General features: G+C 36.7%; 1 protein-coding gene across 1 annotated transcript; it reads right to left on the bottom strand.

Annotated features, from left to right (window-relative positions):
• Positions 1 to 11,254: 11,254 nt before the first annotated feature.
• fgfr4 (fibroblast growth factor receptor 4) lies at positions 11,255 to 78,150 on the bottom strand. Its single transcript, XM_061963022.1, has 20 exons — positions 77,725 to 78,150; positions 70,700 to 70,823; positions 53,329 to 53,504; positions 53,085 to 53,253; positions 47,616 to 47,885; positions 44,808 to 44,897; positions 44,558 to 44,724; positions 40,526 to 40,649; positions 22,358 to 22,548; positions 22,140 to 22,278; positions 21,865 to 22,058; positions 21,643 to 21,788; positions 21,292 to 21,413; positions 21,099 to 21,209; positions 20,811 to 21,001; positions 19,874 to 19,996; positions 19,590 to 19,660; positions 19,388 to 19,525; positions 19,216 to 19,321; positions 11,255 to 12,057 (listed from the first exon to the last, which is right to left on the bottom strand). The coding sequence occupies exons 2-20, from the start codon at positions 70,788 to 70,790 to the stop codon at positions 11,899 to 11,901; spliced, it is 2,778 nt and encodes a 925-aa protein (XP_061819006.1). The 5' UTR covers positions 70,791 to 70,823; positions 77,725 to 78,150; the 3' UTR covers positions 11,255 to 11,898.
• Positions 78,151 to 128,871: the final 50,721 nt, after the last annotated feature.

The following is a 128,871-nucleotide window of genomic DNA, read 5'->3' as shown; positions in this document are numbered from 1 at the left end:
GTGAAGACAGGAACTGTGCAGTCAGTCTTTAGGCTTTTGACGGGAAGTACGGTTGAAATAAAAAATTGTCTTTTTTTCCTTCACACTTTTGATTGATTGATTGGAACTTGTATTAGTAGATTGCACAGTACAGTACACATTCCGTACAATTGACCACTAAATGGTAAGACCCCAATAAGTTTTTCAACTTGTTTAAGTCAGGTCATGTGACCCCTGGCTCTGTTTGATTGGTCCAACGTCACCAGTGACTGCATCTGATTGGTGGAATGGAGTGAACGTCACCAGTGACTGCATCTGATTGGTGGAATGGAGTGAACGTCACCAGTGACTGCATCTGATTGGTGGAATGGAGTGAACGTCACCAGTGACTGTATTTGTTGAAACGCAGGCACTATGAAGGTCTGTCTGACAGACCAAAACAAACAAAGCGTGCATTAACAGATCGATAAAAATTAGTAGCGAGTAGCGAGCTGAATGTAGATAAAAGTAGCGGAGTAAAAGTAGCGTTTCTTCTCTATAAATATACTCAAGTAAAAGTAAAAGTATGTTGCATTAAAACTACTCTTAGAAGTACAATTTATCCCAAAAGTTACTCAAGTAGATGTAACAGAGTAAATGTAGCGCGTTACTACCCACCTCTGCTAACATGTTGTGTTGCTTACATGTTATTGTTGACATGTAGTTGCTAATAAGTTGTAGCTAACATTTTATTGTTGACATGTAGTTGCTAAAAAGTTGTTGCAAACATGTTATCCTTGTTTTCATGTCTTTGTTTACCTTATTAGTGCATGTAAAATATCAACGAATGAATGACACAGTGATTCATATCAAATATTACGGCAAGCTTAACCATACTTGCCAACCTTGAGACCTCTGATTTCGGGAGGGTGGGGGTGGGCGTGGTTGGGGTGGGTTGGGGGCGTGGCTAAAAGGGGAGGAGTATATTTACAGCTAGAATTCACCAAGTCAAGTATTTCACATATATATATATATATATATATATATATATATTTATGTATTTATTTATTTTATTATATATATATCTATATATATATAGATATATATATATATATATATATATATATATATATATATATATATATATATATATATATATATATATATATATATATATATATAAAATAAATACTTGAATTTCAATGTTCATTTATTTACACATATACACACACATAACACTCATCTATTCATTGTTGAGTTAAGGGTTGAATTGTCCATCCTTGTTCTATTCTCTGTCACTATTTTTCGAACCATGCTGAACACCCTCTCTGATGATGCATTGCTGTGTGGCACGCACAAAAGTGCTTTCATCAAATGCACTAGATGGCAGTATTGTCCTGTTTAAGAGTGTCACAACATTGCTGTTTACGGCAGACGAACTGCTTTACGGTATACAAAAAAGTGACTGCCGTTGTTGTGTGTTGTTGCCACGCTGGGAGGACGTTAATGAAACTGCCTAACAATAAACCCACATAAGAAACCAAGAACTCGCCCTCCATCATTTTACAGTTATAACGTGATTGGGCAGGTACGCTTTTTTATATTGTGGAGGACCTGAGTCCGCCTGAATTTCGGGAGATTTTCGGGAGAAAATTTGTCCCGGGAGGTTTTCGGGAGAGGCGCTGAATTTCGGGAGTCTCCCGGAAAATCCAGGAGGGTTGGCAAGTATGTCCTAGCCCCTTCCTGCTCCATCACTGGGAACTAGATGCTTATTCATTCTTGTTGTTTTCCGTTTTATTCTTGTTGCTTTCTTGTTTTCTGCTTTTTTGATGTTTTCTTGTTGTTTTCCTTTTTTCATGTTGTTTTTTGTTTTTTAATTGTTGCTATTTGTTGTGTTCTTGATGTTTTCTTATTTTGTGGTTACCTTTTTGTTGTTTTCTGTTTATTTGTTTTGTTGATTTCTTGATGCTTCCCTTTTTTCTTGTTTTCGTGTTTCTTGTAGTTTTCTTGTTTTTTTCTTGTTGCTTTCTGTTGTATTTTCTTTCTTTTTTTTTGCTTTCCTGCTGTTTTCAGTTTTTTATTGTGTTTTTCCTGTTTTTCTTGTTACTCTTTTGTTGTTGTTTTTTGTTTTCTGTTGTTTTAACCATTTTTTCTTGTTGCTTTGCTGTTGTTTTCGTTTTTCTCAGTTTTTTGTCGATTTGTTGTTGCGTTCTGCCTTTTTTTCTCGTTGCTTTCGAATGGTTTTCGCTTTTTTTCTTGTTATTTTTTTGTTTTTATCTTGTTGTCTTGTTGTTTTCTGTTATATTTACTTATTTATTATTTTACTTTCCTGCTGTTTTCAGTTTTGTATTGTATTTTTCCTATTTTTCTTGTTACTCTTTTTTTTGTTGTTGTTGTTGCTTTGTTGTTTTCTGTCTTTTCTTGGTTTTTTTTCTTGTTTTCTTGTCAATTTGTTGTTGCGTTCTCCCTTTTATTCTTGTTGCTTTCTAATGTTTTTTTTCTTGTTGTCTTCTTGTTTTTTTTCTTGTTGTCTTGTTGCTTTCTGTTATATTTTAATTTTTTTGCTTTCCTGCTGTTTTCAGTTTTTAATTGTATTTTTCCTGTTTTTCTTGTTACTCTTTTGTTGTTTTCTGTTGTTTTAACCTTTTTTTCTTGTTGCTTTGTTGTTGTTTTCATTTTTTTCTTGTTTTTTGTCGATTTGTTGTTGCGTTCTGCCTTTTTTCCTCGTTGCAATTCGAATGGTTTTCGCTTTTTTCTTGTTATTTTCTTGTTTTTTTCTTGTTGTCTTTTTGCTTTCTTTTATATTTACTTATTTATTTTACTTACTTTCAGTTTTGTATTGTGTTTTTCCTGTTTTTCTTGTTACTCTTTTGTTGTTGTTTTTTGGTTGTTTTAATCTATTTTTTCTTGTTGCTGTGTTGTTTTCTGTCTTTTCTTGTTTTTTTTCTTGTTTTCTTGTCGATTTGTTGTTGCGTTCTGCCTTTTGTTCTTGTTGCTTTCTAATGGTTTTTTTCTTGTTGTTTTCTTGTTTTTGTTGTTGTCTTGTTGCTTTCTGTTATATTTTCTTTTTTTTTTGCTTTCCTGCTGTTTTCAGTTTTTTATTGTATTTTTCCGGTTTTTCTTGTTACTCTTTTTTTGTTGTTTTGTTGTTGTTTTTCTGTTGTTTTCATCTTTTTTTCTTGTTCCTTTGCTGTTGTTTTTTTTCTTCTTGTTTTTTTGTCGATTTGTTGTTGCGTTCTGCCTTTTTTTCTCGTTGCTTTCGAATGGTTTTCGCTTTTTGCTTGTTGTCTTGTTGCTTTCTGTTATATTTACTTATTTACTTTTACTTTCCTGCTGTTTTCAGTTTTGTATTGTATTTTTCCTGTTTTTCTTGTTACTCTTTTGTTGTTGTTCTTTGGTTGTTTTAATCTTTTTTCTTGTTGCATTGTTGTTTTCTGTCTCTTCTTGGGTTTTTTCTTGTTTTCTCGTCGATTTGTTGTTGCATTCTGCCTTTTATTCTTGTTGCTTTCTAATAGTTTTTGCTTTTTTCTTGTTTTTTTCTTGTTTTTTTCTTGTTGTCTTGTTGCTTTCTGTTATATTTTCATTTGTTTTGCTTTCCTGCTATTTTCAGTTTTTTTAATTGTATTTTTTCTGTTTTTCTTGTTACTCTTTCGTTGTTGTTTTCTGTTGTTTTAATCTTTTTTTTCATGTTGCTTTGCTGTTGTTGTTTTTTTTTGTTTTTTTTTGTCGATTTGTTGTTGCGTTCTGCCTTTTTTTCTCGTTGCTTTTGAATGGTTTTCGCTTTTTTCTTGTTATTTTCTTGTTTTTTTCTTGTTGTCTTGCTGCTTTCTGTTATATTTACTTATTTATTTTTACTTTCCTGCTGTTTTCAGTTTTGTATTGTATTTTTCCTGTTTTTCTTGTTACTCTTTTGTTGTTGTTTTGTTGGTTGTTTTAATCTTTATTTCTTGTTGCTTTGTTGTTTTCTGTCTTTTCTCTGTTTTTTTCTTGTTTTCTTGTCGATTTGTTGTTGCGTTCTGCCTTTTATTCTTGTTGCTTTTTAATGGTTTTTGCTTTTTTCTTGTTATTTTCCTGTTTTTTTCTTGTTGCGTTCTGTTATATTTTCATTTTTTTGCTTTCCTGCTGTTTTCAGTTTTTTTTATTGTATTTTTCCTGTTTTTCTTGTTCTCTTTCATTGTTGTTTTTTGTTGTTTTCTGTTGTTTTAATCTTTTTTCTTGTTGCTTTGCTGTTGTTTTTGTTTTTTCTTGGTTTTTTGTCGATTTGTTGTTGCGTTGTGCCTTTTTTTCTCGTTGCTTTCTAATGGTTTTCGCGTTTTTTCTTGTTGTTTTCTTGTTTTTTTTTCTTGTTGTCTTGTTGCTTTCTGCTATATTTTCCTTTTTTGGCTTTCCTGCTGTTTTCAGTTTTTTTATTGTAATTTTCCGTTTTTTCTTGTTACTCTTTTGTTGATGTTGTTTTTTTCTTTTTTTCTGTCGTTTCAATCTTTTTTTCTTGTTGCTTTGTTGTTGTTTTCTGTTTTTTAGGGGGGGTTTCTTGTTATTTTTGTCGATTTCTTTTTGCGTTCTGCCTTTTTTTCTTGTTGCTTTGATATCAAGCAGATCCCAGACCAGCCCAGAGTCTTTCATCGTCTCCAACCTGCTGACTGACAAAGATTTATTGTTCATGAGTGATAAAACGCACACACACAAACACACACGCACGCACAAATCCATATACAACCATACACATGTGCACGTACAGACCACACAGCGCGCACACAAGTGCTACAGCATACAACACACACACACACACACACACACACACACACACACACACACACACACACACACACTTCAAAAGCAGTGTCTGATTGAGATCGCCACTGCTCTCGCTCCTCCTTTCCTCTTGACCCTTGACCCCCGCCTCATCACGCTTGTGTCTCGCTGCGTCTCCTTTTCAGTCTGGCTCTCATGGTCCTCACATCGCACAGTTGCTGCGTCGTCTTACTTGAACATGATTTACAATCTTATTTTGGAATCATGTGGGAAAATAAAGACTGGAGTTGAATTTTTTTTTTTTTAAAACAGCAAAAAAAAAAAAAAGTTTTAAGCCAAATTATTATTTCATTTAATAGGCGTTGCTTCTTGCTACTCCTTTTCGGACATGTGAAATTGTGCCAATGGAGACATGAGATGTTTTATTGTAACTTTATTAAACTTGTTAAACATTTGTTTACAATAGATACAACTCACATAAAAAATGCTGCTTTCAAAAATTTTAAAAATACATAAAACAGCAATAAAAATCGCAAAAAAAAAAGTATACATATCAAGCATGTTAAAAAATAAATGTAACTATTTTTTATTGGCCATTTATACATAAACTTACATTTGAGACACATTGGAATTATTGTGCTGAGTCAACAGTATAGCAAAAAGAGCACCTAAAATAGAACAATAAAAATAAAAAATGTTATAAAGTCATATAACAAATAAGTCACGATATTTTTTTAAAGCTATTTGTAAAAAAAACATCTTAAAAAAATACATGAAATATATATTTTTTTATTTATTTTTTTAATTCTAAAATACTTTAAAATGTATTTAAAAGATTGCTGGTTTCCAATAAAAAAAGGTGAAACAAAATAAACAATAAAAATGCTATTTAAATTGCTTTATTGAAATAACATATAAAATACATGAAATACACATTTTGATATAATTTTGTTTGAAAAACATCAGAAAAAACACGAAATTAAAAATGCAATTTGATTTTTATTTTCAGTTTGAAAAAAACGGCTCCAAAAATATTGTGTAAAAAAAAAATGCTGCAGTATTTAAAAAAAAAATCCAAAATAGTTTTCAAAATGTATTTATAAAAATGTGTATTTCGCAAAATTTAAGGTACATAAAAATATACTCAATAAAGAGTACTATTTTTTTATTTAAGTGTTGAAATACAGTAGTTGTTTTTTTTTAAACAGAATAACATAAATGAAGGAAAGATGACAATTTAAATTATATTTTCAGCAAAAAAACTGATAAAGACAGTGCTTTGAGTAAAGACTGCTATTTTTAAGATCAAAAGTGGGTGTTAAAAATGTACTTATTAAAGGCGGTATTTTTCAAATTTAAAAAATACAAAAAAATATATTAAATAAAGAGTGTTATTTAAGAACTAAATTGACAAAAAACACACAATTACATTTGGTAAAACTTGCATTTTAATTTTAATTTTGGTTTGAAAAAAATCAAAAAATACATGAAATAGAGAATGCATGTTTGAAAATATTATATGTATAAATAAGTACAACTTTTAATTGTATAATTTTTAAAACAGCAAAACATTAAATGTAGATTGCACTTTTAATTATGTTTTTAATGAAAAAAACCGCAAAAAAAGTACACGAAATAAAGAATGCTATATTTAAGCTCAAAAATAGTTTAAACATTATTTTTTAAAGGATACTATTTTCCAAATATAAAATAATATAAAAGTACTATTTTTTTTTATTTAAAAGTGTTGAAATACTGTAAGAATAAATAAAAAGATTGCAATTTAAATTATATTTCTAAGTTTAAAAAACTGCAAAAAAAAGAGTACAGAATGCTATTTTTAATATCAAAAGTAGTTTTAAAAACATATTTATTTAAGGCTACTATTTGCCAAATTTTAAAAATACAGCAAACACCATACTGTATTTTGAATAAAGAAAATAAATTAAAAAACACTGAAAACATTTTTAAAAAATGTTTTGTTTATAATTTAATTTTAAAAACAACAAAAAATACACAAAATAAAGATTTCAATTTTAATTATATATATGTATTTTTTTAAACTGCCCAAAAATGTACAGAATGCCATTTTTAAGATCAAAAGCAGTTTTAAAAACATTTTCATTAAAAGCTACTATTTGCCACATTTTTTAAAATACAGCAAACACCATACTGTATTTTGAATAAAGAAAATAAATTTGAAAATTCACAAAAAAAAAAAGTAATTTTTTTTTTGTTAATTTTATTTTAAAAACAACAAAAATACACGAAATAAAGATTGCAATTTTAATTATATTTAAAAAAACTTTTTAAATGCAAAAAAAAGTACAGAATGCTATTCTTAAGACCAAAAATAGTTTTAAAAACATATTCATTAAAGGCTCCTTTTTGCCAAATTTAAAAAATTCACCATACTGTGTTTTTAATAAAGAAAATAAACTAAAAAACACACAAAAAAATTGGTTAATTTTTTTTTTGTTTATAATTTCATTTTAAAAGCAACAAAAAATACACAAAATAAAGATTGCAATTTTAATTATATTAAAAAAAAAAATTAAAACTGAAAACAAAACTACAGAATGATATTTTTAAGATCAGAAGTAGTTTTAAAAACATATTTATTAAAGGCTACGAGTTGCCAAATCAAAAAAAAAAAATACAGCCAACACCATACTGTATTTTGAATAAAGAAAATACATTTAAAAAAAACACATAAAACATTTTTAAAAATGTTTTTATTTATAATTTAATTTTAAAAACAACAAAAATACACAAAATAAAGATTGCAATTTTAATCATATTTTTAATATAAAAAATAAATAAAATCAAAACAAAAAGTACAGAATACTATTTTTAAGATCAAAAGTAGTTTTAAAAACATATCTATTAAAGGATACTATTTGCGAAATTTAAAAAATACACCATACTGTGTTTTGAATAAAGAAAATAAGTTTTAAAAAAAACACTAAGAAATATATATATACTTTAAAAAAATAAAAAATACACACAATAAAGATTGCAATTTTAATTACTTTTTTTTTTTAAATTTAAACTGCAAAAAAAGTACAGAGTGCTATTTTTAAGATCAAAAGTAGTTTTAAAAACATATTCATTAAAGGCTACTATTTGCCAAATGTAAAAAATACACAAACACCATACTGTATTTTGAATTAATTAATCAATTAATTTTATGATTATTAAAACAGCAAAACATACAACATAGATTGCAATTTTAACTATCTTTTTATTTTAAAAACTGCAAAAAAAAGTACACATAATAAAGAATGCTATTTTTAAGATCAAAACTAGTTTTAAAAATGTATTTTTAAAGGATACTATTTTCCAAATATAAAAGATGAAACAAATACTATGTTTTAATCTAAAAGTGTTGAAATACTGTAAGTATGAATAATTGTTTAAACTTTTAATTTTTAAAACAGCAAAAAAAAAACACAAAATAAAGATTGCAATATTATTTATATTTTTTATTTAAAAAAACAGCAACAAAAAAAAGTACAGAATGCTATTTTTAAGATCAAAAGTAGTTTTAAAAACGTATTCATTAAAGGCTACTATTTGCCAAATATAAAAAATACAGCAAACACCATACTGTATTTTGAATAAAGAAAATACATTAAAAAACAGAACAACAAAAAATTAAAATTGTTTTTGTTTTTTATTCCATTTTAAAACAACAAAAAATACATGAAATAAAGACTGCAATTTAATTCTACTTTTATTTTTTCAAAAACTGCAAAAAAAAAAAAAGAGTTGAGAATGCTATTTTTAAGATCGAAAGTAGTTTTAAAATCATATTCATTAAATGCTACTATTTGCCAATCAAAAAAAATACACCATACTGTATTTTGAATTTTAAAAAATAAATAAAAAAAAACACAAAAAAATGTTTAACATTTTTTTTGTTTATAATTTCATTTTAAAAACAACAAAAATACACAAAATAAAGATCGCAATTCTAATTATATTTTTTTATTTAAAAAAAACTGCAGAAAAAAAGTACAGAATGCTATTTTTAAGATCAAAAGTAGTTTTAAAAACATATTCATTAAAGGCTACTAATTGCCAAATGTAAAAAAAATACACCACACTGTATTTTGAATAAAGAAAATTAAAAAAATTAAAAAGAAAATTTTTTTGTTTATAATTTTTTTGAAAAACAACAAAAATACACGAAATAAAGATTGCAATTTTAATTATATTTTTAATTTTTTTTAAAATGCAAAAAAAAAAAAAAAAAAAAAAAGTACAGAATGCTATTTTTAAGATAAAAAGTAGTTCTAAAAACATATTTATTAAAGGCTACTATTTGCCAAATGTGAATACTGTATTTTGAATAAAGAAATTAAATTGAAAAAGTCTCAAAAAAAATAATTTTTGTTTATAATTTATTTGAAAAACAACAAACATTACACGAAATAAAGATTGCAATCTTAATTATATTTTTAATTTAAAAAACAGCAAAAAAAAGTACAGAATGCTATTTTTAAGATCAAAAGTAGTTTTAAAAACATATTCATTAACCAAATTTAATAATAAAGAAAATAAATAAGAAAACACAAAAAAATATATTTTTTGTTTATAATTTAATTTTAAAAACCACAAAAAAAACATTAAATAAAACATTTTTAAAACAAACTTATAAAAAATTGGAAGATGGCAAAACACTGAAACATTAAAAGACACAAACACATCATCTATTTAAAATTATACTTTATTTCTTATAAAAACAGGAAAATAAGCAAATAAATTAGATATTTCTAGAATAAGTTTTCTCGGAGGGGGGGGGGGGCGGTCATTTTTGTGAAGGACCCTGGAATGATGGAGCATGAAAACGTTAAGAGCTTCGACCCAAACAAACTTCACGAAAATGTGTTCAAACTAAAAAAAGAAAGAAAAAAAAAAGAACAACCTTTAAACTGTTTTGTTTACGTTTGAGATGTTCCTCTCTCGGGGGGAGGGGTTGGGTGAAGGGGGGGGGGGTCTGCAGCTGCTCTTGGTGGCAAATGTTGAATTAAGACTTTTTTCATTTCAAAGATGGCGTCCTGGGATGTGTGTGTGTGTGTGTGCGTGTGTGTGTGTGTGTGTGTGTGTGTGTGTGTGTGTGTGTGTGTGTGTGTGTGTGTTATTAACATAATAAGAGCCTCTTCATTTGCACACAAGTGCCAGCGGGCCCACAGACACACCCGTTTTTTGTTTTTTTTTTCCCCCCCCAAAAAAGGCCCTCATTGTCCGTCCCGGCTGCGGACCGGGGGGGGGGCGGGGGGGGGACGGACTCTCAGCGGCACTCGGGGCGGGGTGAAGGGGTGACCGCCTCACAAAGGAGACAACCCCGGACCCTCTTGCCGCCGCCCCCTCCCCTGGCTCGTCCTCCATTTGAAATCAATCACACTGCTTTTCACATTCGGCGTCCCCCACTTGGCCCTCAGCAGTGACAGTGGGCTTGGCGTCCCACAGAGACCCCCTCCAGCACGTCTCTGACCAGGACTTTGTTGTCAGAAGGGGGTCACTCCCGAGTCTCGTGACCTCTGCAGTGGACATTTTCCTGGCTTCTGTCATGCGTAGAAAAAAAAAAAATCAAATAAAAATGAAAAAAGTCCACTGTAAAGGACGTTGCAGGTTTATCGGGACTGTCAGATTCAAACACTGATGACATCTATTAAACGAGACGAGAAGCAAGGAATTCAACAGAGACGGAATTCAATTTGGCTCAATTTGAGGAGTAACGCCTGGGCTGTACTCTTGCACAGTCTCCAGCACGCTCTTTTTATTTGGACTTTCCGTGTTTACATAACAACAGCTGTTTCTAAAGGAATATGTCAAATTTAAAAAATACACCATACTGTATTTTGAATAAAGAAAACCAATTAAACAACGCAAAAACTTTTTTTTTTTTTTTTTTTCAAATGCAGTAAACACCATACTGTATTTTGAATAAGGAAAATACATTAGAAAACACTTGGGGAAAAAAAGTAATTATTTTTTTTGTTTATAATTTCATTTTAAAAACAACAAAAATACAAGAAATAAAGATTTAAATTTTAATTATATATATATATATATTTTTTTTAAACTGCAAAAAAAGTACAGAATGCTATTTTTAAGATCAAAAGTAGTTTTTAAAACAATTTCATTAAAAGCTACTATTTGCCAAATTTAAAAAAAAATACAGCAAACACCATACTGTATTTTGAATAAAGAAAATAAATTAAAAAACACACCAAAAAAAAAAATAAAAAAAATAATTGTTTATAAATTAATTTGAAAAACAACAAAAAATACACGAAATAAAGATTTAAGTTTTAATTATATATATATTTTTTTTTTAAACTGACAAAAAAAGTACAGAATGCTATTTTCAAGATCTAAAGTAGTTTTAAAAACATACCCATTAAAGGATACTATTTGCCAAATCAAAAAAACAACAACCATACTGTATTTTGAATGAAGAAAATAAATGAAAAAACAAAAAAAAATATTAAAGAAAATGTTTTTGTTTATATATATATATATATATATTTTTTTTTAAAAACAACAAAAATACACGAAATAAAGATTGCAATTTTAATTATATTTTAAAAAAATTTAAAACTGCAAAAAAAAAAAAGGGAAAGTCCAAAATAAAAAGAGGTGGCGTACAATCTTTCGCCAGAGCGTGCTGGAGACTGTACAAGAGTACAGCCCAGACGTTTCTCCTCAAATTGAGCCAAATTTTTAAATTCTGTCTCTGTTTAATTCCTTGCTTCTTGTCTCGTTTAATAGATGTCATCAGTGTTTGAACCTGACAGGGACCTTATAAGAAATGTTGTGGTTTCGGTCTCGAACTTTTCACACATTTTTTTTCGCGGCATAGAAAATAATTTACGTCTTTTAGCGCCGGTAATATTCTAATATATAACAACAGGAAATGACAACAGAAAAGTCCTTCTGAGTTCCTGAGTTGTTTTTCTTTTTAAATAAGCGAGACAAAAGTAAAATAATCTTATAATATAGAGATATTTTTTAGCATGAGCAACTTTCCAACGTAGCAAAATAAATCCATTTTTTCCCCCCAGGGTTGGCGAAGGCGTCCTTGGTTTTGGTCCTGGTCCTGTCGGCGTCCTCTTCAGGTCCGAGAAGGGTTTTCTTTTTCTTAGAAAAAAACAAAAAAAAACGACAACTTTTGTCCGTCTATCTCGGCGCCGTCTTGGTGTCCTGGTAGTCCAGCAGGCAGGGCTCGCCGGACATGGCATCGTGGGTGAAGACCGAGTCGTTGTCCGAGGAACAGGAGCCGGACGTGTCCTCGCAGGACGGCGAGTACTGCTCGAAGGGCGTGGACAGGTCCAAGTACTGCGGGGTGAGGGTGGGAGACACGAGAATGGCGGCTTTAAGGACATGTCACTTTCCTGCTCACATGCTGACTTTGTGGTAAAGAACCAAAACATGAGTTAGCATGCATTGCTAACAGTACGCTAACTCTTGGTTATTTCCGTTTACCATGAGTTAGCATACATTGCTAACAGTACGCTAACTCATGGTTATTTTCGTTTATCATGAGTTAGCATGCATTGCAAACAGTACGCTAACTCATGGTTATTTCCGTTCACCATGAGTTAGCATGCATTGCTAACAGTACGCTAACTGACGGTTATTTCCATTTATCATTTACCACTAACTCGCGGTTATTTTTCGTTTACCATGAGTTAGCATGAATTGCTAACAGTACGCTAACTCGCGGTTATTTTTCGTTTACCACGAGTTAGCATGAATTGCTAACAGTACGCTAACTCGCGGTTATTTTTGTTTACCATGAGTTAGCATACATTGCTAACAATACGCTAACTCATGGTTATTTTCATTTACCATGAGTTAGCATGCATTGCTAACAGTACGCTAACTCGCGGTTATTTTCGTTTACCATGAGTTAGCATGCATTGCTAACAGTACGCTAACTCGCGGTTATTTTTCGTTTACCACGAGTTAGCATGAATTGCTAACAGTACGCTAACTCGCGGTTATTTTTGTTTCCCATGAGTTAGCATGCATTGCTAACAATACGCTAACTCATGGTTATTTTCATTTACCATGAGTTAGCATTGCTAACAGTATGCTAACGCATGGTTATTTTCGTTTACCATGAGTTAGCATGCAATGCTAACAGTATACTAACTCATGGTTATTTCCGTTTACCATGAGTTAGCATACATTGCTAACAGTATGCTAACTCATGGTTATTTTCGTTTACCATGAGTTAGCATACATTGCTAACAGTATGCTAACTCATGGTTATTTTCGTTTACCATGAGTTAGCATACATTGCTAACAGTATGCTAACTCATGGTTATTTTCATTAACCATGAGTTAGCATACAATGTATGTTAACTCATGGTTATTTTCGTTTACCACGAGTTAGCATGCATTGCTAACAGTACGCTAACTCACGGTTATTTTCCTTTACCATGAGTTAGCCACACAAAAAGTCGGACAACTCCAACACCACACATAAAGTGTTATTCCAGGTCGTTACACTATGATTTACCAATCAAATGTGTGCTTATTCTGTTGTCATTTATTAGGAATCTTAATTTATAAATTGTAATCATGAAATGCTGTTAGTATATTAAATACATACTAATAAAAATGGAATGTACACATGATCCCCTGCTTACATCTCATTGTGCAACATGTGAATGTTTTAATGGGAACTAAATGCAATGTCTGAAAGGGGTACAAATGATTTCCAAAGCAGGACCTCCATCCAGACAAACAATACAAGTACACAGTTCATGAAAAACAATATTTGTTGTTATTGTCATTGTAAGTGGGCCTAAACACTTATATTAGAAAATAACCTCAAGGAAATGACTGCTGTCATTTGATTGCATAAGAGAATGTTGTCTGTCTGTCTGTGTTGGCCCTGCGATGAGGTGGCGACTTGTCCAGGGTGTACCCTGCCTTCCGCCCGAATGCAGCTGAGATAGGCTCCAGCACCCCCCGCGACCCCGAAAGGGACAAGCGGTAGGAAATGGATGGATAGATGGAGATTGAACTTGTTATTATAGAGGGAACATTGCTCAGGAGCGACTTATGTGTGAAATTATGAACACATTACCGTAAAATATCAAATAATATTATTTAGCTCATACACGTAAGAGACTAGACGTATAAGATTTCATGGGATTTAGCGATTAGGAGTGACAGATTGTTTGGTAAACGTATAGCATGTTCTATATGTTATAGTTATTTGAATGACTCTTACCATAATATGTTACGTTAACATACCAGTTGGTTATTTATGCCTCATATAACATACACTTATTCAGCCTGTTGTTCACTATTCTTTATTTATTTTAAATTGCCTTTCAAATTTCTATTCTTGGTGTTGGGTTTTATCAAATACATTTCCCTCCAAAAAATGTGACTTATATATGTTTTTTTCCTCCTTTATTATGCATTTTCGTCCGGAGCGACTTATACTCCGAAAAATACGGTGCTTCACATCAAATATTGCACTTTGAAAAATATTTGCGGTCGAAGATTTTGCATATTTTGTGTTTGCCATTAAAAACATAGTTTTGTTTGACAAAAAAAGGGCGAAAAAAAAAAAAAAAAACATGAAAAAAAAACTAAAACATTTTGAAATGAGGGATAGATGTGAAGTTGATGTAGACTCCAGAGATTTAAGCGTTAATTATAAAATGTATGTATGCCCTGGCACAACATTATCATCATTTCATGACCCAAGCAAAACACTTTTTACACTTTTATACTGAAATAAATACACCTGCAACTTATTCAATAAAAACAGAGAAAAAACTACCAGCAGCGGAAAAGTTTATATCCATGAAGGAAAGAAGAAAGTTAATGAATGTTTCTAACTGAATACATTTACATATGTACGGAGCCCCTAAAGGGACATGGGGGAATTTCTGTTTTTTTGGGGGGTTTTTTAATTGTTTTTTTTTTCAGACAAAAATAAAAAAAATTATATCTATATATTAGAGATGCGCGGATAGGCAATTATTTCATCCGCAACCGCATCACAAAAGTCGTCAACCATCCGCCATCCACCCGAACTAACATTTAATCAAAACCGCACCCGCCCGTTGTTATATATCTAATATAGACGATGCAAGGCATTAGTGAGGTTATAAAGCTTTTGCCTGTTAAAGAAAGGAGACTGATCCAATGCAGCAGAGACATTCAATGCGTGCCACGCTGTCACGGCCCAGACGCACACCAGTGCGCAATCATCTGGGAGCCGCGCTGAGCGCACCTCCAAGCGCGCTCGCGCCACTCAAACTGCTGCAGGCAGCTGCGTTCTATCTTGTTTTAACATCCTGTGGCACTCTTCTGGGATCACGGCGGACGAAACTGCTCATGCTCAGGGTGTTTGTGGAGGTTCGGGGTTTTGCACAAATGTGATGCACCATGTTAGATGTCCCGGTTTTGTGACTGTCGTAGACATAAACAGCGTCGCAGCTCTTGCAAATCACGTAGCCAGCATTACTATCATCCTGATTTACAACCTCATAAGAACGAGTCCACGCTGAACTTTTCTGGCCTTTTTTTCCCCTGGTCTTTAGTATTCCCTTTTTTAGTTTGTCGCGTACCACGTTTGCTGCCGGCGTTGCCATCTCTTTTTTTTTCTTCTTCTGTTGTGGCATATACTGCAGGTGCCTGCTCTTTTTCGTATGTGGGTAACAACATTTAACTATGTATATATATTTCCAAATTGGTTTAACTGCCACCCGCCTGAATCTATTTAAAATCTAATTTTTTTTAATTTCAACCGCCCGACCCGACCCGCGGATAAAATCTAATTTTTTTTTTATTTCAACCGCCCGACCCGCGGATAATCCGCGGACTCCGCGGTTGTGTCCGCAAACCGCGCATCTCTACTATATATATATATATATATATATATTTTTTTTTATAAAAAGTTTCTCGTGCGCACAAAATACATGTCTGAAAAAAAAGAAAAAAAAATATTATAAAAAAAATGTTTTTCCCCCATGTCCCTTTAGGGCAGGGGTGTCAAACTCAAATACAGAGTGGGCCAAAATGTAAAACTGAACAAAGCCGCGGGCCAAGGTTGAACAAATTAACCTTTTAATAGGGACCCAAACAAGTTTTGCATTGAATATTGAACAAGCAAGGCTTATATAACTTTATAGAGACATGCAAAATCCAGTTTCAAATAATAATAATAATTAAAAATGATCAATGGCATATCAAATAAAATTTAGATTAAAAATGTAATTCCTCCTTTCTATTTTCAGCCTTCTGAGGTAAATATCAAAATCAACTTTTTCCACAGGCGAGTAATACATTTGAAAATAAAATAACAATAATGAATGAATCAAACATTCAAGCCTTGAAGTAGCAAGAGAAAGTGCATGAATAAATCGTTAATTATTAATTATTGCTCAGTTTGCTACACTGATTTGCTTTAACACAGTTATATAAGCAACGCTGATATAACTAATATCAACTTTCAAAAAACAAACGAAAAAACATCAATGGTATATTAAATAAAATTTAAATAAAATATTTAATGACTCTTTTCTATTTGCAGCCTTCTGAGGTAAATATCAACATTAACTGGGCGGGTTTGGTGGTAGCGGGGGGGTGTATATTGTAGCGTCCCGGAAGAGTTAGTGCTGCAAGGGGTTCTGGGTATTCGTTCTTGTTGTGTTTATGTTGTGTTACGGTGCGGATGTTCTCCCGAAATATGTTTGTCATTCTTGTTTGGTGTGGGTTCACAGTGTGGCGCATATTTGTAACAGTGTTAAAGTTGTTTATACGGCCAGTTATGGAAAAAAATGCCAACATGGCACTGCCATATTTTTATTATTGAAGTCACAAAGTGCATTATTTTTTTAACATGCCTCAAAACAGCAGCTTGGAATTTGGGACATGCTCTCCCTGAGATAATCCTGATACCCACTACAACTTTGGGAAATACTATACTTTCACTTTCACAAAGTGCATTATTTTATTTTATTTTTTAAACATGCCTCAAAACAACAGCTACAAAAACAATGAAGGCACACAGCTTCAGTCCAGAGTATACTAGAGCATACTTGCCAACCTTGAGACCTCCGAATTCGGGAGATGGGGGGGCGGCGGGGTTGGGGGGTCGGGGTTTGGTGGTAGCGGGGGTGTATATTGTAGCGTCCCGGAAGAGTTAGTGCTGCAACGGGTTCTGGGTATTTGTTCTGTTGTGTTTATGTTGTGTTACGGTGCGGATGTTCTCCCGAAATGTGTTTGTCATTCTTGTTTGGTGTGGGTTCACAGTGTGGCGCATATTTGTAACAGTGTTAAAGTTGTTCATACGGCCACCCTCAGTGTGACCTGTATGGCTGTTGACCAAGTATGGCTTTCGTTCACTTATGTGTGTGTGTGTAAAAGCCGCATATATTATGTGACTTACGCTGTTTGTATGGAGGGAAAGCGGACGTGAGGACAGGTTGTAGAGGATGTTGAAGGCAGTGCCTTCAAGGCACGCCCCCAATAATGTTGTCCGGGTGGAAATTCAGGAGAATGGTTGCCCCGGGAAATTTTCAGGAGGGGCACTGAAATTTGGGAGTCTCCCGGGAAAATCGGGAGGGATGGCAAATATGAGTATTAACGGTGAATGCGGTGTAACAGCAGCGGGCCAGCTCTAATGTTAATTTGATATTGCCTCAAGGGCCAAATTAAATTACACGGCGGGCCAAATTTGGCCCGCAGGCCAGAGTTTGACACCCATGCTTTAGGGGCTTCACACATATGCATACATTTTTTATTTTTTTATTTTTTATTTTTAATGAATTAAGTAAGGTTTATGACAACCTTTTTCCAAAACACAATATAGAATGTGAGATACAACAGGATAATGCATACGGTACGTTTATCATTAGTTTTCAAAACGCTTACAAAAAAGTGGGACCCCAAAAATTTACCGTGGGACCCCATTTAGAAAATTCCTAGCGCCAACACTGCTGTCAACAGAGGAGAAAAAATGCTTTATTTAAATAAATATATTATTTATAAAGCAAGTTTGAGTATCATTGGCAAATTTTCACTTAGTCCCGGCCTTGGCACGCATATACCTGTATGTGTCCTTTATTTGGGATTTCACAATATGGTCACCCTAGCACAGGGGTCGGCAACCTTTACCAGTCAAAGAGCCATTTTGACCAGCTCCACAAATTATAGAAAACAATGGGAGCCACAAAAACTTTTGAAATTTCAAATGAAATAACACTGCATACAAAGTTTTTTTTTTTGCTTTGTGCTATGTATAAATCAGGGGTTTCAGACACGCTGCCCACACCTTTATATGGAATTTTTTAACTGGTGCGGCACGCGAGTTTTAATGAATAGCGCTTGTCAGCGTCATGCGTGCCGTGATGGTACAGCATATAGCGCCCACCACAACCAGCGTGCCTGATCAGCCACATGTTGTATGGGGCTTCCGCTTGCTCACATAGGTGACAGCAAGGCATACTTAGTCAACAACCACACAGGTTACACTGACGGTGGCGGTATAAAAAAACAAAAAACTTTAACACTCTTACTAATAATGCGCCACACTGTGAACCCACACCAAACAAGAATGACAAACACATTTCGGGAGAACATCTGCACCGTAACACAACATAAACACAACAGGACAAATACCCAGAATCCCATGAAGCCCTAACTCTTCCGGGATACATTATACACCCCCGCTACCAAACCCCGCCCACCTCAACCGTCGCACAGAGAGAGAGGGGGGGGGGGGGGGGGGTTGATGTGTGAGGGAGCAGGCTTGGGGTAGGGGCGGGGTTTGGTGGTAGCAGGGGTGTATAATGTATCACGGGAGAGTTAGGGCTGCATGGGATTCTGGGTGTTTATGTTGTGTTAAGGTGCAGATGTTCTCCCGAAATGTGTTTGTCATTCTTGTTTGGTTTTGGTTCAAAGTGTGGCGCATTATTAGTAAGAGTGTTAAAGTTGTTTTATATGGTCGCCGTCAGTGTAACCTGTGTGGCTGTTGACCAAGTATGCCTTGCTGTCACGTACGTGTACAAGTAGTAGATGTATATTTTATAACAATTGTTAGGCTGGCACGCTGTTAATACAGATTGTAGAAGGCGCCGAATGTTGTACCATCATAGCATGCCCTTATTATATCTGTAAGGGTGAAAATCAGTGAATATTGATCCCGGGAGTTTTCTGCGAGAGGCACTGAAATCCGGAAGTCTCACGGGAAAATTGGGGGGTTCAGCAAGTAAGCTGCTGAGCCGCATCAGAGTGATCAAAGAGCCGCATACGGCTCCGGAGCCGCGGGTTGCCGACCCCTGCCCTAGCAAATACAATATATAATGAACTTAGTTTAACTTACTTCGTTTGGCCATTTGCATATGCAAATTAGGCAGCAGGAGGATTGTTATTGTGTTTAATTTAGCGCTTAGCTAATACGCTGACCCCATTCTTAGCAAAGAGAAACACTTATCTTAGCCGTTTGCATGTTGCGCTTACCTCGTCCGAGACGGACAGCAGCACTTTGTCCAGTTCCTCCACCAGCTGTTTGAAGGTGGGCCTCTGGGTGGGAACGGCATGCCAGCACTCGCGCATCATCATGTAGCTTCGCGGACAAAACGACAATTAACGACCTGGGACGCGACAAATGAGACCGTGATCTCGTGCTCACAGTTCATGTGTGCAGTTGGAGGGTTTGTCCATGCGGTGTCCTTCCTTCAGCAGCTTAAAGAGCTCCTCGACGGGGATGCCGGGGTACGGCGACCCGCCCAGCGTGAAGATCTCCCACATGAGGACGCCAAACGACCAACTGAAAGTGAGGAGTTCCAGGTTAGTTTAGTCGCGGACGGGTCGGAGTTAGCGTTTGCGCTTACACATCGCTCTGGTGCGTGTAGACTCGGTCAAACAAGGCCTCGGGCGCCATCCACTTGACGGGCAACCGTCCCTGCGGGGGCAGACACGGTTAGAGACACACCCCTCGGGTCGCACACGTTTAAAGGACCAACTTTCATTGTGTCACTGTAACAGACACTCCCGACCAAAGTCTGGCTGGCATAGTCCTTCCCTCGGTCTCCCCTGGCTCGTCTAATTACGTCTCATTAAGTCCCCCGCCAGTCAAGAGCTGAACATGTGACGAAGGCATTTAAAGCGCGCTCACGTTGGTGGTTTTCTTGTAGTAGTCGATCTGGTGGACGCCTCTGGCCAGACCGAAATCGGCGATCTTCATGACGTTGTCCTCGGTCACCAGAACGTTCCTGGCTGCCAAATCTCTGTGGATGCACTGCAAACAAGGACAAGGACGTTGAAGTTCTTTATTCCCGTAGCTGAAGCTAAATGTCCAAGGTCTAAATATAGAAAGGTTGGAAGAGAATGTTTTAGGGTCTGTTTACCCGGACTGAATGACTGTCATTAAAGCTCATTTTGGTTTCGTTCGAAATAGACTTTGGGCTGAACGGACCCAGCGTTGGTTTTTGCGGGTCTTTCCCCCATAATGGAAGGTTAGAGTGAGTCCTCTGGCAGAGCGAGGACGCCTCGCAGCCAGAAACCCGATGCCTTCACCCAGACGGCCGCTCCGCTGTCTGTTTGCTAACAGATTTATGGTGGCGCTAAAAGGGGACAAAGCCTGCGAGACGGCAAGGGACGGACAGATGGATGGAGGAGAGTAAACAGGACTTGGAGCTGGCCTGTCTGAGACGCCGGCTGGCAGACAAAGAAGAGTGTTGATAAGTGAGAGCAGAGAGCACGCTGGGAAAAGGGGAAGAAAAGAAATAGAGGTTGCAAAAAGACCCATCTGGACTATTGATCTTAAGGCCATGGGCTCATAAAACCCAATTGAATTCCATGAAAACCAGAACTATGTTGATATTGACCTCTTCACATGCATTCATACACGTGATCATATTCACTTTTTGGCAAAATTCAATTAAGTGGTTCCAACACCGCAGTTACTCGGCTTCATCACATCCAAGAACTGGAAAACATCCGTCTTCAGTCCAGATAAAAAAACACTGAGTATGATCGTTTACCTGAGAAACCGAGGAAGTGCTCGACATATTTCAAGTCATCCTTTACTGAAGTCGAGAGGCTGAACATACCCGTTTGGAGGCCAGGTACTCCATTCCTCGGGCCACCTGGTAGGCGCAGGACAACAGGTCCTTGAAGGTGAGCTGCTCCTCGGGCACTTTGGTCACATCGAAAGTGTAGTCCATGCCGGGAGGCCGCCGCGCCCTCAGGTACTCCCTCAGACTGCCTTTGGAGGCGTACTCCACCAGTACATACAGGGGCCCTGATTTTGAGTAGGGTTAGTTCATTGTTGTTTCAACCAGCGATTCTTAGAACTTTCCGACTTGATGCGAGAAATTGTTGGCTTGTATCCAACTTACCGTCCTGAGTGCAGACTCCCAGCAGGTTGATTATGTTCTTGTGTTTGTCCATCACCTTCATCAGCTCCATCTCCGAGATCAGGTCCGCAAGATCTTTGTCTGTAGCGTCGTCTATAGCAAAAAAAAGAAGGATTGATTTATAGACAAGCAGAGTAGTCTCTTGAGGTTGTGATTCAAGCCGCATAATTCTTACCTTTGAGCATCTTAACCGCCACAGTGGTGGCTTGGTCTGGAGAGTCCTTGTTGATGCCGTAGGCCTCGGCTCTAACCACTTGGCCGAAGCAGCCTTCGCCCAGAGGCTTCCCCAGAGTTAGGCTGGTGAAAGTACGGCAGTCGGTTAAAAATAAGTACGCAGCCATAATTTGGGGCTCTGATTTCGTCAAACATAGGTTTCTTTTTAGGTCCCCGCATGACCAGAGTGATACAGTTTTCTGTTTCAACCCTGGGAACTAAACAGAAGCTTAAAAAGAAAAACATGTTTTACAAGAACCCGGCCTGTTATTGTGGATCATCTATTAAGATTGTTTAGTTTCAGATGGCTTACTTGTCCCTGAGGAACTCCCAGTCCGGATCGTAGGGCAATTCAAACTCCATCACTCCAGCAAGCATGGGAGAGCAGCTGGAGGAAAGACGAGCCACTCTCATTAAAGACGCGCTGGACTTCCCTGACGAGTTGGAGTCCACAGAGTACTGAAACAAGAAATGAAGGGGAAAAAATTCAGCCTTTAAGAAATGCCGGACTTGATCAGTAAAAAGGAAGACGCACCTGTCTGCGCAGCGGGAACTTGGAAAGCTTCTGAACCGGCAGGACATCAAAAGGCTCTCGCCTCGGGTGGACTTGCATCCGACATAAAACCACGATGACGGTGGCCATGATCAGCGCCAGGAAGCCACAGGCATAGATGATGATGTCGGTGTACTTGGTCTCCATTGTGTCCATGGAGTCTGAGGCTTCTTCCTCTGCAGGAACCAGGCACCACTTTCTTAGTCAAAAGGTGACTACCACAAATATTACATTCGAAGTCAAGAAGTTCTTTTTACCGGAGAGGACAATGAGCCAAGCCGACTGGTGGGCGTAGCCGATGGAGTTCCCGGCAAGGCAGGTGTACTCTCCCGCGTCCTCCATGGTGATCTTGGACAGGTAGAGGACCTCCACCTCTGTCATGTTCAAACTGCCCGTCTGCACCAAACAGCAAAAACAAGACTTTAGAACACAAGACACCACGTTCCGTAGTTGATAGACCCAGCATCCGACCCACCTTGAGAACCTGCACGTACGGCGTCCCGTCGGCACCGTATCGGCTGCCGTTCCTCACGATGTGTTTGAGCCACTGAATGTGCGGCTGAGCGTCGCTGTAGACTTTACAGTGGAACTGGACGTCGCTGCCCACCACAGCGGTGGTGTTGGCGGGTAGACCTGCCTGCAGGATGGGCCTGTGGGGGGAGCGCTCTGTGCGGGGCAGAGGGAAGAACGCAGGTGATCAAAGTTCTGGAACGAACCACAATCCATGATCTCTTTGTAAGTCCTTGACGGGATTGTGATTGTTGCGGCCTAAACTGACGGACTTTACGGCAGCTTTTTCAGAAAGTTGCGGAAAAAGTTGTAATTTTCTTAGGCTTTTTTTTTTCAACTTAATAAATACTTAGGTCTACTACACTACTCTATTTTAATGTTGTCATTATGGTGGTACTGAATGAATAGTTAGGTCTACTACACTACTGTATTTTAATGTTGTCATTATGGTGGTACTTAATGAATACTTAGGTCTACTACACTACTGTATTTTAATGTTGTCATTATGGTGGTACTTAATGAATACTTAGGTCTACTACACTACTGTATTTTAATGTTGTCATTATGGTGGTACTGAATGAATACTTAGGTCTACTACACTACTGTATTTTAATGTTGTCATTATGGTGGTACTTAATGAATACTTAGGTCTACTACACGACTGTATTTTAATGTTGTCATTATGGTGATACTTAATGAATAGTTAGGTCTACTACACTACTGTATTTTAATGTTGTCATTATGGTGGTACTTAATGAATACTTAGGTCTACTACACTACTGTATTTTAATGTTGTCATTATGTTGGTACTTAATGAATACTTAGGTCTACTACACTACTGTATTTTAATGTTGTCATTATGGTGGTACTTAATGAATACTTAGGTCTACTACACTACTGTATTTTAATGTTGTCATTATGGTGGTACTTAATGAGTACTTAGGTCTACTACACTACTGTATTTTAATGTTGTCATTATGGTGGTACTTAATGAATACTTAGGTCTACTACACTACTGTATTTTAATGTTGTCATTATGGTGGTACTTAATGAGTACTTAGGTCTACTACACTACTGCATTTTAATGTTGTCATTATGGTGGTACTGAATGAATACTTAGGTCTACTACACTACTGTATTTTATTGTTTTCATTATGGTGGTACTTAATGAATACTTAGGTCTACTACACTACTGTATGTTAATGTTGTCATTATGGTGGTACTTAATGAATACTTAGGTCTACTACACTACTGTATCTTAATGTTGTCATTATAGTGGTACTTAATGAATACTTAGGTCTACTACACTACTGTATTTTAATATCGTCGTTATGGTGGTACTTAATGAATACTTAAGTCTACTACACAACTGTATTTTAATGTTTTCATTATGGTGGTACTTAATGAATACTTAGGTCTACTACACTACTGTATTTTAATGTTGTCATTATGGTGGTACTTAATGAATACTTAGGTCTACTACACTACTGTATTTTAATATCGTCGTTATGGTGGTACTTAATGAATACTTAAGTCTACTACACAACTGTATTTTAATGTTGTCATTATGGTGGTACTTAATGAATACTTAGGTCTACTACACTACTGTATTTTAATGTTGTCATTATGGTGGTACTTAATGAATACTTAGGTCTACTACACTACTGTATTTTAATGTTGTCATTATAGTGGTACTTAATGCATACTTAGGTCTACTACACTACTGTATTTTAATGTTGTCATTATGGTGGTACTGAATGAATACTTAGGTCTACTACACGACTGTATTTTAATGTTGTCATTATGGTGGTACTTAATGAATACTTAGGTCTACTACACTACTGTATTTTAATGTTGTCATTATAGTGGCACTTAATGAATACTTAGGTCTACTACACTACTGTATTTTAATGTTGTCATTATGGTGGTACTTAATGAATACTTAGGTCTACTACACTACTGTATTTTAATGTTGTCATTATAGTGGTACTTAATGAATACTTAGGTCTACTACACTACTGTATTTTAATGTTGTCATTATGGTGGTACTTAATGAATACTTAGGTTTACTACACTACTGTATTTTAATGTTGTCATTATGGTGGCACTTAATGAATACTTAGGTCTACTACACAACTGTATTTTAATGTTGTCATTATGGTGGCACTTAATGAATACTTAGGTCTACTACACTACTGTATTTTAATGTTGTCATTATGGTGGTACTTAATGAATACTCAGGGGTACTACACTACTGTATTTTAATGTTGTCATTATGGTGATACTTAATGAATAGTTAGGTCTACGACACTACTGTATTTTAATGTTGTCATTATGGTGGTACTTAATGAATACTTAGGTCTACTACACTAGTGTATTTTAATGTTGTCATTATGGTGGTACTTAATGAATACTTAGGTCTACTACACTACTGTATTTTAATGTTGTCATTATGGTGGTACTTAATGAATACTTAGGTCTACTACACTACTGTATTTTAATGTTGTCATTATGGTGGTACTGAATGAATACTTAGGTCTACTACACTACTGTATTTTAATGTTGTCATTATGGTGGTACTTAATGAATACTTAGGTCTACTACACTACTGTATGTTAATGTTGTCATTATAGTGGTACTTAATGAATACTTAGGTCTACTACACTACTGTATTTTAATGTTGTCATTATGGTGGTACTTAATGAATACTTAGGTCTACTACACTAGTGTATTTTAATGTTGTCATTATGGTGGTACTTAATGAATACTTAGGTCTACTACACTACTGTATTTTAATGTTGTCATTATGGTGGTACTTAATGAATACTTAGGTCTACTACACTACTGTATTTTAATGTTGTCATTATGGTGGTACTGAATGAATACTTAGGTCTACTACACTACTGTATTTTAATGTTGTCATTATGGTGGTACTTAATGAATACTTAGGTCTACTACACGACTGTATTTTAATGTTGTCATTATGGTGGTACTTAATGAATACTTAGGTCTACTACACTACTGTATGTTAATGTTGTCATTATAGTGGTACTTAATGAATACTTAGGTCTACTACACTACTGTATTTTAATGTTGTCATTATGGTGGTACTGAATGAATACTTAGGTCTACTACACTACTGTATTTTATTGTTTTCATTATGGTGGTACTTAATGAATACTTAGGTCTACTACACTACTGTATGTTAATGTTGTCATTATGGTGGTACTTAATGAATACTTAGGTCTACTACACTACTGTATCTTAATGTTGTCATTATAGTGGTACTTAATGAATACTTAGGTCTACTACACTACTGTATTTTAATATCGTCGTTATGGTGGTACTTAATGAATACTTAAGTCTACTACACAACTGTATTTTAATGTTTTCATTATGGTGGTACTTAATGAATACTTAGGTCTACTACACTACTGTATTTTAATGTTGTCATTATGGTGGTACTTAATGAATACTTAGGTCTACTACACTACTGTATTTTAATATCGTCGTTATGGTGGTACTTAATGAATACTTAAGTCTACTACACAACTGTATTTTAATGTTGTCATTATGGTGGTACTTAATGAATACTTAGGTCTACTACACTACTGTATTTTAATGTTGTCATTATGGTGGTACTTAATGAATACTTAGGTCTACTACACTACTGTATTTTAATGTTGTCATTATAGTGGTACTTAATGCATACTTAGGTCTACTACACTACTGTATTTTAATGTTGTCATTATGGTGGTACTGAATGAATACTTAGGTCTACTACACGACTGTATTTTAATGTTGTCATTATGGTGGTACTTAATGAATACTTAGGTCTACTACACTACTGTATTTTAATGTTGTCATTATAGTGGCACTTAATGAATACTTAGGTCTACTACACTACTGTATTTTAATGTTGTCATTATGGTGGTACTTAATGAATACTTAGGTCTACTACACTACTGTATTTTAATGTTGTCATTATAGTGGTACTTAATGAATACTTAGGTCTACTACACTACTGTATTTTAATGTTGTCATTATGGTGGTACTTAATGAATACTTAGGTTTACTACACTACTGTATTTTAATGTTGTCATTATGGTGGCACTTAATGAATACTTAGGGGTACTACACTACTGTATTTTAATGTTGTCATTATGGTGGCACTTAATGAATACTTAGGTCTACTACACAACTGTATTTTAATGTTGTCATTATGGTGGCACTTAATGAATACTTAGGTCTACTACACTACTGTATTTTAATGTTGTCATTATGGTGGCACTTAATGAATACATAGGTCTACTACACAACTGTATTTTAATGTTGTCATTATGGTGGTACTTAATGAATACTCAGGGGTACTACACTACTGTATTTTAATGTTGTCATTATGGTGATACTTAATGAATAGTTAGGTCTACTACACTACTGTATTTTAATGTTGTCATTATGGTGGTACTTAATGAATACTTAGGTCTACTACACTAGTGTATTTTAATGTTGTCATTATGGTGGTACTTAATGAATACTTAGGTCTACTACACTACTGTATTTCAATGTTGTCATTATGGTGGTACTGAATGAATACTTAGGTCTACTACACTACTGTATTTTAATGTTGTCATTATGGTGGTACTTAATGAATACTTAGGTCTACTACACGACTGTATTTTAATGTTGTCATTATGGTGGTACTTAATGAATACTTAGGTCTACTACACTACTGTATGTTAATGTTGTCATTATAGTGGTACTTAATGAATACTTAGGTCTACTACACTACTGTATTTTAATGTTGTCATTATGGTGGTACTTAATGAATACTTAGGTCTACTACACTAGTGTATTTTAATGTTGTCATTATGGTGGTACTTAATGAATACTTAGGTCTACTACACTACTGTATTTTAATGTTGTCATTATGGTGGTACTTAATGAATACTTAGGTCTACTACACTACTGTATTTTAATGTTGTCATTATGGTGGTACTGAATGAATACTTAGGTCTACTACACTACTGTATTTTAATGTTGTCATTATGGTGGTACTTAATGAATACTTAGGTCTACTACACGACTGTATTTTAATGTTGTCATTATGGTGGTACTTAATGAATACTTAGGTCTACTACACTACTGTATGTTAATGTTGTCATTATAGTGGTACTTAATGAATACTTAGGTCTACTACACTACTGTATTTTAATGTTGTCATTATGGTGGTACTTAATGAATACTTAGGTCTACTACACTACTGTATTTTAATGTTGTCATTATGGTGGTACTGAATGAATACTTAAGTCTACTACACTACTGTATTTAAATGTTGTCATTATGGTGGTACTTAATGAATACTTAGGTCTACTACACGACTGTATTTTAATGTTGTCATTATGGTGGTACTTAATGAATACTTAGGTCTACTACACTACTGTATGTTAATGTTGTCATTATAGTGGTACTTAATGAATACTTAGGTCTACTACACTACTGTATTTTAATGTTGTCATTATGGTGGTACTTAATGAATACTTAGGTCTACTACACTACTGTATTTTAATGTTGTCATTATGGTGGTACTGAATGAATACTTAGGTCTACTACACTACTGTATTTAAATGTTGTCATTATGGTGGTACTTAATGAATACTTAGGTCTACTACACGACTGTATTTTAATGTTGTCATTATGGTGGTACTTAATGAATACTTAGGTCTACTACACTACTGTATGTTAATGTTGTCATTATAGTGGTACTTAATGAATACTTAGGTCTACTACACTACTGTATTTTAATGTTGTCATTATGGTGGTACTTAATGAATACTTAGGTCTACTACACTAGTGTATTTTAATGTTGTCATTATGGTGGTACTTAATGAATACTTAGGTCTACTACACTACTGTATTTTAATGTTGTCATTATGGTGGTACTTAATGAATACTTAGGTCTACTACACTACTGTATTTTAATGTTGTCATTATGGTGGTACTGAATGAATACTTAGGTCTACTACACTACTGTATTTTAATGTTGTCATTATGGTGGTACTTAATGAATACTTAGGTCTACTACACGACTGTATTTTAATGTTGTCATTATGGTGGTACTTAATGAATACTTAGGTCTACTACACTACTGTATGTTAATGTTGTCATTATAGTGGTACTTAATGAATACTTAGGTCTACTACACTACTGTATTTTAATGTTGTCATTATGGTGGTACTTAATGAATACTTAGGTCTACTACACTACTGTATTTTAATGTTGTCATTATGGTGGCACTTAATGAATACTTAGGTCTACTGCACTACTGTATTTTAATGTTGTCATTATGGTGGTACTGAATGAATACTTAGGTCTACTACACTACTGTATTTTAATGTTGTCATTATGGTGGTACTGAATGAATACTTAGGTCTACTATACAATTCCCGGTTTTCCCGAAATTTCAGGAATTCCGTAATATCATTTCTCAATTAAACTTGTTACTACTTTAACATTTCTCGACCGATTTGAAAAATTCCAACACCAACCAGATCCACTCATTCAGACCATTCAAATTTTTTTCCACCATTATAAAAAAAAAATCCCGCTTTTCCCGAAATTCAACATTTTTGGGGAAATTCCCATTGAAATCAATGGGACGTTCTTCAAAGTTCCACAACTCCTACATTATCTCCCAGATTATCATCACACCTCAACATCTCTAACATGTAACGGCTGCCTCTTTGCTAGGTTTGCTTTGCAAATGAAAATATGTTCTTTTATTGTCCTACCCTGGATAGATTAAGCTTGAACTAATATATAGACTAGAGATGTCCGATAATGGCTTTTTTGCCGATATCCGATATTCCGATATTGTCCAACTCTTAATTACCGATTCCGATATCAACCGATACCGATATATACAGTCGTGGAATTAACACATTATTATGACTAATTTTGTTGTGATGCCCCGACTTATTCGGGTGTTACCATTTAGTGGTCAATTATACGGACTATGTACTGTACTGTGCAATCTACTAATACAAGTTTCAATCAATCAATCAAAAACAAGGTTTTCCAAAATAAATCAACTCCAGTTATGGAAAAAAAAATGCCAACATGGCACTGCCATATTTTTATTATTGAAGTCACAAAGTGCATTCTTTTTTTTAACATGCCTCAAAACAGCAGCTTGGAATAATCCTGATACCCACTACAACTATGGGAAATACTATACTTTCACTTTCACAAAGTGCATTATTTTATTTTATTTTTTAAACATGCCTCAAAACAACAGCTACAAAAGCAATGAAGGCACACAGCTTCAGTCCAGAGTATACTAGAGCATACTTGCCAACCTTGAGACCTCCGAATTCGGGAGATGGGGGGGGGGGGGGGGGGGGGGGGATTTGGTGGTAGCGGGGGTGTATATTGTAGCATCCCGGAAGAGTTAGTGCTGCAAGGGGTTCTGAGTATTTGAAATATGTATATGAAATTCTTTTTTCCAATCATTTTGGAACTTGCAAGCGTATTTGTTCTTCTTTCTCGTTGTCGCCATGTCTCTTCTTCGTTCTTCTGCTTCGTCTCCTTGTTGTGTAGAGCTCCAAAAGCCGTAGATGTTATTGTAGCGTCCCGGATTCTGGGTATTTGTTCTGTTGTGTTTATGTTGTGTTACGGTGCGGATGTTCTCCCGAAATGTGTTTGTCATTCTTGTTTGGTGTGGGTTCACAGTGTGGCGCATTATTTGTAACAGTGTTAAAAGTTGTTTATACGGCCACCCTCAGTGTGACCTGTATGGATGTTGACCAAGTATGCTTTGCATTCACTCATGTGTGTGCAAAAGCCGCATATATTATGTGACAGGGGCCGGAACGCTGTTTGTATGGAGGAAAAGCGGACGTGACGACAATAATGTTGTCCGGGTGGAAATCGGGAGAAATTCGGGAGAATGGTTGCCCCGGGAGATGTTCGGGGGGGGGCACTGAAATTCGGGAGTCTCCCGGGAAAATCGGAAGGTTGAAACCGATACCGATAATTTCCGATATTACATTTTAAAGCATTTATCGGCCGATATTATCGGACATCTCTAATATAGACACGTGTAAACTAGAAATTGTTCCTATACTACATTACCCAGAAGGGTTAGGCTGTAGACAGGAACAGGAAATAGGACGACAACATAGGCTTTAGATAACTATTTGATAGGTGAAAATGATTGGGGTGGCATTGAAGAAGTTGCGAGGCCACGCATAATTCCTAGGGAATGGTTGAATTTGCGTGAATTGCCGCACAAATTCGTGGAGGGACTGAAAAATCCAGGATTTGCCGGCTGAATACAAAAAAAAGTATTTATGGAGCGATACAGGAGCCGACAGTTGTCCCACTGATGCTGGCAAAAGAAGATATGTAATTTTCCGATAGAAACGAGTTACATCAGCGTCGCTATTGTCAGCTGGCCACGGGGGTTTCTTTGATCAGTGCTTATTCTCGCTCTCTGATCTCGTTAGCCGTCTCGTTAGCCCCCCCCCACCCCCACCCCGTAAATCGGGAACAGAAACTGACCCCTCTGTGGACGGGCAGCCAGAAAAAAAGAGAACCAAAAAAAAAGGCTCAATCTGCAGTCACAGGTCAGGTAGAAAACCGCTCTGGACGCCGGACCGTCCACATCCGTCACCTTTCGCTCAACCCCCTGATTACACCCCCTACCCCTCGAGCTGGAGGCTTTCATTCACTTCATCCGGTGGCCATGGATGAAGTGCTGGCTGTCCAGAGTCGGGACCCGGGGTGGACCACCCTCCTGTGCATCGGTTGGGGACATCTCTGCGCTCCTGACCCGTCTCCGCTCGGGATGTTCTCCTGCTGGCCCCACTATGGACTGGACTCTCACTATTATGTTAGATCTACTATGGACTGGACTCTCACTATTATGTTAGATCCACTATGGACTGGACTCTCACTATTATGTTAGATCCACTATGGACCGGACTCTCACTATTATGTTAGATCCGCTATGGACCGGACTCTCACTATTATGTTAGATCCACTATGGACTGGACTCTCACTATTATGTTAGATCCACTATGGACTGGACTCTCACTATTATGTTAGATCTACTATGGACTGGACTCTCACTATTATGTTAGATCCACTATGGACTGGACTCTCACTATTATGTTAGATCCACTATGGACTGGACTCTCACTATTATGTTAGATCTACTATGGACTGGACTCTCACTATTATGTTAGATCCACTATGGACTGGACTCTCACAATATTATGTTAGATCTACTATGGACTGGACTTTCACTATTATGTTAGATCCACTATGGACTGGACTCTCACTATTATGTTAGATCCACTATGGACTGGACTCTCACTATTATGTTAGATCCACTATGGACTGGACTCTCACAATATTATGTTAGATCTACTATGGACTGGACTTTCACTATTATGTTAGATCCACTATGGACTGGACTCTCACTATTATGTTAGATCCACTATGGACTGGACTCTCACTATTATGTTAGATCCACTATGGACTGGACGCTCACTATTATGTTAGATCCACTATGGACTGGACTCTCACTATTATGTTAGATCCACTATGGACTGGACTCTCACTATTATGTTTGATCCACTATGGACTGGACTCTCACTATTATGTTAGATCCACTATGTACTGGACTCTCACTATTATGTTAGATCCACTATGGACTGGACTCTCACTATTATGTTAGATCCACTATGGACTGGACTCTCACTATTATGTTAGATCCACTATGGACTGGACTCTCACTATTATGTTAGATCCACTATGGACTGGACTCTCACTATTATGTTAGATCCACTATGGACTGGACTCTCACTATTATGTTTGATCCACTATGGACTGGACTCTCACTATTATGTTAGATCCACTATGGACTGGACTCTCACTATTATGTTAGATCCACTATGGACTGGACTCTCACTATTATGTTAGATCCACTATGGACTGGACTCTCACTATTATGTTAGATCTACTATGGACTGGACTCTCACTATTATGTTAGATCCACTATGGACTGGACTCTCACTATTATGTTAGATCCACTATGGACTGGACTCTCACTATTATGTTAGATCCACTATGGACTGGACTCTCACTATTATGTTAGATCCACTATGGACTGGACTCTCACTATTATGTTAGATCTACTATGGACTGGACTCTCACTATTATGTTAGATCCACTATGGACTGAACTCTCACAATATTATGTTAGATCCACTATGGACTGGACTCTCACTATTATGCTAGATCCACTATGGACTGGACTCTTACTATTATGTTAGATCCACTATGGACTGGACTCTCACTATTATGTTAGATCCACTATGGACTGGACTCTCACTATTATGTTAGATCCACTATGGACTGGACTCTCACTATTATGTTAGATCCACTATGGACTGGACTCTCACTATTATGTTAGATCCACTATGAACTGGATTCTCACTATTATGTTAGATCCACTATGGACTGGACTCTCACTATTATGTTAGATCCACTATGGACTGGACTCTCACTATTATGTCTCATAGTCATTCACATCGACGTCCCACTGGGGTGAGTTTTTCCTTGCCCGTATGTGGGCTTTGTACCGAGGATGTCGTTGTGGCTTGTGCAGCCCTTTGAGACACTTGTGATTTAGGGCTATATAAATAAAGATTGATTGATTGATTGATATTATGTTAGATCCACTATGGACTGGACGCTCACTATTATGTTAGATCCACTATGGACTGGACTCTCACTATTATGTTAGATCCACTATGAACTGGACTCTCACTATTATGTTAGATCTACTATGGACTGGACTCTCACTATTATGTTAGATCCACTATGGACTGGACTCTCCCTATTATGTTAGATCCGCTATGGACTGGACTCTCACTATTATGTTAGATCCGCTATGGACTGGACTCTCACTATTATGTTAGATCTACTATGGACTGGACTCTCACTATTATGTTAGATCCACTATGGACTGGACTCTCACTATTATGTTAGATCCACTATGGACTGGACTCTCACTATTATGTTAGATCTACTATGGACTGGACTCTCACTATTATGTTAGATCCACTATGGACTGGACTCTCACAATATTATGTTAGATCTACTATGGACTGGACTTTCACTATTATGTTAGATCCACTATGGACTGGACTCTCACTATTATGTTAGATCCACTATGGACTGGACTCTCACTATTATGTTAGATCCACTATGGACTGGACTCTCACTATTATGTTAGATCCACTATGGACTGGACTCTCACTATTATGTTAGATCCACTATGGACTGGACTCTCACTATTATGTTAGATCCACTATGGACTGGACTCTCACTATTATGTTAGATCCACTATGGACTGGACTCTCACTATTATGTTAGATCTACTATGGACTGGACTCTCACTATTATGTTAGATCCACTATGAACTGGACTCTCACTATTATGTTAGATCCACTATGGACTGGACTCTCCCTATTATGTTAGATCCGCTATGGACTGGACTCTCACTATTATGTTAGATCCGCTATGGACTGGACTCTCACTATTATGTTAGATCCGCTATGGACTGGACTCTCACTATTATGTTAGATCCACTATGGACTGGACTCTCACTATTATGTTAGATCCACTATGGACTGGACTCTCAATATTATGTTAGATCCACTATGGACTGGACTCTCACTATTATGTTAGATCCACTATGGACTGGACTCTCACTATTATGTTAGATCCACTATGGACTGGACTCTCACTATTATGTTAGATCTACTATGGACTGGACTCTCACTATTATGTTAGATCCACTATGGACTGGACTCTCACTATTATGTTAGATCCACTATGGACTGGACTCTCAATATTATGTTAGATCCACTATGGACTGGACTCTCACAATATTATGTTAGATCTACTATGGACTGGACTCTCACTATTATGTTAGATCCACTATGGACTGGACTCTCACTATTATGTTAGATCCACTATGGACTGGACTCTCACTATTATGTTAGATCCACTATGGACTGGACTCTCACTATTATGTTAGATCCACTATGGACTGGACTCTCACTATTATGTTAGATCCACTATGGACTGGACTCTCACTATTATGTTAGATCCACTATGGACTGGACTCTCACTATTATGTTAGATCCACTATGGACTGGACTCTCACTATTATGTTAGATCCACTATGGACTGGACTCTCACTATTATGTTAGATCTACTATGGACTGGACTCTCACTATTATGTTAGATCCACTATGAACTGGACTCTCACTATTATGTTAGATCCACTATGGACTGGACTCTCCCTATTATGTTAGATCCGCTATGGACTGGACTCTCACTATTATGTTAGATCCGCTATGGACTGGACTCTCACTATTATGTTAGATCCGCTATGGACTGGACTCTCACTATTATGTTAGATCCACTATGGACTGGACTCTCACTATTATGTTAGATCCACTATGGACTGGACTCTCAATATTATGTTAGATCCACTATGGACTGGACTCTCACTATTATGTTAGATCCACTATGGACTGGACTCTCACTATTATGTTAGATCCACTATGGACTGGACTCTCACTATTATGTTAGATCCACTATGGACTGGACTCTCCCTATTATGTTAGATCCGCTATGGACTGGACTCTCACTATTATGTTAGATCCGCTATGGACTGGACTCTCACTATTATGTTAGATCCGCTATGGACTGGACTCTCACTATTATGTTAGATCCACTATGGACTGGACTCTCACTATTATGTTAGATCCACTATGGACTGGACTCTCAATATTATGTTAGATCCACTATGGACTGGACTCTCACTATTATGTTAGATCCACTATGGACTGGACTCTCACTATTATGTTAGATCCACTATGGACTGGACTCTCACTATTATGTTAGATCTACTATGGACTGGACTCTCACTATTATGTTAGATCCACTATGGACTGGACTCTCACTATTATGTTAGATCCACTATGGACTGGACTCTCAATATTATGTTAGATCCACTATGGACTGGACTCTCACAATATTATGTTAGATCTACTATGGACTGGACTCTCACTATTATGTTAGATCCACTATGGACTGGACTCTCACTATTATGTTAGATCCACTATGGACTGGACTCTCACTATTATGTTAGATCCACTATGGACTGGACTCTCACTATTATGTTAGATCCACTATGGACTGGACTCTCACTATTATGTTAGATCCACTATGGACTGGACTCTCACTATTATGTTAGATCCACTATGGACTGGACTCTCACTATTATGTTAGATCCACTATGGACTGGACTCTCACTATTATGTTAGATCCACTATGGACTGGACTCTCACTATTATGTTAGATCTACTATGGACTGGACTCTCACTATTATGTTAGATCCACTATGAACTGGACTCTCACTATTATGTTAGATCCACTATGGACTGGACTCTCCCTATTATGTTAGATCCGCTATGGACTGGACTCTCACTATTATGTTAGATCCGCTATGGACTGGACTCTCACTATTATGTTAGATCCGCTATGGACTGGACTCTCACTATTATGTTAGATCCACTATGGACTGGACTCTCACTATTATGTTAGATCCACTATGGACTGGACTCTCAATATTATGTTAGATCCACTATGGACTGGACTCTCACTATTATGTTAGATCCACTATGGACTGGACTCTCACTATTATGTTAGATCCACTATGGACTGGACTCTCACTATTATGTTAGATCTACTATGGACTGGACTCTCACTATTATGTTAGATCTACTATGGACTGGACTCTCACTATTATGTTAGATCCACTATGGACTGGACTCTCAATATTATGTTAGATCCACTATGGACTGGACTCTCACAATATTATGTTAGATCTACTATGGACTGGACTCTCACTATTATGTTAGATCCACTATGGACTGGACTCTCACTATTATGTTAGATCCACTATGGACTGGACTCTCACTATTATGTTAGATCCACTATGGACTGGACTCTCACTATTATGTTAGATCTACTATGGACTGGACTCTCACTATTATGTTAGATCTACTATGGACTGGACTCTCACTATTATGTTAGATCCACTATGGACTGGACTCTCAATATTATGTTAGATCCACTATGGACTGGACTCTCACAATATTATGTTAGATCTACTATGGACTGGACTTTCACTATTATGTTAGATCCACTATGGACTGGACTCTCACTATTATGTTAGATCCACTATGGACTGGACTCTCACTATTATGTTAGATCCACTATGGATTGGACTCTCACTATTATGTTAGATCCACTATGGACTGGACTCTCACTATTATGTTAGATCTACTATGGACTGGACTCTCACTATTATGTTAGATCCACTATGGACTGGACTCTCACTATTATGTTAGATCCACTATGGACTGGACTCTCACTATTATGTTAGATCCGCTATGGACTGGACTCTCACTATTATGTTAGATCCGCTATGGACTGGACTCTCACTATTATGTTAGATCCGCTATGGACTGGACTCTCACTATTATGTTAGATCCACTATGGACTGGACTCTCACTATTATGTTAGATCCACTATGGACTGGACTCTCACTATTATGTTAGATCCACTATGGACTGGACTCTCACTATTATGTTAGATCCACTATGGACTGGACTCTCACTATTATGTTAGATCCACTATGGACTGGACTCTCACTATTATGCTAGATCCACTATGGACTGGACTCTCACTATTATGTTAGATCCACTATGGACTGGACTCTCACTATTATGCTAGATCCACTATGGACTGGACTCTCACTATTATGTTAGATCCACTATGGACTGGACTCTCACTATTATGTTGGATCTACTATGGACTGGACTCTCACTATTATGTTAGATCCACTATGGACTGGACTCTCACAATATTATGTTAGATCCACTATGGACTGGACTCTCACTATTATGCTAGATCCACTATGGACTGGACTCTCACTATTATGTTAGATCCACTATGGACTGGACTCTCACTATTATGTTAGATCCACTATGGACTGGACTCTCACTATTATGTTAGATCCACTATGGACTGGACTCTCACTATTATGTTAGATCCACTATGGACTGGACTCTCACTATTATGTTAGATCCACTATGAACTGGATTCTCACTATTATGTTAGATCCACTATGGACTGGACTCTCACTATTATGTTAGATCCACTATGGACTGGACTCTCACTATTATGTCTCATAGTCATTCACATCGACGTCCCACTGGGGTGAGTTTTTCCTTGCCCGTATGTGGGCTTTGTACCGAGGATGTCGTTGTGGCTTGTGCAGCCCTTTGAGACACTTGTGATTTAGGGCTATATAAATAAAGATTGATTGATTGATTGATATTATGTTAGATCCACTATGGACTGGACGCTCACTATTATGTTAGATCCACTATGGACTGGACTCTCACTATTATGTTAGATCCACTATGGACTGGACTCTCACTATTATGTTTGATCCACTATGGACTGGACTCTCACTATTATGTTAGATCCACTATGTACTGGACTCTCACTATTATGTTAGATCCACTATGGACTGGACTCTCACTATTATGTTAGATCCACTATGGACTGGACTCTCCCTATTATGTTAGATCCGCTATGGACTGGACTCTCACTATTATGTTAGATCCGCTATGGACTGGACTCTCACTATTATGTTAGATCCACTATGGACTGGACTCTCACTATTATGTTAGATCCACTATGGACTGGACTCTCACTATTATGTTAGATCCACTATGGACTGGACTCTCACTATTATGTTAGATCCACTATGGACTGGACTCTCACTATTATGTTAGATCCACTATGGACTGGACTCTCACTATTATGTTAGATCCACTATGGACTGGACTCTCACTATTATGTTAGATCCACTATGGACTGGACTCTCACTATTATGTTAGATCCACTATGGACTGGACTCTCACTATTATGTTAGATCCACTATGGACTGGACTCTCACTATTATGTTAGATCCACTATGGACTGGACTCTCACAATATTATGTTAGATCCACTATGGACTGGACTCTCACTATTATGCTAGATCCACTATGGACTGGACTCTCACTATTATGTTAGATCCACTATGGACTGGACTCTCACTATTATGTTAGATCCACTATGGACTGGACTCTCACTATTATGTTAGATCCACTATGGACTGGACTCTCACTATTATGTTAGATCCACTATGGACTGGACTCTCACTATTATGTTAGATCCACTATGAACTGGATTCTCACTATTATGTTAGATCCACTATGGACTGGACTCTCACTATTATGTTAGATCCACTATGGACTGGACTCTCACTATTATGTCTCATAGTCATTCACATCGACGTCCCACTGGGGTGAGTTTTTCCTTGCCCGTATGTGGGCTTTGTACCGAGGATGTCGTTGTGGCTTGTGCAGCCCTTTGAGACACTTGTGATTTAGGGCTATATAAATAAAGATTGATTGATTGATTGATATTATGTTAGATCCACTATGGACTGGACGCTCACTATTATGTTAGATCCACTATGGACTGGACTCTCACTATTATGTTAGATCCACTATGGACTGGACTCTCACTATTATGTTAGATCCACTATGGACTGGACTCTCACTATTATGTTAGATCCACTATGGACTGGACGCTCACTATTATGTTAGATCTACTATGGACTGGACTCTCACTATTATGTTAGATCCACTATGGACTGGACTCTCACTATTATGTTAGATCCACTATGGACTGGACTCTCACTATTATGTTAGATCTACTATGGACTGGACTCTCACTATTATGTTAGATCCACTATGGACTGGACTCTCACTATTATGTTAGATCCACTATGGACTGGACTCTCACTATTGTGTTAGATCCACTATGGACTGGACTCTCACTATTATGTTAGATCCACTATGGACTGGACTCTCACTATTATGTTAGATCCACTATGGACTGGACTCTCACTATTATGTTAGATCCACTATGGACTGGACTCTCACTATTATGTTAGATCTACTATGGACTGGACTCTCACTATTATGTTAGATCCACTATGGACTGGACTCTCACTATTATGTTAGATCCACTATGGACTGGACTCTCACTATTATGTTAGATCCACTATGGACTGGACTCTCACTATTATGTTAGATCTACTATGGACTGGACTCTGACTATTATGTTAGATCTACTATGGACTGGACTCTCACTATTATGTTAGATCTACTATGGACTGGACTCTCACTATTATGTTAGATCTACTATGGACTGGACTCTCACTATTATGTTAGATCCACTATGGACTGGACTCTCACTATTATGTTAGATCTACTATGGACTGGACTCTCACTATTATGTTAGATCCACTATGGACTGGACTCTCACTATTATGTTAGATCCACTATGGACTGGACTCTCACTATTATGTTTGATCCACTATGGACTGGACTCTCACTATTATGTTAGATCCACTATGGACTGGACTCTCACTATTATGTTAGATCCACTATGGACTGGACTCTCACTATTATGTTAGATCTACTATGGACTGGACTCTCACTATTATGTTAGATCCACTATGGACTGGACTTTCACAACCATTGTTTTTACAACCATTGCATCCGGTTTCCCCTAGATACCCACGTATGCGGTCCTCTCCAAGGTTTCTCATAGTCATTCACATCGACGTCCCATTGGGGTTGTGAGTATTTCCTTGCCCTGATGTGGGCTCTGTACCGCGGATGTCGTTGTGGCTTGTGCAGCCCTTTGAGACACTTGTGATTTAGGGCTATATAAATAAACATTGATTGATTGATTGATTGATTGATTTGAAGGTGAGATGCTTTTCCCGCAAGATCCGGCGAACACGATCAGTTCAGACGGCATGAAGCTCTAAACTTTCAGGATTTGATACACCCGGTGCAGTTTTTGAAGCCCGGAGGTTGGGGCTAAAAACAGACGGTAGACTCTCATGTGGCTTACCCAGGACGTCGAGGACGTAGCTGTGAGTGATGGAGCCATGTTTGTTGTCCACCACGCAGGTGTAGTTTCCTCGGTCTGACGGCACGACGCTCTCCATCACCAGGCTCCAGTGCTGATGTCGCAGCTAGAAAACAAAGCAGACCAGATACGGATGTAGCGGTCATAAAAATAATAATGAATTATATTTATATAGCGCTTTTCTATCGACTACATACTCAAAGCGCTCACAGAGAAGTGAGAAGCCATTATTCATTCACTCCACAAGGTGGTGGTAAGCTACATTTGTAGCCGCGGCTGACCTGGGGTAGACTGACGGATGCATGGCTATGGCCCCTCCAGGGACCACCGCCTATCATTCATTCACCAGTGTGAATTTTCTGGTTCTTCTTACCACTTTTATAGACCGTTGTGCAGCCGACTTTAAAGCCACCTGATGTCAAAGATTGGTGCGTTTGTTGAAGCCGCCACAAAAGACAATGTGGAGGACTCCCTTCAGTTCATCAAGCGTCATAAGGACAAAGCAGACCCTGGGAGCGAGGGTGAAGTGTCTTGCCCAGGGACTTGGATAGCCAGAGACGGGGATCAATCCTGGAAGCCTCAAGTCGCTGGCACGGCCGTTCTACCCGCCGCGGCACGCCGTCCCCTAACGAAGCGGTTGTGTACTTCACTCTTTCAGCTGCCCTGGTTTGGTTCTGTTCCGCTCAAACCCGTGTCAGCAGGGCTGGCTATCCAGTTGGGTAGTCAGCCCTGCTCTAGAAGTTGCCAGGGAGTGAAGTTTACCAACGTACGCATGGCCCAGCCACTCCGGCTGGCCTCCGTTACTCACCTAACCCCCCCTAAACCTCTCTCCGATCCGGGTCACGGCACCTTTGTAGCGGTCGTGTACGTTGTTTTTTTCTTTCTGTTCCACTCAAACCTATGTCGCCGGCATGAGACGCCAGTCTGCTGACTACCGATCTAAAACTGGATAGCCAGCACTGCTCTTGAAGTGAGGTATACCAACGTACACATGGCCCCGTTACTCACCTACTCCCCCTAAACCTCTCCACGATCCGGGTCACGGCACCATTGTATTGGTCGTGGACTTCACTCTTTCGGCTGCGTTGTTTTTTTTCCTGTTCCGAGCCTGTTGACTACCAAGCTAAAAACCCAAGCTATCAACTGGATAGCCAGCACAGCTCTTGAAGTGAGGTTTACCAAAGTGCACATGGCCCCGTTACTCACCTACTCCCCCTAAACCTCTCACCGATCCGGGTCACGGCACCATTGTAACGGTCGTGTACTTCACTCTTTCCACTGCCTTCTTTTTTCCCCCGCTCTTGAAGCTGTCAGGGAGTGAGGTTTACCAATGTACACATGGCCCCGTTACTCACCTACTCCCCCTAAACCTCTCTCCGATCCGGGTCACGGCACCATTGTATTGGCCGTGTACTTCACTCTTTCGGCTGCGTTGTTTTTTTTCCTGTTCCGAGCCTGTTGACTACCAAGCTAAAAACCCAGGCTATCAACTGGATACCCAGCACGGCTCTTGAAGTGAGGTTTACCAACGTACACATGGCCCCGATACTCACCTACTCCCCCTAAACCTCTCTCCGATCCGGGTCACGGCACCATTGTAACGGTCGTGTACTTCACTCTTTCCACTGCCTTCTTTTTTTCCCCGCTCTTGAAGCTGTCAGGGAGTGAGGTTTACCAATGTACACATGGCCTCGTTACTCACCTACTCCCCCTAAACCTCTCTCCGATCCGGGTCATGACACCATTGTATTGGTCGTGTACTTCACTCTTTCGGCTGCGTTGTTTTTTTTCCTGTTCCGAGCCTGTTGACTACCAAGCTAAAAACCCAGGCTATCAACTGGATACCCAGCACGGCTCTTGAAGTGAGGTTTACCAACGTACACATGGCACCGTTACTCACCTACTGCCCCTAAACCTCTCTCCGATCCGGGTCACGGCACCATTGTAACGGTCGTGTACTTCACTCTTTCCACTGCCTTATTTTTTTCCCCGCTCTTGAATCTGTCAGGGAGTGAGGTTTACCAATGTACACATGGCCTCGTTACTCACCTCCTCCCCCTAAACCTCTCTCCGATCCGGGTCACGACACCATTGTATTGGTCGTGTACTTCACTCTTTCGGCTGCGTTGTTTTTTTCCCCTGTTCCGAGCCTGTTGACTACCAAGCTAAAAATGCAGGCTATGAACTGGATACCCAGCACGGCTCTTGAAGTGAGGTTTACCAACGTACACATGGCCCCGATACTCACCTACTCCCCCTAAACCTCTCTCCGATCCGGGTCACGGCACCATTGTAACGGTCGTGTACTTCACTCTTTCCACTGCCTTCTTTTTTTCCCCGCTCTTGAAGCTGTCAGGGAGTGAGGTTTACCAATGTACACATGGCCTCGTTACTCACCTACTCCCCCTAAACCTCTCTCCGATCCGGGTCATGACACCATTGTATTGGTCGTGTACTTCACTCTTTCGGCTGCGTTGTTTTTTATCCTGTTCCGAGCCTGTTGACTACCAAGCTAAAAACCCAGGCTATTAACTGGATACCCAGCACGGCTCTTGAAGTGAGGTTTACCAACGTACACATGGTCCCGTTACTCACCTACTCCCCCTAAACCTCTCTCCGATCCGGGTCACGGCACCATTGTAACGGTTGTGTACTTCACTCTTTCCACTGCCTTCTTTTTCCCCCCGCTCTTGAAGCTGTCAGGGAGTGAGGTTTACCAATGTACACATGGCCCCGTTACTCACCTACTCCCCCTAAACCTCTCTCCGATCCGGGTCACGGCACCATTGTACTTCACTCTTTCGGCTGCGTTGTTTTTTTCCCCTGTTCCGAGCCTGTTGACTACCAAGCTAAAAACCCAGGCTATCAAATGGATAGCCAGTGAGGTTTACCAACGTACACATGGCCCCGATACTCACCTACTCCCCCTAAACCTCTCCACGATCCGGGTCACGGCACCATTGTAACGGTCGTGTACTTCACTCTTTCCACTGCCTTCTTTTTTTCCCCGCTCTTGAAGCTGTCAGGGAGTGAGGTTTACCAATGTACACATGGCCTCGTTACTCACCTACTCCCCCTAAACCTCTCTCCGATCCGGGTCGCGACACCATTGTATTGGTCGTGTACTTCACTCTTTCGGCTGCGTTGTTTTTTCCCCCTGTTCCGAGCCTGTTGACTACCAAGCTAAAAACCCAGGCTATCAAATGGATAGCCAGCACGGCTCTTGAAGTGAGGTTTACCAAAGTGCACATGGCCCCGTTACTCACCTACTCCCCCTAAACCTCTCTCCGATCCGGGTCACGGCACCATTGTAACAGTCGTGTACTTCACTCTTTCCACTGCCTTTCTTTTTTTCCCCGCTCTTGAAGCTGTCAGGGAGTGAGGTTTACCAATGTACACATGGCCTCGTTACTCACCTACTCCCCCTAAACCTCTCTCCGATCCGGGTCATGACACCATTGTATTGGTCGTGTACTTCACTCTTTCGGCTGCGTTGTTTTTTTTCCTGTTCCGAGCCTGTTGACTACCAAGCTAAAAACCCAGGCTATCAACTGGATACCCAGCACGGCTCTTGAAGTGAGGTTTACCAACGTACACATGGCCCCGATACTCACCTCCTCCCCCTAAACCTCTCTCCGATCCGGGTCACGGCACCATTGTAACGGTCGTGTACTTCACTCTTTCCACTGCCTTCTTTTTTTCCCCGCTCTTGAAGCTGTCAGGGAGTGAGGTTTACCAATGTACACATGGCCCCGTTACTCACCTACTCCCCCTAAACCTCTCTCCGATCCGGGTCACAGCACCATTGTATTGGTCGTGTACTTCACTCTTTCGGCTGCGTTGTTTTTTTCCCCTGTTCCGAGCCTGTTGACTACCAAGTTAAAAACCCAGGCTATCAACTGGATAGCCAGCACGGCTCTTGAAGTGAGGTTTACCAAAGTGCACATGGTCTGGCCCCTGTTTTACTTGGATAAGACACCAACAAGGAAATAAGAATTTGGAAAATGTACCTACCTTGATGCCTCCAATGCGGTGCTCTCCTCGAAAGTCCCGCCCGTTTTTCAGCCAACGAATGGTGGGCACAGGGCTGCCCATGGCCGGGCAGCGGAACTTCACCGTGTTGCCCGCCGGGACGGCATAAAGCTTCTTCTCCATACGCTGGGTGTGGGTCCAGTAGGGACCTGTGAGTACCACACGGGACATTTATGGCATTGCCTCCGGGTCCAGTTGGCTGCTAAACTACAAAAGCAAACCACCAACACACCTCTGGAAATGTAAACTTGGTCGTTTTCCACCTCCGATGATGAGTCCTCCAAGCCGTTGTCCTCGTCGTCGTCCCCCGAGCCCAACGAGTCTTCAGTGTGGGGAAAGTCAGATTGATTTTTTTTTGGCCTTTAAAAATGCAGTTTTTTTTAACTTCCTATTGCAGGGGTGTCCAAACTTTTTCCACTGAGGGTCAAACACTGAAAAGTGAGAGCATGCGGGCGCTATTGTTATATTTTATAGTTATTATCAAAACCATGAGGGCTCCCCTCAGTTATGGGGAATGTTAAAGGTCCTGGGCACCCTTAATTAAAGCCATTAAAGTGTTAAAAAAAAAAGTAATATGTTAATATTTTTTACTTTCAACACTTAACTATCCACCGACTAACATTTAGAGCTATCCATTGCCATAAAGTTTTTTAAATTTATAAAAAATGTTTTTTGCCTTTTTTTTTTTTGTTAAGAAAATATAAAAAAAATTAATGGCTGAAACACAAAATATGCCATATTTTTCACCAGATATTTTTCAAAATTGAGTATTTTAATTGGAGCTTTTAATAGATAAATAATTAATAACAACATTGCTTTTGATACATTATCATTTTTTGAACAATGGAAGTTTAAAAAAAAAATCAGACCAAAGGTCTTGGGGATCAAAACTCCCCCAATCATAAAAGTATTAAAAAAATCAATATATATTTTCAAAGAATGTTTTTTATTTTATTTTTTTAATGGCAAAAACACGAAATATGACATATTTTTCACCACATATTTTTCAAAATGGAATATTTTAATATTTAGCCTTAAATAGATGAATAATTCATAACAACATTGCTTTTGATACATTATTAGGTTTTGAACATCCATCCATCCATCCATTTTCTACCGCTTATTCCCTTTGGGGTCGCGGGGGGCGCTGGAGCCTATCTCAGCTACAATCGGGCGGAAGGCGGGGTACACCCTGGACAAGTCGCCAGCTCATCGCAGGGCCAGGTTTTGAACAATGTCAGTTTAAAAAAAAATCTGACTAAAGGTCATGGGGATCCAAAATGCCGCCAATTGTAAAAGTATCAACAATTTGTCATATATCAATATATATTTTAAAAAAAAAGTTTTTCGCCTTTAAAAAAAATAAAAAAAATAATATTTTTTATGGCAAAAACACAAAATATGCCATATTTTTCACCAAATATTTTTCAAAATTGAATATTTTATTAGGAGCCTTAAATTGATAAATAATTAATAACAACATTGCTTTTAATACATTATTATTTTTTGAACAATGGCAGTTTAAAAAAAAAAATCTGACTCAAGCTCCTGGGGATCAAAACGCCTCCAATCTTAAAAGTATTAAAAATTAGTCATTTATCAGTATATATTTAAAAAATAAAGTTTTTTGGCTTTATTTGGGAAAAAATATATATTAATTCGATTGTAGCTGAGATAGGCTCCAGCGCCCCCCGCGACCCCAAAGGGAATAAGCGGTAGAAAATGGATGGATGGATGGAATTTTTTTTAATGGCAAAGACACAAAATACGCCATATTTTTCACCAAATATTTTTATTTTTATTTTATTTTTATAATTGGAGCCTTAAATAGATGAATCATTCATAACAACATTGCTTTTGATACATTATTATTTTTTGAACAATGACAGTTAAAAAAAAATCTGACTAAAGGTATTGGGGATCCAAAACGCCCCCACTTGTAAAAGTATGAAAAATGAGTAATATACCAATATATATTTGTAAAAAATGTTTTTGCCTTTTTTGGAAAAAAAATATATGAATTTTTTTTATGTCAAAAACACAAAATATGCCATATTTTTCACCAAATAGTTTTCAAAATGTAATATTTTAATTAGAGCCTTAAGTAGATAAATCATTCATAACAACATTGCTTTTGATACATTATTATTTTTGGAACAATGGTAGTTAAAAAAAAATCTGACTAAAGGTATTGGGGATCCAAAATGCCCCCAATCGTAAAAGTATGAAAAAGTAGTCATATATCAATATATATTTTCAAAAAAAAATGTTGGCCTTTTAAAAAAAAATATATATATATATATATATATATTTTAATGGCAAAAACACAAAATATGTCATATTTTTCATCAAATATTTTTAAAAATTGAATATTTTAATTGGAGCCTTAAATATCTAAATAATTCATAACAACATTGCTTTTGATACATTATTTTTTTTTTAACAATGGTAGTTTAAAAAATATCAGACTAAAGGTCTTGGGGATCCAAAACGCCCCCGATCATAAAAGTGTTAAAAATGAGTGGTATATCAATATATATAACTTTTACTTTCAACGCTTATATTTCTAGACCAACTTCCGATCCATCCATTGATTAAAATACGTTTTTAATGGAGTTAAAGTCACAGTCGGACATTAAACTTTTCTCCACAAAACTGAAGTGTAAGCACTAGAACTGGGTGTAGTAATGGACAAATGGGGCCAATTATTATCAATGTGTTTTTATTTTTGTAGTTGTCTTAACCCTTTTGTTTGTGTTTTACACTTTTCTCAACTCTTCTTTAAAAGCCTAACCAGGGACAAGGGGTGCAAATTAGCCTGTGTACTTTGACATCGGTTACCTATGGGTAGCAATGTTTCATTGTACTGTCCCTGTCAAATAAATACATAAATAAAATAAAATAAATTAATATTATTTTTTGAGCAATAATAATTATTTGTGTCAATGTATTCTAATTTTTATCTTTTTCTTTGTAATAGTGTTTTTAGGATGGGCCACCGGACCGCACTTTGGACACCCGTGTCGTATTGCATCCTTACCGGTCACCGTGATGGTAAAGTTCCTCAAAACTTCTCGAGTTCCACGAAGAACGCACATATAAACCCCCGAATCCTCCTCCGTAACGTCTTTGATCTCGATGACGGCGCCATGGATGTGGGTCCGGGGTGTGGCCGCCAACCGGCTTCCCTCCTTGTACCAGACAACCGCCATGCCGGGCCGAACGCTGGCATCGCAGCGCAGGTTCAGGACGTTACCAAAGTCTACGAAGAGATTTTCTGCCGTCTCCTTGCTGGGGTCCTCACGAACGTCTGTTGGGGGAAAAAGCAGAAATGCTTGAAATCGTCATCTAGAGCCGACCAATCGAAGGCTACGTTCACACTGCAGAGTCGGATTTCTTTGTCAAATCCCACCTTTTTATGTAGTCGTTCACATTTTTAAAAAAAACTGCACTGTGTTTACAGAAGTTAACATGGCTCTGATTCTTGTAGGTCTCAGTCCTGGAGCAATTGTGGCTACTTCAAGGATTCTGCGCAATCAAAGTCAACATTTTCTGGACGGAATTATTGCACACGTAGCAAAATAGTTGTATTTGTAAATTGAGACAACGTTGATGTCTGATGTTGGATCCAAAAATTCAATGGTCAAATCAACGTCAGAACCCGACATTGATTAAACATCGTCAAAAAGCATGTTGTTCCAACGTTAGGTTTGTGTTGTAGAATATTGGTTGGTGAAATGACCAAATTTCAATGGTCAAATCAGCGTCAGAACCCGACATTCATTAAACATCGTCAAAAAGCATGTTGTTCCAACATTAGGTTTGTGTTGTAGAATATTGGTTGGGGAAATGACCAAATCTCAATGGTCAAATCAACGTCAGAACCTGACATTGAATAAAACTCGTCAAAAAACATATTGTTTCAACGTTGTGTTTGTGTTGTAGAATATTGGTTGGGAAAATGACCAAAATTCAAATTCAATGGTCAAATCAATGTCAGAACCTGACATTAAATGAAAACCGTCAAAAAGCATGTTTCAAAATTCAACATTGTATTTGTGTTGTAGAATATTGGTTAGGGAAATGACCAAATTTCAATGGTCAAATCAACGTCAGAATCCGACATTGATTAAAACGTTGCCAAAAAGCATGTTGTTTCAACGTTAGGTTTGTGTTGTAGAATATTGGTTGGGAAAATGACCAAAATTCAAAGTCAATGGTCAAATCAATGTCAGAACCTGAAAACCGTCAAAAAGCATGTTGTTTCAAAATTCAACATTGTATTTGTGTTGTAGAATATTGGTTGGGAAAATGACCAAAATTCAATGGTCAAATCAACGTCAGAACCCGGCATTGATTGAAACGTTGCCAAAAAGCATGTTGTTCCAACGTTAGGTTTGTGTTGTAGAATACTGTTTGGGGAAATGACCAAATTTCAATGGTCAAATCAACGTCAGAATCCGACATTGATTAAATGTCGTCAAAAAGCATGTTGTTTCAACGTTATGTTTGTGTTGTAGATTTTGGTTAGGGAAATGACCAAATTTCAACGGTCAAATCAACGTCAGAACCTGACATTAAATGAAAACCGTCAAAAAGCATGTTGTTTCAAAATTCAACATTGTATTTGTGTTGTAGAATATTGGTTGGGGAATGACCAAATTTCAATGGTCAAATCAACGTCAAAATCCAACATTGATTCAAACCTTGCCAAAAAGCATGTTGTTTCAACGTTATGTTTGTGTTGTAGAATATTGGTTGGGAAAATGACCAAAATTCAATGGTCAAATCAACATCAGAACCCAACATTGATTAAATGTCATCAAAAAGCATGTTGTTTCAACGTTAGGTTTGTGTTGTAGAATATTGGTTGGGGAAATGACCAAATCTCAATGGTCAAATCAACGTCAGAACCCGACATTGATTAAATGTCGTCAAAAAGCATGTTGTTTCAACGTTGTATTTGTGTTGTAGAATATTGGTTGGGACAATGACCAAAATTCAGTGGTCAAATCAATGTCAGAACCTGACATTAAATGAAAACCGTCAAAAAGCATGTTGTTTCAAAATTCAACGTTGTATTTGTGTTGTAGAATATTGGTTGGGAAAAATGACCAAAATTCAATGGTCAAATCAACGTCAGAACCCGACATTGATTGAAACGTTGCCAAAAAGCATGTTGTTTCAACGTTATGTTTGTGTTGTAAAATATGGGTTGGGAAAATGATCAAAATTCAATAGTCAAATCAATGTCACAATCCGACATTGATTAAATGTTGTCAAAAAGCATGTTGTTCCAACGTTATGTTTGTGTTGTAGAATATTGGTTAGGAAAATGACCAAAATTCAATAGTCAAATCAACGTCAGAACCTGACATTAAATGAAAACCATCAAAAAGCATGTTGTTTCAATATTCAACATTGTATTTGTGTTGTAGAATATTGGTTGGGGAAAATAAATCAGAACCCAACATTGATTAAACGTCGTCAAAAAGCATGTTGTTTCAACGTTAGGTTAGTGTTGTAGAATATTGGTTGGGAAAATGACCAAATTTCAATGGTCAAATTAATGTGAAATCCAACATTGATTAAACGTTGTCAAAATGCATGCTGTTTCAACGTTGTATTTGTGCTGTAGAATATTGGTTGGGAAAATAGACCAAAATTCAATGGTCAAATCAACGTCAGAACCCGACATTGATTAAAACGTTGCCAAAAAGCATGTTGTTCCAACGTTAGGTTTGTGTTGTAAAATACTGTTTGGGGAAATGACCAAATTTCAATGGTCAAATCAACGTCAGAACCTAGCATTGATTAAAAATTGTCAAAAAGCATGTTGTTTCAACGTTGTATTTGTGTTGTCGAGTATTGATTGGGAAATGACCAAAATTCAATGGTCAAATCAACGTCAGAATCCGACATTGATTAAATGTCGTCAAAAAGCATGTTGTTTCAACGTTATGTTTGTGTTGTAGATTTTGGTTAGGGAAATGACCAAATTTCAACGGTCAAATCAACGTCAGAACCTGACATTAAATGAAAACCATCAAAAAGCATGTTGTTTCAAAATTCAACATTGTATTTGTGCTGTAGAATATTGGTTGGGGAAATTAAATCAGAACCCAACATTGATTAAACGTCGTCAAAAAGCATGTTGTTTCACTGTTAGGTTAGTGTTGTAGAATATTGGTTGGGAAAATGACCAAATTTCAATGGTCAAATTAATGTGAAATCCAACATTGATTAAACGTTGTCAAAATGCATGTTGTTTCAACATTGTATTTGTGCTGTAGAATATTGGTTAGGAAAATGACCAAAATTCAATGGTCAAGTCAATGTCAGGACCTGACATTAAATGAAAACCATCAAAAAGCATGTTGTTTCAAAGTTCAACATTGTATTTGTGTTTTAGAATATTGGTTGGGGAAATGACCAAATTTCAATGGTCAAATCAACGTTAGAACCCGACATTGATTAAACATAGTCAAAAAGCATGTTGTTCCAACGTTAGGTTTGTGTTGTAGAATATTGATTGGGAAAATGACCAAAATTCAATGGTCAAATCAACGTCAGAACCCGACATTGATTAAATGTCGTCAAAAAGCATGTTGTTTCAACGTTATGTTTGTGTTGTAGATTTTGGTTGGGGAAATGACCAAATTTCAATGGTCAAATCGACGTCAGAACCTGACATTAAATGAAAACCATCAAAAAGCATGTTGTTTCAAAATTCAACATTGTATTTGTGTTGTAGAATATTGGTTGGGGAAATTAAATCAGAACCCAACATTGATTAAACGTCGTCAAAAAGCATGTTGTTTCAACGTTACGTTAGTGTTGTAGAATATTGGTTGGGAAAATGACCAAATTTCAATGGTCAAATTAATGTGAAATCCAACATTGATTAAACGTTGTCAAAATGCATGTTGTTTCAACGTTGTATTTGTGCTGTAGAATATTGGTTGGGAAAATAGACCAAAATTCAATGGTCAAATCAACGTCAGAACCCGACATTGATTAAATGTCGTCAAAAATCATGTTGTTCCAACGTTATGTTTGTGTTGTAGAATATTGGTTAGGAAAATGACCAAAATTCAATGGTCAAATCGACGTCAGAACCTGACATTAAATGAAAACCAACAAAAAGCATGTTGTTTCAAAATTCAACATTGTATTTGTGTTGTAGAATATTGGTTGGGGAAATTAAATCAGAACCCAACATTGATTAAACGTCGTCAAAAAGCATGTTGTTTCAACGTTAGGTTAGTGTTGTAAATATTGGTTGGGAAAATGACCAAATTTCAATGGTCAAATTAATGTGAAATCCAACATTGATTAAACGTTGTCAAAAAGCATGTTGTTTCAACGTTGTATTTGTGCTGTAGAATATTGGTTGGGAAAATAGACCAAAATTCAATGGTCAAATCAACGTCAGAACCCGACATTGATTAAACATTGTCAAAAAGCATGTTGTTTCAATGTTGTGTTTGTGTTGTAGAATATTGGTTGGGAAAATGACCAAATTTCAATGGTCAAATTAATGTGAGAACCCAACATTGATTAAATGTCGTCAAAAATCATATTGTTTCAACGTTGTATATTTGTTGTAGAATATTGGTTGGGAAAATGACCAAAATTCAATGCTCAAATCATTGTCAGAACCCGACATTGATTAAACCATTTACTAATGGTTTCTAATGTTGTAAAAATGTGTAGAATAAATGTTACATTTCAACATTTATGCCAACAAAGATTTGCTTCAGCCTGCATAGTCATTTTGATAGTAGGCTATTAAAGCTAATATAGACACTTACGTCATGTGTTGCCTTCAATATAACACTTAAAAACCCCAAAAGGGATAAGCAGTAGAAAATGGATGGAGGAATGGATAGGGCTTTTCATTTTTTGCGGCTCTAGACAGATTATTTTTTTGTGTTTTTGGTCCAATTTTTCTACGTTTTAGGTTGCTGACCCCTGCCTTAGTCTATGAGCCTCAACTGTCTTCTAAGACCAACTGAACAGTTGCGATGGACTGAGTGCCCTGAAATGACAGAAATGAACGAGGACACCCCTAGACCAAGTCACTGTCCATCCAAGCCAAGAATGTCCTTTCTCAGATTGTGTTTAAACCTAAGAGAGCGGTCAGCAGGGCACTTCTTCATCCAACATGCTAAATGCACCCCCCACTCCTTTATGTTTCATGTGAACAATGACATCCCCATGGAGACCAGCAGGACTGACCCTCCTCCGCACACACCCTCGCCTCCCCTGAGCTGTTTCATTTTGCCGTCCCTTTGGTGGATGATTGTCGGACAAAGTGATCAAGCAAAGCCAACAAAACCCGGAGGAGGACGTCGGGAGGTGGCGAGTTAATGAACATGTGACGGTGGACGGAGGAGAGGAGCTCACTTTCTGGCCCTCTTCTCAGGTTTCTAACGACAGTATCAGCTTACACTTAAGCTCATTGGCGACCATTGTGCTCGGCATTGGGAAAGGTTTGAAAGTAGACCTGAGGCAAGGATGGTTCCTGGAAGGACTTCCAGCCACGCCGACTGCATGGCTTGCACAGTTTTCCCGCCGTGCGTTCTCTCCGCCATGCAGATGTACTCGCCGCCATCCTCCCGACTGATGTTGGACAGATGCAGGGTGTTCACCTTCGAGGCGTTGCTCTGCAATGCCTGCACACATCGTAGACGTTTAGCCAGTTGACTTGACATAAGAGCAACGTTTTGTCCGGGACTTTAATGCGCTACCGTGAGAGCTCTGAAGTGTGGACCTCCTCCCGGCCCTGCCAGCTCCGCTTTCAGCCACTGCACTTTGGTGGACGCCGGCCGATGGACTTTACACACCAGCGTCGCCTGACTGTAAACCAGCGCCGTGACGTTTTCTGGGTATCCAGGCGCGATCAGAGGCTTGGAGGCTCGGAGATCTGCAGGGACAAACAGAGAAGAGAGCGGATTTAACAAAAGCAGAACAATCCTGGTGTTACGGAGGCCAGACGGTGTGGCTGGGGCATGTGTAAGTTAGTAAACCTCACCGACAACTTGATGATAGCACAGGCCTTTAGCTCAGTAGCTTGCACAAAATTCTCTAAAGCCGAACAGTTTGAGTCCCAGGCGGAACAGAAGACCGAACCTGACGGGCTTCAGTGGTGCAATGACCCGGATGAGAGTGAGGTTTCCTGCGGTGTTTGTAACGGAGGCCAGACCCATGTGTGCGTTGATAAACTTTACTCCCTGACAATTTCATGAACAGTGTCGTGTTGCTACCACCGGCTTTTAGCTCAGTAGCTTGCACAATATTCTCTAAAGCCGAACAGTTTGAGTACCAGGCGGAACAGAAGACCGAACCTGACGGGCTACAGTGGTGCAATGACCCGGATGAGAGTGAGGTTTCCTGCGGTGTTTGTAACGGAGGCCAGACCCATGTGTACGTTGATAAACTTTACTCCCTGGCAATTTCATGAACAGTGTCGTGTTGCCAGCACCGGCTTTTAGCTCAGTAGCTTGCACAATCTTCTCTCAAGCCGAACAGCTCAAGTTTTGAGTCCCAGGTGGAACAGAAGACCGAACAAGACGGGTTACAGTGGTGACATGACCCGGATGAGAGTGAGGTTTACTGGGGTGTTTGTAACGGAGACCAGACCCATGTGTACGTTGATAAACTTTACTCCCTGGCAATTTCATGAACAGTGTCGTGTTGCTACCACCGGCTTTTAGCTCAGTAGCTTGCACAATATTCTCTAAAGCCGAACAGTTTGAGTACCAGGCGGAACAGAAGACCGAACCTGACGGGCTACAGTGGTGCAATGACCCGGATGAGAGTGAGGTTTCCTGCGGTGTTTGTAACGGAGGCCAGACCCATGTGTACGTTGATAAACTTTACTCCCTGGCAATTTCATGAACAGTGTCGTGTTGCCAGCACCGGCTTTTAGCTCAGTAGCTTGCACAATCTTCTCTCAAGCCGAACAGCTCAAGTTTTGAGTCCCAGGTGGAACAGAAGACCGAACAAGACGGGTTACAGTGGTGACATGACCCGGATGAGAGTGAGGTTTACTGGGGTGTTTGTAACGGAGGCCAGACCCATGTGTACGTTGATAAACTTTACTCCCTGACAATTTCATGAACAGTGTCGTGTTGCCCGCACCGGCTTTTAGCTCAGTAGCTTGCACAATCTTCTCTCAAGCCGAACAGCTCAAGTTTTGAGTCCCAGGTGGAACAGAAGACCGAACGAGACGCGTTACAGTGGTGACGTGACCCGGATGAGAGTGAGGTTTCCTGCGGTGCTTGTAACGGAGGCCAGACCCATGTGTACGTTGATAAACTTTACTCCCTGACAATTTCATGAACAGTGTCGTGTTGCCAGCACCGGCTTTTAGCTCAGTAGCTTGCACAATATTCTCTAAAGCCGAACAGTTTGAGTCCCAAACGGAACAGAAGACCGAACCTGACGGGCTTCAGTGGTGCAATGACCCGGATGAGAGTGAGGTTTCCTGCGGTGTTTGTAACGGAGGCCAGACCCATGTGTACGTTGATAAACTTTACTCCCTGACAATTTCATGAACAGTGTCGTGTTGCCAGCACCGGCTCTTAGCTCAGTAGCTTGCACAATCTTATCTCAAGCCGAACAGCTCAAGTTTTGAGTCCCAGGTGGAACAGACGACCGAACCAGACGGGTTACAGTGGTGACATGACCCGGATGAGAGTGAGGTTTACTGGGGTGTTTGTAACGGAGACCAGACCCATGTGTACATTGATAAACTTTACTCCCTGGCAATTTCATGAACAGTGTCGTGTTGCCAGCACCGGCTTTTAGCTCAGGAGCTTGCACAATCTTCTCTCAAGCCGAACAGCTCAAGTTTTGAGTCCCAGGCGGAACAGAAGACCGAACCTGACGGGCTACAGTGGTGCAGTGACCCGGATGAGAGTGAGGTTTCCTGCGGTGTTTGTAACGGAGACCAGACCCATGTGTACGTTGATAAACTTTACTCCCTGACAATTTCATGAACAGTGTCGTGTTGCCAGCACCGGCTTTTAGCTCAATAGCTTGCACAATCTTATCTCAAGCCGAACAGCTCAAGTTTTGAGTCCCAGGCGGAACAGAAGACCGAACCAGTGGTGCCGTAACCCGGATGAGAGTGAGGTTTACTGGGGTGTTTGTAACGGAGGCCAGACCCATGTGTACGTTGATAAACTTTACTCCCTGACAATTTCATGAACAGTGTCGTGTTGCCAGCACCGGCTCTTAGCTCAGTAGCTTGCACAATCTTATCTCAAGCCGAACAGCTCAAGTTTTGAGTCCCAGGTGGAACAGACGACCGAACCAGACGGGTTACAGTGGTGCCGTAACCCGGATGAGAGTGAAGTTTACTGGGGTGTTTGTAACGGAGGCCTGACCCATGTGTGCGTTGGTTAAACTCACTCCCTGACAATTTCATGAACAGTATCGTGTTGCCTTTAGCTCGGTAGTGAGCACGCTCTTCTTCCCTCATGCCCAACATCTCAAGTTTGAGTCCCAGGCGGAACACAAGACTGAACCAGACGGGTTACAGTGGTGCCGTGACCCGGATGGGAGTGAGGTTCAGTGGGGTGTTTGTAACAGGGCTGGGCCGTGTGTACGTTGGTAAACTTCACTCCCTGATCGGGTTGATAGCCCGGGCTTTTAGCTTGGTAGCTAGCATGCGGGACCGGAAAAGGGACTTAACCACGCGGGTTACACTAACACATCCTGGAACATCGAACATCTTGTTCCTAGACCGTTTCAGGAAATGGCGATGAATGCCCAGATAACCTGGCGGCTATCATGTCACCGTGGGCCACAGTGGCCTCCATTCATTGGGTCGCTCGCCCATTCATGGGCTCGCCCACTCGCTCTACGAGCAGCACATGTTTGGGGACCTCCATTACCGCTCAGTCACTCAGAACCAGCAATTTTCCAGGGCAATTTTCGGTTTGATTGCTTCCTGCGAGCGCTTAGTGAAAAGGCAATCTGTTCCCCTGTCGGGAGTGAAGTGCTGCCTTTTTCTTTCACTAACTGCCCCAAAGTACACAAACCGTTCATGCGCTCAGGAACAAACGCACAATTGCAACATTGAGTCTGGAGAAGAGAGGTAGACAAAAAACGGGGACCGCGTAGAAGACTTGTCTGCGGTCCGAGGACCGGTGCTAATGAACTTGCGAGGGGGACAGAGACGGACATGCCCCGCCGTTGAACTCGCGGCAGAGTGTGAATCGTCACCCCGAGGCGAGGGGGCAAACACAACAAGCACAACACAAACAAGGCGCTTGTCTGGCCCGGTCAGAGCGGCACAACCTGAAAGAACTAAATTGTGCATGAATTCAAATGTGGAGACCGCCGAGCGTCAAATCAATCTACGTCAGTAGAGCGGCTTTGAAGTCAAGCTGCCCGCCCTCTCCGTGGTCTCGCTGACCACCACATGCCCCCCTTTTCAAATATGCCAGCACAGCATTGAAGAGTCTTTGGCAGGATAACGTCTCTTTTGATTAAGACATGAAATGATTTTAACTCCTTGCCAAAACGTTCCCCTGTGGACGTCGGCGGCCTCTCAGTCCGGCCCAGACTAATGATCTACTAATAACGTTAATTTGTGCACAGTTACGTCATGATTATTTCATTATTTACCACAACAATAGGGGGAAAGTCCACACCTACGTATAGGGAAAAACAATTTTTGGTGCAATCCTGCTAAAACGTGAGCAAGAAAACAGCAAAAATGTGTCACTTTAATCCAGTCCTTTTCAAATAACAGGGAGGGACCCCCTGGGGGCGCGTGTGACATGCTTTATCAGTATCCCAGCAGGCACAAGACATTGATACAACGTTGATTATACATGCATGTCCTTTAAAACTGGCTTTGAAACAACGTTGCAAAATAGTTGTATTTATTTTTTTGTCATAAAAAAATACAATCATGTGTGCTTACGGACTGTATCCCTTGCAGACTGTATTGATCTATATTGATATATAATGTAGGAACCAGAATATTAATAACAGAAAGAAACAACCCTTTTGTGTGAATGAGTGTGAATGGGGGAGGGAGTTTTTTTGGGTTGGTGCACTAAGTGTATCTTGTGTTTTTTATGTTGATTTAACATCCATCCATCCATTTTCTACCGCTTAGGATTTAACAAAAAAAATAAAAAATGAAAAAAATTATTTCTTTTTTTTTCAATTTCTTGTGCGGCCCGGTACCAATCGATCCGCGGACCGGTACCAGGCCAAATGACCAAATTTCAATGGTCAATTTAATGTGAGAACCCAACATTGATTAAACGTTTCAAAAAGCATGTTGTTTCATAGTTGTGTTTGTGTTGTCGAATATTGGTTGGGAAAATGACCAAAATTCAATGGTCAAATCAACGTCAGAACCCAACATTGATTAAACATTGTCAAAAAGCATGTTGTTTCAACGTTGTATTTGTGTTGTAGAATATTGGTTGGGAAAATGACCACATTTCAATGGTCAAATCAATGTCAGAACCCGACATTGATTAAACGTCGTTAAATAAGCATGTTGGTCAGTCAATGGTCAAATCAACGTCAGAACCCAACTTTCATCAAACGTCGTCAAAAAGCATGTTTCAACCTTGTATTTGTGTTGTAGAGGACTGGTTGGAAAATGACCAAATTTCAATGATCAAATCAACGTCAGAACCCCACATTGATTAAAAGTTGTCAAAAAGCATGTTGTTTCAACGTGGTATTTGTGTTGTTAAATATTGGTTGGGAAAATGACCAAAATTCAATGGTCAAATCAATGTCAGAACCCAACTTTCATCAAACGTCATCAAAAAGCATGTTGTTTCGAAGTTGTATTTGTGTTGTAGAATATTGGTTGGAAAATGACCAAATTTCAATGGTCAAATCAATGTCAGAACCACACATTGATTAAAAGTTGTCAAAAAGCATGTTGTTTCAACGTTGTATTTGTGTTGTAGAATATTGATTGGGAAAGTGACCCAAATTCAATGGTCAAATAAACGTCAGAACCCGACATTGATTAAACGTCGTTAAATAAGCATGTTGGTCAGTCAATGGTCAAATCAACGCCAGAACCCAACTTTCATCAAATGTCGTCAAAAAGCATGTTGTTTCAACGTTGTATTTGTGTTGTAGAATACTGGTTGGGAAAATGACCAAATTTCAATGGTCAAATTAATGTGAGAACCCAACATTGATTAAATGTCATCGAAAAGCATGTTGTTTCAACGTGGTATTTGTGTTATCAAATATTGGTTGGAAAAATGACCAAAATTCAATGGTCAAATCAACGTCAGAACCCAACATTGATTAAAAGTTGTCTAAATGCATGTTGTTTCAACGTGGTATTCGTGTTGTCAAATATTGGTTGGGAAAATGACCAAAATTAATGGTCAAATCAACGTCAGAACCCGACATTGATTAAACGTCATCAAAAAGCATGTTGTTTCATAGTTATGTTTGCGTTGTAGAATATTGGTTGGGAAAATGACCAAAATTCAATGGTCAAATTAATGTGAGAACCCAACATTGATTAAACGTTGTCAAAAAGCATGTCGTTTCAACGTTGTATTTGTGTTGTAGAATATTGGTTGGGAAAATGACCACATTTCAATGGTCAAATCAATGTCAGAACCTGACATTGATTAAACGTCGTTAAATAAGCATGTTGGTCAGTCAATGGTCAAATCAACGCCAGAACCCAACTTTCATCAAATGTCGTCAAAAACATGTTGTTTCAATTGTTGTATTTGTGTTGTAGAATATTGGTTGGGAAATGACCAATTTTCAATGGTCAAATTAATGTGAGAACCCAACATTGATTAAATGTCGTCGAAGAGCATGTTGTTTCAACGTGGTATTTGTGTTGTCAAATATTGGTTGGAAAAATGACCAAATTTCAATGGTCAAATCAATGTCAGAATCCGACATTGATTAAACGTCATCAAAAAGCATGTTGTTTCATAGTTATGTTTGTGTTGTAGAATATTGGTTGAGAAAATGACCAAATTTCAATGGTCAAAAAAACGTCAGAACCCAACATTGATTAAACGTTGTCAAAAAGCATGTCGTTTCAACGTTGTATTTGTGTTGTAGAATATTGGTTGGGAAAATGACCAAATTTCAATGGTCAAATCAATGTCAGAACCCGACATTGATTAAACGTCGTTAAATAAGCATGTTGGTCAGTCAATGGTCAAATCAACGTCAGAACCCAACTTTCATCAAACGTCGTCAAGAAGCATGTTGTTTCAACGTTGGATTTGTGTTGTAGAATACTGGTTGGAAAATGACCAAATTTCAATGGTCAAATCCATGTCAGAACCCCACATTGATTAAAAGTTGTCAAAAAGCATGTTGTTTCAACGTTGTATTTGTGTTGTAGAATATTGATTGGGAAAGTGACCCAAATTCAATGGTCAAATCAACGTCAGAACCCGACATCGATTAAACGTCGTTAAATAAGCATGTTGGTCAGTCAATGGTCAAATCAACGTCAGAACCCAACTTTCATCAAACGTCGTAAAAAAGCATGTTGTTTCAACGTTGGATTTGTGTTGTAGAATACTGGTTGGAAAATGAGCAAATGTCAATAGTCAAATTAATGTGAGAACCCGACATTGATTAAACGTTGTCAAAAAGCATGTTGTATCAACGTTGTATTTATGTTGTAGAATATTGGTATGGAAAATGACCAAAATTCAATGGTCAAATAAACGTCAGAACCCGACATTGATTAAACGTCGTTAAATAAGCATGTTGGTCAGTCAATGGTCAAATCAACGTCAGAACCCAACTTTCATCAAACGTCGTAAAAAAGCATGTTGTTTCAACGTTGGATTTGTGTTGTAGAATACTGGTTGGAAAATGAGCAAATGTCAATAGTCAAATTAATGTGAGAACCCGACATTGATTAAACGTTGTCAAAAAGCATGTTGTATCAACGTTGTATTTATGTTGTAGAATATTGGTATGGAAAATGACCAAAATTCAATGGTCAAATAAACGTCAGAACCCGACATTGATTAAACGTCGTTAAATAAGCATGTTGGTCAGTCAATGGTCAAATCAACGTCAGAACCCAACTTTCATCAAACGTCGTAAAAAAGCATGTTGTTTCAACGTTGGATTTGTGTTGTAGAATACTGGTTGGAAAATGAGCAAATGTCAATAGTCAAATTAATGTGAGAACCCGACATTGATTAAACGTCGTCAAAAAGCATGTTGTATCAACGTTGTATTTATGTTGTAGAATATTGGTATGGAAAATGACCAAAATTCAATGGTCAAATAAACGTCAGAACCCGACATTGATTAAACGTCGTTAAATAAGCATGTTGTTTCAACGTTGGATTTGTGTTGTAGAATACTGGTTGGAAAATGAGCAAATGTCAATAGTCAAATTAATGTGAGAACCCGACATTGATTAAACGTCGTCAAAAAGCATGTTGTATCAACGTTGTATTTATGTTGTAGAATATTGGTTGGGAAATGACCAATTTTCGATGGTCAAATTAATGTGAGAACCCAACATTGATTAAATGTCATCGAAAAGCATGTTGTTTCAATGTGGTATTCGTGTTGTAGATTAATGGTTGGGAAAATGACCACATTTCAATGGTCAAATTAATGTGAAATCCAACATTGATTAAACGTTGTCAGAAAGCATGTTGTTTTAACGCTTTATTTGTGTTGTAGAATATTGGTTGGGAAAATGACCAAATTTCAAAGGTCAAATTAATGTGAGAACCTGACATTAATTGATTAAAAGTCGTCAAAAAGCATGTTGTATTAATGTTAAGGTTGAGTTGCTCAACAAGTCAGGACCTAATTCAACAAGTTGTCAACGTTGTTTCAATGTCTAATGATCATGCCTGCTTCGAAAAGCTGTTCATTGTAGCAATTCCTCATTTTGATTAAAATTGTTTTATTAATTTTAGTTTTGTAGAATAAAGTGTTTTATAAATTGTTCATTTTTTATTGAGTTTATTTAACTTTATTTTCCAAGTGACAGCTGGTTCAAGTCGGTCAAAAAATGTCTTTAGTTTAAATAATGATTACATTTTTTATTATTCATTTCAGGCAAATTTATATATTTTTTTCTGTAACAAACTAAAAAAACAAAGATTGTTTATCGTCCATTTTTCCTCGGATCCAAATTCGAGTTTCATTCCGGTTCTGGTCTCAGTCGGCAGAACAAAAAAAAGAACTGGATGGTTCAAAGCGGACTAAAGATGTAAGAAACATTCGGTTCTTTCTTGTGGTCCTGAGGGCGCGCCGCCGTCTCGGATAGGGGGGCGGGGCCAGGGATGGAATGCGCGAGCGCAGAAGTAGAAAGTCCTGGTCTTCAGTGTGAGATCCATCTTCACTGGTCTGTGTCTTGTAAATAAGGCTGAGAGCGGAACAAGCCTCTGCTGGTCTCACCTGGGGGCAGGTGGGGGGGGGGCATATTGTCTTTCATCAAGGGCAAAGAAAAAAGTCCATCCTGACATCTTTAATTATTCTTCACTTATCTGGCGATGAAGAACTTGAAGCTTTATTTTACACCTTTGAGGCGTTGCTGCAGAAGCATCAATGAAGAAGAAGACACGCCTCTTCCTCCTCTTCCTCTGCAGCTGCCACATTTCCACTTCCCAGCCTCGGGCTTCTTAAGATCGGCTGTGCGGCGCCAAAACACACCTTTGACTTTCTTTGTGTCCGCGGCAGATAAATGTAACTCCCAGACTCCAAACATGAAACATTTAACTCCGACGTCTTACCTCCGACTTGAAAGTTCTCACACGCGCGCTACAAAACGCCCACAGGGTGTTTCTTGCATGACCGCCAGAGTTGAGGTTTCAGCGGACGTCCACAAGCTCAAAACAAAGTCTTTGCACGCACTCAACTTGTACAAGTTCTTGTTTTTGCATCTGTCAGCATCCTGAACATGACAACATGATAACATGACAACATGAAACTACGCTACATGACAACATGATAACATGACAACATGAAACTACGCTGCATGATAACATGATAACATGAAACTACGCTACATGACAACATGACAACATGAAACTACGCTGCATGATAACACGACAACATGAAACTACGCTGCATGATAACATGACAACATGAAACTACGCTGCATGATAACATGATAACATGAAACTACGCTACATGACAACATGACAACATGAAACTACGCTGCATGATAACACGACAACATGAAACTACGCTGCATGATAACATGACAACATGAAACTACGTTACATGATAACAAGACAACATGAAACTACGTTACATGATAACACGACAACATGAAACTATGCTGCATGATAACATGACAACATGAAACTACGCTGCATGATAACATGACAACATGAAACTACGCTACATGATAACATGACAACATGAAACTACGCTGCATGATAACATGACAACATGAAACTACGCTACATGACAACATGATAACATGACATCATGAAACTACATGATAACATGACAACATGAAATTACGTTACATGATAACATGACATCATGAAACTACACTACATGATAACATAACGTAAACTACGTTACATGATAACAAGACAACATGACAACATGAAAATACGCTACATGATAACATGACAACATGAAACTACGCTGCATGATAACATGACAACATGAAACTACGCTGCATGATAACATGACAACATGAAACTATGTTACATGATAACATGACAACATGAAACTACGTTACATGATAACAAGACAACATGACAACATGAAAATATGTTACATGATAACATGACAACATGACAACATGAAACTACACTACATGATAACATGACAACATGACAACATGAAACTACGCTACATGATAACATGACAACATGAAACTACACTAACATGATAACATGAAACTACGCTACATGATAACATGACAGCATGACAACATGAAACTACGCTACCCGATAATCTGACAACATGAAACTACACCACCTGATAACATGACTCCATGAAACTACGCTACCTGATACCATGACAACATGAAACTATGCTACATGATAACATGACAACATGAAACTACGCTACATGACAACATGATAACATGACATCATGAAACTACATGATAACATGACAACATGAAATTACGTTACATGATAACATGACATCATGAAACTACACTACATGATAACATAACGTAAACTACGTTACATGATAACAAGACAACATGACAACATGAAACTACGCTACATGATAACATGACAACATGAAACTACGCTACATGATAACATGACAACATGAAACTACGCTACATGACAACATGATAACATGACATCATGAAACTACATGATAACATGACAACATGAAATTACGTTACATGATAACATGACAACATGAAACTACGCTACATGACAACATGATAACATGACATCATGAAACTACATGATAACATGACAACATGAAATTACGTTACATGATAACATGACAACATGAAACTACGCTACATGATAACATGACAACATGAAACTACGCTGCATGATAACATGACAACATGAAACTACGCTACATGACAACATGATAACATGACATCATGAAACTACATGATAACATGACAACATGAAATTACGTTACATGATAACATGACATCATGAAACTACACTACATGATAACATAACGTAAACTACGTTACATGATAACAAGACAACATGACAACATGAAAATACGCTACATGATAACATGACAACATGAAACTACGCTGCATGATAACATGACAACATGAAACTACGCTGCATGATAACATGACAACATGAAACTATGTTACATGATAACATGACAACATGAAACTACGTTACATGATAACAAGACAACATGACAACATGAAAATATGTTACATGATAACATGACAACATGACAACATGAAACTACACTACATGATAACATGACAACATGACAACATGAAACTACGCTACATGATAACATGACAACATGAAACTACACTAACATGATAACATGAAACTACGCTACATGATAACATGACAGCATGACAACATGAAACTACGCTACCCGATAATCTGACAACATGAAACTACACCACCTGATAACATGACTCCATGAAACTACGCTACCTGATACCATGACAACATGAAACTATGCTACATGATAACATGACAACATGAAACTACGCTACATGACAACATGATAACATGACATCATGAAACTACATGATAACATGACAACATGAAATTACGTTACATGATAACATGACATCATGAAACTACACTACATGATAACATAACGTAAACTACGTTACATGATAACAAGACAACATGACAACATGAAACTACGCTACATGATAACATGACAACATGAAACTACGCTACATGATAACATGACAACATGAAACTACGCTACATGACAACATGATAACATGACATCATGAAACTACATGATAACATGACAACATGAAATTACGTTACATGATAACATGACAACATGAAACTACGCTACATGACAACATGATAACATGACATCATGAAACTACATGATAACATGACAACATGAAATTACGTTACATGATAACATGACATCATGAAACTACACTACATGATAACATAACGTAAACTACGTTACATGATAACAAGACAACATGACAACATGAAAATACGCTACATGATAACATGACAACATGAAACTACGCTGCATGATAACATGACAACATGAAACTACGCTGCATGATAACATGACAACATGAAACTATGTTACATGATAACATGACAACATGAAACTACGTTACATGATAACAAGACAACATGACAACATGAAAATATGTTACATGATAACATGACAACATGACAACATGAAACTACACTACATGATAACATGACAACATGACAACATGAAACTACGCTACATGATAACATGACAACATGAAACTACACTAACATGATAACATGAAACTACGCTACATGATAACATGACAGCATGACAACATGAAACTACGCTACCCGATAATCTGACAACATGAAACTACACCACCTGATAACATGACTCCATGAAACTACGCTACCTGATACCATGACAACATGAAACTATGCTACATGATAACATGACAACATGAAACTACGCTACATGACAACATGATAACATGACATCATGAAACTACATGATAACATGACAACATGAAATTACGTTACATGATAACATGACATCATGAAACTACACTACATGATAACATAACGTAAACTACGTTACATGATAACAAGACAACATGACAACATGAAACTACGCTACATGATAACATGACAACATGAAACTACGCTACATGATAACATGACAACATGAAACTACGCTACATGACAACATGATAACATGACATCATGAAACTACATGATAACATGACAACATGAAATTACGTTACATGATAACATGACAACATGAAACTACGCTACATGACAACATGATAACATGACATCATGAAACTACATGATAACATGACAACATGAAATTACGTTACATGATAACATGACATCATGAAACTACACTACATGATAACATAACGTAAACTACGTTACATGATAACAAGACAACATGACAACATGAAAATACGCTACATGATAACATGACAACATGAAACTACGCTGCATGATAACATGACAACATGAAACTACGCTGCATGATAACATGACAACATGAAACTATGTTACATGATAACATGACAACATGAAACTACGTTACATGATAACAAGACAACATGACAACATGAAAATATGTTACATGATAACATGACAACATGACAACATGAAACTACACTACATGACAACATGACAACATGAAACTACGCTACATGATAACATGACAACATGAAACTACACTAACATGATAACATGAAACTACGCTACATGATAACATGACAGCATGACAACATGAAACTACGCTACCCGATAATCTGACAACATGAAACTACACCACCTGATAACATGACTCCATGAAACTACGCTACCTGATACCATGACAACATGAAACTATGCTACATGATAACATGACAACATGACAACATTAAACTATGCTACATGATAACATGATAACATGACAACATGAAACTACACTAACATGATAATATGACAACATGAAACTACGCTACATGATAACATGACAGCATGACAACATGAAACTACGCTACCCGATAATATGACAACATGAAACTACGCTACCTGATAACATGACAGCATGACAACATGAAACTACGCTACCCGATAATATGACAACATGAAACTACGCTACCTGATACCATGACAACATGAAACTACGCTACATGATAACATGATAACATGACAACATGAAACTACATGATAACATGACAACATGAAACTACATGATAACATGACAACATGAAACTACATGACAACATGAAACTACACCGTAACCACTATGTGGCTTGCATCACGTTCTAACGCCTGCGACACACTGGGGGTGTTCTGTGTTGACTATTAGCTTCTTAGCTTCCTTCGTCGTGTGCAAACAATGAAATTAAAGAGTTATTGTATTTGTTCTTTGTGAAATGTGAAGTGAATTATATTTATATAGCGCTTTTCTCTAGTGACTCAAAGCACTTATACATAGTGAAACCCAATATCTAAGTGACATTTAAACCAGTGTGGGTGGCACTGGGAGCAGGTGGGTAAAGTGTCTTGCCCGAGGACACAACGGCAGTGACTAGGATGGCGGAAGCGGGGATCGAACCTGGAACCTTCAAGTTGCTGGCACGGCCGCTCTACCAACCGAGCTATTAGTATTTATCGTAAACAAATATTGATACATTGATAAATATTGACCTGAGATCCGAGGAAAAGACAGAGAAATAAAGTGGAACGAGCCGACCAATCACAGCCCCGACGAGTCGCAGGTCGCCATGGTTACGTTCTGTCCTCTACTTTTAGGAGGCTTCGGGGGAGGGGCCTCCACATAATCCAGATTTCGTCATCTCGTCGCTGATATTTCAACCAGCGACTCGCTCTCTAGGGCAGTGTTTCGATATGACTTTAAAGCATAACCAAGCATGCATCACTATAGCTCTTGTCTCAAAGTAGGTGTACTGTCACCACCTGTCACATCACACCCTGACTTATTTGGAGTTTATTGCTGTTTTCCTATGTGTAGTGTTTTAGTTCTTGTCCTGAGCTCCTATTTTGGTGGCTTTTTCTCTTCTTTCGGTATTTTCCTGTAGCAGTTTCATGTCTTCCTTTGAGTGATATTTCCCGCATCTACTTTGTTTTAGCAATCAAGAATATTTCAGTTGTTTTTATCCTTCTTTGTGGGGACATTGTTGATTGATTGATTGATTGAAACTTTTATTAGTAGATTGCACAGTACAGTACATATTCCGTACAATTGACCACTAAATGGTAACACCCGAATAAGTTTTTCAACTTGTTTAAGTCGGGGTCCACGTTAATCAATTCATGATTGTCGCGGCATGTTCGGATGTACATTGTGGACGCCGTCTTTGCTACGCTTTAAGTCTTTGCTGTCGTCCAGCATTCTGTTTTTGTTTACTTTGTACCCAGTTCACTTTTAGTCTCGTTCTGCATAGCCTTCCCTCAGCTTCAATGCCTTTTCTTAGGGGCACTCACCTTTTTGTTTATTTTTGGTTTAAGCATTAGACACCTTTTTACCTGCACCCTGCCTTCCGCTGTTTCCGACATCTACAAAAGCAATTATTGTACTTTTCGGAGTATAAGTCGCACCGGCCGAAAATGCATAATAAAGAAAGGGAAAAACATATATAAGTCGCATTTTTTGGGGAAATGTATTTGATAAAACCCAACATGAAGAATAGACATTTGAAAGGCAATTTAAAATAAATAAAGAATAGTGAACAACAGGCTGAATAAGTGTACGTTATATGAGGCATAAATAACCAACTGGTATGTTAACGTAACATATTATGGTAAGAGTCATTCAAATAACTATAACATATAGAACATGCTATACGTTTACCAAACAATCTGTCACCCCTAATCGCTAAATCCCATGAAATCTTATACGTCTAGTCCAGGGGTCGGCAACCCAAAATGTTGAAAGAGCCATATTGGACCAAAAATACAAAAACAAATCTGTCTGGAGCCGCAAAAAATTAAAAGCCATATTACATAAAGATAGTGTGTCATGAGATATAAATTGAATTAAGAGGACTTAAAGGAAACTAAATGACCTCAAATATAGCTACAAATGAGGCATAATGATGCAATATGTACATATAGCTAGCCTAAATAGCATGTTAGCATCGATTAGCTTGCAGTCATGCAGTAACCAAATATGTCTGATTAGCACTCCACACAAGTCAATAACATCAACAAAACTCACCTTTCATGCACAACGTTAAAAGTTTGGTGGACAAAATGAGACAGAAAAAGAAGTGGCATAAAACACGTCCTCGAAAGTCGGAGAAAGTTATACATGTAAACAAACTAAGGTGAGTTCAAGGACCGCCAAAATTAGTAGGACAAAACAGCGCTCGCCAAATACTCGAATCAGTGAAGCATGTTTAATATAAACAGTGTGCTTTATAACAATTAGGGAGGTTTGTCCTCCTACAGAAACCATATTAAAACAAAAAATAAATGTTTTTCCCCTCATCTTTTTCCATTTTTCATACATTTTTTAAAAAGCTCCAGAGAGCCACTAGCTCTAGAGCCGCGGGTTGCCGACCCCTGGTCTAGTCTCTTACGTGAATGAGCTAAATAATATTATTTGATATTTTACGGTAATGTGTTAATAATTTCACACATAAGTCGCTCCTGGGTATAAGTCGCACCCCCGGCCAAACTATGAAAAAAAACTGCGACTTATAGGTAGATGAACACACCTTTGTTCATTCACGCACAGTATAAAACGTTTGGTGGACAAAATGAAACAAAGGAGGAGTGGCATAAAAGACGTCTTTCTGTGGCAGAGTCGGAGAAAGTTGTACATGTAAAACAAACTGTTGAGTCACGGTCCGCACAACGGTGAGTTCAAGGGCCGCTGAAATTAGTAGGGCAAAACGGCGCTCGCCAAATACTCGAATCAGTGAAGCATGTTACAGTGTGCTTTATAACAATTAGGGAGGTTTGTGTCATGTTTGTCCTTCTACAGAAACCATATTAAAACAAAAAAATTGATTTTTTTTTTTTTTCCCCTCATCTTTTTCCATTTTTCATACATTTCTGAAAAAGCTCCAGAGAGCCACTAGGGCGGCGCTAAAGAGCCGCATGCGGCTCTAGAGCCGCGGGTTGCCGACCCCTGGTCTAGTCTCTTACGTGAATGAGCTAAATAATATTATTTGATATTTTACGGTAATGTGTTAATAATTTCACACATAAGTCGCTCCTGGGTATAAGTCGCACCCTCGGCCAAACTATGAAAAAAAACTGCGACTTATAGGTAGATGAACACACCTTTGTTCATTCACGCACAGTATAAGACGTTTGGTGGACAAAATGAAACAAAGGAGGAGTGGCATAAAATACGTATTTCTGTGGCAGCGTCGGAGAAAGTTGTACATGTAAAACAAACTGTTGAGTCACGGTCCGCACTACGGTGAGTTCAAGGGCCGCTGAAATTAGTAGGACAAAACGGCGCTCGCCAAACACGCTCGTCAGTGAAGCATCAACACAAACATATTCGACAGTGGACAGAATTACAGGGTTACTCTGCCGAGCTCTAGACAGCACCGACACTCAACAAACTTGCAAAAAATATTTTTAACCCAAATAGGTGAAATTTGTATCTCACAGCCGCAGCACAGCGGTTGAAAAACACTACTCTAGGGAAACTTCAGCTTAAAAGTTAAGTTAAAGTACCAATGATTGTCACACACACACTAGGTGTGGTGAAATTTGTCCTCTGCATTTGACCCATCCCCTTGTTCACCCCCTGGGAGGTGAGGGGAGCAGTGAGCGGCAGCGGTGGCCGCGCCCGGGAATCATTTTTGGTGATTTAACCCCCAATTCCAACCCTTGATGCTGAGTGCCAAGCAGGGAGGTAATGGGTCCCATTTTTATAGTCTTTGGTATGACTCGACCGGGGTTTTGAACTCACAACCTACCGATCTCAGGACGGACACTCTAACCACTAGGCCACTGAGTAGCTTCTGCCTGGCTTCTTTCTTCCTACCTTTCATTCCGGCTCCTCCGTGGTGGGCGCCGCTCCACGCCGAGCCCGAGCAGCAGAGCAGCAGCAGACAGAGCGTGCAGACGTCGGACATCTTGTCCCTGACGATGAAGATGAAGATGTTCCTCTGCGGGGGGGGAAGACAAACAAAAGGTTTCTCAGCATCGCTCCCTGCAACACGCCTCCACCGAGTGTCCGTCCCACGCGGTCCTGCCGGAGTCAGGGCCTCGCTGCCCGGGGGGCGGGAAAAAAAACACTTGAAACTCGCCGTGGAGACGCGGGGAGGTGCACGGCCTCCCGTCCAGAAACCTTGAAGAAGTTCCTGTCCTATCAGTCGGGGTTCATCAGTCCCTTTTCTCTCTGAAGTGCAAATCTGTGTTTTTGTTTTGTTTTTTATCACAAAAGGACAACAACTTGGAAACGTCCTGCAGTGTCCCCTCAAGCCAATTAAGATGTCTCCTTAGTTTAGCCTCTTAAGGCCCAAGCTGTTTGTTTGTTCTTTCTGCTGCGCCGCTCCCAGTCTGTGGAACGCTCTCCCTGACCACCTGAGGGCACCACAGACTGTGGATGCTTTTTAAAAAAGGCTTAAAAGCCCTTTTTTTTTTAAAGCCTTTTTTTTTTTAGATATATGCATACTAGTTATAGCTATTTGGCTGTTCTAGTTTTTATTTTTATTTATTTATTTATTATCTTTTTTTTTTTTTAATACGCTGTAGCACTTTGAGATTGTTTACTCAATGTACATTTACAAATAAAATATATTATTATTATTATTGTTTACATGCTTTTTTTTAATTTCTCTTTGCTATTTGGGCTTATTGGACCCTAATTAGCATAAAAACTAAGAATCATCTTTTGTTGTGATGTACTTAGTCCATAAGTACACAGACGTGTACTTCATGTTTAGTGACATGCTAATTCTTATTTTTACACTTTTTTTTTCCAAATTCCATTGTATGTTATACTCTTCTGACACTACCAGATGGCAGCATAAGTGTCCACATAAGTGGCCATAAGACCCCAATTCAGTAGTGTACACAATTTTGGAAATAAGAGCAAAAAGGTGCTGTCCACGTATGTGGCCACTAGGCCTTTAGAATTAAACAACTCAAGTTCCTTTTTTTTTTTTTTTTTTTTTTTACTTCATGAGAGCGTCCTCTGTAGTGAACAGATTAAAGGTCATTCTTTTCCCCGACCAAACAAATGTCCACTGCAGAGGACATATAAACTAATAATGATTTAAAAAAAAGTTAAAGTTAAAGTACCAATGATTGTCACACACCACTAGGTGTGGCGAAATTATTCCCTGCATTTGACCCATCACCCTTGATCACCCCCCTGGGAGGTGAGGGGAGCAGTGAGCAGCAGCAGTGGCCACGCCCGGGAATCATTTTTTGGTGATTTAACCCCCAATTCCAACCCTTGATGCTGAGTGCCAAGCAGGGAGGTAACGGGTGCCATTTTTTTTATAGTCTTTTTTATGACTCGGCCAGGGTTTGAACTCACGACCAACCGATCTCAGGGCGGACACTCTAACCACTAGGCCTCTACGTTGCATTACTGAATTTTACTCATTTTCTTTCCAACGAAACCTCAGTGATGCAACGTTCCGCCTCAGATATTTGACTTTTATTTTTGTGTTTTGAGTTGGGCTTTCTTCGGATCGCATGTGTGCGGGGCCCCGCCACCTATGGGGGGCCCCATTATGTATGAATGATCCAGTAAGGAACGACAAGGAGCCTCTTAATAATGTTATGTATCTGTTATATATTGTATATATTATATAAAAATATAATATAATATAATAATATAATATATCAGTATATATTATGTACTGTATATATAATATGTACGTAAATATTACAAATGTCCACTGCAGAGGACATATAAACTAATATCCACGATAACAACGTTGCATTACGGAATTGTACTCCTTTTCTTTCCAACGAAACCTCAGTGATGCAACGTTCTGCCTCAGATATTTGACTTTTATTTTTGTGTTTTGGGTTGTGCTGTATTCAGATCGCATGTGTGCGGGGCCCCACCATATATAGGGGGGCCCCGTTATGTATGAATGATCGAGTAAGGAGTGACAAGGAGCCTCTTAATGTTATATATCTGTTATATATTGCATAAATAATATACAAATATAATATAATAATATATCATGTAAATATTACATATGTGTTATATTTCATATTGCTACTATGGTACATTTTTAATGTACTTTATACCTGCATTATCCTTTCCATCCTTACCCTTTCCATCCTTTGCAACTGAGCTACTGTGTGGAACAATTTCCCTTGTGGATCAATAAAGTTTGTCCAAGTCTAAGTCTAAGTCTTAAAGCATTTCACTGCAAACTTATTCCTAGCCCTTTCCTGCTCCATCACTGATAGAATATAGACGCAAATTACCCCTGGAAAAATGTGTTCACATCTAAATCAAAATTCTTATTTATCAATATTATGAATGAATTCAACATGTTTGACGAATATATATATTTGTTTATAGATTAAAATGTTTTATTTATTGTGCTTCTAAATGAATGTTGCTGATCAATTTCAATTTGTTATTAATAATAAAGTTTTATTTTTCAGTATCAAATGGTCCAAGGTGATCGAAAAATCTTTACAGTTTAAATATTGATTCATATTTTTTTTATATATTAAGCATATTTAAGTGTTTTTTTTGTTACAGACTAAAAAACAGTGTGAACTAGAGTTTGCAATTCCCGTAGGGAACGGTTCGAATTGCTTCAGAAATGTGGGATATGGAGAGGTTTGTATGTTGCCCATTCATTTTCAGTGGGGGGAAATTCCTGGTAATCACGGGTAATTAGGGAATTTTCAGAACCGGGAAATATGCTGGGTTGAATGTCCAGATTGAGTGGAGTGTGTGGTTGATGGAACGGTTCAAATCGAATGAGAAATGTGTATAATGCCCATTTATTGTCAATGAGGAGAAAATTACTGGAAATGCCGGGAAAACCAGGAATTTTGGGAAAAGGACAACATGTTTTGCGTTCGACATATGTGAAGAGCAGTGTGATGGTTGAAAGATCGGAATCAGGTTGACATTTTGAGAATTTGGGGCATTGTATAACTATGAATACGTCCATTCATTTAAATAGGAATTTCCTAGAAATTTGGGAATTTCGGGAAAAATGGGAATTTTTGAAAATATAGGTAATAAAACATTTGTCTCAGATGACATGAATGGGTTGGTGTTGGAATTTTTCAAAACGGTTGACTTAACAGTTTAAATTTAAATAGGTATTTCGGAATTCCTGGAATTTTGGGAAAACCGGGAATTTGTACCAAAAATAAAATGGTAGTTTTGTTGTCCCAATTAAGAGGTTTGTCTTGGAGATGGAATGGGTCAAAAACGGTTGAAAAATGTGGCTGATGAAAAGTTTCTAAGAAGAGGTGAAAAGAGTGCTTTGGAGAACCGGGAATTTCGGGAAATTTTTTTTTTAACTTGTAAAATGGTAGTGTGATTGTCCAAGGTGAGTGGAGTGTGTGGGTGTTGGAACGGTTCAAAACTGATGAGAAATGTGTATAATGTCCACTCACTGTCAATGGGGAGAAAAATTACCAGAAATTCCGGGAAAACCAGGTAATTTGGGAAAGGGACAACATGTTTTGCGTTCGACATATGTGAAGAGCAGTGCGATGATTGAAAAATCGGAATCAGGTTGACATTTTGAAAATTTGGGGCATTGTATAACTATGAATACGTCCATTCATTTGAATAGGAATTTCCTAGAAATTTGGGAATTTCGGGAAAAATGGGAATTTTTGAAAATATAGGTAATAAAACAATTGTCTTAGATGATATGAATGGGTTGGTGTTGGAATTTTTCAAAACGGTTGACGTAACAGTTTAAATTTAAATGAGTATTTCGGAATTCCTGGAATTTCGGGAAAACCGTGGAATTTGTACAAAAAGAAAAATGGTAGTTTTGTTTTCCCCATTAATAGGAATGTTTTGAAGGTAGAAAGTTCAAAAACGGTTGAAAAATGTGGCCGGTGAAAAGTTTCCAAGAAGAGGTGAAAAGAGTGCTCTGGAAAACCGGGAATTCAGGGAATTCTGGGAATTTTCTTTTAACTTGGAAAATGATAGTGTGATTGTCCAAGGTGAGTGGAGTGTGTGGATGTTGGAACGGTTCAAATCTGATGGGAAATTTGTATAATGCCCATTCATTTTCAATGGGGAGAAAATTACCGGAAATTCCGCGAAAATCTGGAATTTTGGGGAAGCGACAACATGTTTTGCGTTCGACATATGTGAAGAGCAGTGTGATGGTTGATGGTTGAAAGATCGGAATCAGGTTGAAAAGATGGCACAACATTTCCTAGAAATTTGGGAATTTCGGAAAAAATGGGAATTTTTGAAAATATAGGTAATAAAACAATTGTCCTAGATGATCTGAATGGGTTGGTGTTGGGATTTTTCAAAACGGTTGACGTAACAGTTTTAAATTTATTTATTTTGGAATTCCTGGAATTTCATGAAAAACCGGTGAGAAAAATGGTAGTTTTGTTGTCCCCATTAAGAGGAATATTTTGAAGGTGGAATAGTCAAAAACGGTTGAAAAATGTGGCCGGTGAAAAGTTTCCAAGAAGAGGTGAAAAGAGTGCTTTGGAAAACTGGGAATTCTGGGAATTTTTTTTAACTTGGAAAATGGTAGTGTGATTGTCCAAGGTGAGTGGAGTGTGTGGATGTTGTAACGGTTCAAATCTGATGAGAAATTTGTATAATGCCCACTCACTGTCAATGGAGAGAAAAATTACCGGAAATTCCGGGAAAACCGTGAATTTTGGGAAAGGGACAACATTATTGCGTTCGACATATGTGAAGAGCGGTGTGATGGTTGATTGTTGAAAGATCGGAATCAGGTTGAAAAGATGGCGCAAAATTTACTAGAATTTCGGGAAAAATGGGAATTTTTGAACATATAGGTAATAAAACAACTGTCCTAGACGATAAGAATGGGTTGGTGTTGGAATTTTTCAAAACGGTTGACGTAACAGTTTTAAGTTTATTTATTTTGGAATTCCTGGAATTTCGGGAAAACCGGTGGGAAAAAATGGTAGTTTTGTTGTCCCCATTAAGAGGAATATTTTGAAGGTGGAATGGTCAAAAACGGTTGAAAAATGCGGCTGGTGAAAAGTTTCCAAGAAGAGGTGAAAAGAGTGCTTTTGGAGAACCGTAAATTCTGGGAATTCCGGGAATTTTTTTAAACTTGGAAAATGGTAGTGTGATTGTCCAAAGTGATGTTGGAACGATTCAAATCTGATGAGAAATTTGTATAATGCCCATTCATTGTCAATGAGGAGAAAAATTACCGGAAATTCCGGGAAAACCGGGAATTTGGTGAAAGCGACAACATGTTTTGCGTTCGACATATGTGAAGAGCGGTGTGATGGTTGATGGCTGAAAGATCGGAATCAGGTTGAAAAGATGGCGCAAAATTTACTAGAATTTTGGGGAAAATGGGAATTTTTGAACATATAGGTAATAAAACAATTGTCCTAGACGATATGAATGGGTTGGTGTTGGGATTTTTCAAAACGGTTGACGTAACAGTTTTAAATTTATTTATTTTGGAATTCCTGGAATTTCGGGAAAACTGGTGGAAAAAAATGGTAGTTTTGTTGTCCCCATTAGGAGGAATATTTTGAAGGTGGAATGGTCAAAAATGGTTGAAAAATGCGGCTGGTGAAAAGTTTCCAAGAAGAGGTGAAAAGAGTGCTTTCGAAAACCGGGAATTCTGGGAATTTTTTTGAACTTGGAAAATGGTAGTGTGATTGTCCAAGGTGAGTGGAGTGTGTGGATGTTGGAACGGTTCAAAACGGATGAGAAATTTGTATAATGCCCATTCATTTTCAATGGGGAGAAAATTACCGGAAATTCCGCGAAAATCTGGAATTTTGGGAAAACGACAACATGTTTTGCGTTCGACATATGTGAAGAGCAGTGTGATGGTTGATGGTTGAAAGATCGGAATCAGGTTGAAAAGATGGCACAAAATTTCCTAGAAATTTGGGAATTTCGGGAAAAATGGGAATTTTTGAAAATATAGGTAATAAAACAAATGTCCTAGATGATATGAATGGGTTGGTGTTGGAATTTTTCAAAACGGTTGACGTAGCAGTTTTAAATTTATTTATTTTGGAATTCCTGGAATTTCGGGAAAACCGGTGGGAAAAAAATGGTAGTTTTGTTGTCCCCCATTAAGAGGAATATTTTGAAGGTGGAATGGTCAAAAACGGTTGAAAAATGTGGCCGGTGAAAAGTTTCCAAGAAGAGGTGAAAAGAGTACTTTGGAAAACCGGGAATTCTGTGAATTCCAGGAATTTTTTTAAACTTGGAAAATGGTAGTGAGTGGAGTGTGTGGACAGTGGAAGGGTTCAAATCGGTTGAGAAACGTGGAAATTGTGCACGTTCGGAAAAACGGTCCATTCATTTTCAATGGGGAGAATGACCCGGAAGACCGGGAATTCTGGGTAATCTCGGATATTTATTTTTTATGGGGACCTCCCGATTCCCGGTCGATTTTGATACTTGAACGATAACGATATTTTTTGTTGTAAGTTGCTTTCTATTTTTGTTTCTTTAATAATAGGATTCCATTTTGCGCAGAGGTGTACTTATAACAATATTGATACTGTTTCAATCCTCCAGTTTCAAAGTTGCTCAAAGACATTAATTATCCAACAAATTTGTTCTAAATTCATGTTTGATTCAAAAGTATCAAAACCCGTTGGAATAAATAAGGGGGGGCCCCCCAAGTGTGGCCCTCAAATGTCCAAAACAACTTTGGCTGCGAGGTGTTGAAAGGTTCCCAAAGAGTCCAAAGTCCGCAGACCTGAGCGGAGTTCAAAGTCTAAATCAAGACGTGTGTTGGGTTTGTTGGCAAAGACAATTAACGCCGCGCCACGCAAAGCTTTCAAGTGGATTCATGATCGTGGAACACGCAGGAAATTGTGGAAGAAAAAAAAAATAATAATAATAATAATCACCTTTAAAGTCCTTCGTGTTGTCACTTCTGATGCCGGCGGCCGAGGATTAAAATCCGCATTTTGACGGGAGTCCCAAAAAGTGTGTAGTCGCGCGTCCTCTATAGATCCATCAGAAGCAGAACCGGCTGAGGGTCTTCATCGGCTTCTACATCCGTCCTTGCGGGCCGTGACTGCGGGTCCGAGTCGCGGTCAGTCCGCCCCCCTCGGCTGGCGCGCAACTTTTTGGCTCCTTTTTTACGCGCACCGCTTTCTTCTTCTGGCGTCACTTTTTTGCTCCACGGGGAGGTTGTTGTTTTTTTTTTTTTAGCTCCGTGCACACGTGGAGCCCACGCAGCGTGGGAGCTCGGGTCCGGGGATTCGGCGCCGGTTCTCCCCCTGAGACTCGCGCGTGTGAGTGAGTGTGTCCGTGGGGCAGCTCCACTCCAACTGCTCTGCTCGCTGCGGCACAACAACAATAGTGGCTCGGGGGCGGGGGGAGGACGGGGTGTGCGCGCGCGCGTCCGCGTGTGAGTGCGTGCACGTGTGCGTGTGTGTGTGTGTGTGCACCCCTCCCCTCACACACACACACACACAAAATACCCCCCGCGCCCACTCACTCCCCCAAAGCTGGCAACCCTCCTTTTAACCGCAACTTTCTAAAATGTTATATTTGGAAATAATTTTAAAAAAAAGTACTTCCACGGGTGGTCTCGTGCTAGCCCCGCCCCCCACCCCAGCCATCTTATTCAAATGTTATTTTTGACAACTACCCCTTAATTGCCCCTTTATGCAAATATGGCAATATAAGGCGGGTGGGCCGTAGAAGACGCATCCAATTAGGAGGGTCTTTACCAGTGGATTGTGTTGATTATCCCAAAAAAATAATCGGATTATTGGCATTCGTCAGTCCCGCCAGGAATTCGCACAAATTTATGTGGTTTTTACCAGTGGTTCCATCTCAGAAAACACGTGGCTCTCCAAATGCCACCACAATGACAGAATTAACATTAAAGTAGAGTAGCGTAGTAGGCCTAAGTCAGGGGTCGGCAACCCGAAATGTTGAGAGAGCCATATTGGACCAAAAGTACAAAAAAGTAATCTGTCTTGAGCCGCAAAACATTAAAAGACTTAGATAAGCTCACCTTTGTGCATTCACGCACAGTATAAAACGTTTGGTGGACAAAATGAGACAAAGGCGGAGTGGCATGAAAGACGTCTTTCTATGGCAGCGTTGGAGAAAGTTGTACATGTAAAACAAACTGTTGAGTCACGGTCCACACAACGGTGAGTTCGAGGGTTGCTGAAATTAGTAGGAGAAAATGGCGCTCGCCAAACACTCTTGTCAGTAAAGCATAAACACACACATTAAACAGTGGACTGAATTAACATTAAAGTAGAGTAGCGTAGTAGGCCTAAGTCAGGGGTCGGCAAACCGAAATGTTGAAAGAGCCATATTGGACCAGAAATACAAAAAAGTGATCTGTCTGGAGCCGCAAAACATTAAAAGACTAAGATAAACTAACCTTAAATCATTCACGCACAGTATAAAACATTTGGTGGACAAAATGAGACAAAGGCGGAGTGGCATGAAAGACATCTTTCTATGGCAGCGTCGGAGAAAGTTGTACATGTAAAACAAACTCTTGAGTCACGGTCTACACAACGGTGAATTCGAGGGCCGCTGAAATTAGTAGGAGAAAATGGCGCTCGCCAAACACTCTTGTCAGTAAAGCATAAACACACACATTAAACAGTGGACTGAATTAACATTAAAGTAGAGTAGCGTAGTAGGTCTAAGTCAGGGGTCGGCAATGAGCCATGTTGGACCAAAAGTACAAAAAAGTGATCTGTCTGGAGCCGCAAAACATTAAAAGACTTTGATAAACTCACCTTTGTTCATTCACGCACAGTATAAAACGTTTGGTGGGCAAAATTAAACAAAGGAAGAGTGGCATAAAAGACGTTTTTCCTGTGGCGGCGTCATAGAAAGTTGTACATTTAAACACACTATTGAGTCACAATCCACACAACGGTGAGTTCGAGGGCCGCTGAAATTAGTAGGACAAAACGGCGCTCGCCAAACACACTCATCAGTGAAGCATAAACAGAAACATAGTAAACAGTCGACAGAATTAACATTAAAGTAGAGTAGTGTAGTAGGCCTAAGTCAGGGGTCGGCAACCCGAAATGTTGAAAGAGCCATATTGGACCAAAAATACAAAAAAGTCATCTGTCATGAGCCGCAAACCATTAAAAGACTTCGATAAACTCACCTTTGTTCATTCATGCACAGTATAAAATGTTTGGTGGACAAAATGAAACAAAGGAGGAGTGGCATAAAAGACGTCTTTCTGTGGCGGCGGCGGAGAAAGTTGTGCATGTAAAACAAACTGTTGAGTAACGGTCCACACAACGGTGAGTTCGAGGGCGGCTGAAATTAGTAGGACAAAACGGCGCTCGCCAAACACTCTTGTCAGTGAAGCATAAACACAAACACATAAAACAGTGGACTGAATTAACATTAAAGTAGAGTAGCGTAGTAGGCCAAAGTCAGGGGTCGGCAACCCGAAATGTTGAAAGAGCCATATTGGACCAAAAGTACAAAAAAGTCATCTGTCTGGAGACGCAAAACATTAAAAGACTTAGATAAGATCACATTTGTTCATTCACGCACAGTATAAAACGTTTGGTGGACAAAATGAAACAAAGGAGGAGTGGCATAAAACACGTCTTTCTGTGGCGGCGGCGGAGAAAGTTGTGCATGTAAAACAAACTGTTGAGTAACAGTCCACACAACGGTGAGTTCGAGGGTTGCTGAAATTAGTAGGAGAAAATGGCGCTCACCAAACACTCTCGTCAGTAAAGCATAAACACACACATTAAACAGTGAACTGAATTAACATTAAAGTAGAGTAGCGTAGTAGGTCTAAGTCAGAGGTCGGCAACCCAAAATGTTGAAAGAGCCATATTGGACCAAAAGTACAAAAAAGTGATCTGTCTGGAGCCGCAAAACATTAAAAGACTTTGATAAACTCACCTTTGTTCATTCACGCACAGTATAAAACGTTTGGTGGACAAAATGAAAAAAAGGAGGAGTGGCATAAAAGACGTTTTTCCTGTGGCGGCGTCTTAGAAAGTTGTACATGTAAACACACTATTGAGTCACAATCCACACAACGGTGAGTTCGATGGCCGCTGAAATTAGTAGGACAAAACGGCGCACGCCAAACACTCTCGTCAGTAAAGCATAAACACACACATTAAACAGTGAACTGAATTAACATTAAAGTAGAGTAGCGTAGTAGGTCTAAGTCAGAGGTCGGCAACCCGGAATGTTGAAAGAGCCATGTTGGACCAAAAGTACAAAAAAGTGATCTGTCTGGAACCGCAAAACATTAAAAGACTTAGATAAGCTCACCTTTGTGCATTCACGCACAGTATAAAATGTTTGGTGGACAAAATGAGACAGAGAAGGAGTGGCATAAAAGACGTTTTTCCTGTGGCGGCGTCTTAGAAAGTTGTACATGTAACACACTGTTGAGTCACAATCCACACAACGGTGAGTTCGAGGGCCGCTGAAATTAGTAGGACAAAACGGCGCTCGCCAAACACACTCATCAGTGAAGCATAAACAGAAACATATTAAACAGTGGACAGAATTAACATTAAAGTAGAGTAGCGTAGTAGGCCTAAGTCAGGGGTCGGCAATCCAAAATGTTGAAAGAGCCATATTGGACCAAAAATACAAAAAAGTAATCTGTCTGGAGCCGCAAAACATTAAAAGACCTCGATAAACTCACATTTGTTCATTCACGCACAGTATAAAACGTTTGGTGGACAAAATGAGACAAAGTCGGAGTGGCATGAAAGACGTCTTTCTATGGCAGCGTCGGAGAAAGTTGTACATGTAAAACAAACTGTTGAGTCACGGTCCACACAACGGTGAGTTCGAGGGTCGCTGAAATTAGTAGGAGAAAATGGCGCTCGCCAAACACTCTCGTCAGTAAAGCATAAACACACACATTAAACAGTGAACTGAATTAACATTAAAGTAGAGTAGCGTAGTAGGTCTAAGTCAGGGGTCGGCAACCCAAAATGTTGAAAGAGCCATATTGGACCAAAAATCCAAAAAAGTAATCTGTCTTGAGCCGCAAAATATTAAAAGACTTAGATAAGATCACCTTTGTTCATTCACGCACAGTATAAAACGTTTGGTGGACAAAATGAGACAAAGGCGGAGTGGCATGAAAGACGTCTTTCTATGGCAGCGTCGGAGAAAGTTGTACATGTAAAACAAACGGTTAAATCACGGTCTACACAGCGGTGAGTTTGAGGGCCGCTGAAATTAGTAGGACAAAGCGGCGCTCGCCTAATACTCTCGCCAGTGAAGCATAAACATAAAAATATTAAACAGTGGACAGAATTAATATTAAAGTAGAGTAGCGTAGTAGGCCTCAGTCAGGGGTCGGAAAACCAAAATGTTGAAAGAGCCATGTTGGACCAAAAATACAAAAAAGTAATCTGTCTGGAACCGCAAAACATTAAAAGACTTTGATAAACTCACCTTTGTTCATTCACGCACAGTATAAAACGTTTGGTGGACAAAATGAAACAAAGGAGGAGTGGCATAAAAGATGTTTTTCCTGTGGCGGCGTCTTAGAAAGTTGTACATGTAAACACACTATTGAGTCACAATCCACACAACGGTGAGTTCGAGGGCCGCTGAAATTAGTAGGACAAAACGGCGCTCGCCAAACACACTCATCAGTGAAGCATAAACAGAAACAGAGTAAACAGTCGACAGAATTAACATTAAAGTAGAGTAGCGTAGTAGGCCAAAGTCAGGGGTCGGCAACCCGAAATGTTGAAAGAGCCATATTGGACCAAAAATACAAAAAAGTCATCTGTCTGGAGCCGCAAAACATTAAAAGACTTTGATAAACTCACCTTTGTTCATTCACGCACAGTATAAAACGTTTGGTGGACAAAATGAAACAAAGGAGGAGTGGCATAAAAGACGTCTTTCTGTGGCAGCGTTGGAGAAAGTTGTACATGTAACACACTGTTGAGTCACAATCCATACAACGGTGAGTTCAAGGGCCGCTGAAATTAGTAGAACAAAACGGCGCACGCCAAACACTCTCATCAGTGAAGCATAAACACTAACATATAAAACAGTGGACAGAATTAACATTAAAGTAGAGTAGCGTAGTAGGCCGAAGTCGGGGGTCGGCAACCCGAAATGTTGAGAGAGCCATAACGGACCTAAAGTACAAAAAAGTAATCTGTCTTGAGCCGCAAAACATTAAAAGACTTAGATAAGCTCACCTTTGTGCATTCACGCACAGTATAAAACGTTTGGTGGACAAAATAAGACAAAGGCGGAGTGGCATGAAAGACATCTTTCTATGGCAGCGTCGGAGAAAGTTGTACATGTAAAACAAACTGTTGAGTCACGGTCCACACAACGGTGAGTTCGAGGGTCGCTGAAATTAGTAGGAGAAAACGGCACTCGCCAAACACTCTCGTCAGTAAAGCATAAACACACACATTAAACAGTGAACTGAATTAACATTAAAGTAGAGTAGCGTAGTAGGTCTAAGTCAGAGGTCGGCAACCCGAAATGTTGAGAGAGCCATATTGGACCAAAAGTACAAAAAAGTAATCTGTCTTGAGCCGCAAAACATTAAAAGACTTAGATAAGCTCACCTTTGTGCATTCATGCACAGTATAAAACGTTTGGTGGACAAAATGAATCAAAGGAGGAGTGGCATAAAAGACGTCTTTCTGTGGCAGCGTCGGAGAAAGTTGTGCATGTAAAACAAACTGTTGAGTCACGGTCCACACAACGGTGAGTTCGAGGGTCGCTGAAATTAGTAGGAGAAAACGGCACTCGCCAAACACTCTCGTCAGTAAAGCATAAACACACACATTAAACAGTGAACTGAATTAACATTAAAGTAGAGTAGCGTAGTAGGTCTAAGTCAGAGGTCGGCAACTCAAAATGTTGAAAGAGCCATAATGAACCAAAAATACAAAAAGGTCATCTGTCTGGAGCCGCAAAATATTAAAAGACTTAGATAAGATCACATTTGTTCATTCACGCACAGTATAAAACGTTTGGTGGACAAAATGAGGCAAAGGCGGAGTGGCATGAAAGACGTCCTTCTATGGCAGCGTCGGAGAAAGTTGTACATGTAAAACAAACTGTTGAGTCACGGTCCACACAACGGTGAGTTCGAGGGTCGCTGAAATTAGTAGGAGAAAACGACACTCGCCAAACACTCTCGTCAGTAAAGCATAAACACACACATTAAACAGTGGACTGAATGAACATTAAAATAGAGTAGTGTAGTAGGCCTAAGTCAGAGGTCGGCAACCCAAAATGTTGAAAGAGCCAAATTGGACCAAAAGTACAAAAAAGTAATCTGTCTGGAGCCGCAAAACATTAAAAGACTTTGATAAACTCACCTTTGTTCATTCACGCACAGTATAAAACGTTTGGTGGACAAAATGAAACAAAGGAGGAGTGGCATAAAAGATGTTTTTCCTGTGGCGGCGTCTTAGAAAGTTGTACATGTAAACACACTATTGAGTCACAATCCACACAACGGTGAGTTCGAGGGCCGCTGAAATTAGTAGGACAAAACGGCGCTCGCCAAACACACTCATCAGTGAAGCATAAACAGAAACAGAGTAAACAGTCGACAGAATTAACATTAAAGTAGAGTAGCGTAGTAGGCCAAAGTCAGGGGTCGGCAACCCGAAATGTTGAAAGAGCCATATTGGACCAAAAATACAAAAAAGTCATCTGTCTGGAGCCGCAAAACATTAAAAGACTTTGATCAACTCACCTTTGTTCATTCACGCACAGTATAAAACGTTTGGTGGACAAAATGAAACAAAGGAGGAGTGGCATAAAAGACGTCTTTCTGTGGCAGCGTTGGAGAAAGTTGTACATGTAACACACTGTTGAGTCACAATCCATACAACGGTGAGTTCAAGGGCCGCTGAAATTAGTAGGACAAAACGGCGCACGCCAAACACTCTCATCAGTGAAGCATAAACACTAACATATAAAACAGTGGACAGAATTAACATTAAAGTAGAGTAGCGTAGTAGGCCGAAGTCGGGGGTCGGCAACCCGAAATGTTGAGAGAGCCATAACGGACCTAAAGTACAAAAAAGTAATCTGTCTTGAGCCGCAAAACATTAAAAGACTTAGATAAGCTCACCTTTGTGCATTCACGCACAGTATAAAACGTTTGGTGGACAAAATAAGACAAAGGCGGAGTGGCATGAAAGACATCTTTCTATGGCAGCGTCGGAGAAAGTTGTACATGTAAAACAAACTGTTGAGTCACGGTCCACACAACGGTGAGTTCGAGGGTCGCTGAAATTAGTAGGAGAAAATGGCGCTCGCCAAACACTCTTGTCAGTGAAGCATAAACACAAACATTAAACAGTGGACTGAATTAACATTAAAGTAGAGTAGCGTAGTAGGCCTAAGTCAGAGGTCGGCAACCCGAAATGTTGAAAGAGCCATATTGGACCAAAAGTACAAAAAAGTGATCTGTCTGGAGCCGCAAAACATTAAAAGACTTTGATAAACTCACCTTTGTTCATTCACGCACAGTATAAAACGTTTGGTGGACAAAATGAAACAAAGGAGGAGTGGCATAAAAGACGTCTTTCTTTGGCGGCGTCTGAGAAAGTTGTGCATGTATTTTTTTATTTTATTTTTTTTTTTTTTAATGTCCTGTCCAGCTTCTCAGGCAAATCATATAGTTGATGTAGATGCCCATGTCGGCTGTTCAGATTTACTTTACAAAAGAGAAGTGTAGGATACTTCTCTTGTTGCCTTATTTGTATTTGACTTTATTAAATGTATTTATATTATCATTTAGTGCAGCCGGGCCGGAGCAGGAGGGGATAGAAAGAGAAAAAAAAAGAAGACAGAGGGGGAAATTGTGGGGACAAGAGGGGGATTAGACAGAGAGACAAAAACAACAACAGCAAACAACAACAACAACAACAATAGAGCAACATCAGCAAATATGACATGTACAAATATGATGGTAAAAGTAATAGCAAATAAGCAGTTAGCGAAAAATAAAAAATAATACAGAAATGACAATGAGCATTATTACACTACAAATGGATCAATACAAATACCAATAGAAATAGCGCTATTGATAATGAACAATACCAATAATTTACCTTTATTATCAACAATACAGTTGTTTAAATGCAACAATACATATACGTAATGATAACTTGAGATACGAAAGAATGTAGAAAAATGAAGGGGGAGAAAGAGAAGCAACCTACATTAACCTTGTAGATTGTTATAGTCACAATAGGTTAAGCTTTGTCAGTGTGCCATGTGTTACACCCAGTTTACCCTAGGGCAACAACGTTAATATATGTTTGATGAAACGTGATTATGTGCATGAGTGTAAGTATGCAAATGTACTTGTATATGTACAGAATGTGTATATGTGTTTGTACAATGAATGTATATGTACAGAATGTGTATATGTGTTTGTACAGTGAATGTATATGTACAGTATGTGTATGTGTATGTTTGTATATTGAATGTGCGTGTGGATGTACGAACATTAGGTAGGTAAATATGTACTGTATTTGTGTATGTATGTGGGAGCGTAGGTACCTATGTACGTATGTGAGCATATGTGAATTTGCATGTACAATACATTCGACTACCAGAGTGCGTGGGAGCCAGAGCACGGCCCCATCACCCCCGAGAGCCCAACCCACAAACAGGAGGCGTGGTGCCCAGGGAACCAGGGACCACCGCCCCCACGCAGCCAAGCCGGCCAGCGACAGGAACCCCAGAGCCCGACCCACCGTACCGCCCACAAGGGCCAGCAGCAGGCCGCAGACAGACGCACCCGGCAGAGGACAGGGCACGAGAAAAGCAGGGGACAGCCAGACCCCAAGCCAGCGAGAGACCACACCCCACACGGGCAGAAAGGCGAGACGCCCCGCCCGAGGGACCCAGAGACTCCCCGCAACCGGACGGGAAGACCGCCCCCGCCCCACCGGCAACCGGGCCCCCACGAGCCCACCCCCGGAGAGCGCGGCGAGGCCAGCCCCCGGCCACCCCACCCAAACCGGCCGCCGCAGGACCACCCAGGCACAGGGCCACGGGAACCACCCACCCCACCCGCAGGGACCCCAACGATGGAGATGGAACAACCAGCAACCGCCCCGCCGAGTCCCCCCCCCTGAGGCATAAAAGACGTCTTTCTGTGGCGGCGTCTGAGAAAGTTGTGCATGTATAACAAACTGTTGAGTAACGGTCCACACAACGGTGAGTTCGAGGGCCGCTGAAATTAGTAGGACAAAACGGCGCTCGCCAAACACTCTCGTCAGTGAAGCATAAACACAAACATATTCAACAGTGGACAGAATTAACATTAAAGTAGAGTAGCGTAGTAGGCCTAAGTCAGAGGTCGGCAACCCAAAATGTTGATATTTCTGAGTGATTAACCCGAAAGTAAAAAAGGTAGGTAGTCTATAATCTATATATATACACTTGGGACAAACAGTAGAAAATGGATGGATATATTTGTATATATGCATGTATATGTTTATATGTATATATGTATATGTACAGTATATCTGTGTGTATGCATATATATATATATATGTATGTATATATATATATATATATATATATATATATATATATATGTATATATATCTATATATGTATACATATATGTAGATATGTAAATATATATATATATATATATATATATATATATATATATATATATATATACAGGTATATATATATATACACACGTATATGCAGTAGGTTTAGGCTATATATGTGTGTGTGTATAAACATATACGTCTTAGTTTACATTATTTTATCCAATGTAAGACAATTCAGAACATATTTTCCATTTGCAATGCTTGACCTAGCAGAAGAGGCAGCGTTCACATGTTAGAGATGTTGAAGTGTGATGAGAAGCACTCATCGTCTTTCGTTTACCAATAAAAATGAGTTCACAAATGCTCTTAACATGTGTTGGAACATCAATGGACATTTAAGACGGACAAACACTTGTCATGCGTAAAACACACACAGAATGTCTGCAACTTGTTATTATAATGATAATATTTATTAGTTATAATGAATTATACACTATAACAATATGTGCTATTACTGACATTTACTGTCTACTTTCAAGTCTGTGTGCTATAAAACGAGTAAAACATCAACAGTTTTTAGTTTTGTTTTTACAATTTTTGCTGAATTCCTATGCTTTTTGGTGTTACAAGGAACACTTAAAATGATATATTTTTTAAATCCTACAAACATAATTTGATTCAAATGCCACAAATGTGTGCATTTTAGGCCGCAACAATCACCAATAACGGTAAATCCTGGAGGGACTGACAAATATCAAACTCTTTTTATTTCTTTGTTTTATTCTTAACTCCAAACACATCCGTGATGTTTCAGTTCATTTTAATTTTTTTCGTATATTATAAGGATGTTTACAGTAAAATGTAGTACTTCACACTTTGTTAGATTTTTTTTTTATATCAATACTGTAGTATGATAGACATGATTTTTTTATCAGCCTCACTTTCATGATACTCTTTTAATAACTAGGTCCAATTAATTGCGTTTGTAAAAAAAAAAGTTTTTAAAAACATAAAAATAAATGCATAAAGACAGGAAAAAATACGACGTTAAAATTAAATTATTATTGTAAAATAAAATAATTTTACTTGAATAATAATACAAATCTGTATATTAATACTGTGTCTAAGAAATTAAATACATACATGAAGTAAAATATACATTTATCTAATATTATGACTTCATAGTCAGAATTTGGTCGCTTTTTTTCTACTAAGAGATAAGATAAAAAATGAAACTTGGTGCACAGTTCCGCCTCAATTTTCAGCAACGCATTTTGCATTAAAAAGTAATAATTTTACAATAAAAAGTAATAATTTTACATTAAAAAGTAAAAATTTTACATTAAAAAGTAATAATTTTACGAGAAAATATTGCAATATTGTAGAAACAGAAAGAATATGAGAAATTCTTTCTTTCTTTCTTTAGTTTATTTCGAACATGAACACACTTACATCATAATACATCACACAATTTCATATCATTTCATTTTACATCATGCCCGAAAAGGAGTAGGAAGAAGCAAAGCTTATTTAATCTTACCCCTTTCCCACTTCAAAGCGTTTACAAATATATAGAATCATTTGCATCAATTGTTCTCAATTTTATCAAAAAAAAAGTCGACACCGCGAGAAAAAGACTGCTTTTTGTTCTTTTTTTTGTGTTTTACATTTTTTGTTTGTAATTGGTTATTAATCTTCATTATTTACTTCAAGTTATTGCAGTATGTCTCTATAAACATATATATATATTTTTTTAAATTAATTTTGGCCAAAGAGGGCGCATTTCAATTTCTTACACACAATTGTTATTACATATGTTGGCCAGAGGGGGAGCACTTCAAATGTTTACACACACTTGTTATTTCATATGTTGGTCAGAGGGGGAGCACTTCAAAATGTTTACACACACTTGTTATTTCATATGTTGGCCAAAGGGGGAGCACTTCAAATGTTTACACACACTTGTTATTTCATATGTTGGCCAGAGGGGGAGCACTTCAAAATGTTTACACACACTTGTTATTTCATATGTTGGCCAGAGGGGGAGCACTTCAAATGTTTACACACACTTGTTATTTCACGTGTTGACCAGAGGGGGAGCACTTTTAAAACCAATACACAGTCAATTTGAAAAAAAAACTCCTTTTTGGGACCACCCTCATTTTGATAGATTTCACCACTAGGGGTGCAAATGAGACATTCTCTATTAGATGCAATGGTTTTCCGTATTGGGACCATGATTTAAAATGTACTACACACTTTGTTTGATTTATTTGTACATCTATACTGTAGTATGTGTCGTGACTTGGTCCTGGGGTTTAGTTTTTCTAGAAGGCAACGGAAAGTTGGCTCGGGCGAGACGGGAATGTGAGTACATGATTTATTTAATATATCAAAAAAAAGTACAAACGAAAAGCGCGCACAGTGGCGGAGAACAAACTATGAAACCAAAAAGACTATAAACATGGAACAAAAACTTACTTTGGCATGGACTAAAAGGAGCAGCATGAACGATGGACATGAAATCAAGTGTCAGAAATGTGCAGAGCATAATTGTGGGATGTCACCAGACAGACAAACTGAAAACAATGAACTTAAATACTACAGACATGATTAACGAAAACAGGTGCGTGACTCAAAACGTGAAACAGGTGCGTGACGTGACAGGTGAAAACTAATGGGTTGCTATGGTGACAAACAAGAGTGCACAATGAGTCCAAACGTGGAACAGGTGAAACTAATGGGTAATCGTGGAAACAAGACAAGGGAGTGAAAAGCCAGAAACTAAAGAGTCCAATAACTAAACAAAACATGACTAAAACAAAACATGATTACACAGACATGACAGTATGATAGACATGTTTTTTTTATCGGCCTCACTTTCATGATACTCTTTTAATAACTAAGTCCAATTAATTACATTTGTAAAAAAAACAAAAAAAAAACTTACTTACAAAAATAAATGCACAAAGACAGGAAAAAATAAGACGTTAAAATTAAATTATTATTGTAAAATAAAATAATTTTACTTGAATAATAATACAAATCTGTATATTAATACTGTGTGTAAGAAATTAAATACATACATGAATTAAAGTATACATTTATCGAATATTAGGACTTTATAGTCAGAATTTGGTCGCTTTTTTCCTACTAAGAAATAAGATAAAAAAAATTATAATTGGTGCAGAGTTCCGCCTCAATTTTCAGCAGCATATTAGGGCGCGTTAGAATAAAAAAATACCGTACATATAGAAAAATACATTGTTAACAAAAAAAAAAGCATGTCGAGGGAGTATAAAAGCATAAATATAAAATACAATGTCTCTCTTTTTTGATACAGCTCAAAGGTCGGCGTATAAAAAGTATAGTGAAGCAATACGAATGTTAGGCCGACACCACACACACACACACACACACACACACACACACACGCACACACACACACACACACACACACACACACACACACACACACACACACGCACACACAGTAGATTGAACCCCAGCAGCATCAGTGCAGCTTATCTGCTTTATGACTTCCTTTATTTGTGTACTTTGACTTTCGCTGTAAAGCTCCGTCTGCCCCCCCCTCGCCGCACACCGAGGTCAAAGGTCAGAGCCCAAAATGGATGTCAACACTTTAGCAGATGAAGCTAAATGGCGCGTGCGATGTCGGCCGCCTCCTCTGGCTGAGTTATTGCGGAGCGCCACCAGCCTTCTTGCGAGAGTTGAAGTTTTCCGAGAGCGACGCGTTGCCTGGCTTGCTTGAAGCACGGACCACGTAAACATGTTTGAATCCAGGTCACACGCACACACACACACACACACACATACACACACACACACACACACACACACACACACACACACACACACACACACACACACACACACACACACACACACACACACACACATTTTCTTGTATGTGTTACCTTCTTGAGACCTCCAAAAAATGCCAACCTCTAGTTTTATAATAAAAGTCGTAATTTTACTCAACGCAAGTCAACATTTTACAAGAACATTTGAACATTTGTGCAACATTATGATAAAAGTCGGAATTTTACTCAATAACAGTTGCAATTTTACAAGAAAAGCTTCAAATTTTGGCAATTTCATGAAAAGAGTCGTAATTTTACTCAACAAAAGTCACCATTTTATAAGAAAAACTGAACATTTGGGCAATGTGATGATAAAAGTTGGAATTTTACTCAATAACAGTCGCAATTTTTCAAGAAAAGCTTAAAATGTTGGCAATTTTATGAAAAGAGTCGTAATTTTACTCGACAAAAGTCACAATTTTGTAAGAAGACTTCAAAATCTTGCCAATATTATGATAATAATCGGAATTTTGCTTGGCAAATTTATGACAAAAGTCATAATTTTACTAAAAAAATGTCACTGTTTTACAAGAACAACAAAAAAAATTGGCAATATTGTGATAAAAGACAGAATTTTATATGACAAATTTAACCATTTTGCATTAAAAAGTAATAATTTTACAATAAAAAGTAATAATTTTACGAGAAAATATTGCAAAATTGCAGAAACAGAAAGAATATGAGAAATTGTTCCCAATTTTATTTTTTTTTAAAAGTCGACACATTGAGAGAAAAAGGCTGCTTTTAGTTCATTTCTTTTGTTTTGAATTTTTTGTTTGTAATTGGTTATTAATCTTCATTATTTACTTCAAGTTATTACTGTATGTCTCTATAAACATTTTTTTTTTATTATTATTAATTTTAGCCAAACGGGGCGCATTTCAATTCCTTACACACACCTGTTATTACATATGTTGGCCTGAGGGGGAGCACTTCAAATTTTTACACACACTTGTTATTTCATATGTTGGCCAGAGGGGGAGCACTTTTAAAACTGACACAACGCAAGTCAAAATTTTACAAGAAAATTTGAACATTTGTGCAATAATATGATAAAAGTCGAAATTTTACTCAATAACAGTCGCAATTTTACAAGAAAAGCTTCAAATTTTGGCAATTTTATTAAAAGAGTCATAATTTTACTCGACAAAAGTCACAATTTTGTAAGAAAACTTCAAAATGTTGCCAATATTATAATAATAATAGGAATGTTGCTTGACAAATCTATGACAAAAGTCATAATTTTACTCAAAAGTCGTCACTTTTTTACAAGAACAACAAAAAAATTAGCAACATTGTGATAAAAGTCAGAATTTCATATGACAAATGTCACCATTTTGCATTCAAAAGTAATAATTTTACAATAAAAAGTAATCATTTTACGAGAAAATATTGCAAAATTGCAGAAACAGAAAAAATATGAGAAATTGTTTCCAATTTTATTTTAATAAAAAGTCGACACATTGAGCAAAAAAGGCTGCTTTTAGTTCATTTCTTTTATTTTGAATTTTTTGTTTGTAATTGATTATTATACTCCATTATTTACTTCAAGTTATTACAGTATGTCTCTGTAAACATTTTTTTTTAATTTCTTTTAATTAATTTTAGCCAAACGGGGTGCATTTCAATTCCTTACACACACTTGTTATTACATATGTTGGCCTGATGGGGAGCACTTTTAAAACTGACACAACGCAAGTCAAAATTTTACAAGAAAATTTGAACATTTGTGCAGCGTTATGATAAAAGTTGTAATTTTACTCAATAACAGTCGCAATTTTTCAAGAAAAGCTTAAAATGTTGGCAATTTTATGAAAAGAGTCGTAATTTTACTCGACAAAAGTCACAATTTTGTAAGAAAATTTCAAAATGTTGCCAATATTATAATAATAATCGGAATTTTGCTTGGCAAATCTATGACAAAAGTCATAATTTTACTCAAAAATCATCACTGTTTTACAAGAACAACATAAAAAAATAGCAACATTGTGATAAAAGTCAGAATTTCATATGACAAATGTCACCATTTTGCATTAAAAAGTCATAATTTTACAATAAAAAGTAATCATTTTAGGAGAAAATATTGCAAAATTGCAGAAACAGAAAAAATATGAGAAATTGTTCCCAATTTTATTAAAAAAAGAAGTCGACATATTGAGCGAAAAAGGCTGCTTTTAGTTCATTTCTTTTGTTTAGAATTTTTTTTTTGTAATTGGTTATTAATCTTCATTATTTACTTCAAGTTATTACAGTATGTCTCTATAAACATATTTTTTAATTTTTTTAAATTAATTTTAGCCAAACGGGGCGCATTTCAATTCCTTACACACACTTGTTATTACATATGTTGGCCTGAGGGGGAGCACTTCAAATTTTTACACACACTCGTTATTTCATATGTTGGCCAGAGGGGGAGCACTTTTAAAACTGACACAACGCAAGTCAAAATTTTACAAGAAAATTTGAACATTTGTGCAACGTTATGATAAAAGTTGGAATTTTACCCAATAGCAGTCGCAATTTTACAAGAAAAGCTTAAAATGTTGGCAATTTTATCAAAAGAGTCATAATTTTACTCGACAAAAGCCACAATTTTGTAAGAAAGCTTCAAAATGTTGCCGATATTATAATAATAATCGGAATTTTGCTTGGCAAATCTATGATAAAAGTCATAATTTTACTCAAAAATCGTCACTTTTTTACAAGAACAACATAAAAAATTAGCAACATTGTGATAAAAGTCAGAATTTCATATGACAAATGTCACCATTTTGCATTAAAAAGTAATAATTTTACAATAAAAAGTAATCATTTTACGAGAAAATATTGCAAAATTGCAGGAACAGAAAAAATATGAGAAATTGTTCCCAATTTTATTTAAAAAAAAAAAAGTCGACACATTGAGCGAAAAAGGCTGCTTTTAGTTCATTTCTTTTGGTTAGAATTTTTTTTTTGTAATTGGTTATTAATCTTCATTATTTACTTCAAGTTATTACAGTATGTCTCTATAAACATATTTTTTAATTTTTTTAAATTAATTTTAGCCAAACGGGGCGCATTTCAATTCCTTACACACACTTGTTATTACATATGTTGGCCTGAGGGGGAGCACTTCAAATTTTTACACACACTCGTTATTTCATATGTTGGCCAGAGGGGGAGCACTTTTAAAACCGACACAACGCAAGTCAAAATTTTACAAGAAAATTTGAACATTTGTGCAACGTTATGATAAAAGTTGGAATTTTACCCAATAGCAGTCGCAATTTTACAAGAAAAGCTTAAAATGTTGGCAATTTTATCAAAAGAGTCATAATTTTACTCGACAAAAGCCACAATTTTGTAAGAAAGCTTCAAAATGTTGCCGATATTATAATAATAATCGGAATTTTGCTTGGCAAATTTATGACAAAAGTCATAATTTTACTAAAAAAATGTCACTGTTTTACAAGAACAACAAAAAAAATTGGCAATATTGTGATAAAAGACAGAATTTTGTATGACAAATTTAACCATTTTGCATTGAAAAGTAATAATTTTACATTAAAAAAGTAATCATTTTACGAGAAAATATTGCAATATTGCAGAAACAGAAAGAATATGAGAAATTGTTCCCAATTTTATCAAATAAAAAAAAAGTCGACCCATTGTGATAAAAAGACTTTTTAGTTCAATTTTTTTTGTTTTGAATTTTTTCTTTGTAATTTGTTTTTAATCTTCATTATTTACTGTAAGTTATTACAGTATGTCTCTATATACATATTTATAATTTCTTTAAATTAATTTTGTCCAAAGGGGGCGCATTTAAATTTCTTACACACACTTGTTATTTCATATGTTGACCAGAGAGGGAGCACTTTTAAAACCGACACACGGTCAATCTAAAAAAAAACCTCCTTTTTGGGACCACCCTCATTTTGATAGATTTCACCACCAGGGGTGCAAATGAGACATTCTCTATTAGATGCAATGCTTTTCTGTATTGGGACCATGATTTATGTCATCACTTGTTCACACCTCCTCATATGGAAGCTACTTTTCCTTTTTGATGTCTCAAGAAGGGCATAAATACAAGAACCCACACACATGTTCTTGTATTTGTTACATTCTTGAGACATCCAAAAAATGCCTACCTCTAGTATTATAATAAAAGTCGTCATTTTACTCAACGCAAGTCAACATTTGACAAGAAAATTTGAACATTTGTGCAATATTATGATAAAAGTTGGAATTTTACTCAATAACAGTCGCAATTTTACAAGAAAAGCTTCAAATTTTGGCAATTTCATGAAAAGAGTCGTAATTTTACTCAGCAAAAGTCACAATTTTATAAGAAAAACTGAACATTTGTGCAATGTGATGATAAAAGTTGGAATTTTACTCAATAACAGTTGCAATTTTTCAAGAAAATCTTAAAATGTTGGCAATTTTATGAAAAGAGTCATAATTTTACTCGACAAAAGTCACAATTTTGTAAGAAAACTTCAAAATGTTGCCAATATTATAATAATAATAGGAATGTTGCTTGACAAATCTATGACAAAAGTCATAATTTTACTCAAAAGTCGTCACTTTTTTACAAGAACAACAACAAAATTAGCAACATTGTGATAAAAGTCAGAATTTCATATGACAAATGTCACCATTTTGCATTCAAAAGTAATAATTTTACAATAAAAAGTAATCATTTTACGAGAAAATATTGCAAAATTGCAGAAACAGAAAAAATATGAGAAATTGTTTCCAATTTTATTTTAATAAAAAGTCGACACATTGAGCAAAAAAGGCTGCTTTTAGTTCATTTCTTTTATTTTGAATTTTTTGTTTGTAATTGATTATTATACTCCATTATTTACTTCAAGTTATTACAGTATGTCTCTGTAAACATTTTTTTTTAATTTCTTTTAATTAATTTTAGCCAAACGGGGTGCATTTCAATTCCTTACACGCACTTGTTATTACATATGTTGGCCTGAGGGGGAGTACTTCAAATTTTTACACACACTTGTTATTTCATATGTTGGCCAGAGGGGGAGCACTTTTAAAACTGACACAACGCAAGTCAAAATTTTTATTTGTGCAGCGTTATGATAAAAGTTGGAATTTTACCCAATAGCAGTCGCAATTTTACAAGAAAAGCTTAAAATGTTGACAATTTTATCAAAAGAGTCATAATTTTACTCGACAAAAGTCACAATTTTGTAAGAAAACTTCAAAATGTTGCCAATATTATTATAATAATCGGAATTTTGCTTGGCAAATTTATGACAAAAGTCGTCATTTTACTCAAAAATCGTCACTGTTTTACAAGAACAACAAAAAAATTGGCAATATTGTGATAAAAGACAGAATTTCATATGACAAATTTAACCATTTTGCATTCAAAAGTAATAATTTTACATTAAAAAAGTAATCATTTTACGAGAAAATATTGCAATATTGCAGAAACAGAACGAATATGAAAAATTGTTCCCAATTTTATAAAAATAAATAAAAAAGTCGACACATTGTGAGAAAAAGACTGTTTTTAGTTTAATTTTTTTGTTTAGAATTTTTTCTTTGTAATTGGTTTTTAATCTTCATTATTTACTTCAAGTTATTACAGTATGTCTCTATACACATATTTATAATTTCTTTAAATTAATTTTGGCCAAAGGGGGCACATTTAAATTTCTTACACACACTTGTTATTTCATATGTTGACCAGAGAGGGAGCACTTTTAAAACCGACACACAGTCAATTTGAAAAAAAACTTCTTTTTGGGACCACCTTCATTTTGATAGATTTCACCACCAGGGGTGCAAATGAGACATTCTCTATTAGATGCAATGCTTTTCTGTATTGGGACCATGATTTATGTCATCACTTGTTCACACCTCCTCATATGGAAGCTACTTTTCCTTGTTGATGTCTCAAGAAGGGCATAAATACAATAACACACACACACACACACACACACACACACACACACACACACACACACACACACACACACACACACACCTTACCTACCGCATCCCGTCTGTGGTCACAATAAAAGCCAAGGACAACAACAATCCTGGGAGGACTGGACTTGATTTTCTCCATGACTACTTTGTAGCACATGACAGAAATGGTCTGTTCCAGGGCCAAACTGTCCCCATCATTGTTTGTTTTCACTGATAATCAGAAGTAAAGAACAAAAAAGGCACAAGACAAGAGTAACATTGTTCAAAAAGAAGTGAACCACCACTTTGTTGAACGTTATTATTTGTATCATTTTATTTATTGTATTTACATTTCAATTAATCATGGAAATTAATAACACAATTTGTTTTGAGCACACATGTGTTGTACCTTAAGTGTGGATGTGTACCTGACATTATTATCCAAAGATGAGTGATTTAATCAACTTTAAAGCAAACTGATGAATAAAATTACGTACAGTCAAATCCAACATTGACATTCTGACAAATTGTACTTTTTTCAAGTTCATTGAAAATAAGCAAGCGCGTCATCTATTGTGATTAATCGCGATTAATCACAAGTCAAAAGTGTCTGTTTAAAAAAAAACTTTTGTTTGACAGCATTTCCCAGCAGACACAAGACATTGATGCAACGTTGATTAAACACACATGTCCTTTAAAACTGACTTTGGAACAACGTTGCAACATAGTTGTGTTTGTAAATTGACACAACGTTGGTGTCTAAAGTTGGATCCACGTTGTTGGTTGGGAAATTACCAAATTTCAATGGTCAAATCAACGTCAGAACCCGACATTGATTAAATGTCGTCAAAAAGCATGTTGTTTCAATGTTGTATTTGTGTTGTACAGTATTGGTTGGAAAATGACCAAATTTCAATGGTCCAATCAACGTCAGAACCCAACATTGAATAAACGTTGTCAAAAAGCATGTTGTTTCAACGTTGTATTTGTGTTGTAGAATATTGGTTTGAAAATGACCAAAATTCAATGGTCAAATCAACGTCAGAACCCAACATTGATTAAACGTCAAAAAGCATGTTGTTTCAACATTAGGTTTATGTTGTAGAATATTGGTTGGGAATACGACCAAAATTCAATGGTCAATTCAACATCAGAACCCAACATTGATTAAACGTTGTCAAAAAGCATGTTGTTTCAACGTTGTATTTATGTTGTAGAATATTGGTTGGGAAATGACCAAAATTCAATGGTCCAATCAACATCAGAACCTGACATTGATTAAATGTTGTCAAAAAGCATGTTGTTTCAACGTTGTATTTGTGTTGTAGAATATTGGTTGGGAAAATGACCACATTTCAATGGTCAAATCAACGTCAGAACCCAACATTGATTAAACGTTGTCAAAAAGTATGTTGTTCAATGTTGTATTTGTGTTGGAAAATATTGGTTGGGAAAATGACCAAAATTCAATGGTCAATTCAACATCAGAACCCAACATTGATTAAACTTCGTCAAAAAGCATGTTGTTTCAATGTGTATTTGTGTTGGAAAATATTGGTTGGGAAAATTACCAAATTCAATGGTCAATTCAACATCAGAACCCAACATTGATTAAACGTTGTCAAAAAGCATGTTGTTTCAATGTTGTATTTATGTTGTAGAATATTAGTTGGGAAAATGACCACATTTCAATGGTCAAATCAACGTCAGAACCCAACATTGATTAAACGTTGTCAAAAAGCATGTTGTTTCAACGTTGTATTTGTGTTGTACAGTATTGGTTGGGAAATGACCAAAATTCAATGGTCCAATCAACGTCAGACCCCAATATTGATTAAATGTAATCAAAAAGCATGTTGTTTCAACGTTGTATTTGTGTTGTAGAATATTGTTTGGGAAATGACCAAAATTCAATGGTCAAATCAACGTCAGAACCCGACATTGATTAAATGTCGTCAAAAAGCATGTTGTTTCAACGTTGTATTTGTGTTGTAGAATATTGGTTGGGAAATGACCAAAATTCAATGGTCCAATCAACGTCAGAACCCAACATTGATTAAACGTTGTCAAAAAGCATGTTGTTTCAACGTTGTATTTATGTTGTAGAATATTAGTTGGGAAAATTACCACATTTCAATGGTCAAATCAACGTCAGAACCCAACATTGATTAAACGTTGTCAAAAGCATGTTGTTTCAACGTTGTATTTGTGTAGTACAGTATTGGTTGGGAAATGACCAAAATTCAATGGTCAAATCAACGTCAGAACCCAACATTGATTAAACGTTGTCAAAAAGCATGTTGTTTCAACGTTGGATTTGTGTTGTAGAATATTGGTTGGGAAATGACCAAAATTCAATGGTCAAATCAACGTCAGAACCCGACATTGATTAAATGTCATGAAAAAGCATGTTGTTTCAACGTTGTATTTGTGTTGTAGAATATTGGTTGGGAAAATGACCACATTTCAATGGTCAAATCAACGTCAAAACCCAACATTGAATAAACGTTGTCAAAAAGCATGTTGTTTCAACGTTGTTTTTGTGTTGTAGAATATTGGTTGGGAAATGACCAAATTTCAATGGTCCAATAACATCAGAACCCGACATTGATTAAATGTCGTGAAAAAGCATGTTGTTTCAACGTTGTATTTGTGTTGTAGAATATTGGTTTGAAAATGACCAAAATTCAATGGTCAAATCAACGTCAGAACCCAACATTGATTAAACTTTGTCAAAAAGCATGTTGTTTCAATGTTGTATTTGTGTTGGAAAATATTGGTTGGGAAATGACCAAATTTTAATGGTCTAATAACATCAGAACCCGATATTGATTAAATGTCGTCAAAAAGCATGTTGTTTCAACGTTGTATTTGTGTTGTAGAATATTGGTTTGAAAATGACCACATTTCAATGGTCAAATCAACGTCAAAACCCAACATTGAATAAACGTTGTCAAAAAGCATGTTGTTTCAACGTTGTTTTTGTGTTGTAGAATATTGGTTGGGAAATGACCAAATTTCAATGGTCCAATAACATCAGAACCCGACATTGATTAAATGTCGTGAAAAAGCATGTTGTTTCAACGTTGTATTTGTGTTGTAGAATATTGGTTTGAAAATGACCAAAATTCAATGGTCAAATCAACGTCAGAACCCAACATTGATTAAACTTTGTCAAAAAGCATGTTGTTTCAATGTTGTATTTGTGTTGGAAAATATTGGTTGGGAAATGACCAAATTTTAATGGTCTAATAACATCAGAACCCGATATTGATTAAATGTCGTCAAAAAGCATGTTGTTTCAACGTTGTATTTGTGTTGTAGAATATTGGTTTGAAAATGACCACATTTCAATGGTCAAATCAACGTCAAAACCCAACATTGAATAAACGTTGTCAAAAAGCATGTTGTTTCAACGTTGTTTTTGTGTTGTAGAATATTGGTTGGGAAATGACCAAATTTCAATGGTCCAATAACATCAGAACCCGACATTGATTAAATGTCGTGAAAAAGCATGTTGTTTCAACGTTGTATTTGTGTTGTAGAATATTGGTTTGAAAATGACCAAAATTCAATGGTCAAATCAACGTCAGAACCCAACATTGATTAAACTTTGTCAAAAAGCATGTTGTTTCAATGTTGTATTTGTGTTGGAAAATATTGGTTGGGAAATGACCAAATTTTAATGGTCTAATAACATCAGAACCCGATATTGATTAAATGTCGTCAAAAAGCATGTTGTTTCAACGTTGTATTTGTGTTGTAGAATATTGGTTTGAAAATGACCACATTTCAATGGTCAAATCAACGTCAAAACCCAACATTGAATAAACGTTGTCCAAAAGCATGTTGTTTCAACGTTGTTTTTGTGTTGTAGAATATTGGTTGGGAAATGACCAAATTTCAATGGTCCAATAACATCAGAACCCGACATTGATTAAATGTCGTGAAAAAGCATGTTGTTTCAACGTTGTATTTGTGTTGTAGAATATTGGTTTGAAAATGACCAAAATTCAATGGTCAAATCAACGTCAGAACCCAACATTGATTAAACTTCGTCAAAAAGCATGTTGTTTCAACGTTGTATTTATGTTGTAGAATATTGGTTGGGAAAATGACCACATTTCAACGGACAAATCAACGTCAGAACCCAACATTGATTAAACGTTGTCAAAAGCATGTTGTTTCAACGTTGTATTTGTGTAGTACAGTATTGGTTGGGAAATGACCAAAATTCAATGGTCAAATCAACGTCAGAACCCAACATTGATTAAACGTTGTCAAAAAGCATGTTGTTTCAACGTTGGATTTGTGTTGTAGAATATTGGTTGGGAAATGACCAAAATTCAATGGTCAAATCAACGTCAGAACCCGACATTGATTAAATGTCATGAAAAAGCATGTTGTTTCAACGTTGTATTTGTGTTGTAGAATATTGGTTGGGAAAATGACCACATTTCAATGGTCAAATCAACGTCAAAACCCAACATTGAATAAACGTTGTCAAAAAGCATGTTGTTTCAACGTTGTTTTTGTGTTGTAGAATATTGGTTGGGAAATGACCAAATTTCAATGGTCCAATAACATCAGAACCCGACATTGATTAAATGTCGTGAAAAAGCATGTTGTTTCAACGTTGTATTTGTGTTGTAGAATATTGGTTTGAAAATGACCAAAATTCAATGGTCAAATCAACGTCAGAACCCAACATTGATTAAACTTTGTCAAAAAGCATGTTGTTTCAATGTTGTATTTGTGTTGGAAAATATTGGTTGGGAAATGACCAAATTTTAATGGTCTAATAACATCAGAACCCGATATTGATTAAATGTCGTCAAAAAGCATGTTGTTTCAACGTTGTATTTGTGTTGTAGAATATTGGTTTGAAAATGACCACATTTCAATGGTCAAATCAACGTCAAAACCCAACATTGATTAAACTTCGTCAAAAAGCATGTTGTTTCAATGTTGTATTTGTGTTGGAAAATATTGGTTGGGAAATGACCAAATTTTAATGGTCTAATAACATCAGAACCCGATATTGATTAAATGTCGTCAAAAAGCATGTTGTTTCAACGTTGTATTTGTGTTGTAGAATATTGGTTTGAAAATGACCACATTTCAATGGTCAAATCAACGTCAGAACCCAACATTGAATAAACGTTGTCAAAAAGCATGTTGTTTCAACGTTGTATTTATGTTGTAGAATATTGGTTGGGAAAATGACCACATTTCAACGGACAAATCAAGGTCAGAACTCCACATTGATTAAACGTCGTCAAAAAGCATGTTGTTTCAACGTTGTATTTATGTTGTAGAATATTCATTCATAAAGATTAATTATTATAGGAATAACTTTGCAATAAGGCAGATAAAAACGACACATACAAATAAATATATATTGTATTATATTCATGTTTATACATCCAAATATAGAAAAATATAAAGAAAATAAAGTTAATATAATAAGATGTTCGTGTTTTATATATGTAATACCGATACCCTTTTTTGGCAGTTTTGCTCCCCGGTGAAGAAGCCCCTGCCTCCACCCTGTTTTCCCGCCAAAATAAAGTGACACTCCCTCCATCTTTTATTTGTTTATCGTCCCTTCGTCATCACAAACAAACAAAACCCGCGCTGATACGATCACATTCCTGGCGTGGCTATCTGATGACATCGCTGATATCGGGGGCCTCTCCCGGTGCCCGGGGGTCCGCAGGGCCGTGATAATAATGATAATAATTCCAATGGTGACAGCCCACCCTGCATATGTATACGTCACACTGCTGGGGGGCTGACAACTGATAACAAATTGAGCGTGGGGGGGGGGGAGGGGCGGATGATTGTGTGTGTGTGTAGGGAAAGTGAGGTGGGATAAAGGTCAAGAAGAATGTGTGTCTGGTCGCTCATTAGTCGACTTGGCGGCAGGGGGTCCGGGGTGGGGGGGGGCACATGATGGAAAACCATCCGTACATTTCCATGCGTGTGAATTAAAGTCGTCTTTCCTTCATCTTGCTTCCTTTCAAAGCACGCTCCTCGTTTTAAAAGGCGCATGTCAGACCGGATGCAGCTGAGATAGGCTCCAGCACCCACCGCGACCCCCCGAACGGGACAAGCGGTAGAAAATGGATGGATGGATGTCAGACCTCTGACTGAATAGTCAAAGATCAGGTTTTTTTTCACTTTGCTCACAACTAGGACGTGTTCTTTAGAACCGATCCAAAGCGAGCGTGTCAGCAAACTGAGACGTTAACGTTCATAGGTGACACCATCATGAAGTCAGAGCGCAGCGAAATGATGAACGACACATAAATAGAAATATGTGTCGTCATGCACACTGCGTGCATCGGTGTAACAATCAAGGCGTCGCATTGGTGGAATATTCATCTTTACACTTGGAGGGACATTTAGTGCTCACATTTGACTGTATGATGCATATGTTCCTTTTTGACTGTACTTGAGTGTATAATAGACTGTATTTATATTATTCACATGTGAATAATGCTGTATAATAGACTGTATTTATATTATTCACATGTGAATAATGCTGTATAATAGACTGTGTTTATATTATTCACATGTGAATAATGCTGTATAATAGACTGTATTTATATCATTCACATGTGAATAATGCTGTATAATAGACTGTATTTATATTTTTCACATGTGAATAATGCTGTATAAAAGACTGTATTTATATTAATCACATGTGAATAATGCTGTATAATAGACTGTATTTATATTATTCACATGTGAATAATGCTGTATAATAGACTGTATTTATATTATTCACCTGTGAATAATGCTGTATAATAGACTGTATTTATATTATTCACCTGTGAATAATGCTGTATAATAGACTGTATTTATATTATTCACCTGTGAATAATGCTGTATAATAGACTGTATTTATATTTTTCACATGTGAATAATGCTGTATAATAGACTGTATTTATATTTTTCACATGTGAATAATGCTGTATAATAGACTGTATTTATACTATTCACATGTGAATAATGCTGTATTTAGACTGTAATTATATCATTCACATGTGAATAATGCTGTGTAATAGACTGTATTTATATTATTCACCTGTGAATAATGCTGTATAATAGACTGTATTTATATTATTCACATGTGAATAATGCTGTATTTAGACTGTATTTATATTATTTACATGTGAATAATGCTGTATAATAGACTGTATTTACAATTATTCACATGTGAATAATGCTGTATAATAGACGGTATTTATATTATTCACATGTGAATAATGCTGTATAATAGACTGTATTTATATTATTCACCTGTGAATAATGCTGTATAATAGACTGTATTTACATTATTCACCTGTGAATAATGCTGTATAATAGACTGTATTTATATTATTCACATGTGAATAATGCTGTATAATAGACTGTATTTATACTATTCACATGTGAATAATGCTGTATAATAGACTGTATATATATTATTCACATGTGAATAATGCTGTATAATAGACTGTATTTATATTATTCACATGTGAATAATGCTGTATAATGGATTGTATTTATATCATTCACATGTGAATAATGCTGTATAATAGACTGTATTTATACTATCCACATGTGAATAATGCTGTATAATAGACTGTATTTATACTATTCACATGTAAATAATGCTGTATAATAGACTGTATTTATACTATTCACATGTGAATAATGCTGTATAATGGACTGTATTTATATTATTCACATGTGAATGATGATGTATAATAGACTGTATTTATATCATTCACATGTGAATAATGCTGTATAATAGACTGTATTTATATTATTCACATGTGAATAATGCTGTATAATACACTGTATTTATACTATTCACATGTGAATAATGCTGTATAATAATAGACTGTATTTATATTATTCACATGTGAATAATGCTGTATAAAAGACTGTACTTATATTATTCACATGTGAATAATGCTGTATAATAGACTGTATTTATACTATTCACATGTGAATAATGCTGTATAATAATAGACTGTATTTATATTATTCACATGTGAATAATGCTGTATAATAAACTGTATTTATACTATTCACATGTGAATAATGCTGTATAATAGACTGTATTTATAATATTCACATGTGAGTAATGCTATATAATACACTGTATTTATTAAGTTAAATTAAAGTGCCAATGTATTATTCACATGTGAATAATGCTGTATAATAGACTGTATTTATATTATTCACATGTGAATAATGCTGTATAATAGACTGTATTTATATTATTCACATGTGTATAATGCTGTATAATAGACTGTATTTATATTATTCACATGTGAATAATGCTGTATAATAGACTGTATTTATATTATTCACATGTGAATAATGCTGTATTTAGACGGCATTTGTATTATTTACCTGTGAATAATGCTGTATAATAGACTGTATTTATACTATTCACATGTGAATAATGCTGTATAATAGACTGTATTTATATTATTCACATGTGAATAATGCTGTATAATAAACTGTATTTATACTATTCACATGTGAATAATGCTGTATAATAGACTGTATTTATATTATTCACACGTGAATAATGCTGTATAATAGACTGTATTTATATCATTCACACGTGAATAATGCTGTATAAAAGACTGTATTCATATTATTCACATGTGAATAATGCTGTATAATAGACTGTATTTATAATATTAACATGTGAATAATGCTGTATAATAGACTGTATTTATATTATTCACACGTGAATAATGCTGTATAATAGACTGTATTTATATCATTCACATGTGAATAATGATGTATAAAAGACTGTATTTATATTATTCACATGTGAATAATGCTGTATAATAAACTGTATTTATATTATTCACATGTGAATAATGCTGTGTAATAGACTGTATTTATATTATTCACATGTGAATAATGCTGTATAATAGATTGTATTTATATTATTCACATGTGAATAATGCTGTATAATAGATTGTGTTTATATTATTCACATATGAATAATGTTGTATAATAGACTGTATTTATATTATTCACATGTGAATAATGCTGTATAATAGACTGTATTTATATTATTCACATGTGAATAATGCTGTATAATAGACTGTATTTATACTATTCACATGTGAATAATGCTGTATAATAATAGACTGTATTTATATTATTCACATGTGAATAATGCTGTATAAAAGACTGTACTTATATTATTCACATGTGAATAATGCTGTATAATAGACTGTATTTATACTATTCACATGTGAATAATGCTGTATAATAATAGACTGTATTTATATTATTCACATGTGAATAATGCTGTATAATAAACTGTATTTATACTATTCACATGTGAATAATGCTGTATAATGGACTGTATTTATATCATTCACATGTGAATAATGCTGTATAATAGACTGTATTTATAATATTCACATGTGAGTAATGCTATATAATACACTGTATTTATTAAGTTAAAGTGCCAATGTATTATTCACATGTGAATAATGCTGTATAATAGACTGTATTTATATTATTCACCTGTGAATAATGCTGTATAATAGACTGTATTTATATTATTCACATGTGAATAATGCTGTATAATAGACTGTATTTATATTATTCACATGTGAATAATGCTGTATAATAGACTGTGTTTATATTATTCACATGTGAATAATGCTGTATAATAGACTGTATTTATATTATTCACATGTGAATAATGCTGTATAATAGACTGTATTTACATTATTCACCTGTGAATAATGCTGTATTTAGACTGTATTTATATTATTTACATGTGAATAATGCTGTATAATAGACTGTATTTATATTATTCACATGTGAATAATGCTGTATAAAAGACTGTATTTATGTTATTCCCATGTGATTAATGCTTTGTAATAGATTGTATTTATATTATTCACATGTGAATAATGCTGTATAATAGACTGTGTTTATATTATTCACATGTAAAAATCAATTTAGTGTTTATTGTTCATTGTGAGCGAACTGTGGTGCTGAATTTCCCCCAGGGATCAATAAAGTACTTTATATTCTATTCTATTCTATTTAGATTTAGGATTTACATTTAGAATTAACATTTAGGTTTAGTTTCAACAATTAGCGCTCACGTTTAGATTTAGATGCTAATACATGTAGAAGAAGAGAATGCTACATGCTAATAAACTAGCATCAGCTCATTTTTATTAATTTTAACCTAAATGGCTTTTGATATTTGGCTTTCTATCTATTGGCTTTTTATCTTTTGATACTTGGCGCAGTCTTAGAAGTATGCTAACTATTCCTATGCAAACACGCTAACATTAGCATGCTAGCATTCGAGCTCATTTTAGTAGTTTAACCTAAATATCTTGGCTTTTGACACTTGGCTCCATCTTAGAAGTATGTTAGCTTGTTCTATGATAGCATGCTAACATTTTATCCTAGCATTTTTGCTCATTTTAGTTGTATAAACCTTAAAACCATGATATTCGATACCTGGCGCCTTTTTAGAAGCACGTTAAATTTTCCTATGCCATGCTAATGTTACCATGCTAATGTTTTACACTAACATTTTAGCTATTTTTTTTAATTAATTTTAACCTAAATATCCTGGCTTTTGACACTTGGCACCATCTTAGAAGTATGTTAGCTTGTCCTATGATAGCATGCTAACATTTTATCCTAGCATTTTTGCTCATTTTAGTTGTATAAACCATAAAATCATGGTATTCGATACCTGCCGCCTTTTTAGAAGCACGTTAAGTTTTCCTATGCCATGCCAATGTTACCATGCTAACGTTTTACGCTAACATTTTAGCTATTTTTTATTAATTTTTACCTAAATATCTTGGCTTTTGACACTTGACACCATCTTAGAAGTATGTTAGCTTGTCCTATGATAGCAGGCTAACATTTTATCGTAGCATTTTTGCTCATTTTGGTTGTATAAACCTTAAAATGATGGTATTTGATACCTGGCGCCTTTTTAGAAGCACGTTAAATTTTCCTATGCCACGCTAAAGTTACCATGCTAACGTTTTATGCTAACATTTTAGCAATTTTTATTAATTTTAACCTAATTACCTTGGCTTTTGACACTTGGCACCATCTTAGAAGTATGTTAACTTCTCCTATGATAGCATGCTAACATGTTATCCTAGCATTTTTGCTCATTTTAGTTGTATAAACCTTAAAATCATGATATTCGATACCTGCCGCCTTTTTAAAAGCACGTTAAGTTTTCCTATGCCATGCTAATGTTACCATGCTAACGTTTTATGCTAACATTTTAGCAATTTTTTTATTCATTTTAACCTAAATCTCTTGGCTTTTGACACTTGGCACCATCTTAGAAGTATGTTAGCTTCTCCTATGATAGCAAGCTAACATTTTATCCCAGCATTTTTGCTCATTTTAGTTGTATAAACCTTAAAATCATGGTATTCAATATCTGGCGCCTTTTTAGAAGCACGTTAAGTTTTCCTATGCCATGCTAATGTTACTATGTTAATGTTTTATGCTAACATTTTAGCAATTTTTTATTAATTTTAACCTAATTATCTTGGCTTTTGACACTTGGAACCATCTTAGAAGTATGTTAACTTTTCCTATGATAGCATGCTAACATTTTATCCTAGCATTTTTGCTCATTTTAGTTGTATAAACCTTAAAATCATGGTATTCGATACCTGGCGCCTTTTTAGAAGCACGTTATGTTTTCCTCTGCCATGCTAATGCTACTATGCTAACGTTTTACGCTAACATTTTAGCAATTTTTCTTAATTTTAACCTAATTACCTTGGCTTTTGACACTTGGCACCATCTTAGAAGTATGTTAACTTCTCCTATGATAGCATGCTAACATTTTATCCAGGCATTTTTTCTCATTTTAGTTGTATAAACCTTAAAATCATGGTATTTGATACCTGGCGCCTTTTTAGAAGCACGTTAAATTTTCCTATGCCACGCTAAAGTTACCATGCTAACGTTTTATGCTAACATTTTAGCAATTTTTATTAATTTTAACCTAATTATCTTGGCTTTTGACACTTGGCACCATCTTAGAAGTATGTTAACTTCTCCTATTATAGCATGCTAACATTTTATCCAGGCATTTTTGCTCATTTTAGTTGTATAAACCTTAAAATCATGGTATTCGATACCTGGCGCTTTTTTAGAAGCACGTTAAGTTTTCCTATGCCACGCTAAAGTTACCATGCTAACGTTTTATGCTAACATTTTAGCAATTTTTATTAATTTTAACCTAATGACCTTGGCTTTTGACACTTGGCACCATCTTAGAAGTATGTTAGCTTGTCCTATGATAGCAGGCTAACATTTTATCCTAGCATTTTTGCTCATTTTGGTTGTATAAACCTTAAAATGATGGTATTTGATACCTGGCGCCTTTTTAGAAGCACGTTAAATTTTCCTATGCCACGCTAAAGTTACCATGCTAACGTTTTATGCTAACATTTTAGCAATTTTTATTAGTTTGAACCTATATATTGTGGCTTTTGATACTTTTCTTGTGTTATCATGCCAACATTAGCATACTAATGTTTTATACAAGCAGTTTAGAACATTTTAAACATTTAAAGCTAAAATTCATGGGTTTTGAGACATGTCTCCATCTTGCAAGTATACTAACTGTTGTCATTATAAAAAGCTAAGGTTAGCATGCTAACGTTTTATGCTAGCTTTTTAGTTTCACAGTACATATAGCAGGCCCATTAAAATGTTCTAGTTATTGTTATTATTAATCAGATCAGTTGGTACACCCGCTTAAAAATAAAGTTAATATACTAAAATGTTAGTTTTATTATATATAATACGGATACACTTTATTAAGTATTATGTATTCTACAGACATTTGTATGTAAATATTATTAAAATTAGGGCTGTAAATGAATACAATCATTTGATTTGAGGTAAACACACACAGCTGTTTACATGATGATGCGCTACTGTTTGTCCTCGCCTCTTCCCCCTTTCTTCCCCTAATCACGTCCAGCAGGGGGTCCTGACCCCGTGACCTCTCATCAACTCACAAACTGAAGATGAACTTTGATTGAACCTTCGGTACTTTCATCATCGCGACACTTTGTTCTGCGTAGGATCTCTCACGTGACGGGAGAAGAACCTGCAACACAATCACGTGCTAACGTTAGCTCACCTGGTTGCTATGCAGTACTACCTGGTTGCTAAGCAGTATACTACCTCGTTGCTGTGCCGGACTAAATTTTTGCTTTGAGGTACTACCGTGTTGCTATGCAGTACTATCTTGTTGCTATGAAGTATACTACCTGGTTGCTATGCAGTACTATCTTGTTGCTATGCAGTACTAAATTGTTGCTATGAAGTACTACCTGGTTGCTATGAAGTACACTACCTGGTTGCTAAGCAGAATACTACCTCGTTGCTGTGCCGGACTAAATTTTTGCTTTGAAGTACTACCGTGTTGCTATGCAGTACTAACTTGTTGCTATGCAGTACTAAATTGTTGCTATGAAGTACTACCTGGTTGTTAAACAGTACTACTTGGTTGCTAAGCAGTATACTACCTTGTTGATGTGCAAGACTAAATTTTTGCTTTGAAGTACTACCGTGTTGCTATGCAGTTCTACATTGTTGCTATGCAATACTAAATAGTTGCTATGGAGTACTACCTGGTTGCTATGAAGTATACTACCTGGTTGCTAAGCAGTATACTACCTTGTTGCTGTGCAGGACTAAATTGTTGCTTGGAAGTACTACCGTGTTGCTATGCAGTACTACCTTGTTGCTATGCAATACTAAATTGTTGCTATGGAGTACTACCTGGTTGCTATGAAGTATACTACCTGGTTGCTAAGCAGTATACTACCTTGTTGCTGTGCAGGACTAAATGTTTACTTTGAAGTACTATCGTGTTGCTATGCAGCACTACCTTGTTGCTATACAGTACTACCTTATTGCTATGCCGCATACTACCTTGTCTCTATGCAGTACTACCTTGTTGCTATGCAGTATACAACTCTATTGCCATACAGTACTACCTTGTTGCTATGCAGTATACTACCTTGTCGCTATGCAGTACTACTTTGTTGATACGCAGTACTACCTTGTTGCTAGGCAGTACTAAATTGTTGCTATGAAGTATTACTGTGTTGCTATGCAGTGCTATCTTGTTGCTATGCCGTATACTACCTTGTTGCTATGCAGTACTACCTTGTTGTTATACAATACTACCTTGTTGCTATGCCGTCTACAACTCTATTGCCATACCTTGTTGCTATGAAGTATACTACCTTTTGCTATACAGTATACTACCTTTTTTCTATGCAGTACTACCTTGTTGCTATGCAGTATACAACTCTATTGCCATACAGTACTACCTTGTTGCTATGCAGTATACAACTGTATTACTATGCAGTACTGAATTGTTACTATGAAGTACTACCTGGTTGCTATACAGTACGACCTTGTTACTAGGCAGTATTACCCTGTTGTCATGCAGTATACTACCTTGTTGGTATGAAGTACTACCTTGTTGTTGTGCAGTACTAAATTGTTGCTATATTGTACTACATTGTTGCTATACAGTACTACTGTGTTGCTATGTAGTACTACCTTGTTGCTATACAGTACTACGTTGTTGTTATGCAGTATATATTTGCATAATCCTGTAAACTATCAAATGTTTAGCATTACAAGTAAAAGTATAATTAACCTATTTAGTAAAAGTAACGTAGCTAGTTGCGTCATAGCTAACTGTGCCATAGCTAGTTGCTTCATAGCTAACTGTGCCATAGCTAGTTGTGCCATAGCTAACTGCGCCATAGCTAACTGTGCCGTAGCTAGTTGTGCCATAGCTAACTGCGCCATAGCTAACTGTGCCATAACTAGTTGTGCCATAGCTAACTGCGCCATAGCTAACTGTGCCATAGCTAGTTGTGCCATAGCTAACTGCGCCATAGCTAACTGTGCCGTAGCTAGTTGCGTCCTAGCTAACTGTGCCATAGCTAGTTGCGTCCTAGCTAACTGCGCCATAGCTAACTGTGCCGTAGCTAGTTGCTTCATAGCTAACTGTGCCATAGCTAGTTGCGTCATAGCTAACTGTGCCATAGCTAGTTGTGCCATAGCTAACTGCGCCATAGCTAACTGTGCCATAGCTAACTGTGCCGTAGCTAGTTGCGTCCTAGCTAGCTGTGCCATAGCTAGTTGCGTCCTAGCTAACTGCGCCATAGCTAACTGTGCCGTAGCTAGTTGCTTCATAGCTAACTGTGCCATAGCTAGTTGTGCCATAGCTAACTGTGCCGTAGCTAGTTGCATCCTAGCTAACTGTGCCATAGCTAGTTGCGTCCTAGCTAACTGCGCCATAGCTAACTGTGCCGTAGCTAGTTGCTTCATAGCTAACTGTGCCATAGCTAACTGTGCCCTAGTTAACTGTGCCATAGCTAACTGTGCCGTAGCTAGTTGCGCCATAGCTAACTGTGCCATAGCTAGTTGCTTCATAACTAACTGTGCCGTAGCTAGTTGTGCCATAGTTAACTGTGCCATAGCTAGTTGCGCCATAGCTAACTGTGCCATAGCTAGTTGTGCCATAGCTGGTTGTGCCATAGCTAACTGTGTCATATCTAACTGCGCCATAGCTAACTGTGCCATAGCTAACTGCGCCATAGCTAACTGCGTCATAGCTAACTGTGCCATAGCTAGTTGCGCCATAGCTATTTGCACCATAGCTAACTGTGCCATAGTTAACTGTGCCATAGCCAACTGCGCCATAGCTAAATGCGTCATAGCTAACTGTGCCATAGCTAACTGCGTCATAGCTAACTGTGCCATAGCTAACTGTGCCATAGCTAACTGCGTCATAGCTAACTGTGCCATAGCTAACTGTGCCATAGCTAACTGCGCCATAGCTAACTGCGTCATAGCTAACTGCGCCATAGCTAACTGCGTAATAGCTAACTGCGTCATAGCTAACTGCGCCATAGCTAACGGCGACATAGCTAACTGTGCCATAGCTAACTGTGCCATAGCTAGTTGCGCCATAGCTAACTGCGCCATAGCCAACTGCGTAATAGCTAACTATGCCATAGCTAACTGTACCATAGCTAGTTGCGTCATAGCTAACTATGCCATAGCTAACTGTGCAATAGCTAGTTGTGTCATAGCTAACTGTGCCATATCTAACTGCACCATAGCTAACTGTGCCATAGCTAACTGTGCCATAGCTAGTTGCGTCTTAGCTAACTGTGCCATAGCTAACTGTGCCATAGCTAGTTGCGTCATAGCTAACTGTGCCATAGCTAGTTGCGTCTTAGCTAACTGTGCCATAGCTAACTGTGCCATAGCTAGTTGCGTCTTAGCTAACTGTGCCATAGCTAGTTGCGTCATAGCTAACTGCGCCATAGCTAGTTGTGTCATAGCTAACTGCGCCATATCTAACTGCACCATAGCTAACTGTGCCATAGCTAACTGTGCCATAGCTAGTTGTGTCCTAGCTAACTGCACCATAGCTAACTGTGCCGTAACTAGTTGCGTCATAGCTAACTGTGCCGTAGCTAGTTGCGTCATAGCTAACTGCGCCATAGCTAACTGTGCCATAGCTAGTTCTGTCATAGCTAACTGCGCCATAGCTAACTGTGCCGTAACTAGTTGCGTCATAGCTAACTGTGCCGTAGCTAGTTGCGTCATAGCTAACTGCGCCATAGCTAACTGTGCCATAGCTAGTTGCATCATCGGCGTGGCGCAGTGGAAGAGTGGCCGTGTGCGACCCGAGGGTCCCTGGTTCAATCCCCACCTAGTACCAACCTCGTCATGTCCGTTGTGTCCTGAGCAAGACACTTCACCCTTGCTCCTGATGGGTGCTGGTTAGCGCCTTGCATGGCAGCTCCCTCCATCAGTGTGTGAATGTGTGTGTGAATGGGTAAATGTGGAAGTAGTGTCAAAGCGCTTTGAGTACCTTGAAGGTAGAAAAGCGCTATACAAGTACAACCCATTTATCATTTATCATTTATAGCTAACTGTGCCATAGCTAGTTGCGTCTTAGCTAACTGTGCCATAGCTAACTGTGCCATAGCTAGTTGCGCCATAGCTAGTTGCGCCATAGCTAGTTGCGCCATAGCTAACTGTGCCATAGCTGGTTGCGTCATAGCTAACTGCGCCATAGCTAACTGCGCCATAGCTAACTGTGCCGTAGCTAGTTGCGCCATAGCTAACTGTGCCATAGCTAACTGTGCCATAGCTAACTGTGCCATATCTAACTGCGCCATAGCTAACTGTGCCATAGCTAGTTGCGCCATAGCTAGTTGCGCCATAGCTAACGGTGCCATAGCTAACTGTGCCATAGCTATCTGCGCCATAGCTAACTGTGCCATATCTAACTGTGCCATATCTAACTGCGCCATAGCTAACTGTGCCATAGCTAACTGTGCCATAGCTAGTTGCGCCATAGCTAGTTGCGCCATAGCTAACTGTGCCATAGCTAACTGCGTCATAGCTAACTGTGTCATAGCTAACTGCGCCATAGCTAACTGCGCCATAGCTAACTGCGTCATAGCTAACTCAACTCAACTCATCTGTGGATGTTGCTCTTTTGTTGTTTACATTCAAAGGTTGTTCATTTTCATGCTAACATTGCTCACGTTTGACTTTTGCCACAACTTTCTGCAAAAGCCGCCGTGGTTTCACACCTTTTCAACCGCAACAGCGACAAAAAAAGCAGGTAAAAATATCAAATGTTAAACTTAGAGGTGCTTAAAAAGAAAGTGTTGGTCTTGCAATCAGGACGGATCGATTGCATTCCTTTCTTCCCTCCTCCTTGGCCAATAATCCAAGGATCAGGTCTAAGTCCCCTGCCCCCCCCCCCCCCCCCAACCCCAGCTCCGCACTTCTTATTAGATCAGGACCCTTGAAGGAGCAGGGATGTGGGGGCCTCATTGTTTGGCCCCTGATTAAGAGCTTCTCTGGGTGAGGATCAGGCTGAAGGTCTTCTTTTGTCCAACATGGAGGTCTCCTGCTCACATTGTTGCCAAGCTGCTTTTAAAAGGTGGCAGGATTTGTGGGACGCTTTAAACCTTAAGCTGCTACTCTCATAGTGGAATGTTTGTCCTCGGCCTTCATCTCCACACCTCTCCTGGGAGGATGGGACGTAAAGATTTACTTTGAAAATGGAGAAGAAATCGTCATTATACATTCTAAATTAATAAAAGATGTAGAATAAAGATTTGTAAAATATGTCAAATTAGGATTAATTATTTAAGAATGGAAAATAATGATTTATAAAATATATAAAATTAATTACTTCTAAAAATATATATATATATATATATATATATATATATATACATATATATATATATATATATATATATATATATATATATATATATATATATATATATATATATATATATATATATATATAAAATACTGATTTATAAAATATGTAAAATGAAGATTTATAAAAATGTAAAATAATGATTTATTAAAAATGTAAACTACTGATTAATAAAAATTAATTTGTAAAAATGTAAACTACTGATTGATAAAAATGTAAAATAATGATTTATTAAAAATGTTAAACATTGATTTAAAACCAATTTAAATACTGATTTATAAAAGATGTAAAATAAAAAGTTATAAAATATGTAAAAAAATAAAGATTCATAAAAGAGGTAAAATACAGATTCATAACAGATGTAAAGTAAATATTTATAAAAAAATATAAAATGAAAATGTATAAAATATGTAAAATAATAATTTATAAAAATGTAAACTACTGATTTATGAAAATTTAAAAAATGATTTATAAAAATGTAAAATTATTTATAAAATAATAAATAATTAAATTAAATTTTTTTTTCAAAAAATATGTTTTTAAAACATGCAAAATAATGATTTATAAGAAGATAAAATAATAATTTATAAGCATGTAAGAAAAAATTATGTAACAAAAAAAGTAAAATACTGATTTATAAAAGCTGTAAAATAATGAATTGCAAAAATTTTAAATAATGATTTATAAAAATGTAAATGTAAAATACTGATTTATAAAAGCTGTAAAATAATGAATTGTAAAATTTGAAATAGTGATTTATAAAAATGTAAGCTACTGATTTATAAAAATGTAATTTTTTAAAATAAAAATGTTAAATTATTTATTAAAAAACAAAAAGCTTTCAAAACATGTATAATACTGATTTATAATAGATGTAAAATAATGATTTATAAAAAAGATAAAATAATGATTTATAAACATGTAAAAAAAATGATGTTACAAAAAAGTAAAATACTGATTTATAAAAGCTGAAAAATAATGAATTGTAAAAATTTAAAATAATGATTTATAAAAATGTAAACTACTGATTTATAAAAATGTAATTTCTTAAAATAAAAATGTAACATTATTTATAGAAAAATAATTTAAAAAGAGCTTTTAAAACATGTAAAATAATGATTTATAAGAAGATAAAATAATAATTTATAAGCATGTAAGAAAAAATGATGTAACAAAAAAAGTAAAATACTGATTTATAAAATCTGTAAAATAATGAATTGTAAAAATTTTAAATAATGATTTATAAAAATGTAAATGTAAAATACCGATTTATAAAAGCTGTAAAATAATGAATTGTAAAATTTAAAATAGTGATTTATAAAAATGTAAGCTACTGATTTATAAAAATGTAATTTTTTTAAATAAAAATGTTAAATCATTTATAAAAAAAATAATAAATAAAAAGCTTTCAAAACATGTATAATACTGATTTATAATAGATGTAAAATAATGATTTATAAAAAAGATAAAATAATGATTTATAAACATGTAAAAAAATTATGTTACAAAAAAGTAAAATACTGATTTATAAAAGCTGAAAAATAATGAAATGTAAAAATTTAAAATAATGATTTATAAAAATGTAAACTACTGATTTATAAAAATGTAATTTTTTTTTCTGCACGGTGGAAGAGGGGTTAGTGCATCTGCCTCACAATATGAAGGTCCTGAGTAGTCTTGGGTTCAATCCCGTGCTCGGGATCTTTCTGTGTGGAGTTTGCATGTTCTCCCCGTGACTGTGTGGGTTCCCTCCGGGTACTCCGGCTTCCTCCCACTTCCAAAGACATGCACCTGGGGATAAGTTGATTGGCAACACTAAATTGGCCCTAGTGTGTGAATGTGAGTGTGAATGTTGTCTGTCTATCTGTGTTGGCCCTGCGATGAGGTGGCGACTTGTCCAGGGTGTACCCCGCCTTCCGCCCGATTGTAGCTGAGATAGGCTCCAGCGCCCCCCGCGACCCTGAAGGGAATAAGCGGTAGAAAATGGATGGATGGATAATTTTTTAAAATAAAAATGTAAAATTATTTATAGAAAAATAATTTAAAAAGAGTTTTTAAAACATGTAAAATACTGATTTATAATAAATGTAAAATAATGATTTATAAAAAGATAAAATAATGATTTATAAATATGTAAACTGATGATTTATTAAAAAAAAATTAAATCCCGATTTATAGAATATGTAAAATACATATTTAAAAAAAGTAGTAAAATAAAGATTTATAAAATATGTAAAATAATGAATCGTAAACATTTTAAATAATGATTTGTAAAAATGCCAACTGATTTATAAAATGTAAAATACCGATTTATAAAATATGTAAATACATATTTATAAAATAAGTAAAATAAAGATTTATAAAATGAAGATTTATAAAATATGTTACCGTATTTTCCGCACCATAAGGCGCCCTGGGTTATAAGCCGCGCCTTCAATGAACGGCATATTTCAAAACTTTGTCCACCTATAAGCCGCCCGGTGTTGTAAGCCGCATCTAACTGCGCTAAAGGGAATGTCAAAAAAACAGTCAGATAGGTCAGTCAAACTTTAATAATATATTAAAAACCAGCGTTCTAACAACTCTGTTCACTCCCAAAATGTACGCAAATGTGCAATCACAAACATACGTATATCAACATGGACAGAGCTGCGTGAAAAAAGCCACCCGGCCTCTTCGCGTAAACTTAAACTTACCTTAACCACTCGCTCATCTTTTCTTCATCCATCCCTTCGAGTTAGCTTTTATGATGACGCCGGCTGGAAAGGTCTCTTTTGGCAAGGTCTTCCTTTTGAATATCACCATGGGTGGAAGTTTCTGGCCATTAGCATGGCAAGCTAGAACCACAGTGAAGGATGACTTCTCATTCCCTGTGGTGCGAATATTCACCGTACGTGCTCCCGTTGTATCCACAGTGCGGTTCACAGGAATATCAGTTGCTGTGAAATAGTAATCCGTGTGCGGATGGAGAGATTGCGTCTTTTCATGAACCGGATACCTGTCGCTTAGTAGGAGCCATTTTGTGGTCTTTACAGATGTAAACACACAAAGGAAATGAAACGTACGGTGATATCCGCGCGCTTTTTCTTCTTCTACGCGGGCGGGTGGTTGCTTACAGTAGAAGAAGAAGCGCTTCCTGTTCTATGGGGGCGGGTGCTTACCTTGGCGGTTGCTTGCGTAGAAGAAGAAGCGCTTCCTGTTCTACCGGGAAAAAAGATGGCGGCTGTTTACCGAAGTTGCGAGACCGAAACTTTATGAAAATGAATCTTAATATTTATCCATATATAAAGCGCACCGGGTTATAAGGCGCACTGTCAGCTTTTGAGAAAATTTGTGGTTTTTAGGTGCGCCTTATAGTGCGGAAAATACGGTAACTACATATTTAAAAGGGAGTAAAATAAAGATTTATAAAATATATAAAATGAAGATATGATGTAAAATAAAGAATAATACAAGTAAAATAAAGATTTCTAAATTATATAAAATGAAGATTTATAAAATATGTAAAATAAAGATTAATAAAAGATGTAAAATAGATAAATAACAGATGTAAAATATTTATAAAAATGTAAAATTAAGATTTATAAAAGATGTAAAATAATGACTTATAAATGTTTTTTTAATAATGACTTATAAAATATGTAAAATAATAATTTATAAAAATGTAAAATACATATTTTTTTAAATAAGTAAAATATAAAATATATAAAATGTAGATTTATTAAAAAATGTAAAACCAAGATTTATTAAAGAAATGCAAAATAAAGATTTATAAAATATGTAAAATACATATTTAAAAAAATAAGTAAAATATAAACTATATAAAATGAGGAAAAAAAGAAAAAAAAAGTAAAATAAAGATTTGTAAAAAATGTAAAATAAAGTGTAAATGGAGCAGCCTACTTGCTTTGTTTACCAGACAAAAGAACAATGATTTGGGTTAGAGTAACCCTAATGCAAACCTACTGGTCCCTTACGGGCACAGCGTGGCTTGGTTGATAGAGCGGCAACTTAAGAGTTCTTGGTTCGATCCCCAGCTTCCACCATCTTCATCACGTCCGTTGTGTCCTTGAGCAAGACACTTCACCCTTGCTCCTGATGGATCATGGCTAGGGCCTTGCATGGCGGCTCCCGCCATCAGTGTGTGTGGATGTGGAAATAGTGTCAAAGTACTTTGTGTATACACACACACACACACACACACACGATTGGCATTAAGAAGAAAGAATCGTCATTGGCCGATCACATACTTTTTCACAGAAATGGGCCGATACTGATAATTGGCCGATTGATCGATGCCATTTCAGAACGCGTGTGACATTCTTCTGTCAAAATGGTCATGTAGCCACATGACCACTAGGTGGAGCAACGACAATCCCTATGGGAATGCATGGTGTTGATGTCATCCAATGAAAAGCCTGTATCTCCAAATCTGATGTGTTTTTTTTTGTTTGGCATTTATCAGGGAAAAACAAAATCATGTCTTCTGACAGCAGAACTGTCAGGAATTGTCATTGACTTGATGAAACACAATCAGCAACTGTAGGATGCCCAATGGGGTGCATTGTGGTGGTCGCCTGTATTTTTCCTGTCCTGACCTCATGAGCTGCTGCAGGTGTTCCTAATGTTGTGTCGGCATTCCACTCTTTAGCGCTCCATTTCCACAAACATTCCAGTTCCGTGTTTTGACAGCTCAGCTTGATTCATTTCATGCGCCTTCACGGCCCAAACGGATCCCCGTCAAGATCCAACACAAAGGACTCCCCCTTCTGCTCTGGTCCCTCTTGGCGTCTGCTGTCACCGCTGCTGTCCTCATCTGGGCCTGATTAGCACAACAATGAAGACTTCATTCCAAAACATCTTCAGCCTCAACGCCGTTTGCTCAGGAACCAGCCTGACTGGTGAAGATATTATTACACTCATTAGTATTATTACTACTAAGTGGAAAATTATTTTATTTTTGTTAGTACTAAGTGGAAAATTATTATATTTTTATTAGTACTAAGTGGAAAATTATTATATTTGTATTAGTACTAAGTGGAAAATTATTATATTCTTATTAGTACTAAGTGGAAAATTATTATATTTTTATTAGTACTAAGTGAAAAATTATTATATTTTTATTAGTACTACGTGGAAAAATATTGTATTTTTATTAGTACTAAGTGGAAAATTATGATATTTAATTAGTACTAAGTGGAAAATTATTATATTTGTATTAGTATTAAGTGGAAAAATATTGTATTTTTATTAGTACTAAGTGGAAAGTTATTATATTTTTATTAGTACTAAGTGGAAAATTATTATATTTTTATTAGTACTATGTGGAAAAATATTGTATTTTTTTTAGTACTAAGTGGAAAATTATTATATTTAATTAGTACTAAGTGGAAAATTATTATATTTTTATTAGTACTAAGTGGAAAAATATTATATTCTTATTAGTACTAAGTGGAAAATTATTATATTTTTATTAGTACTAAGTGGAAAATTATTATATTTGTATTAGTACTACGTGGAAAAATATTGTATTTTTATTAGTACTAAGTGGAAAATTATTATATTTAATTAGTACTAAGTGGAAAATTATTATATTTTTATTAGTATTAAGTGGAAAAATATTGTATTTTTATTAGTACTAAGTGGAAAGTTATATTTTTATTAGTACTAAGTGGAAAATTATTATATTTAATTAGTACTAAGTGGAAAATTATTATATTTTTATTAGTACTAAGTGGAAAAATATTGTATTTTTATTAGTACTAAGTGGAAAGTTATTATATTTTTATTAGTACTAAGTGGAAACTTATTATATTTTTATTAGTACTACGTGGAAAAATATTGTATTTTTATTAGTACTAAGTGGAAAATTATTATATTTAATTAGTACTAAGTGGAAAATTATTATATTTTTATTAGTACTAAGTGGAAAAATATTGTATTTTTATTAGTACTAAGTGGAAAGTTATTATATTTTTATTAGTACTAAGTGGAAAATTATTATATTTTTATTAGTACTAAGTGGAAAATTATTATATTCTTATTAGTACTAAGTGGAAAATTATTATATTTTTATTAGTACTACGTGGAAAAAAGAACCACGCTGGACCGGCCATCCGAACAACAGTAAACAGCATATCTCGATTTTTAATGTTAGCCGCCATATTTTCATTCAATAGGCAATAGTAGTGGTAGTTGTACTAGTAGTAGTAGTAGTGGTAAAAGTACTAGTAGTAGTAGTAGTAGTTGTTGATGTTGTGGTAGGAATTGTCATAGTTGCACTAGAAGTAGTAGTAATTGTTGTAGTAGTAGTGGTAATTGTAGTAGTAGTAGTAGTAGTAGTAGTAGTGGTAGTTGAAGTTGCAGTAGTAATTGAAGTAGTGGTAGTTGTACTAGTACAAAAAACACTACTACTACTAGTAGTACAACTGCCACTACTACAATTACTACTGCAACTTCAACCACCACCACTACTACTAGTACAACTACCACTACCACTACTACTAACAGTACAAAAAACATTACTACTACTATTAGTAGTAGTGGTTGAGGTTGTTGTAGCAGTAGAAGTAGTTGTGGTTTAAGTTGTAGTAGTAATTATAGTAGTAGTAGTTGTAGTTGTACTAGTAGTAGTAGTAGTAGTTGAAGTTGTAATCGAAGTAGTAGTAGTAGTAATTGTTGTAGTAATAGTGGTGGTAGTTGTACTACTAGTAGTAGTGGTTGAAGTTGTAGTAGTAGTGGTGGTAGTTGTACTACTAGTGGTAGTGGTTGAAGTTGTAGTAGTAGTAGTGGTAGTTGTACTATTTGTAGAAATGGTAGTAGTAGTTGTACTAGATGTAGTAGTGGTTGAAGTAGTAGTGGTTGAAGTTGTAGTAGTAATTGTAGTAGTAGTAGTGGTAATTGTACTATTAGTAGTAGTGGTTGACGTTATAGTAGTAATTGTAGCAATAGTTGTACTATTAGTAGTAGTGGTTGAAGTTATAGTAGTAGTCCTGGTAGGTGTAGTAGTAGTTGTACTATTTGTAGTAGTGGTTGTAGTTGTACTAATAGCAGTTGTGGTTGAAGTTGTAGTAGTGGTAGTTGTACTAGAAGTAGTAGTGGTTGAAGTAGTAGTAGTAATTGTTGTAGTAGTAGTGGTGGTAGTTGTGCTACCAGTAGTAGTGGTTGAAGTTGTAGTAGTAGTAGTGGTAGTTGTACTATTTGTAGAAATTGTAGTAGTAGTTGTACTAGATGTAGTAGTGTTTGAAGTAGTAGTGGTAGTAGCGGTTGAAGTTGTAGTAGTAATTGTAGAAATAGTACTATTAGTAGTAGTGGTTGAAGTTATAGTAGTAGTACTGGTAGGTGTAGTAGTAGTTGTGCTATTAGTAGTAGTGGTTGAAGTTATAGTAGTAATTGTAAAAATAGTTGTACTATTAGTAGTAGTGGTAGAGGTTGTAGTAGTAGTACTGGTAGGTGTAGTAGTAGTTGTACTATTTGTAGTAGTGGTTGTAGTTGTACTAATAGCAGTTGTGGTTGAAGTTGTAGTAGTGGTAGTTGTACTAGAAGTAGTAGTGGTTGAAGTAGTAGTAGTAATTGTTGTAGTAGTAGTAGTGGTAGTTGTACTATTGGTAGTAGTGGTTGAAGTTATAGTAGTAATTGTAGCAATAGTTGTACTATTAGTAGTAGTGGTTGAAGTTATAATAGTAGTAGTGGTAGGTGCAGTAATAGTTGTACTATTTGTAGTAGTGGTTGAAGTTATGGTAGTAGTACTGGTAGGTGTAGTAGTAGTTGTACTATTAGTAGTAGTGGTTGAAGTTATAGTAGTAGTACTGGTAGGTGTAGTAGTAGTTGTGCTATTAGTAGTAGTGGTTGAAGTTATAGTAGTAATTGTAAAAATAGTTGTACTATTAGTAGTAGTGGTAGAGGTTGTAGTAGTAGTAGTGGTAGGTGTAGTAGTAGTTGTACTATTTGTAGTAGTGGTTGTAGTTGTACTAATAGCAGTTGTGGTTGAAGTTGTAGTAGTGGTAGTTGTACTAGAAGTAGTAGTGGTTGAAGTAGTAGTAGTAATTGTTGTAGTAGTAGTAGTAGTGGTAGTTGTACTATTGATAGTAGTGGTTGAAGTTATAGTAGTAATTGTAGCAATAGTTGTACTATTAGTAGTAGTGGTTGAAATTATAATAGTAGTAGTGGTAGGTGCAGTAATAGTTGTACTATTTGTAGTAGTGGTTGAAGTTATGGTAGTAGTACTGGTAGGTGTAGTAGTAGTTGTACTATTAGTAGTAGTGGTTGAAGTTATAGTAGTAAATGTAGAAATAGTTGTACTATTAGTAGTAGTGGTAGAGGTTGTAGTAGTAGTAGTAGTAGTACTGGTAGGTGTAGTAGTAGTTGTACTATTTGTAGTAGTGGTTGTAGTTGTACTAATAGCAGTTGTGGTTGAAGTTGTAGTAGTGGTAGTTGTACTAGAAGTAGTAGTGGTTGAAGTTATAGTAGTAATTGTAGCAATAGTTGTACTATTAGTAGTAGTGGCTGAAGTTATAATAGTAGTAGTGGTAGGTGCAGTAATAGTTGTACTATTTGTAGTAGTGGTTGAAGTTGTAGTAGCAATAGTAGTTGCAGTAGTATTAGTAGTTGTTGGAAGTCTAAAAAGGAAGTCTAAGTAGTATTAGTAATTGTTGTAGTAGTGGTTGATGCTGTATTACCTACTCAGTGGCCTAGTGGTCAGAGTGTCCGCCCTGAGATCGGTAGGTTGCGAGTTCAAACCCCGGCCGAGTCATACCAAAGACTATAAAAATGCTTGGCACTGCTTGGCACTCAGCATCAAGGGTTGGAATTGGGGGTTGAATCACCAAAAATTATTCCCGGGCGCAGCCACCGCTGCTGCTCACTGCTCCCCTCACCTCCCAGGGGGTGAACAAGGGTGATGGGTCAAATGCAGAGAATAATTGCGCCACACCTAGTGTGTGTGTGACAATCATTGGTACTTTAACTTTAGTAATTATAGTAGTAGTAGTAGTAGTAGTAATTATAGTAGTAGTAGTAGTAGTAATTGTACTAAGAGTACAGTCTGATAAAGAAGGCCAGGTTCAAGATGACTAATTAGCTCCTCCTGTTTGTCACTTCATGCCAATGTCTCACTTGATGAAGTAAACCAGCAGACTTCTCACCTTCTCGGCTGTAAAACTTTGTTAAAAAGTTGATTGGCGTCTTGTGTGGCCCTGAAGGGGGAGGAGGATGATGATGAGGGCTCCCTGTCAGAGAACGTTTATGAGGCCCCGTAATCACCATGCGTTAAACTCAACAATTAGGAGCTGCTGCTTTGTCAACACTTTTACGACAACAGTGTGACCAGGAGGACGTTTTTTTTGCTAGACAAATCACCTGATGGAAAATGGACTAACGTCTACTCAAACTTTTACAAGATCCTTTACTAAAACATTTTCTAAAAAGTTACAAGAATGTTTACTAAAACATTCACAAGAACCTTTATTAAAACATTTACTAAAACGTTTACAAGAAACTTTACTAAAATATTTACAGAAAGTTTACTAAAACATTTACAAGAATCTTTACCAAATCGTTTATAAGAATGTTTACTAAAACGTTTGTAAGAACGATTACTAAAATGTGACTAAAACATTTACTAGAACGTTTACTAAAACATTTACAAGCATGTTTAAAAAAACATATACAACTAAAACATTTACAAGACAGTTTATGAAAACGTTTATTAGAATGTTTACAGAAACGTTTATAAGAATGTTTACTAAAATGTTAATAAGAACAAGTACTAAAACGTAAAAATGTACAAGAAAGTTTTTCTAAAACATTTACAAGAAATTTTACTAAAACATTTACAAGAAAGTACACTAAAACACTTTCCAAAAAGTTTACGAGAATGTCTATAAAAATGTTTATTTAAATGTGAAGAAAAAGTACTAAAACACTACTCTAACATTTAGTAAAACATTTACAAAAATGCTAACTAAAACATTTACAAGAACATTCACTAATACGTTTGCAAGAAACTTTACTAAAATATTTACAGAAAGTTTACTAAAACGGTTACAAGAAAGTTTACTAAAACATTTACAAAAAAGTTTACTAAAACATTTAAAGGAATCTTTACTAAAACGTTTGTAAGAACGATTACTAAAATGTGACTAAAACATTTATTAGAACGTTTACTAAAACATTTACAAGCATGTTTACAAAAACATATACAAGACAGTTTACTAAAACATTTACAAGACAGTTTATGAAAACGTTTATTAGATTGTTTACAGAAACGTTTATAAGAATGTTTACTAAAAAGTTAATAAGAACAAGTACTAAAATGTAAAAATGTGCAAGAAAATTTTTCTAAAACATTTACAAGAAAGTACACTAAAACACTTACCAGAAAATTTACGAGAATGTTTATAAAAATGTTTACTAAAATGTTAAGAACAAGTACTAAAACATTACTCAAACATTTAGTAAAACATTTACAAACATGTTAACTAAAACATTTACAAGAACATTTACTAATACGTTTACAAGCATTACTACTAAAACATTTACAAGACAGTTTATGAAAACGTTTATTAGAATGTTTACAGAAACGTTTATAAGAATGTTTACTAAAAAGTTTATAAGAACAGGTACTAAAACGTAAAAATGTGCAAGAAAATTTTTCTAAAACATTTACAAGAAAGTACACTAAAACACTTACCAGAAAATTTACGAGAATGTTTTAAAAAAGTTTACTAAAATGTTAAGAACAAGTACTAAAACATTACTCAAACATTTACAAAAATGTTAACTAAAACATTTACAAGAACATTTACTAATACGTTTACAAGCATTATTACTAAAACATTTACAAGAAAGTTTACTAAAACATTTACCAGAAAGTTTACGAGAATGTTTATAAGAATGTTTACTAAAATGTTAAGAACGAGTACTAAAACATTACTCAAACATTTAGTAAAACGTTTACAAAAATGTTAACTAAAACATTTACAAGAACATTTACTAATACGTTTACAAGCATTACTACTAAAACATTTACAAGAAAGTTTACTAAAACATTTACCAGAAAGTTTGCGAGAATGTTTATAAGAATGTTTACTAAAATGTTAAGAACAAATACTAAAACATTACTCAAACATTTAGTAAAACGTTTACAAACACGTTTACTAAAACATTAATAAAATAATTTACTAAACATTTACAATAAACTTTACTAAAATATTTACAGAAAGTTTACTAAAACGGTTACAAGAAAGTTTACTAAAACGTTTAAAAGAATCTTTACTAAATCGTTTATAAGAATGTTTACTATAACGTTTGTAAGAACGATTACTAAAATGTGACTAAAACATTTACTAGAACGTTTACTAAAACATTTACAAGACAGTTTATGAAAACGTTTATTAGAATGTTTACAGAAACATTTATAAGAATGTTTACTAAAATGTTAATAAGAACAAGTACTAAAATGTAAAAATGTACAAGAAAGTTTTTCTAAAACATTTACAAGAAATGTTACTAAAACATTTCCAAGAAAATACACAAACACTTACCAGAAAGTTTACGAGAATGTTTATAAAAATGTTTACCAAAATGTTAAGAACAAGTACTAAAACATTACTCAAACATTTAGTAAAACATTTACAAAAATGCTAACTAAAACATTTACAAGAACATTTACTAATACGTTTACAAGCATTATTGCTAAAACATTTACAAGAAAGTTTACAAAAACATTTACAAGAAAATTTACTAAAACATTTACCAGAAAGTTTACGAGAATGTTTATAACATTTTTACTAAAATGTTAAGAACAAGTACTAAAACATCACTCAAACATTTAGTAATACATATACAAAAATGTTAACTAAAACATTTAAAAGAACATTTACTAATACGTTTACAAGCATTATTACTAAAACATTTACAAGAAAGTTTCCTAAAACATTTACAAGAAAGTTTACTAAAACATTTACAAGAAAGATTACTAAAACATTTACAAGAAAGATTACTAAAACATTTACAAGATTACTAAAACATTTACCAGAAAGTTTACGAGAATGTTTATAAGAATGTTTACTAAAATGTTAAGAACAAGTACTACAACATTACTCAAACATTTAGTAAAACGTTTACAAACACATTTACTAAAACATTTACAAAATAATTTACTGAATAATTTACTAAAACATTTACAAAAACGTTTACAAGAACATTTACACAAACGTTTACAAGAACATTTACTAAAACGTTTACAAGAACAATCACTTAAACAATTACAAAAAAAAGACTAAAACATCCACAAAAACATTTACTAAAATGTGTATAAGAACAATTACTTAGACGTTTATAAGAACGATTACTAAAACGATATTCAAACATTTAGTAAAACATTTACAAGAATGTATATATATATATATATATATATATATATATATATATATATGTATGTGTGGGGAAAAAATCACAAGACTATTTCATCTCTACAGGCCTGTTTCATGAGGGGGGGTACCCTCAATCGTCAGGAGATTTTAATGGGAGCATTCACATACCATAGTTTATATAGGGCACAGAGTGGGTGGGTACAGGCTGGCCTAGGGGCGTGGTGATTGGCTCATGTGTTACCTAGGAGGTGTTTCCGTCTATGGCGGCATGTTGTTACAATTTCGCTGCGCTTGTTGAGGGATGACAGGTCTGGACGGTAAATAATAAACAGTTTCTCTTTCAAGCATAGGTTGCATCTTTTATTACCACTATTGTAAGGTGTGCTGGATGCAAGAATTTGCCATGTTATTGAATATTCAACATTATTGTCTTTGAGGTCCCAAATGTGTTTGCTGAGTTCTGTGGTATTTCGCAGGTTTTTGTTCCTGAAAGAAGCCTTGTGATTGTTCCATCTGGTTTTGAATTCTCCCTCGGTTAATCCTACATATGTGTCAGATGTGTTAATGTCCTTGCGTATTACCTTAGATTGGTAGACAACTGATGTTTGTAAGCACCCCCCGTTGAGAGGGCAATCAGGTTTCTTTCGACAATTACATCCTTTGTTGGTTTTGGAGTCGCTCTGTCTGAGGGCCGACGGCTCATTTGCAATTGTTTTGTTGTGGTTTGAGATGATTTGTCGTATATTGTTCATGCAGCTGTAGCTCAATTTAATGTTGTTCTTGTTGAATACTTTTCTTAGGATGTTGTCTTTGGGAAAGTGTTTGTCAATCAGATTGAGGAATTTGTGTCCAATGTTCGTTGAGACGTTTTTGCTGTATGGGGGGTTGTACCAGATGATGTCGTTCCGTTTTCTGTTCTTTTTTGGCTGGTTTCCTGGCGTGGGTTCAT

Source organism: Nerophis lumbriciformis, linkage group LG09 (genome assembly GCF_033978685.3).
Source record: "Nerophis lumbriciformis linkage group LG09, RoL_Nlum_v2.1, whole genome shotgun sequence".
NCBI classification, from domain to species: Eukaryota; Metazoa; Chordata; class Actinopteri; order Syngnathiformes; family Syngnathidae; genus Nerophis; species Nerophis lumbriciformis.
This window is presented reverse-complemented; position numbering and strand designations above follow the sequence as displayed.

What these genes read in the sequence shown, in the direction of transcription:
- fgfr4 (XM_061963022.1), bottom strand. Translation starts at nt 70,790, where the DNA reads ATGTCCGACGTCTGCACGCTCTGTCTGCTGCTGCTCTGCTGCTCGGGC. An exon ending in CGTACGTGCAGGTTCTCAAG is followed by an intron (nt 22,279 to 22,357) that starts GTGGGTCGGATG and finishes TGTTTGGTGCAG; the next exon opens with ACGGGCAGTTTGAACATGAC. An exon ending in TGGGAGTTCCTCAGGGACAA is followed by an intron (nt 21,414 to 21,642) that starts GTAAGCCATCTG and finishes TACTTTCACCAG; the next exon opens with CCTAACTCTGGGGAAGCCTC.